A 139,905-nucleotide genomic window follows, 5' to 3' on the forward strand; every position below is an offset into this window, starting at 1 on the left:
ACGAACAGTAGGTGATGAGTTCGCAAGGCTTATGCATCCCCTTGGCACAAATATTTATAATGGCACCAATGTACAGAGATTCATTCCCAGAGTGCGCAACGAAATACATGGGCGTTCCAGTTACTTTCGCGCTTCTTCGCATATAATGACGGTTTGTTGAAAAAGTAGGCGCAACAATAGTGCATTTTTACTGCCATCACGCGAATATACACCTCTCCGCTGCATCATGCGAGGCATTCCGGCGAAACATCTTTTAAACGCGATTAAGCGACGAAGTGTCAACGCCACCCTTGTGAAACCCTAGATGTAGCGCACTAGATGTAATCGGGGGCCGAATTCAAATTATTTTCGTTCGCAAAGTGCTCTTTGTGATTGGCCACATAAGCTGCCCTTAACTATTACGAACAATTCTAATGCACGAGCTTTTTTTTTCTTTTTGTGCACGGGCTCAGGAATCCTGAAAATTATTAATTTTATGAAGTACCCAAGATTAGTCAGATATGCATATCATTTACTGTGCACCGGATAAAAAGTAGTAACTCGCCGACGGGTGGCAAGGGCACCGCACACTGCGGCATTTCATTTCTCCCGCCGTCGCAGATGTCACTTCGTGGCATTCAGCCGGCGTTTACGTACGGCAGCTCGGCCCGATGGTCGCTAGGCATCTGCAAAATCTGGCCGCCACTGGTCAGATTTCAGCGCAGATCCGGCCGCCGTGCTTCGCTGTTAAGAATTTCGGCACTGATCGGGCCGCCATGCTTCGCCGTGAAGAAGTTCGGCGAGGTTTATGACCCGGCAGCGTCTCTTTAGACGCGGCACCCGAGACATGCACGGAACCGGTGGATGCAGCCTTTGCAACGTTTTGAATCCGTGTATTTCCATTGATCGTTGATAGAGTCCGCGCTGCTTGGGCAGACGGCGACGGCCGCGAGCCCGCAGCATCGGGTACCTTAACATGGGAAGTCGCCGCTGTGGCCGGCTTTCTCTCGGCTTGCGCTTCTTGTTTTGAATTCGCTTGGTTAGGAGTACATGGACCAGATGACGGCGCTTCCGGCGTTCCCGTTTTACGCGGAGGACATTCGGTGTCCTCGGCTTCCGTCGCTGTCGCTTCGGCAATCGCGCCCTGGCCCATCGCTGGTTGGTCCACCGTCAGTTGGGGCTGGGTTGCGGAGCAGTAAGGCACGTGCACTATTCCACTGGAAGAAATAAACTGGGGCTGCGTGGAAGGAGCTGGTTGCTGCTGTTCTGGCAGGTGAGGTTTCTGAACGGCTGCATGGTGCGGGTGTCCTGATGATCGCGGCATCCCTGACCGAGCAGGCCTGGTACTGGTAACGCCCGCCGGGCCCGGAGTCATTTTTGGGTATCCACCCGACGCGGGAGCCGCGAGCAACGCTGGCCCGGTAGGCATGACCGGAACCCCGGATTGGCTTCCGGGTTGGAACGGGTACGCGACAGGCGGCGCATTGGTGAATATTCCGGGCTGCGGAGCGCGGTTTTGTTCTTCGTAGGCCGCTAGGCGATCGTAGTTCTGGTAGACCTGGTACAAAGCGTACAGGATACAGACCTGGAATGGAGCGACACAGACAACGTTGCAAGCGGCTTCATTGCAGTACACGTATGTACACGAGATGTCTACGACGCTTGTTGAACCAAGCGTCGTAGACCAAGCGTCCGCTTGTGTGAACCAAGGTGCCTGCTGCGACTGAATATTTAAGTGCTTTCCGTGCCCAAATTGTCACACTCCCCGATTCAAGTTCTGGCGGCCTCGCTGATGCTAGCATACATTCGAGGGAACCTTAGCCGTTTCAATGATCTTGAAAACCGAAAGACCAGCGCCTACTCGACACTTTCCTCCGTATACATAGCGTGCACACAATGATTTCCGCTAAGACCACTCTGTCGCACCACGGTGAGGTATCCACACGGCTGCTCAGCACGAACGCTGGCCTTCGTGACTCCGCTGCAAAGTCAACTGAGCGGAGCGTGACGCTGCGCGTCCGCTTGGCTTCGTCTCTTTTGCAGCCAAACACTTCGTGGGATTAACCTACTATCCTTACCCTCTAACCCTCCGCTCGCAAGACGCGCGTGCGCGTTGCTGCAATGTCAGCAGGATGGCAGCAGCGGCATTGCTGTAACCATCCGTATGAATAAAGAAATTTGACTCCAGCCTTCGCTATGAAGGTGGTTGGACAGCGAAGCTGTAAACGACAACTAGAACGATTACACATTGTCAAGTAGCATGAAATTATTCACATGGTTACACTCTCAGGCACTTTACCTAATTATTAGCCTAAGACATTTCAACAGCCTCTACTTCACTACTTGCTTCGTACGCTATAGTTTCCGCTTCCCGTCAAGTGCAGCGTATGCAACTGTAATCATTACCGGGAAACGTTTGCGGCGAACGCCATTCGCGAAGGCGAGATTTCTGGTTCGAGGCGAGGTTTCTGGCCGACGCTGCCGCTGCCGCGCATGCGCGCAGGTGGGCGCCATCTGCTGGTGCTCCGAGGAACCCTACAGCCCACGCTTCGCGCGCCTCCCACTGATGCTAAAGCTCTTTTTATTTGGTGCCACCACTGCTGCGTATGACGGAGCCTAAGAGAGATGGATGGATGGATGGATGGATGGATTCTCCAATACCGCGTTCCTATTTTGGTGTAGGATATGATGTATCGTTCTAGACTTCCTGCCTAATAATGTTATGTTAATAATAATGTTAGTTTATGTGGTTCCAAAATATTCTGGGTGCGGCCTTCATTTTCTCACGTATTTCTGACAACCAACGTTCACTTTCACCTTTTATCTTTCCTTGAACGAGTACTTGAACCACAGATGTTTTTCCCACTATATTTCCCATTTTCTGGCTACTTAATCGTGCGCCAACTGCGCTTATTTGCCTGCTTGTGCTCTCGGCCTGCTTTTTGTCGTTCGGTGATCGCTTCTCCCTGTTGCACCATGTTTTGGGTATCTTTTCTTCTTTTCCAACGAGCATATTGCTTGTCTTTCCGTATTTCGGTAGCTATTACACCTAGAAGTTCACTATATCCACAGCTTTTGTTTGGCCATTTGCCAAGTTCAGCTTCGATTCTTGCGACTATATTTGTTATTTGTTTAGTGTTCAAGTTTGGACAGGCCATATTGCGCTCCTTGCTTTCCTTTCCAACTGCATATCCCATTTTCAAAATGATGCGCTTATGGTCACTCCCTATGCTGCTATACCATTCCTCATCAATGGCCATTTCTCTCAGCTTATCATGAATTCCTTCTGTCGTCAGACAGTAATCAATGGTTGATTGCCGGTTTCCCTCTTCCCACGTGGTCTGTCCTTCACACTTAGGCCCTGTGTACACGATAACGGGGTTATGTTGCTCACAAAGGTCTAGCATTGACTTCCCGTTCTTGTCGGTACAGCCATCTAAATCCTGTATGTGGGCATTCATGTCACCTAATAGGATAATTTCAGCACCATTCCCGAAACCCTTAATATCAACGCTTATGCATTCCACTAACTTTTTATTCTTCTCTGTGGTATTATTTCCGGTCCACAAATACGTAACGCCCAGCCAATTTTTCCCCACTCATTGTATCTGATAACTAAAGATGCTCTGGACATTTGGAATTTACTCTTTTCCATTTGGCTCCCTGATGCATGAGCATTCCGAGTCCCCCTCCCTTTCTTTCCGACTTAGTTCTGTTGCACCCTTCTTAAACATAATTCTCTATCATTGGCGGCTCTTCCGAGTCTCTAAGGTGCGTTTCTGTAACTGCATACACCCTTATTTGTTCTCTGTGTAACTGCTCCTCAGCATCTACCCACTTTTCCTTTCTTCTGTCACCCTGCATGTTTATGTAGGCTATTGCATGGCGAGCTCTCTTTGTTGTTTTCTTCCCTTTTCTGTTATTGACGGCGATGCTATTCTGAGGTTCCCCTAGGGGATCTTCTTTAATACTACCTAGTCTGGCCTTGTGAGCGCCCATGGGCCCCCTAAAGAAGCAACAGTGTAACCAGCCAGTGCAACCAACCAGTGGAGTCGTAGTTTAGTAGCCCACCTGCTATTATGACAAGGCTGCATACATGGGCGTTTTCTGCGAGCTTCCCTTTTGCTTACTCCACGACAGAACTCAGTGTCCGCGCTGGATAGATGGATGGATGGATGGATGGATGGATGGATGGATGGATGGATGGATGGATGGATGGATGGTGTATGTAGGCGGGTATGTATGTATGTATGTATGTATGTATGTATGTATGTATGTATGTATGTATGTATGTATGTATGTATGTATGTATGTATGTATGTATGTATGTATGTATGTATGTATGTATGTATGTATGTATGTATGCATGCATGTATGTATGTATGTATGTATGTATGTATGTATGTATGTATGTATGTATGTATGTATGTATGTATGTATGTATGTATGTATGTATGTATGTATGTATTGGCGACAAAAATAAAGAATTGGAAACCAACAGTCACGAGATCGTAAGTTTCTCTTTGAAATGCAACAAACCTCGTCAGATTTGGTGCCGCGGTTGCCGAGTTAAACGAATTGTCCTTTTACATGTGTATAGATAGGAGCCCCCGAGCTAAAGCTTCCTCTTAAACCCTTAAGTAATATCACTGTCACCCGTTACCTCGTCTGGTATATGTCCATAATTGTACAGCACATTTTTCGTGCAACATTGGCAACGGGAAACAAGAGTCACAAGGAGTTGAGAAATTAAGCGATATACTAAGGGAGAGAGCCAAGGCAACAGCCTGACAGAAAGAAAAAGCGAATATTAACAAATTTAACCATTGTTTTTGAAAATCTTTCTGGATCAACATCTTTTTATTTAAAAAGGAAGTAGGGGAAACGCCGCCGGAAGTGGACAACACTTCCATGTGTTTTGAAGACGCTTCTACAGTTATCAGTCGAGCCATCTGACGCAGCCACTTCTCTGCTGTGCTTATGTGTAGGTGTATTTTCTAACCTTCCGCGGTGGACGCAGTACGTCTAGAACCACAGCGTCCTGCGCTCTATACGGTTGTATGGGAGTGACGGACACGCATCGTTACGCAACTTTACAAATAACAATATGAGTCGGTTGTGGCACTTAACTTAGGAGAGCAGCAAACGAGGGATCCAAAACAACTGTGATTTTTCTGCAAATGGATATTCCTCTGTGATTCTACCAGAGCTAATTCAAAAGCGCTGCTATAGTCGGATACAACTCAAGTCTACAGTGAAGCCCCGTACGCCCTCATAACCGCCAGCCACTGTTCCTCCGCGAGGCTGCAAATATTTCGTACTTCAAAGCTTTCCTGTTACCCTAATCAGGCGACAACCAAAAAAATAAAATCATAAGCCCGTAAACTTATATGTTTTCCCTCGCCTATTATAGTGCAATGGCGAATGCGTAAATTTTTATTGAATTGAAATAAATTACTTGCTTCGCTGCAACTATGCAGTATATTGTCAAAATGCATTTCAGTAGGCAGTGATGTTTCATGAGTAAAGCGGGCTCAGTAGTGAAATGAACTGTACCGCAGTCTTTTGAAGATTTATTTATTATTATACAGTTTTACGTGCCGAAACCATGAGGCATGTCGTAGTATAGGTCTCCGGAAATTCGGACCACCTGGGGTACTTTAACGTGCACCTGAATCTAAGTACATGCGGTGCTTTCGCATTTCGCCCCAATCGAAAATGCGGCCGCCGTGGCCGGGATTGCGATTCGATCCCGCGACCTCGCGCGTCGCAGCCCAACATCATAGCCACTAAGTAACCATGGCAGGTAGACTTTAAAAGAGTGAAATGCTCGGACTCCATACACTTTGCCCATGTCTCTTGCGCACCTCATTGCTTCTGTCGATGAAAAGACTCTTCAGGAATAGCAGACGCTCCGGAGGTATCAAGTACGACGCCATTTTGAAAACACCGAATGACGACGATTGTGTTTGCTTCTGTGATTGGCTGGCGGAGTAACAGAACCCCGAGTGGGCCGCGTGCCTTGGTTGTCAAATGCTGTTTTTTTTTTAAGTAGTATGCTACCATAGAGATCTTTATTTTACACTTTCGCTTGTTTAATTTTTCTTGGCAGTGTTCTTCTTGCGCTTCTTTCCTGCGCAAGTCCATTTGATGTGGTTCCTTGTTGGTTTAGTAAAGGACAGGTGTATCTCACAGGTGTACCTGTGAGATACACCTTTTTCACTTCTCTTTTGCGGGTTTACGTGTCTTTATGGCGAATGGTGGGTGTTATTAACAATTCTACTTGCAAAGGTACCCCCCCCCCCATTTGCATAGAAACGTTACGTTGGGTTGCCCCCCCCCCAACACCCCCCCCCCCCCCCCCGAGAAAATATCCTGTGTGCGTGCGTGCCACCTGCTACTACGACAAGATTGCGTACGTGGGCATTTTCTGCGAGCTTCGCTTTTGCTTCCTCCACGACAGAACTCAGTGTCCGCCCTGGATGGATGGATGGATGGATGGACGGATGGATGGATGGATGGATGGATGGATGGATGGATGGATGGATGGATGGATGGATGGATGGATGGATGGATGGATGGATGGATGGATGGATGGATGGATGGATGGATGGATGGATGGATTGGATGTATGGATGGATGGATGGATGGATGGATGGATGGATGGATGGATGGATGGATGGATGGATGGATATGGATGGATATGGATGGATGGATGGATGGATGGATTGGATGGATGGATGGATGGATGGATGGATGGATGGATGGATGGATGGATGGATGGATGGATGGATGGATGGATGGATGGATGGATGGATGGATGGATGGATGGATGGATATGGATGGATATGGATGGATGGATGGATGGATGGATGGATGGATGGATGGATGGATGGATGGATGGATGGATGGATGGATGGATGGATGGACGGACGGATGGATGGATGGATGGATGGATGGATGGATGGATGGATGGATGGATGGATGGATGGATGGATGGATGCTATGAGCGACCTCTTTGGAACGGGGTGGTGCGTTGCGCCACCAAGCTCTTGGTGTTATACTGCCTAATGTCCTACTTAGGTTAAACAATAAAAAAGAAAAAAAAATGAACTACGACACCCAATGTTTCTGATCCCCTATCGCGAACTGTGTTTTGTACGTCTCCGTCTTATGTCGTTTCCTTAATTTTCTTCCACCAATCTTCCAATGGCCTCTTACTAATGCCTATTGCGGACATGTTTGTTTTCCCACTGCTCTCGCTGAACCCAAGGGCTTCAAGGAGGCCAGTGGTGCCTAAATCGACCGCTGGGCAGATGTCTTCACATTCTAATAAAACATGCTCAATAGCTTCCCTAGCTTTACCGCAGCAACAACATGCTTCTTCTTCCTTCTTAAATCTCGCTTTATAGATGCCTGTTATAAGGCATCCCGATCTCACTTCGAAAAGTTGTGGGCTTCCATTTGAGTTATCATGAATTGTTTCTTTCCTGATTTCTTTTTTTCCTCTTAAGTAGTTACTCATGGCAGGTTTCTTTTCCATTGCCGCCACCCATGAGATTATTTCAGCCTCTCTGACTTTGCACTTGACCTTCTTTGTTGGTGTGTTGCCCACCCTACAGGCCGCATACTTGCTGGTAAGCTTCCTAGTTCTTTTCCTTCACTGTGAATCAATGTTTTCCTGTACAGATACCTGAACAGTTTCCCAGCCCATTTACTTTCTTCCATATTCCTGAGCCGTTTTTCATGCTCAGTTTTACTGCGAGCTTCCCTCACTTCAAAACTAGTCCGGAAATTCCGGAATGCACGGCTGCGAGCGCCATCTGGTCGCGCTACAAGGAACCCCAGCGGCGCACACGAGCGGCGGTGTGGTAAAAGTAGGTTGCATAATCGCGGTCTCAGACATCTTGGTCACACCACATGTAATGCTTTCCAGGCCATTCTACGCGACGGATCCCCGAAAATTTGAGCGTAGCAACGTGGCCACCCTGATATACAGCTCGGGCTTAAGGTTTCAGATGCTACCATTGCTTCCACCCCGTCTAGACGTATGCTCTCATTGTGCGTAAAAGCTCCAGGATAAGCTGACCAACCATGAAGAGAAATGTTTTAGGCAAACATAAACCGGATAAAGTACATTGCAGTCTTACCTTTACAAGAAAGATCACAGTGTAGATTCCTGCGGCGATGAAGAAAATTTGGGTCTGAAAAATTAGAGGAACAAGGAAGGGGAAAAAGGAAATGAAATTATAAGCGCTGAGCACAGCTGAACCAAGTACGCAGAGAAAGCGTTAGTTAGATGGCATAATGCTCTAACGCGCAAAGCTTAAGTAACTACAAAAGCCATCTACGAGAAAGCTCGCAGGGCAACCCAAATTTTACAACTATCATTGCTCACAATGTCACTCATCCTAATTTTAGCGCCTACTTCGGTTTGTCTATGCGACGGCCATTTAAAAAAAAGGCACGGGAAAGTAATTCCTTATTTCACGGAATGTCCGCGGAATGTCCTTCTGAAAAGATAACTGAATCAACGTAATCAGACCTCCAGTGTAACTCAAACAAACATGTGAAGGGGTACATTGACGGGATATTTTCGATAATTCTTTTTTTTTTGCGTTAAATGAAGGTCCTAAACCTGTAACCGAAAAGAAAGGTTCTGCAAGCGTCAGAGTACCCTAAATAATAATCTGTAATAGCTTTTCTGCAGACAGTTTCGGTATTGCTGTCATTACCGCTTTAAGCTCCAAGAAGATGCAGCGCCGAGCTTTGCGGTCCGTTCATGAGTGGCATTCTCCAGGCGTGCAGTGTTGCTTTGATCGTATTACAAACATATATTTCGCACCACTCCGCATAAGATGATGATTGACATTGAAAGCAATTTCCCTGCTCGTCATTTGCGTCGCGTTTTCGTCGTCAATGTTCGCGTTAACAGGTCTGGTACATTATTCATTGTTTGTCGGTTAGTTGTCTCGCGAGATCGCCACAATAAATGAGAGAAGCAACGGCGTCATTTGTAGCACTTACTCGAAACGATTTTTCGTCCTTGTCTCGCAACTCGTCTTTTTCAAGTTTTTTCTAAACAGAAGAAAGTGCAAAAAAAAAACAACAATCGTTGCAGCTTCACATGTAACACGAATGACCTCCTGGCACTTCATGCAGCGTAGTAGAGCGCTCTTGTCAGCAGATCGTTGACAACGAGAGCCAGCCACAGATTCGAGAGAAGGAAGGAGGGCTCGCCCATTGTACTTGAGTAATCCTTACGTGAAGCTTCCGTGCAGTTGGCGTCGAGCGATCAAACGCGCGTACAATGGAGGAGCCCTTCTTCTGGATCTCGTTTCTGGACGTGTCCAACAGCTTTCACTGTACTGCACGGAATTGGTCATATGGAGCGCAGTCTCATACGCACACTGATTAAGGTCAGATCGTTAAGCACCTTAAGCAATTAATTAACTTAAGTAATAAATCCTAATTCTTGCGCCGCGGCCAAAATTTGGTCCTAGCATCTCATGGTGGTAGTGGTGGTGGCAGTGATGATGATGATGATGAGTAGGTATTTAAACTATCGTTAACCAAAATTTTACAAACTATGGCACCATATGCGATTATGACACCTGCGGTGTGCGCTCAAACGTCCTTTTCCACCACCGAGATAATTTTGTGTACTAATTACCCGTATATATTATTAACCATAATTTACCAGCCTTTTGTTATACTGAGTTATGGCTTGAATTCACGCGGGAAACGTATTATCGTGTCTTAAAAGATGCCACTCCATGGCTTTCAGCGCATTATGTCCTCTGAAATTATTTTCCACACAATGCGCGTTGAGCGCGAAATAGAAAATGTGCCGCATGATCACGAGTATGGCCCCGTCGAGACACCAGAGATCACAGCGGTGATTCGTAGGAACTAAATCACTTAGGCATTCACGCGACATTTTTTAGTGTTGCACGTGCTGAAAGTAATGCACCGACAAGGGATAGCCTACTGTCAACAATGGAACGGGATGTTTCCTGATTCAATAAGAATGTTCCAATTGGAAGTCCTGTCCTTAACTAAATTATTCAAAAGCTTTTATTGATTCCTTGTGGTTAGCCAGATTTTGAGTGCAGAAATGTTATGCCAAAGGCGGATGAAAGCTTATAACTGAACACCGTTGTTCCCATAATCGTATATTGTATTAATTATTTTTTTCCTTTCATAGCAGGAACAACCTGCATCGACAACACATAAGGAAGTGTCTGCACGTTTTGTCAAATAACAAAAATTAAGGTTTGCACGACAAGGTAAGCTTGACCATAGATGTGTTCCAGCTTAGGTGAACAGTGGCCTCTTACGTGCTTGCTGGCTAAAAAAGTCAGGAACAAGTCCGTGACGTAGAAGCCACAGGTAGACAAGGTGTTCCAGATGAGGAACAGTCGAAACTTCTGCTTTGCCTGACTCTGCGTTTGCAACAGAATTGACGACAAGAATCAGCAGTCATACAAGGGCGCTCCTCAAAGCAGTCCTGGCATGTGGGGCAAACACCTTCGCCTGACAAATGGAACTGCGTGGATGGTGCAGTGATGCGGCCAGACACATGTATTCCGAAGATATGCAGCTCGGTTTCAACAATAACGAAATGAATAGACACAACATAGCCTCTCCTTTTGTGCGACGGATTTGCTAACGGTGAAACAAAACGCACCCTAACGCGCTCAATGTTTCAATTTAGCTCTCTGTTGCCGAGCTTACTTGAATTCGACACTGGCGTCTGTCGTCTGTCATGGTTACCGCATCGAATTCGTGTACGTCATGTGGCGTCATAAAGACGCATCACCTTAATGCGGTAGCCGAAGGTAGGTTGAGTGAGTGAAATTTGCAGCTATAGTGAATCCGTACCAACTGTATTCCATCACCACGTGGGAGAACGTGGTGTTTAGCGATTTCCCTCCTGCACTCACAAGTGAAGCGTGCAAGCCAGAAACAGGCACCACCTCGTATCGGATGCCATCGCACTAGGGCTGGCGCGCTATGCTGTACATGTTAATTTTGAGCCGTGACATCATAATTATGCACTCCATGAGCTATATCGTCGCTTTTTCAAAGTGCGCCTGGTAATTCATTTCCGGAGACATCTCCCTCTATAGTCCCAATGTCGCTCAAGGCTGTAAATTCCGACACTTCAATAACCGAGAACCGCTGTCTGAGGACATTGGCTACTAAGTGCGTTTCGGAAAACACATGACGCCCGATGCGATTATCCGGCAGTGTTGTTTGCAATCCCCGAAAATTCTAATCAAGAGACAAATCTGGAAACGAGAGCTGACGCTGTTCACGTACCGGGTTTCTCAACGCATGGAGCATGGTTACGTCGCTGACTAGGTCGAGGGCAGTTCCGACGCCATAGATAATGTGGCGGATGGCTTTTTCCTCTGTATGAAAAGAGGAGCAATGAAGGGGGAGCAGGTGCTCGGGTAAATGACACCACAGTGTTTCACTTGGCGTGAATTTAGTCGAAAAGAGGAGTCACCACTGTGCAGTAGCTGAGCAGAAATCTTATTATCAAGGAGTAGAAAAGCATAAGTGCTTGATTACACTACTTGTAGCGGCCAATTTTAATACCACTCAAAATAACTTTTTGTGTGGGTGTCAGAATAAAAGAAGTCAGACATATCGCATTCGAAGAACGGCTGCTCATCACTTAGGTAATTTCGTGAACCTGGCGCACCACGACATATCAACCTCGAATTCTTGGAGACATTCTTACGTTACTGTGAGTTAACGAGGCAAAATTTGACAGGCGCGGACTGGCTTCGTTTTCTTCGAGGGCGTTTCGGGTTATATATATATATATATATATATATATATATATATATATATATATATATATATATATATATATATATATATATATATATATATATATATATATATATATATATATATATATATATAAACACCGTAGTAGCCCGGACCTAAAGAGAGTGCACATCACGCGAAATTTCATATTTTAAGCTTTTATAGTCCACGTGACCCTTTTCCCTGAGCAGTTTGCTCTAGAGGAACGAGATGGCGCTAGCGGTGGCGCTCCCGAGGTTGCCTCAGGTAAAGCGCACGAATACGAAGTCATTAGAGAGTTTTAGAATAGGGGTCCCAATAGTTTGGGGCCCCAAAGAGCGTCGCGGGTGTTAGCGTTGGGGCATGCAGGACTGAAGAGTTTTAGAAAAGAGCTTTGTGTTTGCGCATAGCGTCTTGCGCTGACAGTGCCACTACGGCGTGAAAGAAAAGCTATTAGAAATAATTAAATAAAATATACCATTTCCTGAAAAGAATAGTAATTTTGACTTTCCTGTATTCGCGTTTAATTACAATTTAGAGCTTATTTAGAGGTTATTTTGTAAGCAGCAAGCAATTGATTGTCCTTAGTTTTGAGTAACCAACTTTACGTGCCTTCACCAGCCAAGCTAAGCAGTTTTAGGGCTAGGAGCCATAAAATCTACAATCGAATTCGGAATCCGCGGCGTCTTATTAATCAATCTTTATAACACACGCTAGTTGAGAGAAAGCGATAACCGCAGTCACTTCTCCTAGCTTGCGAACTTCACGCGTTACCACGAATCGAACCCAGTTTGGTGGTAGGTTAGAGCCGTCGCTTCAATGGATGCCGCCATGATTATTTACGGAATCCTTGTGGGGCCATTCTTAGGTCTCCCGCTAAATCAGTGAAATAATGTGCCCAACGTAAAACCCAATTAGCGTCTCGCGCATGCGCAGTGGCTTCGACGCTAATCCTTTTGGGCCCCAAAACGTTTGGGGCCCCTATTCTAAAACTCTCTATTACCGCGTCGTCCCAGATACTGCGCGATTAGCCGTGGGAAATGTAACTGGGTTTTCGCTAACGCACTGTGTTGCACTCATATTGCAACACGTGTAACGGTATAGGGAAGACGTGTGCAGAAGGTGCCTGTGTGCACACTCTGTACTCTGTACTCTGTACTCTGTGTGCACACAGAGAACATGGCCATGGCCAAGTTCAGGGACCCTAGCTACACAAGTACTGCATTTGTTGTGGGCTCTTCGCGGTGCACACTTTTGTTAAACGACAACAAAATTCACTCGTTCACCAGCGTTGCATTGCTAACCTCTAAAGAAAAGACTTCATCCCCGGAACGTCGTGAAGACTGAGTATACCTCTCGTCGCACAGTGACAAAGTAAATTGCGCCGCTTCCTGGTGTAGTAAGTTTCTCGCACGTTATCTATACACATGCACCCAACTATCCACGCAAGCTTACGCACAGTTTATCGCCAAAGCATCAAGGATATGTGAATAACGCACATTTGAATCAATGCGCCGAAGAATATGAGACGCCGTCTACAAGGAATGCACACGAATGATTCTAAACGAGTGACTAAAGATAACACATCTTTGTTACAAGCTATTACAAAATACAGAACATTTACTTCCCACACCTCGTGTGCGGCAAGAGCAAACCTACCGGAACTCAGTACACCCTCGGGTGATTAGGCAGAAAATAATCAGACAGTGAGCGCAGCGAGAAAGGTCGCTGAGTCAGAAACATAAGAAACTATTGCTTCAAGGTGATTGGCTAATGAAGAACGAAGAGCAAAATACAATGACCTTAGCGGAAAGTTTGGGCAGCTTGAAATATATTTCTACTCCTGCTCTTAGTACAAGTGCCGTATAGGCGGCTCGCGCCGTTTGAACGTGGCGTAATGAGTTCCGAAAGCGCGTGCACGTCATCTGAAGCTCTGGTCGCAAAAGCTTCGTGTCGTGCACTCAGGCGCCGCCTAAGATTTCCACCGAAACAGATGTTTGCTGTGCCGCACCGGCATCATGCACATCGATTGTAAAGGCGGAGGCAACGGAGGCAGCTGAGGCAAGACATGGACGCGCCACCCCGTGATCAAAGATGGCGGCGCCCACGGGCTCGCCATGATGCCGTGCAAATGGTCTATAGTCCAGAAAACACGGTACCTTCATGCAAAGCTGGCACCAAATTGCACCTTAAGCTCAACGTGTAGATGTTCTTTCTCATGATGTGCGTTCCGGTCCTAGTAGGGCAAAAACAGTGGCCTGCTCTCTTCTGCTAACCAATAAATGAATTAGCTATTTAGGTACACACAGGAGTCATCTTGGAAGCATACGTCGACATATCGACTTGCTCTTCGGATGGTGTCGTTTATTTAAAAGGGTTATTTAAGGACAAAAGCTCCAGTGAAGACCGCAGCTTTCGCACTTTTCTTATATCTGCGCCCTCCATACTGGTTGAAAATAAATATCGGCATAGCAAACAAAACCACTTCCTTGCATTTGAAGCTATACTCTGCTAAAGATGAGTATAAATTGACACAAAATCGTCGTGAAGACTTTGAATAGTGCCAGCAGTGTAGGAGGAAGCAAAGTAAGCTCTGATAGCATAGAATTGAGTGATTTAAGTCGTAAAAAAATATGCCTAAGGACGTGCGGAATAGCAAGGTGCACAGATTTTGTATGGAACATTAATTACTCACTGTTGAATCCCTTACTGAGAGAATTGATTCTTCCAACGACCAAAATAGTGTTGCACGCCTGCAATGAAACAACAGAAATGTATCCTTAGGCTGTTAAGAATGCTCGTCAGCACGAATGTATTAAATGCAATAGGTTTATTTATCTACCTGTTCAATTTGTCTGACTGACAGGGTTGACTTATTTGATCCAACGCTGCTATTAGCTACGCCAAGGCTTGATGGTAAATGAATTTTGAATTTGAATTTACCTATTTTCCATCAAAAATGAAAGGCTGCCTGATCGAAAAATTGAAAAAGTTAGTTAACTTTACGGATGTCAAGTTCAGCCTTGCAGGGCTGAATTTAACAACTAACAAAGAAGACAACAAAGAGGAAACCATCTGCATAAATTTGTGATCTTCAATATCTTTAGCAAATAGTAAAAACCAAGTACAAGACACATCCAATGATACATGCCAAGCCATTATTGCAAATTTTCAAGCTCTGAATTAAAGCGTGGATAAATATTTGATAGACACATCTCTACACACTTACGATACTTAATGGCAGCATTTCAAAATTGATACTCGTATGCTGTATACAATAATAAAAGAACGCATGAATTTCAACTCTATAAGTTCAGTCATGGTGTATGCGGTTCGCACTTCTGTTAAGGAAGACGGCATTTCTGAGAGTGACCCTCAATAAAAGTTTCTTGACAATTCTTAACGTGTACACCTCTATGTACACTGCTTGGTGGGCTGTGCAACACATATGAGTATTTACAGCTTCGTTCACTACAAAACAAAGTTCGAAGGTAACACAAAGGTGAATAAAACATAAAGATTAATTTTTTACGCATTCGTAAACCACGATCCGGTACATTTCTAGCGCCCCTTGTGTAAGAGCGATCCCTGCGTTGTTCGCCAGCAAGCCTTGGTGTAGTTTGGGACACACGTAGGCATGGTGGAAGGAAAAACAGAGGAGAAGACCTGACGTCACTCTTTGTTAAACTCAGTGATGCCGGGAGATGGCATGGCGTGCGCACACCCTACACAGCGATCCGACCAACGGATCCGATCGCGGTGTTAACTATCGGGACACCGTTGCCCAAGTAATGTCGTCCGAGTATTGCGTTGTAGCATTGAAAGGAGTTCGTAACGAACTCCGCAAGGTAGACGGTGAGAGTGGTCAGTTCCCGACACTTTTGCCGGCTTTTCTGAAAACAAATCTGTGCATTCTCACCGCACTGCAAGAGTACACTGACGATGAGCGGCAGGACACCTTAGGTATATCAGGCCTTATGGCTAGCCCACCTGCAGTTTATGAGAACAAACACGTATGCCTGTCGTGGCTTAACAGGAATCGTTTTGCTTTATTCAACTTCCGGGCGTGAGTGCGGTGGCGTTGTGACGAGCCACAGTGCGGCGGCGAAGAGTCCAGCAGAGGAGAACGTCGATACGCGGTTACATACACTGACCACGACCACACTTATTTGTTCACTTTAAGTGTACCTTCATGTAAACAAAGTTCTGTGCTATCCTCCGTCGGGTATGCGTGCAGCTAAAGTATGTATGCATGCGTGCAGCTAAAGTGCGTTGACCGGACCTACACGTGCGACAACCCACCGTTCGATGTGCGCGCGGGCGCACACGTTCTTCTGTCGGGCCTTGTCCACTCTTGCACGGCATCCGCCAACCTTCACTTCCCTTCGCCCCTCGAGCACACAGACAACACATCTGCGGTAAGGAGGGTTCGTCCCTTAATTACTCAAAGGTAGCGCTTCTCTCGCATCATTCCACATGGCTGTTTTGCGTGCCACAAATGCATCGTCCGTTCTCAAGAGCGAGAACACTACACCGCTGACACTGACCTGCAAGGAGTTGATCGCACATATTCGGAAGCACGGCGATTTCATTGTGTGATGACACGTTAGCATGGATTCACCAGAGACGGGTAATATGTTGCCAGATCGTCCTTGTTCCATGGCGTGGTATACTTGGTGCACGGCGTTGCGTGCGTGCTCGTTTCATGCTTTTTATTTCTTCCATTCTCACCTGGCCACAGCAACAGCCGGGAGAGCACCGTGTAGATAAAACAGCGGAACACAACACGGAGAGTAACGCGATCCTTCTTACACGACCCCTTTGCCACAGCACGAGACCTATACTGGGCAGCACACGCTTGAGGACTGCACACCATAACCAAACCGCAATTGCGCTCTGACAACATGGCCGCTACAGCAAAAATTACCACGCGACTGACACCACGCGCCTATCCAGTTTTTTTTCTTCTTTCCCTTCCTCCGTGCACGTAGGCCAGTATTCCGGTGTTTCTGAGCGTTTCAGACGTTCGTTATATGTAGCTGTAACTTACTTTGTTGTTACCTTGTCTGTGTAGCCATGTAAGCAGTCACAATGTAACTTGCAGAAATTATTTCCCCCCTTAAATCCATTACCGCTACCACTGGACCAGTAGCTATGGATGAAGACAACATAAGGCATGCCGCACTGGGAGAACCCGGATGAATTGATTATCTCATTGGGTTCTTCACCGTGAGCTCATCCGAGTAAAAGTGCCTTCGTGCCTTTCGCCAACAAATTGTTGTCACCACAACGTGGATCGAAACCGCGACCAGGAGGTTAGCAGCACGTAAATCTTAGATAATCGCTTCTCATGAGAACCGTCGTAAGAGACATCACTAAGGATGGCTGTTGGTAATAGGCAATAATCATCAAAAATAGGCCTGGCACTGGTATGATCCGCCTACTTACGGTGCAGAAGGAGAGAATAGTGCGGAGAAACCGCAGGTCTTGCATCGCGGCAGGAGAAGCAGAGCGAAACCGAGAGCTTGCCGGCTTGTTCCGTGACGCCAAAACTCGGGTCGTTTCTTCTTCTGCCTTTGGCACGTTCAATGTGCGCGTGCCTCGAGAGAAGGCTGTGGGTTTAAACCATTAATTGGACGGAAAAACAAGGTGAATAATAAGAATAATAAAGAACCAGATTTTAATTACGCAGATGTCTTGCAGTAATAAGAAGTGCCGAATGTTAAATAAACGAGTGTTGAGACCATTAAAAATTAGCAGAATTAGGTGTTCCGGTAAGAAACGGGCGCCTGCTCGGGCAAACTTTGACTGCACCTAACAACCATGATGATGATTTCTATTGGTACCTCTCTGGAAATGAGACGGCGACAGAGAGATTACAGAGCCCGCTTGAGGCAATGAGGCTTTATTTCAAATAGTGCACTCTAGCATATTGCCTACCCCTCCCATCTGTGCTCTGCATCTGCAATCATAATAAACAAAGCTAGTTGACGTTGGCCCTATGGAAGTATGTATAAGTACCATTCTAGCTTAACGCTTAGAAGATCGGGTTGCTGTGCTGGAGGGCCGAAGTTCAGTCTCAGCATCGGGCAATTAATTTACCTTTTTTTTAACGTGACTTTTTGGGCAAGACAGCAGCAGCGTCCAGAAGCCATGGTGAAGAAATTCCAGGGAGGGATCATAACGAAACCTTCACTTTATAAATTTTTGAAAAAGGACTAATCCTTCTTGAACTGCTAAGCAGTGTCGGACGTGGTTTCCATTGTAGCTTCGCGCTGCTCACGAATTAGTGACAGTATTTTTACCGGTCAGAAAAAGAACTTTTGCAGAGAAGCTGGGACCGGGATATGACACGCTGTAAAGCGCTATCCTGAAAACTTCCACCAAATATTTGAAATAAATACGACAGTTCAAAATGATGACAAAGTCGTGCAAGAGAGCCGCTGGAGCTAACGCAATGGGATATACGTGCGTTACTGGACATGTCACGGGCGATGTATGGTGCGGACAAAGTGAAGATTGTGCTTCGTAATGCAGGCTGTTGTGGGAAATTACAAAATTCTGCTAGTTTTGGCTCTCCACTATGAATGACGAGAGCCGAAGCGGCGCCATGTTTACCGTGGTTGCGGATGTGGCATGCACGCGATCTCACGGTCAGCTTCACTATAGTTTGAGCTGTGATCGTGCAAAGTGACATAAGCCTACGGTTCCTTTTCTTTTTCTATGTATGAAGACATGGTGTGTGAACCCTTCTGCGAGCTCATAACTTCAACAGACGAGTGCACACTCCTGCAGAACAGCTTGCACGACTGAGTGGAATATCTGGTCATTACACGGAGGAGAGTAAGAAAATCGACGTAGTACATCGACTTTTTTGGCGGGACGACGCGGGAACGTCGATACGTGGCACAGAGAACAGCCGTGAACACGTGACAGAAGCGCAGATTGAACGCCAACCGGAAGCTAGACATCATGAACAAGCTCGATCTCGAACGCCGGTGGCCGCTTCCGCGCCATCTGGCGTATATCAACGTCCCGAGAGCCACCAGGGACGAGGTTTGTAAGGTTCGAGGCAGCGACGTTCGCAGCAGCGTCTCCGACGCCACGGATTCAACACGTCATGTGTTTTCCCAGTCGAGTACAAAAGTTTTCGACGCAATCAGGCGATTTGTTTTCATGAAGAACCTGGAGGCTAACCACGACACATCAACCTTGAATTCTCGGAGGAGTTCTGCCTTTTCTTTGAATAAGCGAGGGAAAATTTGACAGGCGCGTACTGGCCTCGATTTCTTTGACAGCGCCTCCAATATGCATATTTAAAGAAGCTCTTGCATAGCCAGGACCCATAGAGGGTGCACGTCGGGCGAAATTTCATCTTTTGAGCTTTTGCAGTCCACGTAATGTAGAACCATTTGCCCGAGTAGTTTGATCAAGAGAAACGAGATGGCGCTTTTGATGGCGCTCCGGACGTTTCCTCAGTGGAAGCGCATGAATACGAAGTCATTACCGCATCTGCCTAGATACTGTGCGATCAGCTGTCGGAAACGTAAGTGGGTCTTCAATAACGCAATGTGTCTGGTTCACGCTACAACACAGGGGATGGTGTAGGGAATACGTGTGCAAAGGTTGGGCGCAAAAAATAGTGTCTGGCATATTCACGAATGGAATTAGTCTGTGTGGCCAAATTCTTGGACCATTCCTACACAAGTACTGTCTTTGTTGTAGGCACTTCACGAAGCACGGATAAAAAATTCACTCATTTACCAGGGTGTCGTCGCTAACCTCCAATGAAAAGACTTCATCCTCGGAACGTCAGCAATTGTTAGCATGTCTCTCGTTGCACAGTGACAAAGGAACTTGCGCTGCTTCTTCGTGTAGTAAGTTTCTCGCACGTTATCTACACACGTGCACCCAAACTCCTAGGCAAAGTTAAGCCTAATTTATTGCCAAAGTATCAAGAATAAGTGAATAGCGCACATTTGAATAAATGCGCCGAAGCAGGGGTGACGTAGACTACATATAATGCACGCGAATATTCCACAATCTAAACAAGTAATTAGCGATAATACGCCTTCACTACAAGCTATTACAAAATACCGAACGTGTACTTCCCACGCCTTGTGTGCGGCAAGAACTAATCTACCGCAACTGAGCACATCCGCCGGCGATTTGCAGAAAATAAACAATCAGACAGTGAGCGCACCGAGAAATGTAACTGAGTCCCAAACATGAGAAATCATTGCCTCAGTATTATTGGCAAATGAAGAACGAAGAGAAAAAGACACTAATCCTGATTTAATTCATAAGGGCAAAGATCAGACAGGTTGGAACATATTTATAGCCCCGGGTTTAGTACAAGCACGTTATACGCTATTTGCGCCGTTTGGACGTGGCGTAAGGAGCTCCCGAGGCGCTTGCATGTCATCCGAAGCTCTGCCCGCAAAAGCTTCGTGTCGTCCACGCAGTCGCCGTCTAAGATGTGCACAGCAACAGATGTCTGCTGTGCCGTACCGGCATCATGCACATCCATTGTAAACACGGATGCAATCGAGGCAGCTAAGGCAAAATATGCATGCGTCACCCCGTGATCAATGATGATGGCGCCGATGGCATCGCCGCGAAAAGGTCCAACAGTCGATAAAACACGGCACTTCTTGTAAAGCCAACACAAAATTACATCTTGTGCTATGAAATGTGTGTCGTTTAGGTCATGAAACAGCCGCCTCCGTCTTGGCGCTTTCATGGTCGCTTCCTAAACTTGATATGTACCGCATTTGGCACAGTATGACAAGAATGTATGACGAACATAAATGATCGGTCATCACATGAATGTCATGAAATGGAGGTCAAGTAGGTCATGAAACCGCCACCCACGTCTTGGTATGTGTCAAAATTGGCATAGTCGACAAGACTGTATGACGAACATAAATGATAGGTCATCAGATGAATGTCATGACATGTGTGTCACGTAGGTCATGAAAGTGGCGCCAACGTCTTGGTGCTCTGATGGTCGTTTCGTTAACTTGGTATGTATCAAAATTAGCATAGTATGACAAGAGTCTATGAGGAACACAAATGACCGGTCATGACATGAATATCACGACATGTGCATCATTTAGGTCACGAAACAGCCGCCTACGTCTTGGCGTCTTCATGGTCGTTTCGCTAACTTGGTAGGCTCCCTGAACACTGCTTCGCATGATATGGATTCCCACAGGGCATGGGATCTGCCGGCTTTTAAAGATATAAACTATTACTACTACGACTGGACCAGTAGCTATGGATGATGATAACATCAGCCATGAGCGGTTAGAGAATGCGTCTTAATTTTGGCCTACTGCAGTTCTTCACTGTGCACCCATGCGAGTACAAGAACGTTCTTGTATTAATTTCACCCCATCGAATCGCTGTCGCCGCGACGTGGATCGAATGCGCGACCTTGAGGTAAGCAACACGTAAATCTTAGAGATGCTCACTTCGCACGGCAAATGTCGTAAGAGACATCACTGAGGATCGCTGTTGGGAATAAGCAACAATCGTCATAAATGGGCTTGGCACAGTAGAGAATAAAGTAGAGAAGCCTTAGGTCCTGCATCGCGGGAGGAGAAACACAGCGGCATCGAGAGCCTGCTGACTTGATCAAGATGATGAGATAAACCTCTACTATGGCTCGCACCCATAAAGGGGAATAGGCCAAGAATCGGGCGGAAGTAGGTAGAACCTCCCACAAAAAATCTTATTAGGGCAGCACAATGTAGGGACATTTCGAGAAAACCAATATTGTCAGGGTTTTTTGTTTCAAACAACTTTTATTAACGACCTGCCTTTTCTAAGTTGAGCGCTGCCCCGTCGACCTGGCAGTCATTTCTTGAGGCATTTAGCCGAACAAAGAAGCTGTAGCTTTTGTGCTACCGGGTCACCCGTACATGATCTTATCCCTTGAAGTAGGTCGCCTTCTGTAGTACACATTCTCTTACAGTTGACTCTTGCCAGATAAATTCTCACTTACCTGTACTTATACTGACGCATTAAAGACTTGACCTTCTTGTTACCTCCTACAAGATATCTGCAGTTTATTTAGAAATAATAATGACCTTGCGCTAGCATGTCGTCTTCATACTTCTCTAATCTCTGCCGCAGTTATACGCAGCCCTTTCATTTCGATGTTGAGTTCCTAACTTTGCGGGTGAAGACAGCGTCAGCTCCTCATAACAGATTATATAAACCACGTCAATTCAATTGGCGTGTGACAATCTCTGTTGAACAGTATTTGGAGACGGGATGCATTCGTCAATATAGCCGTTGATCTCTATATAGATAAACTTCGTAAGGCTTGCCGCGTACTGTTCTTCGGCGAGGTCACCTTGTGTAGAACTTCTTCACTAGAATGTGTTTCTGTTTTTTTATAACGAGAAAAAAGAAGAAACAGAAAAAGCGCTTTTATTGGCACTCTTTCTCTCCCTTCTACTTTCCGTTTAGTTTTCCTTGCGCCGGAAACACATTTCACACAGAACTTCTTGCCTCGTTCGTTATTTCTGCTGAGCTTCCAGGTCAGCTCTCCATTAGTTTTTTATTATTTACAATACTGTAAGGCTTTGTCGTCTGGTGCAGAGGTGGATCAATATTAAACTATGTCCGAAAGAGTTCGAAACGTCGCTGAAAAGTTCCAGCTGAATAAATTTCAAAATTTATTTTCACCACATCGATTTCAACACGTCAGAATTCAGCTTGTTCCACAGGACATCGTACGTGGCAAAAGAAAGGAGAAAACTTGAATACATCAACTCTTGTAAGCGTACGTTAAAATTGCACAAGGATGATTAATACATGGTGACATATTGTCCGGATGGCGCAAACGGGAAGAAGGATATAAATTAAGATTCCAGTATGCAGCCGATACAGGAATTTCAATCTGTCTGCCAACAGACTGTTTTGCCGAGGAGCAGTTGGAAGTGCGACGCCAGATACAAAAAATCCTCATGCTGTGTTTGTAAATCCATGCTTGCTTGTAAGCAGGGTACAGTAGAAAGCGGGCTCCATCGTATTCCGTAAGAGACAATTCGGTTGCATTCAAATAGTAACGTTGTTTCTGCAAGATTAAGTGAGCAGACGACGGCATTAGAGCTTGGCTGGCCTTAGCCTCGCCTCCTCAGGAGATTTTCGCAGACACGCATCCCGAAAGCTTTCTTTTTCTTGCGACCAGATTATGAAATTAAAATTCCGAAGTTCTCGAACTGGGTTTCTAGAACGGCATGAAGGAGCTGTATGCACTTCAACATTGTAACGAAGAAAGGTTCTGGGTCTTCCGCAGTATGTGTAGAGTGCGCAGAATAGCGTGTTGTTTATAAATGCCACGGCAGAGGGTGTCACCAACACTTACAAATTGAGAGAGCCACATTGAGTCAAAATTTAGAAATGTAATATATTCGCAAAGTATAAATTAGTTCAGTCTAATCAGCAAATTTACTTGTTTTTCAGACTCGTTAAATATCAACTTTTAGCGCTCTGAGAATATGAACCCATTCCATTCCATCTCCATTCGGGAATCTCGAACTGGAATTTATTATTCATTCCGTCTGCCTGACAAGTACCGTCATTTCCCTGCGCAGGGGACTCAAAATGTGGAATCATTCCGGAATCATTCCAACACCGCAGTTCCCACTCCGCAACTCTGCTACTAAGTGCCCGCCTCCCGTGCTTACGGCGGACATTCCTGGCGTTCTGTAGCGTTGACCGGGTACTCAGAATGTAGGGCAGACGATGCTCAGGGCGGCCAACGCAGACTAATGTTCTGAAGGACTTAGCCCGTTGAATAACAGACAAAAAATTCGCAACCTCATTGCTGCGGTAACTGCATCACACATGTACGCATGCGTTTACTTAATGTTTCTTTCGTTCATATTTACTATACCAGGTGCTTTTTTTTTCTTTTAGACTATATACATTTTTTTAAAATCTTCTGTGGAACATGGCATAATTCTTGTCATTGTGCTGCATTATTCAAAGACGTGTACATTACTTGCAGGAGAAATCGAAATCTGTAATCGGCTGGAGAACAAAAAATCCCTAATTAATTTTCTGGTAATTACGTCACGTCGCATATTGTATTTTACGAACGGTAGGTGATGAGTTCTCAAGGCGTACGCATCTGCCTGGCACAACTATTTAGGATGGCACCAGTTTACAGAGATTCATTCCCAGAGTGGGCGACGAAATAAATGGGCGTTCCGGTTACTTTCGTGCTTCTACCAATAAAATGACAGTTTGTTGAAAAAGTACGCGCAACAATAGTGTATTTTTACTGCCATAAGGGCGAATATCTCGAAACACGTGCAATCTTTAGAATGCGTTCCAGGTGGATCTGGCTTGTAATCAAAGCGGCTAGAATTCGTAAATCGCAATATGTGGCGTAAATTCATTAGATAAAACATTTATTAGTGATATTTTGGTGATTAGCCTATTTGATATTTCGATTTCTCATCTGAGTAATGTCCTCAGCTTCAAATAGATTTCAGAGAAACACTACGATTATGCTTTCTGCCACAGTCATCTTTTCTGCATGGTATAACAAAAAGAAAAAGAAGACAGAAAAACTACGTGCGATTTACGGCAAATTCCTCGAAATAGAAAAAAGAAATGAAAGAAACAGTCGAAATTTTACAGCACTTCACATAGATAGCAATCTAGTTATCGTTTGTTACATGTCTTTCTACCATAAACACGGGCAAACTGCATCTTTCGTGGCTCTCACCTTAAGGAGCATTACGCAATCTAATGGATAAGCACTGCTCAACGCTGTAGTAGCCCAGTGGCTATGGGGTCACGCTGCCGAGCTCGAAGTCGCGGTTTCAATCCCGCCCGAGGCGATTGCATTACGATTGGGTCCGAATGCACTAACCACTCGTGCAACTTACCAGCGGGGCAGGCACAGAGGTTCGCTCTGTGCCTCCTCACTATAAAAATATATATGAATAATTTTGAGTTAAACATTGTTCATCGTTAGCAGCATCTATAGAACGGCTACACCAGTATTTGAGAGAGCAATGTTGGCAATTCTTTCCCGAAAGTTCTGTTTGCGCTGGTTGCCAAGATTCAAGTCAGAAACATATTTTTTTGCCACTGTTGCTCTTGATTTAAAAGGTTAACTGCTTTCTTGTGAAAGATTTGCAAGTTTTCAAATCATCAGTCATGTCGCTAGATTGAAAAACAATCATTCAATGTGTGTGAACGTGTTTTTCTGTACGCGTTTCAGATGTTGTTTTTGCTCCAGTTTTAAAGTAATAAAATAAGTGTAACTACAGGAAATGCCCCAAGAAGCTATGCATGACCTCATTCCAAGCGCTTTTATAAGCTAGCACTATCAATGGGAGATAAAGTATTTATTTAATTGTTTATACGGCCTTTTGCTTCACTTTCTTTAAATGTTTATATGTACAGGCAATGTTATATTTCCGTTTTTCATTAAAACGTGGCCAGCACACCTGTCAGATGCGGGTCATACTTTAAAGAAGAATAAAAAACTACTCTCTTCTTGTTTCCAAATTTGTGAAAGCTCCTGTTCCTCTTAAATCACTTTCTGCCGTGCTTGATATTGCCTATTTGCCGAATCATTCAGTATTCTTTGATTTCTGGCATTTCTCATTTTCTGCATCCGCGCTCCAATAATGTTTTTAAATTGTAATGCTGGGACGTCTCGGCAGTCGCACGCTCGTCCCCACAGGGCGATTATACGCACAGTCATTTATTTTATTTATTCTAAAGTTTGCCTTGTGGAATAAAAGGCGCGAAGCATGTGAAATATACCTAAATGTAACATTATTTTTTTTTTGTCAAAGCTCCACATGTACACATCGCGTCCCTTTCCAGAATTCGAGCACACTGTTCCAGGATAGCCTACGCTCCACACACCTCGAGTTTCCATTTAAGATTCCCCCAAAGTGGATGAAGTTTGCTGATAAACGTATACAGAAATGCGCGACCTGAACAACACTGGCTCTAGACGGTATAAATTTCCCCAGAGTCATGTTGTTGAAGCCGAGAGGTGTGCCACACGAATACACCTCTCCGCTGCATTCTGCGAGGCATTCCGGCGAAATCATCTTTTAAACGCGATTAAGCGACGAAGTGTCAACGCCACACTTGTGAAACCCTAGATGTAGCGCACTAGATGTAATCGGGGACCAAATTCAAATCATTTTCGTTCGCAAAGTGCTCTTTGTGATTGGCCACATAAGCTGCCCTTAACTAATAGAAACAATTCGAATGTACGAGCTCTTTTTTTTCTTTTCGTGCACGGGCTCAGGAATCCTGAAAATTAATAATTTTATCAAGTGCCCCAAGATTAGTCAGATATACATATCATTTACTGTGCACCGGATAAAAAGTCGCAAGTAGCACCTTGCGTTGTTTCATTTCTCCCGCCGTCGCAGATGTCGCTTCATGGCATTGAGCCGGCGTTTACGTTCGGCAGCTCGGCCCGATGGTCGCTAGGCATCTGCAAAATCTGGCCGCCACTGGTCAGATTTCAGCGCAGATACGGCCGCCGTGCTTCGCTGTTAAAACTTTCGGCACTGATCGGGCCGCCATCCTTCGCATTGAAGAAGTTCGGCGAGGTTTATGACCCGGCAGCGTCTCTTTAGACGCGGCACCCGAGACATGCACGGAACCGGTGGATGCAGCCTTTGCAATGTTTTGAGTCCGCGTATTTCCGTTGATCGTTGATAGAGTCCGCGCTGCTTGTGCAGACGGCGACGGCCACGAGCCCGCAGCATGGGGTACCTTATCAACAGAAGGCACCGCTGTGGCCGGCTTTGTCTCGGCTTGCGCTTCTTGTTTTGGATTCGCTTGGTTAGGAGTACATGGACCAGATGACGGCGCTTCCGGCGTTGCCGTTTTACGCGGAGGACATTCGGTGTCCTCGGCTTCCGTCGCTGTCGCTTCGGCAATCGCGCCCTGGCCCATCGCTGGTTGGTCCACCGTCAGTTGGGGCTGGGTTGCGGAGCAGCAAGGCACGTGCACTATTCCACTGGAAGCAAAAAACTGGGGCTGCGTGGAAGGAGCTGGTTGCTGCTGTTCTGGCAGGTGAGGTTGCTGAACAGCTACACGGTGCGGCTGTCCTGATGATCGCGGCATCCCTGACCGAGCAGGCCTGGTACTGGGAAAGCCCTCCGGTCCCGGAGTCATTTTTGGGTATCCACCCAACGCGGGAGCCGCTAGCAACGCTGGCCCGGTAGGCATGACCGGAACCCCGGATTGGCTTCCGGGTTCGAACCGGTACGCGACCGGCGGCGAATTGGAGAATATTCCGGGCTGCGGAGCGCGGTTCTGTTCTTCGTAGGCCGCGAGGCGATCGTAGTTCTGGTAGACCTGGTACAAAGCGTACAGGATACAGACCTGGAATGGAGCGAAACAGACAACGTTGCAAGCGGCTTCATTGCAGTACACGTATATACACGAGATGTCTACGACGCTTGTTGAACCAAGCGTCGTAGACCAAGCGTCCGCTTGTGTGAACCAAGGTGCCTGCTGCGACTGAATATTTAAGTGCTTTCCGTGCCCAAATAGTCACACTCCCCGATTCAAGTTCTGGCGACCTCGCTGATGCTAGCATACATTCGAGCCAACCTCAGCCGTTTCAATGATCTTGAAAACCGAAAGACCAGTGCCTACTCGACACTTTCCTCCGTATACATAGCGTGTACACAATGCTTTCCGCTCAGACCACTCTGTCGCACCACGGTGAGGCATCCACACGGTTGCTCAGCACGAACGCTGCCCTTCGTGACTCCGCTGCAAAGTCAACTGAGCGGAGCGTGACGCTGCGCGTCCGCTTGGCTTCGTCTCTTTTGCAGCCAAACACTTCGTGGGATTAACCTACTATCCTTACCCTCTAACCCTCCGCTCGCAAGACGCGCGTGCGCGTTGCTGCAATGTCAGCAGGATGGCAGCAGCGGCATTGCTGTAACCATCCGTATGAATAAAGAAATTTGTCTCCACCCTTCGCTATGAAAGTGGTTGGACAGCGAAGCTGTAAACGACAACTAGAACGATCACACATTGTCAAGTAGCATGAAATTATTCACATGGTTACACTCTCAGGCACTTTACCTAATTATTAGCCTAAGACATTTCAACAGCCTCTACTTCACTACTTGCTTCGTACGCTACAGTTTCCGCTTCCCGTCAAGTGCAGCGTATGCAACTGTAATCATTACCTGGAAACGTTTGCGGCGAACGCTATGCGCGAAGGCGAGATTTCTGGTTCGAGGCGAGGTTTCTGGCCGACGCTGCCGCTGCCGCGCATGCGCGCAGGTGGGCGCCATCTGCTGGTGCTCCGAGGAACCCTACAGCCCACGCTGCGCGCGGCTCCCACTGATGCTAAAGCTCTTTTTATTTGGTGCCACCACTGCTGCGTATGATGGAGCCTAAGAGGCATAGAGTTCCTCACTATAACACCTAGAGGGTAATCTGGCGCCACCGTCTATGGGAGTTTTTTAAGTGGGCACCGTGCCGTCATGGGAATGACGGTATATGTGTCTGTGAGGCTCGTGTTGGCTGGTGTTGTAAGAGGCTTCGTCTAAAACGTGGATATATCTATGCAAATAACGCGTTCTCAAAGTAAAATCTTCATAAAATGTTTCCATTCACGCATATTACACCTTTACTCACCCACGATGCATTACCAAGCGAAGAAAAACAAGAACAGACGACAAACTGTTTCAAAGCGAGCGCGAACTTTGTCGTCTGTCCTCCAGCTTTAGCGGCCCGCTGATACTTTTTACGTAACATGTAGTCGTACACGCAATAACAAGTTCTCATAGTTAAACAAAACATGTTTTCGGGTAATAAAGCCAAAACAGCTTTTTACGTGCTGTTTTAGTAGAAAATGAATCATTGTGACAGACGGAACGGTACTTGCCAAGCGCATCTTCAAGGTGTCCTGGGGCTCTATTCTGGACACACATGGCGGCTGCACAGCCGCCATTATCCGTCATGTTTACTCTCTTATTGGCCGTGGCGAGCTCACGTGCCTTGAAATTTTTGCCGGGAAACGGAAGTTTTGCGAAATGTCATTTTGCGTTTTCATCAAGATGACGAAACGTGACGTGGAGCTGCAAATTGTATGGACTAATACATTTTTTTGGTCCTTGGCAGATATATTGTGATGTTAGTGCTTCAAAAAGAATGTGAGCGGTACCGTGCAGAAGCCAGTGCAATGCATCTGCAATTGCGCGAATATGTGGTGGCGATTCAAGATATGCGCCATGCCAGCTTGCTGATTGGCTGAAGGAATATCTCGTGAGGAGCGTCACAGGAAGGGCTGTTTCGTAATCGTCATTTTGACGATGCGTGACGTTGCACTGGGCCGCCATTGCTGAGATTTTCCGCCATAATTTTTGCTGCGACGAGCCGCGCGAATTATGCTAATGAGCAGCCATATGCAATGGCAGCCGAGAGGAATGCGTATCGCCACATTTTCCCCGTCGTTTGGCGCCACGAAAATCTTTTGTTCATAACGCGTGCTCATAGTATTTGCATCGCTCTCTGGTGGTGTTGGCATTTGTGTCTGGGGCCATCGTTTTTTAAAAGAACGCGTTTATAGGAAATAATATTGGTTGAATATAGCAAACTTTCAGCAATGTTGTCCACTTTTCACTGCTGCATTTGTATTGTAATCGAGATTAATGCCTTTTTGCACAATCAGACGTTATGACAACGGCCTCTTTCTAATTTATAAAAAGAAATGTACGCAAGGCGGCGCCTTGAAGTTTCCTCCCGCGGTGCGAGTAACCAGCGAAATGAACAAGAGATGGCAGCGCCGGCGCTTGCGTCGCGCTAGTGGTTATCTCTGGCGCCCGCAACGCTATCGGTGATATTCGGCCGTTTCTCAGCTAGCCGAGTCGGGCTGAGTCACTTGCGTTTCACGAAATAGCGATAACGTGGCCTAGAACGTGCGCGCATCACCACTGGTAGGTCGCGTATGTTGTCTCAAGCAAGAAAACAAGCGCGTTGGCGCCAACATGCGATGACTCATTGCATTTTCCCGGGACACGCATCCTAGCTATTGAAGCAGAAGACGGCTTGTACGCAGCAGACGACGGAAGCGCGAAGCGTTTTCGACGGAACAATCATACGCTTTGAGATAGCTGCTTTATTTTTACTGCGGAGGAAAACTGTTTTGCTTTACCGATAACGCTACATTCAGTGCCTTCATTTCAGTTTCTTAGGCGAAACGTCAAGTTGGCGTCACATTACGTAAGCAAAACTGGGCCACCAGCGCCATTTTGTTTGCGTCGCGCCTACGTCACGCACCGAAGAAAATGGCGGAATGTCCAGAATAGCGCCCCTGTCTCTACGAGAACGATGCCAATCCGAATCCACAATATACCGGCATTCCCATGCATACCACAGCGCAGCAGCGCCGGATTTCCCTCTAGGTAATGTAGTGAGAAACTCTATGCTAAGAGGGATGGATGGATGGATGGATGGCTAGATGGATGGATGGATGGATGGATGGATGGATGGATGGATGGATGGATGGATGGATGGATGGATGGATGGATGGATGGAGGGATGGATGGATGGATGGATGAATGCTATGAGCGTCCCCTTTGAAACAGGGCGGTGGGTTGCGCCACCAAGGTATTGTTATTATATTGCCTAAAGTTCTACCTATGTCAAAAAAGAAAGAAAACGAAAAAGAATGCCACGAAGAATTCTCATCCCCAAGCTTTCTGAACTCCCATCGGCAACATTATTCCGATGGGGCTCTTGCATTGCCCAGGGGGCGCTGCGAAAAAGGTGCTAAAAAGCGCCCTCCGCGCTAAAATGGGTCGTACCAAGCTCGGTCGTCTGCTTCGGAAAGCACGTTTACACTATGGACCCGCCACTTTCGGTTGTGTTGTTTCACGGCCTGCAGCGAATATCGGGCGCCGAAGATTTTTTCAGGGGTGGCACGCTGCGTAAAGGCAAGAAATTATGCAGTGCCGAATACGTGTACGCCGTTCAAGAATTGGGCGGCGAAGTTTTAGCACCGTGTCAATCGCAAGTGAAGCGAGTCGCGTACGAAGTGGAACTTCAGGTAAGGTTTGCACGCTAGCTGCTAGATTCAGGCGCACAAACGCGAGGAAATGCTTGCTATAAATGAATCCACAGCGGCGATAGGCAGACATCATGTGTACGGAACTGCTCGAGCACACGACGGTACGCGCCGCGATGTACGAACTGCTCGAGCGCACGATCGTACGCGCCGCGACGGCAGCGGTCTTTCGACATGCCGCGAAACGGCGGGCCTCCTGCAATCTTTGTTGACTGCATGCCGCTAAACAAGTAGTTATGCCTGCGTTGTAGTAGCGGCCATCTCTCCTTTTTAGTAACTGGTAATAACTGATGCAATGCATATGAGCTCGCACGTACGTGCGAATCGCGCTGCAGTGCGAGCTCGTACGCCGCTCGCTTGATGTAGGTTTTAATGACAGCGCTCGAACATCGATGTGCTGCAATCAATACTGCCTTGCTGCGTTGCCTCAACGTGCTGGCTTGAGATCAAGGATGAGCGCATTTGACTCTCTTAACCTGTGCTGCTCGTAGTGGAGTAGTGAATTGTCATCGAATGAGCCCGACCATTTGTGCTCATTTGCACACACCTGGTCACTTCACCACTTCGCATCGGTCGAATTGTTAATTGTCGCTGTGGCCGGGTCTCGAATCGTGAATTACCAGCCATGCCTGCTGCTATGTCGGTCTGCTGTCGGGACTGTAGGTGCAAAAGACCGAACATTAGAACGCAGATAATCAAGCAAGCTTCAAGACAGGCGAAGCAGTCAGCATGGCGCGAAGTTTCGCTTACTCAGCGCGACGAACTGCAGCTATGCAGCGCGCCCGACGCTCCACTTCGTGAGGCCTTGAAGGAAAACGGCAGAATATGATGTTGGGATTCAGGCCTTCTTGTTCATGGCAGCCCACGACGCAGACGTAATGACGGTGACGCCTTCTCGAGGCTGGGCTAGGTCTCTCCGGATCGGTGCCACCGATTTCGTCTGCTCCCAGCATTGCGTCCCACGGCACACGGAGAGCCCGTTTTCGTTAATCTATAGGCTGCGGCGAGCTCGCAGCGTGGTCGGCATGGTCTGCAAGAAGTGACGAGCCTTTTCGCACTCGCAACAGGGCAGAAAAAAGTGCGAATCGACGCAAAACTCGGCCTAGAAACGTGCTTCGCCACAGCCAGGGCTCAATACGACCCAAGCTGGTACGACCCAGATGTCGTTTCCCGCGCCGCCACCAGGCGCCACTACTATACCTCAAACTCCAGCGCAAGACGCCCATAGCAATTATAAAGACACTCCAGGCGCATTTCTGCCGTCGGCATCGCCGTGAGGTTCCGTATAGAGACCAAGGGCGATAAAATCGTTGCCGCGCGCCGTATGCTGTATGCGCGAGTGAAAGCATGTGAGGGGTGAGCCGGCGAACGTGGTTCGATGTCGCGTGCGCGAGCGAGGAAAGCCACCCGGTTGTGTGTACTCTCCTGTGGCGAGCGAGGCACCGAGGTCAGGCGAGGGAAGTGGGGCGTTCTAGCGCGTTCTTCTCCGGCGGCTGCTAGTTTCGCGGACAACTTTCTGTTGCAATGAAGGGAAAGGTTGGTTGGCAAAGCGCGCACAAGTGAGAGTGCTTCTCAAGGAGTCCCGTGTTTTCATCGACGTCGGTTTACCCTGGGGAAGAGAAAACAAACACCTTATTCGCAGCAATTAAATGAGACAGAATACAGCAGTGAATATAAAAGTACTTATTTTGAGGCTTTTCCCTTGCGCGTCTGTGCAAACGCGAAACCGTCGCACGGGAAGTTGCGTCGATTCAGCATCTGTTCCGAGCAACCAAGGGCACTGTCAAACGCTGGAGGACTACTTGGCGCCGTAACGCATGTGCAGCAGCCCCGCGTTTTGGCTTTCCCTTCACTGCCACAGAAAGTTGTGCGTGGGTATAGGGTGCTTCGATGTCCTCGCCCGCCGCTCCGTACAGAGTGGAGACAACCGCGGTGTCTACTATGGTGTTGGCCATGCGAATCGCGGACACCGTATAGTAGACGCCTTTGGCGGACGTCGCAGGGACGCGTTGCTGACGCTCGTATGTTTTGAAAGCGGTCTGCGACGGCGCCAACGTGCGCGCCTGCGCAGACCGTCTTCAACGCGATCTGCGATGTTTTTGTAGAGTGCGCTTAGTGCCTGTAGCTTCGTATGCGCTGTGCTTTTTGTTGGCTTTGAAACGAGAGATGCATGAATGTCCATTCGATTGCTGCTGCCGCGGTTCCTCGCTACAGAATTTTGACAGCGAGTATCCGCACTCATCGAGCGAGATGTGTTCATTATACCTGTGCGCGCCTGACACCATGTTGGTTGATTTAGTTTAAACACGTTGGCGGGCTACTTGGTTTGCATCCCTGATAGAATATGTAAACGCGAGTGAACAAGGACGTAAAAAGAAGCAGACACACACTGTCTCTGTGTGTCTGCTTCTTTCTATGTCCTCGTTGAGTCACGCTTACACATTCTATAACTCCGAATTTATTAAGCAAATGCTTACAAGTTCTTGCGGCCGATAGACCCACTATCCTTACTTGTAGAGCTCTCTAGTTATTTGCTATCGCAATCGGTGCTTCGCCTTTCGAGCGGAACTACGATTTTGTTTCTACGCCTCCGTTGTTTGTCGTTTCCCTACTTCCAGAAATCTTCCAATCGCACATTACTAATCTCTATTGCGGACATGTTGACCTTCCCCCTGTTCTCGCTGAACCCAAGGGCTTCAAGGAGGCCAGAGGTGCCTAAAGCAACCGGTGGGCAGATACCTTCAAATTCTAATAAAACATGCTGCATCATTTGCGTGGCTTTATCGCAGCAAGCACATGTTTCTTCTTCCTTCTTGTATCTGGCTTTATATATAAGTGCGTGCTCTAAGGGATCGTGATCTCGCTTCGAATAGTAATGAGCTTCCCTTTGAGTTACCATCAATTGTTTCTTTCCAGATTTCGTTTTTTCTTCGCATGTTGTTAGTCATTGCATGTTTCGTTTCCATTTCTGCCACCCATGAGATCATCTCAACCTCTCTGACTTTACACTTGACGCACTTTGTTGCTCTGTTGCTCACCCTACAGGCCGCATACTTACTGGTACTCTTACTAGTTCTTTTCCTCCACTGTGAATTAATGTTTTTCCTGCACAAACGCCTCAACACTCTCCCATCCCATTTACTTTCTTCCATATTCCTCAGCCGTTCTTCATGAATAATTTTACTGTGAGCTTTCCTCACTTGAAACCTTTTCCAGCCGATATCACCCTGCACAGCCTCATTTGTAGTCTTCCCCTGAGCGCCCAATGCGAGGACCCACAGACCTTTGGTTGTCATCGAGTTCTGATTCTACCCCTGACTACAAGCAAACAACCGCATTTCCAAATGTAAGCACTGGAACCATTACACCTTTTCATATACCCCGGAGCAGCTCGTACCTCATGTATCCCCATAGAGCTCTGCGTGTCATTATGGCCGCATTTCTCTTCCTCTTTGCTGTTATTCTTTTTCCTGTGTTTTCATATCTGTTGCCTTCGTTTATCCATACACCAAGGTATATGTATTCTTTTGCCTGAGGTCTTTCCTGGCCCTGTGCTAACACTGTCTGTTCACTGTGAATAGCATGACACCTGATTTTCCACTGTGAATACCAAGACACCTGATTTTTAACGCTAAATTTCATACCTAGATTCTCCTCTTTCCATCCACAGATATTAGCTAGACGTTGCATATCACCTTGCTTGTTAGCTAGCAAAACAATGTCGTCCACATAAAACAAACCTAGAAGCTGCTGCTCTACTACTGTGCCAACCTGTTTGTATGAGAGATTAAATCCGATATTACTTTCCTCTAGCGCCATTTCTATCCTCACAATGTACATCGTAAATGAATAAAGGGCACCCTTGCCACAGTCCGTCGTCGATATCAACTTTCGTCTCGCTCCACATCCCTTCCTATTCAACGCAAACGGTATTTGCTAGGTAAATCTCCCTCAAAAACTGTAAGCAATCGTCGCCTAAGCCTTCCCATTCCAGAATATCTCACAAAATGTCGCGGTCTACGTTTTCGTAGGCTCCTGTAAGATCTAAGAAGCCACATATAACGGTTTCCTTTCTACTCTGGATATTTCAATACATTACGTAAGGACAAGAGCTGCCGTCTAGCTATTGTGAAGTTCTCCGAATATGCCATTATTCTCTTTCCATGCTTGCAGCTTTAATTCGAATGCCTGCATTGCTAACCACTATATTACGGATGCAAAATGGTCAACGGCCTATATCACTTAATTCTATCCACTCCTCCTTGCACTTTGTCGCCAACTCTCTGGTATACCGCTATATGTTAAGGTTTCATCTATTGTTTTCAACAAAGCTTCCTACACTTTGTTCCTAGTTCAATAGTCAGCCTAACGCGAACCTCGTCTAACCCTGTGTCTGTGCGCTTAGGAATTTACTCTTCGACTTTCTTCCAGTTGAGATTTGTCAGCATCAGCTCTTTTTCCATCTGGTTCACTTTCAAGCTCTTTGTCCCCTCAAATAGAACGTCGTGCTTGCATTGCAAAAATTGGCCTGTTATTTTTCACATGTAATTCAATGCCGCGTCCCTTTCCGGTTTGTTCCTATGTTTGTGTAGGATATGTTGTATCGTTCTAGATTTCCTGCCTAATAATAAGTTTATGTGGTTCCGAAATATTCGAGGTGCGGCCATCATTTTCTCACGTATTTCAGACAACCAACGTTCACTTTCACCTTTCATCTTTTCTTGAACGAGTACTTGAACCACAGAATTTTTTCCCGCTATATTTCACATTTTCTGGCTATTTAATCCTGCGGCAACTGCACTTTTTTTGCCTGCTTGTGCTCTCGGCGTGTTTTTGGTCGTTCGGTGATCGCTTCTCCATGTTCCACCTTGTTTTGGTTTTTTTTTTCTTCTTTTCCAACGAGGATATTGCTTTTCTTTCCGTATTTCGGTCGCTATTACACTTCGAAGCTCACTATATTCATGCCTTTGCTTGGCCATTTGCCAAGTTCATCTTCCATTCTTGCGACTATATTTGTTATTTGTTTAGCGTTCAAGTTTGGACAGGCCATATTGCGCTCCTTGCTCTCTTTTCCAACTGCGTATCCCATTTTCGAAATGATGCGCTTTTGGTCACTCCCTATGCTGCTATACCCTTCCTCATCGATGACCATTTCTCTCAACTTATCATGAATTCCTTCTGTTATCAGTCAGTAATCAATTGTCGTTTACCGGTTTCCCACTAACCACGTGGTGTGCCCGTCAGACTTAGGCCCTGTATTCAGGATTAATAGATTATTTTGCTCACAAAGATCTAGAATTTATTTCCCGTTCTTTTCGGTATAGCCATGTAGATTCTCTACGTGGGTATTCGGGTCACCTAATAGCATACTCTCGGCATCATTGCCGATACCTTTAATATCAGCATTTCGGAATTTCACTAACTCTTGATTCCTTCCTCTGCAATTTTTTTCAGTCCACAAGTACGTTACGCCCAGCCAAGTTTTCTTTCCACTCATTGTACCTGATAACCAAAGATGCTCTCGACATTTGGAATTTACTCTTTTTCATTTGGCTCCCTGATGCATGAGCATTCCGACTCCCCTCTATTTCTTTCCGACTTAGTTCTGATGCACCCTTCTCAAACATAATTTTCTATCATTGGCGGCTCTTCCGAGTCTCTAAGGCGCGTTTCTGTAACTGCATACACCCTTATTTGTTCTCTGTGTAACTGCTCCTCAACCTCTACCCACTTTTACTTTCTTCTGTCGCCCTGCATGTTTATGTAGGCTATTGCATGGCGAGCTCTCTTTGTTGTTTTCTTCCTTTTTCTATTATTGACGGCTATGCTATTCTGAGGTTCCCCTAGGGGATCTTCTTGATTACTACCTACACTGGCCTTGTGAGCGCCCACGGGCCCCCTAAAAAGCAACAGTGTGACCAGCTAGTCGGCAGCCAACTTCTCGTCCATGCCTGTAATTGAAGTGGTGGATCCGTCTCGTTCAAAACCACCACACCTTCTCACTTCCATGTTTGCTTCGAGAACCTCGAACCCTTTCTCTAGGCTCATTTTCCACATAACCTCATTAGCAGCCACTACGGCTCTTCGTGCGTGACTGTAGGCACCTCTGGCACCGTGCACACAACGATCTGCACCGGACGGGACAGCTTGCGCAAGTCGTCTGCACCCTTCGGCAAGCGCTGGGCTAGTCCTGTACCTTTTTCTGTTTAGTAGTCGTAGTTTAGTAGCCCACCTGCCAGGCATGTAGCCAGGGGGAAGGTACATGCCTGGGAAGGTACATGCCCTCCTTCCCGAAATTAAGTGGCATACACCCCCTCCCCGCCCACGCCATCACTCCTGACACACATTCCTAAATCGCGGCCAAATCAATGTTGAGACTGCACAGCTGTTTGGCGGTCAACATTTTGCTAACCCGCTGTGTTTGCTCAGTGGCTAAGGTGTTGGGCTGCTGAGCACGAGGTCGCGGGATCGAATCCTGGCCACGGCGGCCACATTTCGATAGGGGCGAAATGCGAAAACACCGTGTACTTAGATTTAGGTACTTAAAGAAGGGAATTGCGCTAAAAAAGACACGGACGAGTAAGGACATGGACGGGCGCAAACTCGCGACTGATTTTATTCAGAAGGAACACAAATATATATACCTAGATTCTTATTGCCTAATCATTGCCTAAGCGCACATGCCAAGAACGTTTTTTCTTTCTTATACAAATTTATACTGGAATCACTTACACAATCATCACCTGACTTATCAATGTAAAAAGCTTCTGCGAGTTCACGTGCTACCTGGTTACGACTGCGCCTTAAGATTTTGGTTCTAGCCAGCAAAGGCTGGCATGCTTTATCAGGCGTAGCCAAAGGGCATGCGCCGCAATGTAAGGGCAAATTTGACCCTTTTTCGTTAACCATAGAGAGCTTGTGTTCCCTTAGTCGTTCATTTATACAACGGCCCGTCTGGCCAATGTAAACTTTTCCACATGTCAGGGGAATTTCATACACAACCCCGACCGAACACCTGACAAACTGGGTGGCGTGACGTTTGGTGCAGTCTCGCACGCATTCCTCGCCGGAGACAATCCGGGGGCACAAAGAGGCCAACTTGCGCGGGGCAGAAAATACCACCGGCACACCGTAGCGATTGGCTACATTCTTCAGATTGTGGGAGACCCTATGAATATAGGGGAGAACCGCCGGTCTGGTCTTCGGTTGACCGCCACCATCTTGAGGTGTTCTAGGTTTCAAGCTTTGCAGAAGCTTCTCTGCCACAGCAGCCACGACGGAAACGGGAAAACCAGCCTTCTGCAACCTGCCAATCTGACTGTTGAGGCAAAATCTTAAGGCGCAGTCGTAACCAGGTAGCACGTGAACTCGCAGAAGCTTTTTTCATTGATAAGTCAGGTGATGATTGTGTAAGTGATTCCAGTATAAATTTGTATAAGAAAGAAAAAACGTTCTTGGCATGTGCGCTTAGGCAATGATTAGGCAATAAGAATCTAGGTATATATATTTGTGTTCCTTCTGAATAAAATCAGTCGCGAGTTTGCGCCCGTCCATGTACTTACTCGTCCGTGTCTTTTTTAGCGCAATTCCCTTCTTTAAGTATGTACGACCGACTCGCCCAACAACGTGCTCTCCTTAGATTTAGGTGCACGTTAAAGAACCCCAGGCGGTCGAAATTTCCGGAGTCCTCCTCTACGGTGTGCCTCATAATCAGAAAGTGATTTATAATCAGAAACCCCACAATTTAATTTTTAACATTTTGCTACCTTTTTCACTCGTTTTGGATGGCGGTAGTCATCGGCATCTCCTGATGTGTGAAGGCCAGTTTTCTCATAGATTCGGTGCCCGAGCTAATAACTCGATATGCGTTCAGTTGTAACCTCCAATTCAACGGTCATGCGCATAGCTGTTGCTTCGTTAGTTCAACCTTCTTCGTTTAGATTGATCCCGGGACCAGGAAAGGGATTCTGTTCGTGGTCACCCGGTCTGTATGCTCGTGGAACGAGTTGCGGACGGTCAAAACACCAGATGCTTTAACTTGTCCTTTTGCTTCATTATTTCCTCGAGTGACGACTCGCCGCGACGGTGGCAGATCCTCTGAATCATATACCCGCGATATGGGTGAGATAAGGTGGAAATAAAATAATGCGAAACAGAGTCCATCATCAAACCCTGGAATAACTCTTAAGATGAAGGTTAAGCTCAGGCCCAACTCCGACGCAGCCCATTCAAATACATGTAAAACACAAAAACGTTTTTTTTTAGATAGCCCCTGGCCAGATTTTAATCAAATTCATTGCGTTTGATAGAGAAAGCTAAACTCTAGTGACTTCTGGAAGCGAAATTTCGATTTATGGCCTGATTTATGGCCTGAATTCTAAAGTTCGGAAAAATAAACCACGAAGTTTATAAATTAATAGCTGTGAAAAACAGATATCGTGGTTCTGTAAACGGCATTCATTAGATCATTCAAAGCGGACAAATTCGATAGGTCATTTTATATCTTACATGAATTCGTTGCATTGTGTACAAGGGCTCAGCACAAGTTGTAATTCCATATTAGAGTTTTTTAGACTCATGTGTAACATATAAATGTCCTCTTTGGATGTAACATCAGATGCAACTCACAGTATTGTGATGTTGTTTTTCCTTGCTGAGTCAGAGAGTTGTACACCGGATGGTTTCGTTTTCTGAAAATTTGCAATTTTATGCCAAATTTTTAATATAAAATTGGCGGCAAAATAAAGAATTGGAAACCAACAGTCATGAGATTGTAAGTTTCTCTTTGAAATTCAACAAACCTCGTCAAATTTGGTGCCGCAGTCGCCGAGAAAAACGAGTTCTTCTTTTAAATGTGTTTAGATAGGAGCCCCCGTGTTAAAGCTTCCTCTTAAACCCTTAAGCAATATCACTGTCTCCCGTTACCTCGTCTGGTATATGTCCATAATTGTACAGCACACTTTTCGTGCAAAATTGGCAACTGGAAACAAGAGTCACAAGGAGTTGAGAAATTAAGCGATATACTAAGAGCGAGAGCCAAGCCAACAGCCTGACAGGAAGAAAAAGCGAATATTAACAAATTTAACCGTTGTTTTTGAAAATCTTTGTGGATCAACATCTTTTTATTTAAAAAGGAAGTAGAGAAAACGCCGCCGAAAGTGGAGAACACTTCCATGTGTTTTGAATGACGCTTCTACCGTTATCAGTCGAGCCATCTGAAGTAGCCACTTCTTTGCTGTGCTTATGTGTAGGTGTATTTTCTAACCTTCCGCGGTGGACGCAGTACGTCTAGAACCGCAGCGTCCTGCGCTCTACACGGTTGTACAGGAGTGACGGACACACATCGTTTCGCAACTTTACAAATAACAATATGAGTCGGCTGTGGCACTTAACTTAGTAGAGCAGCAAACGAGGGATCCAAAACAACTATGATTTTTCTGCAAATGGATATTCCTCTATGATTCTACCAGAGCTAATTCAAAAGCTCTGCTATAGTCGGATACAACTCAAGTCTACAGTGAAGGCCCGTACGCTCTCATAACCGCCAGCCACTGTTCCTCCGCGAGGCTGCAAATAATTCGTACTTCAAAGCTTTCCTGCTTACAATAATCAGGCGATAACCAAAAAATAAAATCATAAGCCCGTAAATTTATACGTTTTCCCTCGCCTATTATGTGCAATGGCGAATGCTTAAATTTTTATTGAATTGAAATAAATTACTTGCTTCGCTGCAACTATGCAGTATATTGTCAAGTTGCATTTCAGTAGGCAGTGAAGTTTCATGAGTAAAACGGGCTAATGAGTAAAAAGTCTTTTGAAGATTTATTTATTATTATAGAGTTTTACATGCCGAAACCATGAGGCATGCCGTAGTAGGGGTCTCCGGAAATTCGGACCACCTGGGGTACTTTAACGTGCACCTAAATCTAAGTACAGGAGTGCTTTCGCATTTCGCCCCAATCGAAAATGCGGCCGCCATGGCCGGGATTGGGATTCGACCCCGCGACCTCGCGCATCGCAGCCCAACATCATAGGCACTAAGTAACCATGGCAGGTAGACTTTAAAAGAGTGAAATGCTCGGACTCCATACACTTTGCCCATGTCTCTTGCGCACCTCATTGCTTCTGTCGATGAAAAGACTCTTCAAGAATAGTAGACGCTCCGGAGGTATCAAGTACGACGCCATTTTGAAAACACCGCATTACGACGATTGTGTTTGCTTCTGTGATTGGCTGGCGGAGTAACAGAACCCCGCGTGGGCAGCGTACCTTGGTTGTCAACTGCTGTTTTGTTTAAGTAGTATGCTACCATAGAGATCTTTATTTAACACTTTCGCTTCTTTAATTGTTCTTGGCAGTGTTCTTCTTGCGCTTCTTTCCTGCGCAAGTCCATTTGATGTGGTTCCTTTTTGGCCTAGTAAAGGAGAGGTGTATCTCACAGGTACACCTGTGAGATACACCTTTTTCACTTCTCTTTTGCGGGTTCAAGTGTCTTTATGGCGAATGGTGGGCGTTATTAACACTTCTACTTGTTAAGGTACCCCCCTCCCCTCATTTGCATAGAAACGTTACCTTCGGATGCCCCCCTCCCCCCCCCCCCCCGAATAAAATAATCCTGGGTGCGTGCGCGCTGCCTGCTACTATGACAATGTTGCGTACGTGGGCATTTTCTCCGAGCTTCGCTTTTGCTTGCTCCACGACGGAACTCAGTGTCCGCGCTGAATGGATGGATGGATGGATGGATGGATGGATGGATGGATGGATGGATGGATGGATGGATGGATGGATGGATGGATGGATGGATGGATGGATGGATGGATGGATGGATGGACGGACGGACGGACGGACGGACGGACGGAGGGATGGATTGATGGATGGATGGATGGATGGATGGATGGATGGATGGATGGATGGATGGATGGATGGATGGATGGATGGATGGATGGGTGGGTGGGTGGATGGATGGATGGATGGATGGATGGATGGATGGATGGATGGATGGATGGATGGATGGATGGATGGATGGATGGATGGATGGATGGATGGATGGATGGATGGATGGATGGATGGATGGATGGATGCTATGAGCGTCCTTTTTGGAATGTGGGGATGCGTTGCGCCTCCAAGCTCTTGCTGTTGTACTGCCTAATGTCCTTCCTACTTAGGTTAAAAAAAAAAAAACATTATGAACTACGACACCCAAATTTTCTGATCCCCTATCGCGAACTGTGTTGTGTACGTCTCCGTCTTCTGTCGTTTCTCTAATTTTCTTCCACCAATCCTCCAATGGCCTCTTACTAATGCATATTGCGGACATGTTTATTTTTCCACTGCTCTCGCTGAACCAAAGGGCTTCAAGGAGGCCAGTGGTGCCTAAATCGACCCCTGAGCAGATATCTTCACATTCTAATAAAACATGCTCCATAGTTTCCCTATCTTTACCGCAGCAACCATGTGCTTCTTCTTCCTTCTTATATCTCGCATTCTAGATGCGTGTTATGAGGCATCCCGATCTCGCTTCGAAAAGTTGTGAGCTTCCATTTGAGTTATCATAAATTGTTTTTTTCCTGATTTCTTTTTTTTTCCTCTTAAGTAGTTACTCATGGCAGATTTCTTTTCCATTGCCGCCACCCATGAGATTATTTCAGCCTCTCTGACTTTCCGCTTGACCTTCTTTGTTGCTGTGTGGCCCACCCTACAGGCCGCATACTTGCTGGTAAGCTTCCTAGTTCTTTTCCTTCACTGTGAATCAATGTTTTCCTGTACAGATACCTGAACACTCGCCCAGCCCATTTACTTTCTTCCATATTCCTGAGCCGTTTTTCATGCTCAGTTTTACTGCGAGCTTCGCTCACTTCAAAACTAGTCCGGAAATGCCGAAATGCACGACTGCGAGCGCCATCTGGTCGCGCTACCAGGAACCCCAGCGGCGCACGCGAGCGGCGGTGTGGTAAAGGTAGGTTGCATAATCGCGGTCTCAGACATCTTGGTCACACCACATGTAATGTTTTCCAGGCCATTCTACGCGACGGATTTCCGAAAATTTGAGCGTAGCGACGTCGCCACCCCGATATACAGCTCGGGCTTAAGGTTTCGGATGCTACGGTTGCTTCCGCCCCGTCTAGACGTATGCTCTCATTGCGTGTAAAAGCTCCAGGATAAGCTGACCAACCACGAAGAGAAATGTTTTAGGCAGAAATGAACAGGATAAAGCACATTGCAGTCTTACCTTTACAAGAAAAATCACCGTTTTTTCTACTGCGAGGCGGTTGAAATGTAACTCAAACATACATGAGAAGGGGTACATTGACGTAATATTTTCGATAATTCTTTTTTTATGCGTTGAATGAAGGTCCTAAACCTGTAACCAATCAGAAAGGTTCTGCTAGCTTCAGAGCACCCTAAATAATAATTTGTAATAGCTTTTCTGCAGACAGTTTCGGTATTGCTGTCATTACCGCTTTAAGCTCCAAGAAGCTGCAACGCCGAGCATTGCGGTCCGTTCATGAGTGGCTTTCTCCAGGCGTGCAGTGTTGCTTTTATCGTATTACAAACATATATTTCGCACCACTCCGCATAAGATGATAATTGACATTTAAAGCTAATTCCCTGCTCGTCATTTGCGTCACGTTTTCTTCGTCAATGTTCGCGTTAACAGGTCTGGTACATTATTTATTGTTTGTCTGTTAGTTTGCTCGGGAAATCGCCACAATCAATGAGAGAAGCAAGGGCGTCGTTCGTTGCACATACTCGAAACGATTTTTCGTCCTTGTCTCGCAACTGGTCTTTTTCAAGTTTTATCTAAACAGAAGAAAGTGCAAACAAACAATCGTTGCAGCTTGACATGTAACACGAATGACCTCCTGGCAGTTCATGCAGTGTAGTAGAGCGCTCTTGTCAGCAGATCGTTGACAACGAGAGCCAGCCACAGATTCGAGAGAAGGAAGGAGGACTCGCCCATTGTACTTGAGTAATCCCTACGTGAAGCTTCCGTGCAGCCGGCGTCGAACGATCAGACGCGCGTACAATGGAGGAGCCCTTCTTCTGGATCTCGTTTCTGGACGTGTCCAACACTTTCGCTGTACTGCACGGAATTGGTCATATGGAGCGCAGTCTCATACGCACACTGATTAAGATCAGATTGTTAAGCACCGCAAGCAATTAATTAATTTAATTAATAAAACGAAATTCTGGCGCCGTGGCCAGGATTTCATCCTCGCATCTCATGATGGTAATGGTGGTGGCAGCATTTAATATTATTATTATGAGGATTTACTTATGTCCCCTTTGAAATGGCGTGGTGAGCACTAGTCACCTAGCCTGCTTCAGTTGTTCACGCATGCTAGACGTGCCTCTCATTCTAGCATTTTAACGCGACAGCGTTAAGGAGCTCGTGTCGCTGAAAAGCCGGTGTCGTCGGTGTCGACCGTGAGCGATAAATCCCGGAAGGCGTTTCGTAAACAGAAAACAACTTGCAAGATCGGCTGGGTGAGAATCAAACCAGGGTCTCCGGAGTGTGAGACGGAGACGCTACCACTCAACCACGAGTTCGCTGCTTCAAGGCGGCTCGAAAGCGCGTCTACTTAATGCGGTGTTGCCTTAGAAACGTGCCGTACAAAGTTATACTGCGGTGTATATCGGTAATTATGAGCCTGTAACTTATAGAAGTCGCAGTTACACGAAAAACAAAGTACGTTTTCGCTACACTTCTCCGCTCTGCGCACACGCAGAGCCATCTTGCGGCAAACACAGAGGACCCCCTCCCCGCAATGGGCGGCGCTGCCCCGACACGTGGCGCGCCACTTGCCCGCTTCACCCCTTCGGGCCGTGCGGGGACCGGTGCGAGGATGCCCCACTATCCTTGCGTTTAGTAATATTTCTCGCTCTCTCCCCTTCCAACTTCCAGCGTGCGTCACTCGCACTCTCGTGTTTAGGCGACGCGGCCCCTCTTTCCGCTCATAGCGCGATTCCTAGGTGCAGAATCCGATGCGGGAAGCCTCTGACGTGATCGCTGCGCCTTAGCTCGTTTGGTGCTAAGGCGCAGCGATCACGTCAGAGGCGTCCCCTGCGATGCGTCCCGTGCGATGCGTCCCCTGCGATGTGCGCCGAGCTGCTTACGAGGAGTCATGCGTCTGCGTGGTGCTCCCAAGCGAGATGAGGGACGATCTCATCGAGGCGTCAGCCCCATGATCGCGTCGGCCTTCATGGCGCGTCGCGGTCCGGCTGTCCGTGCCGATCAAGCCGTTTAGCTGGCGTAGATCGTTTCTCTCTCCGAGACACCGAGTTCCTTGGTTCGTTCCGCTTGCTGAGGTGCACGTTTCGTTGCCGCGCCGAACGCTCACCGCGTGATTGGTGGATGCAAAGTCCGATTCGGGGCGCCCGCTAAGTGATCGCTGCGCCGTAGCGCATTGTCTTACACCCCTTGGCGGCTCGACGGGAACGCTATCGCGTTCCACTCTTGAAGGCGAAGCTAAAGCGTCCTCCAATTTTCGGGTACATCTCTTTAATCCTTTTTCCCTTGCTGAAAACTTCTCTATCTACGTTGTACCGCTACCTATGCTTGTAACGGATCCGGTCGTGTCAATTTCTTTTCTGTTTCTTTTTTCACCAATACTCTAACCGTCCCTTACTTAACTCGACTGCTGACCGGTTCATCTTTCGGTCCACTTTAAATCCAAGCGCTTCTGGAAGGTGAATGTTGCCTTCGAGTCTCATTGGGTGAATCCCTTCGCATTCCATTAGGATGGGCTGAGTGGTCTAAGGATATCCGCTGCAGCACAGCCATAGCCACAGCGTCACCACGGCGCGCGTAACTCACGCACTTCTATCCGTCTCTGAACAAATTCAGAGAAATCTGAAATGACTGGCTGTAGCCGTTCATAGTTGCCCTGTGGACGATTGGGAATGCTCCCATGCTACAGCTTCCTATGAAACCTGGTAGTGTTGGCTGTCTGACTTCTGTGGCCTTTGGCATTCGAAATGCGGAGGCACCCAGTACTGCAGCTTCGGTTAGCTGAATGATTAGAAAGTCCGCGATCATAACTGGTGGAATGTTAAAAAAACACAAGTTCTGAGATATTGCGTGCGCAAGAGTTGACCTTATCATTATGAGGCCCACCGTATACGGGGGTGCACCCCGGATTCATTTTCTTCATTTATGATTCTTCAACGTGCGCTGAAATCTAAGCACAGAAGCATTCTTACGTATCGCTGCCATGGAAACGCTCCCGCCGCGGGCGGTTACGAACCCGCGACCTCAACATCAGCAACGCGACGCCATCGCCACTAGGCTACACCGCTGCATGTGCAGCTTAAACCATCAACGTCAAAGTCACGGCCATTTTTATCGCTGCGTATACCACTTCGAGGTTGCGGCCATCACAGCGAGTCCGTCGCTAACGCGTCCCAAATCAAGGCCCCGCTTTGATATTGTAGCAGCGTACGACTCAGAATATTTGAAGCAGCCCCCCGTATAATGGCGGCAGAAAGTCGCATTTGGTTTCATTCGTATATATACACAGTAAGTAATTAAAACAATCGTTAACCAAACTTTTACAAACTATGGCGCCATATGCGATTATGAGACCTATGGTGTTCGGTCATACGTCCTTTTCCACCACCAAGACAATTTTGTGTACTAATTACCCGTATAATTATTAATCGTAAATTAAAAGCCTTTTATTTAGTGAGTTATAGCTTCAATTCACACGGGAAATGTATTATGGTGTCTTAAAAGATGCCACTCCATCGCTTTCAGCGCGTTATGTCCTCTGAAATTATTTTCCACACATTGCGCGTTGAGAGCGAAATAGAAAATGTGTCGCGTGATCACGTGTATGGCCATGTCATGACACCACCACACAGATCACAGCGGTGTTTCGCAAGAACTAAATACGCACATTGCATGACCCGGTGACCAGGTGGTCACTGCGTACACTCTGCTATCATCATGCGTAGTTACACGCAGTTCGCGATCAAGGGAAGCCAACACCATTAAATCAACAACGACAGCTTGTCACTTCCAGAGGATTTCCGAGTCCGGCCATTCGCTTGAGATCAATTTCGGGATCGCTACTGTTACGACACTAACTTAGGTAATCAGGTGACATTTTCTGGTATTGCACGTGCTAAACGTAATGCACCGAAGAATAACTGCACAAGAGATAGCCTACTGACAACAACTGAATGGGATGTTTCTTGACTCAATAAGAACTTTCCAATTGGAAGTCGTGTCCTTGATTAAATTATTCAAAAGCCTTTAATAATTCCTTCTGGTTAGGCAGATATTGAGTGCAGAAGAGTTATACCGAAGGCGGCAGAAAGCTTATGACTGAACACCGTTGTTCCCATAACCGTATATCGTATTAATTATTCTTTTCCTTTCGTAGCTGGAACAACCTGTATATTATCCATCGACAACACATAAGGAAGTGTCTGCTCGTTTCGTCAAATAACAAAAAGTAAGATTTGCATAACAAGCTAAGGTTCACCATAGAAGTATTTCAGCTTTGGCGAACAGCGGTGTCTTACGTTCTTGCTCGAGAAGTCACTGAAGAACAGGTCTGTGACGTAGCAGCCGCAGGTAGACAAGGTGTTCCAGATGAGGAACAGTCGAAACTTCTGCTTTGCCTGACTCTGCGTTTGCAACAGAATTGACGACAAGAATCAGCAGTCATACAAGGGCGCTCCTCTAAGCAGTACTGGCATGTAAGGCAAACACCTTCGCCTGACAAATGGAATTGCATGGATGGTGCAGTGATGCGACAGGACACACGTATTACGAAGATATGCAGCTCGGTTTCAACAATAACGAAATGAATAGACACAAAATGGCCTCTGTTCTTGCGCGACAGATTTGCTAACGGTGAAACGAAACGCACCCTAACGCGCTCAATGTTTCAATTTAGCTGTCTGTTGCCAAGCTTACTTGAATTAGACACTGGCGTCTGTCCCCTGTCATGGTTACCGCGTCGAATTCGTGTGCGTGATGTTGCGTCATAAAGACGCATCACCTTAATGCGGTAGCCGAAGGTAGGATGAGTGAGTGAAATTTACACCTAGTGAATCCATACAAACTGCATCCCATCACCATGTGGGAGAACGTGGTGCTTAGCGATTGCCTCCTGCACTGCGGAGCGTTCAGGAGAAGCGTGCAAACCAGAAACAGGCACCACCTCGTTTCGGATGCTATCGCACGAGGGCTGGCACGCTATGCTGTCCATGTGAATTCTGAGCCATGACATCATAATTATGCACTCCATGAGCTATATCGTCGCTTTTTCATAGTGCGCCTGGTAATTAATCTTCGGAGACATCTCCCTCTATAGTACCAAGGTCGCTCAAGGCTTTCAATTCCGACACTTAAATAACCTAGAACCGCTGTATGAGGACACTGGCGACTAAGTGCGTTCCGGAAAACACGTCACGCCCGATGCGATTATCCGCCAATGTTGTTTGCAATCCTAGAAAATTCTAATCAAGAGACAAATCTGGAAACGAGAGCTTACGCTGTTCACGTACCGGGTTTCTCAACGCATAGAGCATGGTTACGTCGCTGACTAGGTTGAGGGCACATCCGACGCCATAGATAATGGCGAAGATGACTCCATCCTCTGTATGAAAGGAGCAGCAATGAAGGCGGAGCAGGTGCTCCGGTAAATGGTAAAAGAGTGGTTCACATCGCGTGAATTCATTCGAAAACAGGAGTCTGCATTCCGTGATCACCAGTGTGCAGTAGCTGAGCAGAAATTTTATTATCAAGGTGTAGAAAAGCATAATTTCTCGGTTATACTGCTTGTAGCGGCCAATTCTAGAACCGCTCTATATCACTTTTTATGTGGGCATCAAATCCAAAGACTTCAGACATGTTGCATTCGAAGAACGGCTGCTCATCCCTGAGGTGATTTCGTGAACCTGGCGCACCACGACATATCAACCTCGAATTCTTGAAGACATTCGTACATTTCTGCCAGTTAGCGAGGCAAAATGTGACAGGCGTGGACTGGCCTCGTTGTCTTCGAGCGCGCCTCCGATATATATATATATATATATATATATATATATATATATATATATATATATATATATATATATATATATATATATATATATATATATATATATATATATATATATATAAAAAAACACCTTTATAGCCCGGACCTAAAGACAGTGCACATCGCGTGCAATTTAATCTTTTAAGCTTTTAAAGTTCACGTGACAAGAAAGTATTGCTTCAACGTGATTGGCAAATGAAGAACGAAGAGCAAAATACAAAGACCTTAGCGGAAAGTTTGGACCGCTTGAAATATATTTCTATTCCTGCTCTTAGTACAAGCGCCGTATTGGCTGCTCGCACCGTTTGGACGTGGCGTAATGAGTTCCGAAAGCGCTTGCACGTCGTCTGAAGCTCTGGTCGCAAAAGCTTCGTGTCGTGCACCCAGGCGCCGCCTAAGATGTCCACCGAAACAGATGTTTGCTGTGCCGCACCGGCATCATGCACATCGATTGTAAAGGCGGAGGCAACGGAGGCAGCTGAGGCAAGACATGGACGCGTCACCCCGTGATCAAAGATGGCGGCGCCCACGGGCTCGCCATGATGCCGTGAAAATGGTCTATAGTCCAGAAAACACGGTACCTTCATCTAAAGCTGACACCAAATTGCACCTTAAGCTCAACGTGTAGCTGTTCTGCCTCATGATGTGCGTTCCGCTCCTACAAGGGCAAAAACAGTGGCCTGCTCTCTTCTGCTAACCAATAAATGAATTATCTAATTAGGTACATACAGGAGTCATCTTGGAAGTATACGTTCGACATTTCGACTTGCTCTTCGAATGACGTCGTTTACTTAAAAGGTTTGTTTATGGACAAAATGCTCCTGTGAAGACCGCAACTTTCGTGTTTTTCTTATATCTGCGCCCTCCATAGTGGCTGGCAATAAATCTCTGCATAGCGAACAAAACCATTTCCATACATTTGAAGCTATACGCTGCTAAATATGAGTATAAATTGTCACAAAAGTCGTCATAAAAACATTGAATAGTGCCAGCAGTGCAGGAGGAAGCAAAGTAAGCTCTGATAGCATGGAATTGAGTGATTTAAGTCGTAAAAAGATATGCCTAAGGACGTCCGGACTAGCAAGGTGCGCAGATTTAATTATTAGCAATAATTACTCACTGTTGGGTCCACTACCGAAAAACAAGACACTTGCAACGACCCAAAAAATGTTGCTCGCCTGCAAAGAAACAACAGAAATGTATCCTTAGGCTCTTGAGAATGCTCGTTGGCACGAATATATTAAATTAAATAGGTTTATTTATCTACCTATTCAATTTGTCTGACTGACAGCGTTGACTGATTTGATCCAACGTTACTATTAGCTAAGCCAAGGCTTGATGCTAAATGAATTTTGAATTTGAATTTACTTATTTTCCATCAAAAATAAAAGGATGCCTGAACTAAAAATTGAAAAAGTTAGTTAACATTACCGATGTTAAGTTCAGCCTTGCAGGGCTAACAACACAACAAAGAGTAAACCATCTGCATAAATTTATGATCTTCAATATCTTTAGCAAATAGTAAAAAACTAAATACAAGACACATCCAATGATACATGCCAAGCCATTATCGCAAATTTTCAAGCTCTGAAATAAACCGTGCATAAATATTTGATAGACACATCTCTACACACTTAACGATACTTAATGGCAGCATTTCAAAATTGATACTCATATGCTGTATACAATAATAAAAAAACGCATGACTTTCAACTGTATAAGTTCAATCATGGTGTATGCGGTTCGCACTTCCGTTTTAAGGAAGACGGCATTTCTGAGAGTGACCCTCAATAAAAGTTTGTTGACAATTCTTAACGTGTACATGTCTATGTAGACTGCTTCGTGGGCTGTACAAGGCACAGGAGTATTTACAGCTTCGTTTACTACAAAACAAGGTTTGAAGGTAACACAAAGATGAGTAAAACATAAAAGTTAAAAATTTTTTACGCATTCGTAAACCACGATCCGGTAGATTTCTAGCGCCCCTTGTGTAAGAGCGTTCCCCTGCGTTGTTCGCCAGGAAGCCTTGGTGTAGGTTGGGACAAACGTAGGCATGGTGGAAGTAAAAACAGAGAAGAAGACCTGACGTCACTATTTGTTAAACTCAGTGATGCCGGGAGATGGCGTGGCTTGCGCACACCCTACACAGCGACCCGACCAATGGATCCGATCGCGGTGTTAACCATCGGGACACCGTTGCCTAAGTAATTTCGTCAGAGTATTGCGTTGTAGCATTGAAAGGAGTTCGTAACGAACTCCACAGGTCAGACTGTAAGACCGGTTGGTCCCCTCCACTTTTGCCCGTTTTCTGAAACAAATCTGTGCATTCTCACCGTACCGCAAGACCGCCGGGACACCTTAGGCATGTCTGGCCCTATGGCTAGCCCACCTGCAGTTTATGAGAACAAACACGTATGCCTGTCGTGGCTTTACGGGAATCGTTTTGCTTTATTCAACAATTCCCGGGCGTCCGCGCGGTGGAGATGTGACGAGCCACAGCGCGCCAACGAAGAGGCCAGCAGAGGAGAACGTCGATACGCGGTTACATACACTGACCACAACCACACTTATATTGTTCTCACGATAAGTGTACCTTCATGTAAACAAAGTTCTGTGCTATCATGCGTCGGGTGCCGAACAGTAAGCGCGCATGCGTGCAGCTATAGCGCGTTGACCGGACCTACACATGCGACAACCCGCCGTTCGACGTGCGCGCAGGCGCACACGTTCTTCTGTCGGGCCTTGTCCACTCTTGCACGGCATCCGCCAACCTTCACTTACCTTCGCCCCTCGAGCACACAGATAACACATCTGCTGTAAGGAGGGTTCGTCCCTTAATTATGCTATGTTCAGACTACGTTCGTAAGGCGCCTATTTTTCGTAACATGCGTAAGCGGAAGCGCAACAAGCGTATGCGTCTAGTTCACACTGCGAACGTAAAGGTTACAACGTGCGCAATTCAGGCAAAAATCGTGGGTGAGAGTGTTAAAGGGTCGGCAACATTTACGACTGTTATATTACGACCGTTGCGACACAGCCAATGACCGATAAGCTTTCGGTTTTCAACAACCGGTGACGACACTTCCGTCCTCCCGTCTGCAGACAGCTCCGGGAGCGGGAAGTGCCCTTCCGCCATTCCGTGCGCACGATTAGGTTGGCTGTGTTCGTGAAAGTTTGTGCAGTGCGCCTTGCGAGACTGTTTTCAGTTCATGTGGTTTATCCGTTAGGGAAATCGATGGCCGCAGGTGCATGCTCCGAACTTCGATGAGTGGTCTCACTAGGTTTTCAAAGAAGCGGAACTGCGGGGGCGACATGCGCATGAAGTTATGAAACATCGCAGCGTCAACTCGGAGCTTGGCGAAAAGGTTGTGAAAATCGCCGTCTACGGCCCTATCGAGAAATAGTTGCCGCACCCAAACCCTTCTGCGTCGCCTCCGTCGTCTTTGGGCGACTGAATACATGACTATAAGTTTGTTTTGAGCGTGAATTTCTTCGATCTCGGCCAGCGCTCGCATGTTGACAGGAGTCATATTGGACCGCTGGTGACGTCGATTCTGCAGCTCCAAATTTGATTGGCCTGTTGTAAAAGCCGTAATTTACGCAGCAGTAAATGTGAACAAAGGTGCCGGCTTAACTGCCGTAACGTTTTTACAGCCGTTACGTTCGATACGCCGAAAGAGCTGTTACGCGCGTTACGACCGTAGTGTGAACATAGCTTTACTCAGAGGAGCCGCTTCTATCGCATCATTCCACATGGCTGTTTTGCGTGCCACAAATGGATCGTCCCTTCTCAAGAGCGAGAACACTGCACCGCTGACACTGATCTGCTAGGAGTTGATCGCACATATTTGTAAGCACGGCGATTTCAGTGTGTGATGACGCGTTAGCATGGATTCACCAGAGACGGGTAATATGTACCCAGATCGTCCTTGTTCCATGGCGTGTATACGTGGCTCACGGCGTTGCGTGCGCACTCGTTTCATGCTTTTTATTTCTTCCATTCTCACCTGGCCACAGCAACAGCCGGGAGAGCACCGTCTATATAAAACGGCGGAACACAACACGGAGAGTAACGCGATCCTGTATAAACGACGCCTTTGCCACGGCACGAGACCTATACTGGGCAGTACACGCTTGAGGACTGCCCACCATAGCCAAACCGCCATTGTGTTCCGACAACATGGCCGCTACAGCAAAAATTACCACATGTCTTCAACCACACTTTTCTCCTAAAGCGCGGAGTGGGTAGGGCCTCTCTAGTTTTTTTTTTTATTTTCCTTCCTCCGTGCACGTAGGCCAGTAGTCCGGTGGTTCTGAGCGTCTCAGACGTTTGTTATATCTAGCTGTGCCTTGCTTTATTGATACCTTGCCTGTGTAGCCATGTAAGCAGTCACAATGTAATTTGCAGAAATTATTTTCCCCCTTAAAACCCTTACCACTACCACCGGACCAGTAGCTATGGTTGAAGACAACATAACGCATGCCGCAGTGGGAGAACCCGGATTATTTTTATGCGAAGCGTATTACTAGAGCTCAACCCAGCTCCTTAGGCGCGGCGGTGTCGCCTTCAATACCACGTGACACCATGACGTCACGACAGAGGAGAAACGGGGCTCCAACTCGCGCCATCGCTCGCGGCGTCGCCTTCAAGGCTGATCACGTGACACCGTGACGTTATGACAGAGGAGAAACGGGGCTCCAACTCGCGCCGTCGCTCGCGGCGTCGCGGCGGTATATAAGCAGCTGCGCTTGCCTCTGCTTGACACTCACGAGGTGAGATGCCTCCTAGAGGCAGAGCTGCTCGTTGGAATCAGAAGCGAAGGTTGCGGCGTGCTACAGAGACTGTTTCTAGGTGGCTTTGCTATAGAGAAATGGCTTTGCTACGGCGCAGCGACTACGCGCCCCGCATCGGACGCGGTGAGCGTCGAGCAACGCAGCGTTCGGCGCGACAACGAAATATACGCCTGAGGAAGCGCCGTACGCCTGAGCCGACGCCGACGACACCGGCTTTTCTGCGACACGAGCTCCTTAACGCTGTCGCGTTAAAACAAAGGCTAGTATGCTTCGCATCCTGGGCTTAACCTTAGCTAAGCCACAGCCAGTTTTTTTTTATCTCATTGGATTCTTCACCGTGCGCTTATCTGAGTAAAAGTGCCTTCGTGCCTCTCATCAACAAGTTGCTGCCGCCACGACGTGGATCGAACCCGCGACCAGGAGGTTAGCAGCGCACAAATCTTAAGAGATACTCGCTTCCCATGAGAAGCGTCGTAAGAGACATCACTAAGGATGGCTGTTGGGAATAAGCAATAATCTTCATAAATAGGCCTGGTACTGTTTCGATCCGCCTACTTACGGTGCAGAAGTAGAGAATACAGCGGAGAAACCGCAGGTCTTGCATCGCGGGAGGAGAAGCAGCGCGGAACCGAGAGCTTGCTGGCTTGTTCCGTGACGCCAAAACTCGGGTCGTTTCTTCTTCTGCCTTTGGCACGTTCAATGTGCGCGCGCCTCGTGAGAAGGCTGTGGGTTTAAACCATTAATTGGACGGAAAAACAAGGTGAATAATAGGAATCATAAAGGATGAGATTTCAATTACGCAGATGCCTTCCAGTAATAAGAAGTGCCGAATGTTAAATAAACGAGTCTTGAGACCATAAAAAAATTAGCAGAATTAGGTGTTCCGGTAAGAAACGGGCGCCGGCTCGGTCAAACCTTTGACTGCACTTAGCAACCATGATGATGATTTCTGTTGGTATCTCCATGGAAACGGGACGGCGACAGAGAGATTACATAGCCCGCTTGAGGCAATGAGGTTTTACTTCAAATAGTGCATTCTAGCATATTGCCTACCTCTCCCATCTGTACTCGCCTCGATCTTCCCTCTCTTCACAAAAAGTCTTGAATCTACTATTGTCTATCTCAGTAGTACCTTGCTCAAATGTGGAAGTCGCAGAATTAAATTGTGCAAAAGGAAGGGCGAAAGCCCCTAAAGATTTGACAATCCGCGCTCCGTCCTCTGCTCGCCACTTTATTAGATGAAAGGAATCGTCCCTGGTACAGATAACTTTACGAGATAATGCAGAGGTAGGCAGAATGCTACATTGCGACATAACCCCCAATCACACATGATGGGTGACTATATTCGTCGCCACTCTGACCTAAAGGAGATATTATTAGCGATCATCATCATCACCACCACCAAACCTACCATCATTGTCATCATTATGATAATTATCGTCATCGTCGTCATCGTTACCGGAACTCGTCATCCACCCGAGAATACTATGAAGCTGCCAGGGAAACGAGTGCTGGCTTCTGGAAAATCTCGCAATCTTTGTGAAGCGAAGCCTTCGTGAAGCGTTTGATTAAACGCTATTAATTTGCATATCTTATTCTTGGATCCTTGGCGCAAAGGAAACTGCCGGGCTCGCATGCGCATACTACGCAATGGGAAATACAAGGCACTCACATACAAAGCTAGTTGACGTTGGTCCTATGGAAGTATGTATAAGTACCATTGTAGCTCAACGCTTAGAAGATCGGGTTGCTGTGCTAGAGGGCCGAAGTTCATTCTTAGCAAAGGGCATGTAATTTAACTTTCTTTTTAGTGTGACTTTTTGAACAAGACAGCAACAGCGCCCAGAAGTCATGGTGAGGAAATTCCAGGGAGTGATCACAAGGAAACCTTCACTTTATAAATTCCTGAAAAAGGACTAATGCTTCTTCAACTGCTAAGCAGTGTCGAACGTGGTTTGCATTGTAGCTTCGCGCTGCTCACGAATTAGTGACAGTATTTTTGCCGGTCAGAAAAAGAACTTTTGCAGCGAAGCTGGGACCGGGATATGACACGCTGTAAAGCGCTATCCTGAAAACTTCCACCAAATATTCGATATAAATGCGACAGTTCAAAATGATGACAAAGTCGTGCAAGAGAGCCGCTGGAGCTAACGCAATGGGATATACGTGCGTTATTGGACATGTCACGGGCGATGTATGGTGCGGACAATGTGAAGATTGTGCTTCGTAATACAGGCTGTTGTGGGAAATAACAAAATTCTGCTAGTTTTGGCTGTCCACTATGAATGACGAGAGCCGAAGCGGCGCCATGTTTACCGTGGTTGCGGATGTGGCGTGCGCGCGGTCTCACGGTCAGCTTCACTATAGTTTGAGCTGTGATCGTGCAAAGTGACATAAGCCTACGGTTCCTTTTCTTTTCCTATGTATGAAGACATGGTGTGTGAACCCTTCTGCGAGCTCGTAACTTCAACAGACGAGTGCACACTCCTGCAGAACCGCTTGCACGACTGAGTGGAATATTTTGTCATTACACGGAGGAGAGTAAGAACATCTACGTAGTACATCGACTTTTTTCGCAGGCCGACGCGGGAATGTCGATACGTACGTGGCACAGAGAAGAGCCGTGAACCCGTGACAGAAGCGCAGATTGAACGCCAACCGGAAGCTAGACATCGTGAACAAGCTGGATCTCGAACGCCGGTGGCCGCTTCCGCGCCATCTGGCGTATATCAACGTCCCGAGAGCCAACAGGGACGAGGTTTGTAAGGTTCGAGTCAGCGACGTTCACGGCAGCGTCTCCGACGCCACGCATTCAACACGTCATGTGTTTTTTCAGTCGAGTACAAAAGTTTTCGACGCAATCAGGCGATTTATTTTCATGAAGAACCTGGGGGCTAACCACGACACATCAACCTTGAATTCTCGGAGGCATTCTGCCTTTTCTGTGAATTAGCGAGGGAAAATTTGACAGGCGTGTACTGGCCTCGATTTCTTCCACAGCGCCTCCAATATACATATTTAAAGAAGATCTTGCATAGCCAGGACCCATAGAGAGTGCACATCGTGCGAAATTTCATCTTTTAAGCTTTTGTAGTCCACGTTATGTAGAACCTTTTGCCCGAGCAGTTTGCTCAAGAGAAACGAGATGGCGCTGTCGGTGGCGCCTTGGACGTTTCGTCAGCGGAAGCGCACGCATACGAAGTCATTACCGCATCTGCACAGATACTGTGCGATCAGCTATCGGAAACGTAACTGGGTTTTCGATAACGCAATGTGTCTGATTCACGCTGCAACACGGGGGACGGTGTAGGGAAGACGTGTGCAAAGGTTGGGCTCAATAAATAGTGTCTGGCATATTCACGAATGGAATTAGTCTGTGTGGCCAAATTCTTGGACCATTCCTACAGAAGTACTGTCTTTGTTGTAGGCCCTTCAGGAAGCACGGATAAAAAATTCACTCATTTACCAGCGTGTCATCGCTAACCTCCAAACAAAAGACTTCATCCTCGGAACGTCAGCAATTGTTAGCATGTCTCTCGTTGCATGGTGACGAAGGAACTTGCACCACTTCCTCGTGTAGTAAGTTTCTCGCGCGTTATCTACACACATGCACCCAAACTCTTAGGCAAAGTTAAGCTCAATTTATTGCCAAGGTATCAAGAATAAGTGAATAGCGCACATTTGAATCAATGCGCCGAAGCAGGGGTGACGTAGACTATACATATAATGGACGCGAATATTCCACAATCTAAACAAGTAATTAACGATAATACGTCTTCACTACAAGCTATTACGAAATACTGAACGTGTACTTCCGACGCCTTGTGTGGGGCAAGAACTAATCTACTGCAACTGAGCACATCCGCCGGCGATTAGTAGAAAATAAACAATCAGACAGTGAGCGCACCGAAAAATGTAACTGAGTCCCAAACATGAGAAATCATTGCCTCAATATGATTGGTAAAAGAAGAACGAAGAGAAAAAACACTGATCCTGATCTAATTCATAAGCGCAAAGATCAGACAGCTTGGAACATATTTCTAGCGCCGGGTTTAGTACAAACACTTTATACGCAATTTGCGCCGCTTGGACGTGGCGTAAGGAGCTCCCGAGACGCTTGCATGTCATCCGAAGCTCTGCCCGCAAAAGCTTCGTGTCGTCCACGCAGTCGCGGTCTAAGATGTCCACAGCAACAGATGTCTGCTGTGCCATACCGGCATCATGCACATTCATTGTAAACACGGATGCAATAGAGGCAGCTGAAGCAAAATATGGATGCGTCACTCCGTGATCAATGATGGTGGCGCCGATGGCATCGCCGTGAAAAGGTCCAACAGTAGATAAAACACGGTACCTTCTTGTAAAGCCAACACAAAATTACATCTTGTGCTCTACGTCTAGTTCTTCATTCTCGTGATGTGTGTTGCACTCCTGCTTGCGGAAACAATGACCTGGTGTCATATGATAATCAATAAGTTCATTACCTAATTAGGTACATAAGGAAAGCACGTCGACATCTCGATTTGCTCCTAATATATATATATATATATATATATATATATATATATATATATATATATATATATATATATATATATATATATGTACAGTGGTTGGCTATAAATCTCTGCCGATGGGGGCGAAATGCGAAAACACCCGTGTGCTTAGATTTAGATGCACGTTAAAGGAACACAGGTGGTCGAAATTTCCGCAGTCCTCCACTACGGCGTGCCTCATTATCAGAAAGTGGTTTTGGCACGTAAAACTCCTTAAGTAAATTAAAATTTAATTACACAAATCTCTGCAAAACAAACAAAAACCAATTCCATACACTTTATGCTATATGGTGCTGAACACACGCATAAGTTATTACAAAGGTCGCCGTTAAGACTTTGAACAGTACCAGCAATATAAAAGGAAGCAAAGTAAGCTCGGATGGCACCGAATTGAGTGATTTAATACGTTAAAGTTATGTCTCAATACACCAAAGACGTGCGGGATATCACGGTGCTGAGATGTTGCACAGAACATTAATTATTCACTGCTGAGGCTACTACGGGCACCCATGAGACTTGCAAAGAGAAAGAAAATGTTGCTTGCCTGCAAAGAGACAATAGAAATCTACCTATAGGCTCCTTGGAAAGCTCGTTCGCACGAATATTTTAAAAACATTCAATAGATATATTTATCTACCTATACTCAATATGTCTGATTGACATGGTTGACTGATTTGATTCAAAGCCTCTGTGAGATTAGCCAAGGCTTGACGCTTAATGAATTTTCAATTTAAATTCATTTATTTCCCAAGAAAAATGGAAGGATGCCTGAACAAAACTCACTGGCCTTCCTTCACCTCTGTGAAGAAGGACTACTAGCGAAGCTGTGAATGTGGACCCCTTAATGGCGAACTGCACCTCCACCGCGCGTCGGCCCGGCTTTGCACTATCTCAGGTATCGGCCCACGTATGGAGAGTGCTTAACGACTGCTTCACCTCCGCCGCCGGTCGGCCCGACATATTGCCCTATATTCGGGATCGACCCACGTATGGGAAGTTTTGTGTCTACACACTGACACGTTCCTAGGGGAACTACCCCTTTGCAGCTTTGCTGTAAAATTGGTTACGTCCTTGTGTTTCGTAATTAATTAATTAATCAATTACTGACGACGACGAACGCGGGAGTACTGGCACGAGAGCGTTCGCATGGTAGCGCCGAGGGGCGCCAACGAGCCGGCTGTGGAAGACGACGATGAGGTGGAGCCAATGATGATGATAGCTTTGTGTTGACAGGCGGACACGATCCCGGGGAAAGTAGCCCTTAACAGCTTCGCTGTAAAAATTGAAAGTTGCTTAACGTTAAGGAGGTTAAGGTCTGTCTTGCAAAGGCCAACAACACAACAAGCGGGAAACCTTCGGTATAAATTTAAGATCTTCAAAACGTTTAGCAGACAGTATCAACTAAATCAGACACATCCAATGATACATACCAAACCATTATCGCATATTTTCAAGCTCTGAATTAAACCGTACATAAATACATGTATTAGATAGACACATCTCTACACACTTATGCCCAATGACAGCACCTCAGAATTTATGCACTTCTGTATACAATAATAAAAGAACGCACGAATAACAACTGTATAAGTTCAGTCATAGTGTTTTCGGGTCGGGCTTCCGTTAAGCAAGACGGCATTTGTGAGAGCTGCCCTCAAGGAAAGTTTGTTGGCAAGTTGATCTAGCGTGGACACCTTCTTTATGTAGACTGCTGCGTGGGCTGTACAACACGCACGAGTATTGACTGCCTCGTTTACTACAAAACAGAGTTCGAAGTTGGAACAAAGGTTTATATCTAAAAAAATAAAATTAAAATAAATTATTTTATGTCGGTTATGAGATCTTTAGTAGATCTTTAGTGCCCCCTGTAAGAGTGACCGGCGGCGTTCTGTGCCAGCAAGCATTGATGTAACTATGCACAAAAGTAGGCCAGTAGTTCGGAGGTTCTGAGCATGTAGCTGCGCCCATTTGGCGTTGCATTGCCTCTGTAGCATTGTAAGCAGTCTTGATGTAACTTACGCAAAAAAAAATATTGCAAAATCATTTTTTGGCGAACATTTCCTACTTTGACAGTATCTATCTAGCCACCTACGTCTTGGTGCTCTCATGGCGGTTTCGTTATTTTGGTATGTACCCAAATTGGCATACCATGACAAGAGTGTACGAGGAACATAAATGGTCGGTCATGACATGAATATCATGAAATGTGTGTCATTTTGGTCATGAAACAGCCGCCTTCGTCTTGGCGCTTTCATGGTCGCTTACTAAACTTGATATTTACCGCATTTAGCACAGTTTGACAAGAATGTATGACGAACATAAATGATCGGTCATCACATGAATGTCATGAAATGCAGGTCATGTAGGTCATGAAACAGCCACCCACGTCTTGGTATGTGTCAAAATTGGCATTGTCGACAAGAGTGTATGACGAACATAAATGATAGGTCATCAGATGAATGTCATGACATGTGTGTCACGTAGGTTATGAAAGTGACGCCTTCGTCTTGGTGCTCTGATGGTCGTTTCGTTAACTTGGTATGTATCAAAATTAGCATAGCATGACAAGAGTCTATGAGGAACACAAATGACCGGTCATGACATGAATATCATGACATGTTTGTCATTTAGGTCACGAAACAGCCGCCTACGTCGTGGCGTCTTCATGGTCGTTTCGCTAACTTGGTAGGCTCCCTGTACTTTCCTTCGCTTAACATGGATTCCCACAGGGCATTGGATCTGCCGGCTTTTAAAAATATAAACGATTACTACTACACTTGGACCAGTAGCTATGGATGATGATAACATCAGCCATGAGCGGTTAGAGAATGCGGATTAATTTTGGTCTACTGTGATTCTTTAATGTGCACCCATGCGAGTACAAGAACGTTCTTGCGTTAATTTCACCCCATCGAATCGCTGTCGCCGCGACGTGGATCGAATGCGCGACCTCGAGGTCAGCACCACGTAAATCTTAAGAGATGCTCACTTCGTTCGGCAAATGTCGTAAGAGACATCACTGAGGATCGCTGTTGGGAATAAGCAACAATCGTCATAAATGGGCTTGGCACAGTAGAGAATAAAGTAGAGAAGCCTTAGGTCCTGCATCGCGGGAGGAGAAACACTGCGGCACCGAGAGCTTGCTGACTTGATCAAGATGATGAGATAAACCTCTATTATGGCTCGCACCCATAAAGAGGAATAGGCCAAGAATCAGGCGCAAGTAGGTAGAACCTCCCACAAAAAATCTTATTAGGGTAGCACAATGTAGGGACATTTCGAGAAAACCAATAATGTCAGATTTTTTTGTTTCAAACAACTTTTATTAACGACCTGCCTTTTCTAAGTTGAGCGCTGCCCCGTCGACCTGGCAGTCACCTCTTGAGGCATTTAGCAGAGCAAAACTGTAGCTTTTGTGCTGCCGGGTCACCCGTACATGATCTTATCCCTTGAAGTAGGTCGCCTTCTGTAGTACACATTCTCTTACAGTTGACTCTTGCCAGATAAATTCTCACTTACCTGTACTTATACTGACGCATTAAAGACTTGTCCTTCTTGTTACCTCCTACAAGATATCTTCAGTTTATTTAGAAATATTAATGATCTTGAGCTAGCATGTCGTCTTCATACTTCTCTAATCTCTCCCGCAGTTATACGCAGCCCTTTCATTTCGATGTTGAGTTCCCAACTTTGCGGGTGAAGATAGCGTGAGCTCCTCATAACAGATTATATAAACCACGTCAATTCAATTGGCGTTTGACAATCTCTCTTTAACAGTATTTGGAGACGGGATGCATTCGTCAATTTAGCCGTTGATCTGTATATAGATCAACTTCGCAAGGCTTGCCGCGTACTGTTTTTCGGTGAGGTCACCTTGTTCAGAACTTCTTCACTAGAATGTGTTTCTGTGTGTTTTTATAACAAAAAAAAGAAGAAACAAACAAAGCGCTTTTAATGGCACTCTTTCTGTCCCTTCTTTCCGTTTAGTTTTCCTTGCGCCGGAAACATATTTCACGCAGAACTTCTTGCCTCGTTCGTTATTTCTGCTGAGCTTCCAGGTCAGCTCTCCATTAGTGTCTTTTTATTATTTACAATACTGTAAAGCTTTGTCGTCTGGTACAGAGTTGCACAATATTATACTATGTGCGAAAGAGTTGCAAACGTTGCTGAAATGTTCCAGCTGAATAAATTTCAAAATTTATTTTCAACACATCAATTTCAACACGTCAAAATTGAGCTAGTTCCACAGGAAATCATACGTGGCAAAAGAAAGGAGAAAACTTGCATACATCAACTCTTGTAAGCGTACGTTAAAATGGCACAAGGATGATTAATACATGGTCACATATTGTCCGGATGGCGCAAACGGGAAGAAGGATATAAATTAAGATTCCAGTATGCAGCCGATACAGGAATTTCAATCTATCTGCCAACCGACTGTTTTGCTGAGGAGCGGTTGGAAGTGCGAGGCTGGATACAGAAAATCCTCCGGCGGTGTTTGTAAATCCACGGTTGCTTGTAAGCAGGGTACAGTAGAAATCGTGCTGCACCGTATTCCGTAACAGACAATTCGGTTGCATTCAAATAGTAAAGTCGTTTCTGCAAAATTAAGTGAGCAGACGACTGCATCAGAGCTTGGCTGCCCTTAGCCTCACCTCCTCAGGAGATTTCCGCAGACACGCATCCGGAAAGCTTTCTTCTTCTTGCGACTAGATCGTGAAATGAAAATTCCGAAGTTCTCGAACTGGGTTTTTTGAACGGCATGCAGGAGCAGCATGCACATCAACATTGTAACGAAGAAAGGTTCTGGGTCTTCCGAAGTTTGCGTAAGTGCGCAGAATACCGCGTTGTTAATAAATGCCACGACAGAGTGTGTCACCAACAGTTATAAATTGAGAGAGCTGTATTGAGTCCAAATTTATAAATGTAATATATTCGAAAAGCATAAATTAGTTCAGTCTAATCAGCAAATTTACTTGTTTTTCAGATTCACTTAATATCAACTTTTAGCGCTCTGAGAATATGAACCCATTCCATTCCATCTCCATTCGGGAATCTCGAGCTTCAATTTATTATTCATTCCGTCTGTCTGACAAGTACCATCATTTCATTGCAGAGGACTCAAAATGTGAAATCATTCCGGAATCATTCCAACACCGCAGTTCCCACTCCGCAACTCTGCTACTATGTGCGCGCCTCCCGTGCTTTCGGCGGACATTCATGGCGTTCTGTAGCGTTGACCGGGTACTCAGAATGTAGGGCAGATGATGCTCAGGGCGACCAACGTAAAGACTAATGTTCTGAAGGACTTGACCATTAAATAACAGACAATAAATACGCAAGCTCATTGCTGGGGTTACTGCCTCACACATGTACGCACGCGTTCATTTGATGCTTCTTTTGTTCATATTTGCTATACCAGGTGCTTTTTTTGTCTTTTAGACAATATAGAAGTTTCTTTTGCAAACCGCCTGTGGCATATGGCATAATTCTTGTCGTTGTGCTGCATTATTCAAAGAGGAGGACATTACTTGCACGAGAAATCGAAATCTGTAATAGGCTGGAGAACAAAAAACTACTAATTAATTTTCTGGTAATTACGTTACGCCTCATATTGCAATTCACGAACGGTAGGTGATGAGTTCGCAAGGCTTATACATCCCCTTGGCAGAACTATTTATAATGGCACCAATGTACAGAGATTCATTCCCAGAGTGCGCAACGAAATACATGGGCGTTCCAGTTACTTTCGCGCTTCTACGCATATAATGACGGTTTGTTGAAAAAGTAGGCGCAACAATAGTGCATTTTTACTGCCATCACGCGAATATACACCTCTCCGCTGCATCATGCGAGGCATTCCGGCGAAATGATCTTTTAAGCGCGATTAAGCGACGAAGTGTCAACGCCACACTTGTGAAACCCTAGATGTAGCGCACTAGATGTAATCGGGGGCCGAATTCAAATATTTTCGTTCGCAAAGTGCTCTTTGTGATTGGCCACATAAGCTGCCTTTAACTATTACAAACAATTCTAATGCACGAGTTTTTTTTTCTTTTTGCGCACGGGCTCAGGAATCCTGAAAATTATTAATTAATTTTATCAAGTTCCCCAAGATTAGTCAGATATACATATCATTTACTGTGCACCGGATAAAAAGCAGCAACTCGACCTCGGGTGCCAAGGGCACCGCACCTTGCGGTATTTCAGTTTTCCCGCCGTCGCAGATGTCACTTCGTGGCATTGAGCCGTCGTTTACGTACGGCAGCTCGGCCCGATGGTCGCTAGGCATCTGCAAAATCTGGCCGCGACTGGTCAGATTTCGGCGCAGATCCGGCCGCCGTGCTTCTCTGTTAAGAATTTCGGCACTGATGCGGCCGCCATGCTTCGCATTGAAGAAGTTCGGCGAGGTTTATCACCCGGCAGCGTCTCATGAGACGCAGCACCCGAGACATGCACAGAACCGGCGGATGCAGCCTTTGCAACGTTTTGAGTCCGTGTATTTTCATTGGTCGTTAATAGAGTCCGCGCTGCTTGTGCAGACGGCGACGGCCACGAGCCCGCAGCATCGGGTACCTTATCATCAGAAGGCGCCGCTGTGGCCGGCTTTGTCTCGACTTGCGCATCTTGTTTTGAATTCGCTTGGTTAGGAGTACATGGACCAGATGACGGCGCTTCCGGCGTTGCCGTTTTATCCGGAGGACATTCGGTGGCCTCGGCTTCCGTCGCTGTCTCTTCGGCATTCGCACCCTGGGCCATCGCTGGTTGGTCCACCGTCAGTTGGGGCTGGGTTGCGGAGCAACAAGGCACGTGCACTATTCCACTGGAAGAAAAAAACTGGGGCTGCGTGGAAGGGTCTGGTTGCGGCTGTTCTGGCAGGTGAGGTTGCTGAACAGCTACACGGTACGGCTGTCCTGATGATCGCGGCATCCGTGACCGAGCAGGCCTGGTACTGGGAAAGCCCGCCGGGCCCGGAGTCGCTTTTGGGTATCCACCCAACGCGGGAGCCGCGAGCAACGCTGGCCCGGTAGGCATGACCGGAACCCCGGATTGGCTTCCGGGTTCGAACTGGTATGCGACCGGTGGCGCATTGGAGAATATTCCGGGCTGCGGAGCACGGTTCTGTTCTTCGTAGGCCGCGAGGCGATCGTAGTTCTTGTAGACCTGGTACAAAGCGTAGAGGATACAGACCTGGAATGGAGCGACACAGACAGCGTTGCAAGCGGCTTCATTGCAGTACACGTATGTACACGAGATGTCTACGACTCTTGTTGAACCAAGCGTCCTAGACCAAGCGTACGCTAGTGTGAACCAAGGTGCCTGCTGCGACTGAATATTTAAGTGCTTTCCGTGCCCAAATAGTCACACTCCCCGATTCAAGTTCTGGCGACCTCGCTGATACTAGCATACATTCGAGCGAAGCTTAGCCGTTTCAATGATCTTGAAAGCCGAAGGACAAGCGCCTACTCGACACTTTCCTCCGTATACATAGCGTGTACACAATGCTTTCAGCTCAGACCACTCTGTCGCACCACGGTGAGGCATCCACACGGTTGCTCAGCACGAACGCTGCCCTTCGTGACTCCGCTGCAAAGTCAACTGAGTGGAGCGTGACGCTGCGTGTCCGCTTGCCTTCGTCTCTTTTGCAGCCAAACACGTCGTGGGATTAACCTACTATCCTTACCCTCTAACCCTCCGCTCGCAAGACGCGCGTGCGCGTTGCTGCAATGTCAGCAGGATGGCAGCAGCGGTATTGCTGTAACCATCCGTATGAATAAAGAAATTTGTCTCCACCCTTCGCTATGAAGGTGGTTGGACAACGAAGCTGTAAACGACAACTACAACGATTACACATTGTCAAGTAGCATGAAATTATTCACATGGTTACACTCTCAGGCACTTTACCTAATCATTAGCCTAAGACATTTCAACAGCCTCTACTTCACTACTTGCTTCGTACGCTACAGTTTCGCTTCCCGTCAAGTGAAGCGTATGCAACTGTAATCATTACCGGGAAATGTTTGCGGCGAACGCTATGCGCGAAGTCGGGATTTCTGGCTCGAGGCGAGGTTTCTGGCCGACGCTGCCGCTGCCGCGCATGCGCGCAGGTGGGCGACATCTGCTGGTGCTTCGAGGAACCCTACAGCCCACGCTGCGCGCGCCTCCCACTGATGCTAAAGCTCTTTTTATTTGGTGCCACCACTGCTGTGTATGACGGAGCCTAAGAGGGATGGATGGATGGATGGATGGATGGATGGATGGATGGATGGATGGATGGATGGATGGATGGATGGATGGATGGATGGATGGATGGATGCTATGAGCGTCCCCTTTGAAACAGGGCGGTGGGTTGCGCCACCAAGGTATAGCTAATATATTGCCTAAAGTTCTACCTATGTCAAAAAAGAAAGAAAGCGAAATAAAAATGACATGAAGAATTCTCATGTCCAAGCTTTCTTAACTCTCATCTGCAAGCTTATTCCGATAGCAATTATAAAGACACTCCAGGCGCATTTCTGCCGTCGGCGTCGCCGTGAGGTTCCGTATAGAGACCAAGGGCGATAAAATCGTTGCCGCGCGCCGTATGCTGTATGCGCGAGTGAAAGCATGTGAGGGGTGAGCCTGCGAACGCGGTTCGATGTCGCGTGCGCGAGCGAGGAAAGCCGCCCGGTTGAGTGTACTCTCCTGTGGCGCGCGAGGCACCGAGGTCAGGCGAGGGAAGTGGGGCGTTCTAGCGCGTCCTTCTCCGGCGGCTGCTAGTTTCGCGGACAACTTTCTGTTGCAATGAAGGGAAAGCTAGGTTGGCAAAGCGCGCACAAGTGAGAGTGCTTCTCGAAGAGTCCCGCGTTTTCATCGACGTCGGTTTACCCTGGGGAAGAGAAAACAAACACCTTCTTCGCAGCAGTTAAATGAGACAGAATACAGCAGTGAATATAAAAGTACTTATTTTGAGGCTTTTCCCTTGCGCGTCCGTGCAAACGCGAAACCGTCGCACGGGAAGTTGCGTCGATTCAGCATCTGTTCCGAGCAACCAAGAGCACTGTCAAACGCTGGCGGACTACTTGGCGCGGTAACACATGTGCAGCAGCCCCGCGTCTTGGCTTTCCCTTCATTGACACAGAAAGTTGTCCGTGAGTATAGGGTGCTTCGATGTCCTCGCCCGCCCCTCCGTACAGAGTGCAGACAACCGCGGTGTCTACTATCGTGTTGGCCACACGAATCGCGGACACCGTAGTAGACGCCTTTGGCGGACGTCGCAGGGACGAGTTGCCGACGCTCGTATGTCTTGAAAGCGGTCTGCGACGGCCCCAACGTGCGCGCCTGCGCAGACCGCCTTCAACGCGATCTGCGATGTTTTTGTAGAGTGCGCTTAGTGCCTGTAGCTTCGTATGCGCTGTGCTTTCGACTTTTTGTTGGCTTTGAAACGAGAGATGCATGAATGTCCATTCGATTGCTGCTGCCGCGGTTCCTCGCTACAAAATTTTGACAGCGAGTATCCGCACTCATCGAGCGAGATGAGTTCATTATACCTGTGCGCGCCTTACACCATGTTGGTTGATTTAGTTTAAACACGTTGGCGGGCTAGTTGGTTTGCATCCCTGATAGAATGTGTAAACGCCACTGAACAAGGACGTAGAAAGAAGCAGACACACACTGTCTCTGTGTGTCTGCTTCTTTCTATGTCCTCGTTGAGTCACGCTTACACATTCTATAACTCTGAATTTATTAAGCAAATGCTTACAAGTTCTTGCGGCCGATAGACCTACTATCCTTATTTGTACAGCTATCTAGTTATTTGCTATCGCAATCGGTGCTTCGCCTTTCGAGCGGAGCTACTATTTTTTTTCTACGCCTCCGTTGTTTGTCGTTTCCATACTTCCAGAAATCTTTCAATGGCACATTACTGATCTCTATTGCGGACATGTTTACCTTCCCCCTGTTTTCGCTGAACCCAAGGGCTTCAAGGAGGCCAGAGGTGCCTAAATCAACCGGTGGGCAGATACCTTCACATTCTAATAAAACATGCTCTATCATTTGCGTGGCTTTATCGCAGCAAGCACATGTTGCTTCCTCCTTCTTGTATCTGGCTTTATAAGTGCGTGTTCTAAGGCATCGTGATCTCGCTTCAATAGTAATTATGAGCTTCCCTTTGAGTTACCATCAATTGTTTCTTTCCAGATTTCGTTTTTTCTTCGCATGTTGTTAGTCATTGCATGTTTCGTTTCCATTTCTGCCACCCATGAGATTATCTCAACCTCTCTGACTTTACACTTGACGTACTTTGTTGCTGTGTTGCTCACCCTACAGGCCGCATACTTACTGGTACTCTTACTAGTTCTTTTCCTCCACTGTGAATTAATGTTTTTTCTGCACAAACGCCTCAACACTCTCCCATCGACTTTACTTTCTTCCATATTCCTCAGCCGTTCTTCATGAATAATTTTACTGTGAGCTTTCCTCACTTGAAACCTTTTCCAGCCGATATCACCCTGCACAGCTTCATTTGTAGTCTTCCCGTGAGCGCCCAATGCGAGGACCCACAGACCTTTGGTTGTCATCGAGCTCTGATTCTACCCCTGACTACAAGCAAACAACCGCATTTCCAAATGTAAGCACTGGAATCATTAGACCTTTTCATATACCCCGGAGTAGCTCGTACCTCATGTATCCCCATAGAGCTCTGCGTGTCATTATGGCCGCATTTCTCTTCCCCCTTGCTGTTATTCTTTTTCCTGTGTTTTCATATCTGTTGCCTTCGTTTATCCATACACCAAGGTATATATATTCTTTTGCCTGAGGTCTTTCCTGGCCCTGTGCTAACACTGTCTGTTCACTGTGAATAGCATGACACCTGATTTTCCACTGTGAATACCAAGACACCTGATTTTTAAAGCTAAATTTCATACCTAGATTCTCGTCTTTCCATCCACAGATATTAGCTAGACATTGCATATCACCTTGCTTGTTAGCTAGCAACACAATGTCGTCCACATAAAACAAACCTGGAAGCTGCTGCTCTACTACTGTGCCAACCTGTTTGTATGAGAGAAAACCCGATATTACTTTCCTCTGGCGCCCTTTCTATCCTCACAATGTACATCGTAAATGAATAAAGGGCACCCTTGCCTCAGTCCCTCGTCGATATCAACTTTCGCCTCGCTCCTCATTCCTTCCCATTCAAAGCAAACGGTATTTTCTAGGTAAATCTCCCTCAAAAACTGTAAGCAATCGTCGCCTAAGCCTTCCCATTCCAGAATATCCCACAAAATGTCGTGGTCTACGTTTTCGTAGGCTCCTGTAAGGTCTAAGAAGCCACATATAACGGTTTCATTTCTACTCTGGATATTTCTATACATTACGTAAGGACAAGAGCTGCCGTCTAGCTATTCTGAAGTTCTCCGAATATGCCATTATTCTCTTCCCATGCTTGCAGCTTTAATTTGAATGCCTACATTGCTAACCACTATATTACGGATGCAATATGGTCAACGGCCTATATCAGTTAATTCTATCCACTCCTCCTTTCATTTATAAATTAAATTCATTCCGCTTTGTCGCCAACTGTCTGGTATTCCGCTATATTTTAAGGTTTTATCTATTGTTTTCAACAAAGCTTCCTTACAATTTGTTCCTAGTTCAATAGTCAGCCTAACGCGAACCTCGTCTAACCCTGTGTCTGTGCGCTTAGGAATTTACTCTTCGACTTTCTTCCAGTTGAATTTTGTCAGCGTCAGCTCTTTTTCTATCTGGTTCACTTTCAAGCTCTTTGTCCCCTCAAATAGAACGTCGTGCTTGCGTTGCAAAAATTGGCCTGTTATTTTTCGCATATAATTCAATGCCGCTTCCCTTTCCGGTTTGTTCCTATTTTGGTGTAGGATACGTTGTATCGTTCTAGATTTCCTGCCTAATAATAAGTTTATGTGGTTCCGAAATATTCGAGGTGCGGCCTTCATTTTCTCACGTATTTCTGACAACCAACGTTCACTTTCACCTTTCATCTGTTCTTGAACGAGTACTTGAATCACATAATTTTTTCCCGCTATATTTCACATTTTCTGGCTACTTAATCCTGCGGCAACTGCGCTTTTTTTTCTTGCTTGTGCTCTCGGCATGCTTTCTGTAGTTCGGTGATCGCTTCTCCCTGTTCCACCTTGTTTTGTTTTTTTTTATTCTTTTCCAACGAGGATATTGCTTTTCTTTCCGTATTTCGGTCGCTATTACACTTCGAAGCTCACTATATTCACAGCCTTTGCTTGGCCATTTGCCAAGTTCATCTTCCATTCTTGCGACTATATTTGTTATTTGTTTAGCGTTCAAGTTTGGACAAGCCATATTGTGCTCCTTGCTCTCTTTTCCAACTGCGTATCCCATTTTCGAAATGATGCGCTTTTGGTCACTCCCTATGCTGCTATACCCTTCCTCATCGATGACCATTTCTCTCAACTTATCATGAATTCCTTCTGTTATCAGACAGTAATCAATGGTCGTTTACCGGTTTCCCACTAACCACGTGGTGTGCCCGTCAGACTTAGGCCCTGTATTCAGGATTAATAGATTATTTTGCTCACAAAGATCTAGAATTTATTTCTCGTTGTTTTCGGTATAGCCATGTAGATTCTCTACGTGGGCATTCGTGTCACCTAATAGCATACTCTCAAGGCATACACACAACGATCTGCACCGGGCGGGACAGCTTGCGCAAGTCGTCTGCACCCTTCGCGAAGCGCTGGGCTAGTCCTGTACCTTTTTCTGTTTAGTAGTCGTAGTTTAGTAGGCCACCTGCCAGGCGTGTACCAAGGGGGGAGGTACATGCCTGGGAAGGTACATGCCCTCCTTCCCGAAATTAAGTGGCATACTCCCCCTCCCCGCCCACGCCATCACTCCTGACACACATTCCTAAACTGCGGCCAAATCAATGTTGAGACTGCACAGCTGTTTGGCAGTCAACATTCTGCTAACCCGCTGTGTTTGCTCAGTGGCTAAGGTGTTGGGCTGCTGAGCACGAGGTCGCGGGATCGAATCCTGGCCACGGCGGCCGCATTTCGATAGGGGCGAAATGCGAAAACACCCGTGTACTTACATTTAGGTGCACGTTAAAGAACCCCAGGTGGTCTAAATTTCAGGAGTCCTCCACTACAGTGTGCCTCATAATCAGAAAGTGGTTTATAATCAGAAACCCCACAATTTAATTTTTAACATTTTGCTACCTTTTTCACTCGTTTTGGATGGCGCTAGTTATCGGCATCTCTTGATGTGTGAAGGCCAGTTTTCTCATAGATTCGGTGCCCGAGCTATTAACTCGATATGCGTTCAGTTGTCACCTCCAATTCAACGGTCATGCGCATAACTGTTGCTTCGTTAGTTCAACCTTCTTCGTTTAGATTGATCCCGGGACCAGGAAAGGGATTCTGTTCGTGGTCACCTGGTCTGTATGCTCGTGGAACGAGTTGCGGACGGTCAAAACACCAGATGTTTTAACTTGTCCTTTTGCTTCATTATTTCCTCGAGTGACGGCTCGCCGCGAGGGTGGCAGATCCTCGGAATCATATACCCGCGATATGGGTGAGATAAGGTAGAAATAAAATAATGCGAAACAGAGTCCATCATCAAACCCTGGAATAACTCTTAAGATGAAGGTTAAGCTCAGGCCCAACTCCGACGCAGCCTATTCAAATACATGTGAAACACAAGAACGTTTTTTTGAGATAGCCCCTGGCCAGATTTTAATGAAATTCATTGCGTTTGATAGAGAAAGCTAAACTCTAGTGACTGCTGGAAGCGAAATTTCGATTTATGGCCTGATTTATGGCCTGAATTCTAAAGTTCGGAAAAATAGACGCACGAAGTTTATAAATTAATAGCTGTGAAAAACAGATATCGCGGTTCTGTAAACGGCATTCATTAGATCATTCAAACCGGACAAATTCGATACGTCAGTTTATATCTTACATGAATTCGTTGCTTTGTATACAAGAGTTCAGCACAAGTTGTAATTCCATATTACAGTTTTTTAGACTCATGTGTAACATATAAATGTCCTCTTTGGATGTAACATCAGATGCAACTCACAGTATTGTGATGTTATTTTTCCTTGCTGAGTCAGAGAGTTGTACACCTGATAGTTTCGTTTTCTGAAAATTTGCGATTTTATGTCAAATTTTTAATATAAAATTGGCGGCAAAATAAAGAATTGGAAACCAACAGTCATGAGATTGTAAGTTTCTCTTTGAAATTCAACAAACCTCGTCAAATTTGGTGCCGCAGTCGCCGAGAAAAACGAGTTCTCCTTTTAAATGTGTTTAGATAGGAGCCCCCGAGCTAAAGCTTCCTCTTAAACCCTTAAGCAATATCACTGTCTCCCGTTACCTCGTCTGGTATATGTCCATAATTGTACAGCACACGTTTCGTGCAAAATTGGCAACTGGAAACAAGAGTCACAAGGTGTTGAGAAATTAAGCGATATACTAAGAGCGAGAGCCAAGCCAACAGCCTGACAGGAAGAAAAAGCGAATATTAACAAATTTAACCGTTGTTTTTGAAAATCTTTGTGGATCGACATCTTTTTGTTTAAAAAGGAAGTAGAGAAAACGCCGCCGGAAGTGGAGAACACTTCCATGTGTTTTGAATGACCCTTCTACAGTTATCAGTCGAGCCATCTGACGTAGCCACTTCTCTGCTATGCTTATGTGTAGGTGTATTTTCTAACCTTCCGCGGTGGACGCAGTACGTCTATAGAACCGCAGCGTCCTGCGCTCTACACGTTTGTACGGGAGTGACGGACACGCATCGTTACGCAACTTTACAAATCACAATATGAGTTGGTTGTGGCACTTAACTTAGTAGAGCAGCAAACGAGGGATCCAAAACAACTATGATTTTTCTGCAAATGGATATTCCTCTATGATTCTACCAGAGCTAATTCAAAAGCTCTGCTATAGTCGGATACAACTCAAGTCTACAGCGAAGCCCCGTACGCTCTCATAACCGCCAGCCACTGTTCCTCCGCGAGGCTGCAAATAATTCGTACTTCAAAGCTTTCCTGCTTACCCTAATCAGGCGATAACCAAAAAAATAAAACCATAAGCGCGTAAATTTATACGTTTTCCCTCGCCTATTATAGTGCAATGGCGAATGCTTAAATTTTTATTGAATTGAAATAAATTACTTGCTTCGCTGCAACTATGCAGTATATTGTCAAGTTGCATTTCAGTAGGCAGTGAAGTTTCATGAGTAAAACGGGCTAATGAGTAAAAAGTCTTTTGAATATTTATTTATTATTATAGAGTTTTCGGTGCCGAAACCATGACGCATGCCGTAGTGGGGGTCTCTAGAAATTCGGACCACCTGAGGTACTTTAACGTGCACCTAAATCTAAGTACACGAGTGCTTTCGCATTTCGCCCCAATCGAAAATGCGACCGCCGTGGCCGGGATTGGGATTCGACCCCGCGACCTCGCGCATCGCAGCCCAACATCATAGGCACTAAGTAACCATGGCAGGTATACCTTTGAAGAGTTAAATGCTCGGACTCCATACACTTTGCCCATGTCTCTTGCGCACCTCATTGCTTCTGTCGATGAAAAGACTCTTCAAGAATAGCAGACGCTCCGGAGGTATCAAGTACGACGCCATATTGAAAACACCGCATGACGACGATTGTGTTTGCTTCTGTGATTGGCTGGCGGAGTAACAGAACTCCCCATGGGCCGCGTACCTTGGTTGTCAACTGCTTTTTTTTTAAGTAGTATGCTACCATAGAGATCTTTATTTAACACTTTCGCTTCTTTAATTGTTCTTGGCAGTGTTCTTCTTGCGCTTCTTTCCTGCGCAAGTCCATTTGATGTGGTTCCTTTTTGGCCTAGTAAAGGAGAGGTGTATCTCACAGGTGTACCTGTGAGATACACCTTTTTCACTTCTCTTTTGCGGGTTTAAGTGTCTTTATGGCGAATGGTGGGCGTTATTAACACTTCTGCTTGTTAAGGTAACCCCCTCCCCTCATTTGCATAGAAACGTTACCTTGGGATGCCCCCTCCCCCCCCCCCCCCCCCCCGAAAAACATAATCCTGGGTGCGTGCGTGCTACCTGCTACTATGACAATGTTGCGTACGTGGGCATTTTCTGCGAGCTTCGCTTTTGCTTGCTCCACGACAGAACTCAGTGTCCGCGCTGAATGGATGGATGGACGGACGGATGAATGGATGGATGGATGGATGAATGGATGGATGGATGGATGGATGGATGGATGGATGGATGGATGGATGGATGGATGGATGGATGGATGGATGGATGGATGGATGGATGGATGGATGGGTGGGTGGGTGGGTGGGTGGATGGGTGGGTGGGTGGGTGGGTGGGTGGATGGATGGATGGATGGATGGATGGATGGATGGATGGATGGATGGATGGATGGATGGATGGATGGATGGATGGATGGATGGATGGATGGATGGATGGATGGATGGATGGATGCTATGAGCGTCCTCTTTGGAACGTGGGGATGCGTTGCGCCACCAAGCTCTTGCTGTTATACTGCCTAATGTCCTTCCTACTTAGGTTAAAAAAAAAACATTATGAACTACGACACCCAAATTTTCTGATCCCCTATCGCGAACTGTGTTGTGTACGTCTCCGTCTTCTGTCGTTTCCCTAATTTTCTTCCACCAATCCTCCAATGGCCTCTTACTAATGCATATTGCGGACATGTTTATTTTTCCACTGCTCTCGCTGAACCAAAGGGCTTCAAGGAGGCCAGTGGTGCCTAAATCGACCCCTGAGCAGATGTCTTCACATTCTAATAAAACATGCTCCATAGTTTCCCTAGCTTTACCGCAGTACCACGTGCTTCTTCTTCCTTCTTATATCTCGCTTTATAGATGCATTTTATAAGGCATCCCGATCTTGCTTCGAAAAGTTGTGAGCTTCCATTTGAGTTATCATAAATTGTTTTTTTCCTGATTTCTTTTTTTTTTCCTCTTAAGTAGTTACTCATGGCAGATTTCTTTTCCATTGCCGCCGCCCATGAGATTATTTCAGCCTCTCTGACTTTCCGCTTGACCTTCTTTGTTGCTGTGTGGCCCACCCTACAGGCCGCATACTTGCTGGTAAGCTTCCTAGTTCTTTTCCTTCACTGTGAATCAATGTTTTCCTGTACAGATACCTGAACACTCGCCCAGCCCATTTACTTTCTTCCATATTCCTGAGCCGTTCCTAATGCTCAGTTTTACTGCGAGCTTCGCTCACTTCAAAACTAGTCCGGAAATGCCGGAATGCACGGCTGCGAGCGCCATCTGGTCGCGCTACAAGGAACCCCAGCGGCGCACGCGAGCGGCGGTGTGGTAAAAGTAGGTTGCATAATCGCGGTCTCAGACATCTTGGTCACACCACATGTAATGTTTTCCAGGCCATTCTACGCGACGGATCCCCGAAAATTTGAGCGTAGAGACGTGGTCACCCCAATATACAGCTCCTGTTTAATGTTGCGGATGCTACGAGTGCTTCCGCCCCATCTAGACGTATGCTGGCATTGCGCGTAAAGGCTCCAGGATAAGCTGACCAACCATGAAGAGAAATGTTTTAGGCAGACATGAACAGGATAAAGCACATTGCAGTCTTACCTTTACAAGAAAAATCACCGTGTTGTCTACTGCGAGGCGGTTGAAATGCGTGGTCTGAAAAATTAGAGGAATAAGGAACGGGAAAAAGGAAATGAAATGATATGAAAAGCGCTGAACACAGCTGAACCAAGTACAGCAGAGACAGCGTTAGTAACCACAAAAGCTATCTACGAGAAAGCTCAAAGGCCAACGCCAATTTTACAACTATCATTGCTCACAATGTCAGTCATCCTAATTTTAGAACCTACTTCAGTATGTCTATACGACGGCCATTAAAAAAAAGGCACGGGAAAGTAATTCCTTATTTCACGGAATGTCCGCGGAATGTCCTTCTGAAAAGATAACTGAATCAACGTAATCGGACCTCCAGTGTAACTCAAACAATCACGAGAAGGGGTACATTGACGTAATATTTTCGATAATTCTTTTTTTATGCGTTGAATGAAGGTCCTAAACCTGTAACCAATCAGAAAGGTTCTGCTAGCTTCAGAGCACCCTAAATAATAATTTGTAATAGCTTTTCTGCAGGCAGTTTCGGTATTGCTGTCATTACCGCTTTAAGCTATTAGAAGGTGCAGCTCCGAGCATTGCGGTCCGTTCATGAGTGGCTTTCTCCAGGCGTGCAGTGCTACTTTTATCGTATTACAATCATATATTTCCCATCACTCCGCATTAGATGATAATTGACATTTAAAGCTAATTCCCTGCTTGTCATTTGCGTCGCGTTTTCTTCGTCAATGTTCGCGTTAACAGGTCTGGTACATTATTTATTGTTTGTCGGTTAGTTTGCTCGGGAAATCGCCACAATAAATGAGAGAAGCAAGGGCGTCGTTCGTTGCACTTACTCGAAGCGATTTTTCGTCCTTGTCTCGCAACTCGTCTTTTTCAAGTTTTTTTCTAAACAGAAGAAAGTGCAAACAAACAATCGTTGCAGCTTCACATGTAACACGAATGACCTCCGGGCAGTTCATGCAGTGTAGTAGAGCGCTCTTGTCAGCAGATCGTTGACAACGAGAGCCAGCCACAGATTCGAGAGAAGGAAGGAGGACTCGCCCATTGTACTTAAGTAATCCCTACGTGAAGCTTCCCTGCAGCCGGCGTCGAACGATCAGACGCGCGTAAAATGGAGGAGCCCTTCTTCTGGATCTCGTTTCTGGACGTGTCCAACAGCTTTCGCTGTACTGCACGGAATTGGTCATATGGAGCGCAGTCTCATACGCACACTGATTAAGATCAGATTGTTAAGCACCGCAAGCAATTAATTAATTAAATTAATAAAACGAAATTCTGGCGCCGTGGCCAGGATTTCATCCTCGCATCTCATGATGGTAATGGTGGTGGCAGCATTTAATATTATTAATTTGAGGATTTACTTATGTCCCCTTTGAAATGGGGTGGTGAGCACTAGTCACCTAGCCTGCTTCAGTTGTTCACGCATGCTAGACGTGCCTCTCATTCTAGCATTTTAACGCGACAGCGTTAAGGAGCTCGTGTCGCTGAAAAGCCGGTGTCGTCGGTGTCGACCGTGAGCGATAAATCCCGGAAGGCGTTTCGTAAACAGAAAACAACTTGCAAGATCGGCTGGGTGAGAATCAAACCAGGGTCTCCGGAGTGTGAGACGGAGACGCTACCACTCAACCACGAGTTCGCTGCTTCAAGGCGGCTCGAAAGCGCCTCTACTGAATGCGGTGTTGCCTTAGAAACGTGCCGTACAAAGTTATACTGCGGTGTATATCGGTAATTATGAGCCTGTAACTTATAGAAGTCGCAGTTACACGAACAGCAAAGTACGTTTCTGCTACACTTCTCCGCTCTGCGCACACGCAGAGCCATCTTGCGGCAAACACAGAGGACCCCCTCCCCGCAATGGGCGGCGCTGCCCCGACACGTGGCGCGCCACTCGCCCGCTTCACCCCTTCGGGCCGTGCGGGGACCGGTGCGAGGATGCCCCACTACCCTTGCGTTTAGTATGTTCTCTCGCTCTCTCCCCTTCCAACTTCCAGCGTGCGTCACTCGCACTCTCGTGTTTAGGCGACGCGGCTCCTCTTTCCGCTCATAGCGCGATTCCTAGGTGCAGAATCCGATGCGGGAAGCCTCTGACGTGATCGCTGCGCCTTAGCACGTTTGGTGCTAAGGCGCAGCGATCACGTCAGAGGCGTCCCCTGCGATGCGTCCCCTGCGATGTGCGCCGAGCTGCTTACGAGGAGTCATGCGTCTGCGTGGTGCTCCCAAGCGAGATGAGGGACGATCTCATCGAGGCGTCAGCCCCATGATCGCGTCGGCCTTCATGGCGCGTCGCGGTCCGGCTGTCCGTGCCGATCAAGCCGTTTAGCTGGCGTAGATCGTTTCTCTCTCCGAGACACCGAGTTCCTTGGTTCGTTCCGCTTGCTGAGGTGCACGTTTCGTTGCCGCGCCGAACGCTCACCGCGTGATTGGTGGATGCAAAGTCCGATTCGGGGCGCCCGCTAAGTGATCGCTGCGCCGTAGCGCATTGTCTTACACCCCTTGGCGGGTCGACGGGAACGCTATCGCGTTCCACTCTTGAAGGCGAAGCTAAAGCGTCCTCCAATTTTCGGGTACATCTCTTTAATCCTTTTTCCCTTGCTGAAAACTTCTCTATCTACGTTGTACCGCTACCTATGCTTGTAACGGATCCGGTCGTGTCAATTTCTTTTCTGTTTCTTTTTTCACCAATACTCTAACCGTCCCTTACTTTACTCGACTGCTGAGCGGTTCATCTTTCGGTCCACTTTAAATCCAAGCGCTTCTGGAAGGTGAATGTTGCCTTCGAGTCTCATTGGGTGAATCCTTTCGATTTCCATTAGGATGGGCTGAGTGGTCTAAGGATAACCGCTGCAGCACAGCCATAGCCACAGCGTCACCACGGCGCGCGTAACTCACGCACTTCTATGCGTCTCTGAACAAATTCAGAGAAATCTGAATTGACTGGCTGTAGCCGTTCATAGTTGCCCTGTGGACGATTGGTAATGCTCCCATGCTACAGCTTCCTCTGAAACCTGGTAGTGTTGGCTGTCTGACTTCTGTGGCCTTTGGCATTCGAAATGCGGAGGCACCCAGTACTGCAGCTTCGGTTAGCTGAATGATTAGAAAGTCCGCGATCATAACTCGTGGAATGTTACAAAAAACACAAGTTCTGAGATATTCCGTGCGAAAGTTGCGACCTTATCATTATGAGGCCCACCGTATACAGGGGTGCACCCCGGGTTCATTTTCTTCATTTATTATTCTTCAATGTGCGCTGAAATCTAAGCACAGAAGCATTCTTACGTATCGCTGCCATGGAAACGCTACCGCCGCGGCCGGTTACGAACCCGCGACCTCAACATCAGCAACGCGACGCCATCGCCCCTAGGCTACACCGCTGCGTGTGCAGCTTAAACCATCGACGTCACAGTCACGGCCATTTTTTCTCGCTGCGTATACCACTTCGAGGTTGCGGCCATCACAGCGAGTCCGTTGCTAACGCGTCCCAAATCAAGGCCCCGCTTTGATATTGTAGCAGCGTACGACTCAGAATATTTGAAGCAGCCCCCCGTATAATGGCGGCAGAAAGTCGCATTTGGTTTCATTCGTATATATACACAGTAAGTAATTAAAACAATCGTTAACCAATCTTTTACAAACTATGGCGCCATATGCGATTATGAGACCTATGGTGTTCGGTCATACGTCCTTTTCCACCACCAAGATAATTTTGGGTACTAATTACCCGTATAATTATTAATCGTAAATTAAAAGCCTTTTATTCAGTGAGTTATAGCTTCAATTCACACTGGAAATGTATTATGGTGTCTTAAAAGATGCCACTCCATCGCTTTCAGCGCGTTATGTCCTCTGAAATTATTTTCCACACATTGCTCGTTGAGAGCGAAATAGAAAATGTGTCACGTGATCACGTGTATGGCCATGTCATGACACCACCACACAGATCACAGCGGTGTTTCGCAAGAACTAAATACGCACATTGCATGACCCGGTGACCAGGTGGTCACTGCGTACACTCTGCTATCATCATGCGTAGTTACACGCAGTTCGCGATCAAGGGAAGCCAACACCATTATATCAACAACGACAGCTTGTCACTTCCAGAGGATTTCCGAGTCCGGCCATTCGCTTGAGATCAATTTCGGGATCGCTACTGTTACGACACTAACTTAGGTAATCAGGCGACATTTTCTGGTATTGCACGTGCTAAACGTAATGCACCGAAGAATAACTGCACAAGAGATAGCCTACTGACAACAACTGAATGGGATGTTTCTTGACTCAATAAGAACTTTCCAATTGGAAGTCGTGTCCTTGATTAAATTATTCAAAAGCCTTTAATAATTCCTTCTGATTAGGCAGATATTGAGTGCAGAAGAGTTATGCCGAAGGCGGCAGAAAGCTTATGACTGAACACCGTTGTTCCCATAACCGTATATCGTATTAATTATTCTTTTCCTTTCATAGCTGGAACAACCTGTATATTATCCATCGCCAACACATAAGGAAGTGTCTGCTCGTTTCGTCAAATAACAAAAAGTAAGATTTGCATAACAAGCTAAGGTTCACCATAGAAGTATTTCAGCTTTGGCGAACAGCGGTGTCTTACGTTCTTGCTCAAGAAGTCACTGAAGAACAGGTCTGTGACGTAGCAGCCGCAGGTAGACAAGGTGTTCCAGATGAGGAACAGTCGAAACTTCTGCTTTGCCTGACTCTGCGTTTGCAACAGAATTGACGACAAGAATCAGCAGTCATACAAGGGCGCTCCTCTAAGCAGTACTGGCATGTAAGGCAAACACCTTCGCCTGACAAATGGAATTGCATGGATGGTGCAGTGATGCGACAGGACACACGTATTACGAACATATGCAGCTCGGTTCCAACAATAACGAAATGAATATACACAACATAGCCTCTCTTTTTGTGCGACGGGTTTGCTAACGGTGAAACAAAATACACCCTAACACGCGCAATGTTTCAATTTAGCTGTCTGGTGCCGAGCTTACTTGAATTCGACACTGGCGCCTGTCGTCTGTCATGGTTACCGCATCGAATTTGTGTACGTGATGTTCCGTCATAAAGACGCATCACCTTAATGCGGTAGCCGAAGGTAGGTTGAGTGCGTGAAATTTGCAGCTATAGTGAATCCGTACCAACTGCATCCCATCACCATGTGGGAGAACGTGGTGCTTAGCGATTGCCCTCCTGAACTCACAGGTGAAGCGTGCAAGCCAGAAACAGGCACCACCTCGTTTCGGATGCCATCGCACGAGGGCTGGCGCGCAATGCTGTACATGTGAATTCTGAGCCATGACATCATAATTATGCAATCCATGAGCTATATCGTCGCTCTTTCAAAGTGCGCGTGGTAATTCATTTTCGGAGACATCTCCCTCTATAGTTCCAAGGTCGCTCAAGGCTGTAAATTCCGACACTTTCAATAACCTAGAACCGCTGTATGAGGACATTGGCGACTAAGTGCGTTTGGGAAAACACGTGACGCCCGATGCGATTATCCGCCATTGTTGTTTGCAATCCCAGAAAACTCTAATCAAGAAACAAGTCTGGAAACGAGAGCATACGCTGTTTACGTACCGGGTTTCTCAACGCATGGAGCATGGTTACGTCGCTGACTAGGTCGAGGGTAGATCCGACGCCATACATAATGTGGAAGATGGCTCTTTCCTCTGTATGAAAAGAGGAGCAATGAAGAGGGAGCAGGTGCTCGGGTAAATGACACCACAGTGTTTCACTTGGCGTGAATTCACTCGAAAACAGGAGTCTGCATTCCGTGATCACCAGTGTGCAGTGGCTGAGCAGAAATTTTATTATCAAGGAGTAGAAAAGCATAAGTGCTTGGTTATACTGCTTGTAGCGGCCAATTCTAGAACCGCTCAAGATCACTGTTTGAGTGGGTGTCAGAACAAAAGCCGTCAGACATGTTCCATTCGAAGAACGGCTGCTCATGCCTCAGGTGATTTCGTGAACCTGGCGCACCACGACATATAAACCTCGAATTCTTGGAGACATTCTAATTTTTCTGTGAGTTAACGGGGCAAAATTTGACAGGCGCGGACTGGCCTCGTTTACTTCGAGCACGCCGCCGATATATATATATATATATATATATATATATATATATATATATATATATATATATATATATATATATATATATATATATATCTAAACACCTTGTTAAACCGGACCTAAAGAGAGTGCACATGCGTGAAATTTACTCTTTTAAGCTTTTAGAGTCCACGTGACAAGAACGTGATTGCTTAAACGTGATTGGCAAATGAAGAACGAAGAGCAAAATACAAAGACCTTAGCGGAAAGTTTGCACCGCTTGAAATATATTTATATTGTTGCTCTCATTACAAGCGCCGTATAGGCTGCTCGCGCCGTTTGAACGTGGCGTAATGAGTTCCGAAAGCGCTTGCACGTCATCTGAAGCTCTGGTCGCAAAGGCTTCGTGTCGTGCACCCAGGCGCCGCCTAAGATGTCCACCACCGAAACAGATGTTTGCTGTGTGCCGCACCGGCATCATGCACATCGATTGTAAGGGCGGAGGCAACGGAGGCAGCTGAGGCAAGACATGGACGCGTCACCCCGTGATCAAAGATGGCGGCGCCCACGGGCTCGCCGTGATGCCGTGAAAATGGTCTATAGTCCAGAAAACACGGTACCTTCATCTGAAGCTGACACCAAATTGCACCATAAGCTCAACGTGTAGCTGTTCTGCATCGTGATGTGCGTTCCGGTCCTACTAGGGCAAAAACAGTGGCCTGCTCTCTTCTGCTAACCAATAAACGAATTCGTTAATTAGGTACATACAGGAGTCATCTTGGAAGTATACGTCGACATCTCGACTTGCTCTTCGGACGGTGTCGTTTATTTAAAAGCTTTGTTTAAGGACCAGAAGGCTCTTGTGAAGACCGCAGCTTTCGTGTTTTTCTTTTCTTATATCTGCGCCCTCCATACTGGTCGGAAATAAATATCGACATAGCAAAGAAAACCATTTCCATACATTTGAAGCTATACGCTGCTAAAGATGAGTATAAATCGTCACAAAAGTCGTCGTGAAAACATTGAATAGAGCCAGCAGTGCAGGAGGAAGCAAAGTAAGCTGTGATAGCATAGAATTGAGAGATTTAAGTCGTAAAAAGATATGCCAAAGGACGTGTGGAATAGCAAGGTGCACAGATTTATTTAATAGCATTAATTACTCACTGTTGAGTCCCCTACTGAGAGCATCGATTCTTGTAACAACCCAAAAAATGTTGCACACCTGCAAAGAAACAACAGAAATGTATCCTTACGCTCTTCAGAATGCTCGTTGGCACGAATATATTAAACTCAATAGGTTTATTTATCTACCTATTCAATTTGTCTGATTGACAGCGTTGACTGATTTGATCCAACGCTACTATTAGCTACGCCAAGGCCTGATGCTAAATGTATTTTGAATTTGAATTTACTTATTTTCCATCAAAAATGGAAGGACGCCTGAACGAAAAATTGAAAAAGTTCTTAAACTTTACGGATGTTAAGTTCAGCCTTGCAGGGCTAAGAACACAGCCAAGGGGAAACCATCTGCATAAATTTATGATCTTCAATATCTTCAGCAAATAGTAAAAAACTAAATACAAGACACATCCAATGATGCATGCCAAGCCATTATCGCAAATTTTGAAGCTCTGAATCAAACCGTGGATAAATATTTGATAGACACATCTCTACACACTTACGCTGCTTAATGGCAGCATTTCAAAATTGATACTCATATGCTGTATACAATAATAAAAGAACGCATCAATTTCAACTGTATAAGTTCAATCATGGTGTTTACGGTTCGCATTTCCGTTAAGGAAGACCGCATTTCTGAGTGTGACCATCAATAAAAGTTTGTTAACAATTCTTAACGTGTACACCTCTATGTAGACTGCTTCGTTGGCTGTACAACACACACGAGTATTTACAGCTTCGTTTACTACAAAAGAAAGTTCGAAGGTAACACAAAGGTGAATAAAACATAAAGGTTAATTTTTGACGCATTCGTAAACCACGATCCGTTATATTTCTAGCGCCACTTGTGTAAGAGCGTTCCCTGCGTTGTTCCCCAGGAAGCCTTGGTGTAGATTGGGACACACGTAGGCGTGGTGGAAGGAAATACAGAGGAGAAGACCTGACGTCAGTCTTTAACTCATGCCGGGAGATGGCCAGGCTTGCGCACAGCCTACATAGCGATCCCACCAACGGATCCAATCGCGGTGTTAATCATCGGGGCACCGTTGCCCAAGTAATCTCGTCCGAGTTTTGCGTTGTAGCATTGAAAGGAGTTCGTAACGAACTCCACAAGTTAGACTGTGAGACCGGTCGGTACCCTCTACTTTTGCCGGTTTTTCTGAAACAAATCTGTGCGTTCTCACCGCACGGCAAGACCGCCAGGACACCTTAGGCATGTCATGCCTTATGACTAGCCCACCTGCACTTTATGAGAACAAACACTTATGCCTGTCGTGGTTTTACGGGAATCGTTTTGCTTTATTCAACCACTTCCGGGCGTGCGCGTGGTGGAGATGTGACGAGCCACAGCGCGCCAACGAAGAGGCCAGCAGCGGAGAACGTCGATACGCGGTTACATACACTGACCACGACCACACTTATATTGTTCTCACGGTAAGTGTACCTTCATGTAAAGAAAGTTCTGTGCTATCATGCGTCGGATGCCGAACAGTAAGCGCGCATGCGTGCAGCTATAGCGCGTTGACCGGACCTACACGTGCGACAACCCGCCGTTCGACGTGCGCGCAGGCGCACACGTTCTTCTGTCGGGCCTTGTCCACTCTTGCACCGCGTCCGCCAACCTTCACTTCCCTTCGCCCCTCGAGCACACAGACAACTCATCTGGGGTAAGGAGGGTTCGTCCCTTAATTACTCAGAGGAAGTGCTTCTCTCGCTTCATTCCACGTGGCTGTTTTGCGTGTCACAAATGGATCGTCCGTTCTCAAGAGCGAGAACACTACACCGCTGACACTGACCTGCAAGGAGATCATCGCACATATTCGGAAGCATGGCGATTTCAGTGTGTGATGACGCGTTAGCATGGATTCACCAGAGACGGGTAATATGTTCCCAGATCGTCCTTGTTCCATGGCGTGGTATACGTGGGGCACGGCGTTGCGTGCGCGCTCGTTTCATGCTTTTTATTACTTCCATTCTCACCTGGCCACAGCAACAGCCGGGAGAGCACCGTCTAGATAAAACGGCGGAACACAACACGGAGAGTAATGCGATCCTGTGTACACGACGCCTTTGCCACGGCATGAGACCTATACTGGGCAGTACACGCTTGAGGACTGCCCACCATAACCAAACCGCCATTGTGTTCCGACAACATGGCCGCTACAGCAAAAATTACCACATGACTTCAACCACACGTTTCTCCTAGGGCGCGGAGTGGGTAGGGCCTCTCCAGTTTTTTTCTTTTCCTTCCTCCGTGCACGTAGGCCAGTAGTCCGGTGGTTCTGAGCGTCTCAGACGTTCGTTATATGTAGCTGTGCCTTCCTTTGTTGTTGCCTTGCCTGTGTAGCCATGTAAACAGTCACACTGTAACTTGCAGAAATTATTTTCCCCCTTAAATCCATTACCGCTACCACTGGACCAGTAGCTATGGATGAAGACAACATAAGGCATGCCGCACTGGGAGAACCTCGATTATTTTAACGTGATAGCGTTAAGGGTGCTCGTGTCGCAGAAAAGCCGGTGTCGTCGGCGTCGGTGTCGGCGTCCGCGGCGTCGACCGTGAGCGATAAATCACGGCAGGCACTCCATAAATAAAAAGCAACTTCCAAGATGGGCTGGGTGGGAATCGAACCAGGGTCTCCGGAGTGTGAGACGGAGACGCTACCACTCAGCCACGAGTTCGATGGTTCCAAGAGGTACAAACGCGGCTCTAGTGAATGCGGTGTTGCCTTCGAAACGAGCCGTGGAAAGTTATACTGCGGTGTATATCGGTAATTATGAACATGTAACTTACAGAAGTCGCAATTTCACGAGTAGCGAAGTGCGTTTCGCTGCATTTCTTCTGCGCTTTCCGCACACGCAGAGCCATCTTGCGGCAAACACAGAAGACCCCCTCCTCTCCATGTACGGCGCTGCCCCGACAGATAGCGCCACGCGCGCATTGGAGCTGTCGCGGCTCGGACTCTCTCCCCTGACAACGCTTCGCCTTGCTCCCTAAGCGTCCTTCCTTTCTTTAGATCACTATCTCTCTGCCCGTGCCGATCACGACGTTTAGCTGGCGTGCATCATTTCCCCCTCCGAGAGATACGGAGTTCTTTGGTTCGTTCCGCTTGCTCAGGCGCACGTTTCGTTGCTGCGCCGAACGCCGCGTTGCTCGACCATATGGCTCGACGCTCACCGCGTCCGATGCGGGGCGCCTCGTGAGTGATGGCTGCCCTGTAGCCCATTGTCTTGCACCCCTTGGCGGGTCGACGGGAACGCCATCGCGTTCCACTCTTGAAGGCAAGCTTAAGCGTCCTCCAATTTTTTATGCGAAGCATATTACGAGAGCTCAACCCAGCTCCTCAGGCGCGGCGGTGTCGCCTTGAATACCACGTGACACCGTGACGTCACGACAGAGGCGAAGTGGCTTTGGCTCAACTCTTGCAAGATGGGCTGGGTGGGAATCGAACCAGGGTCTCCGGAGTTTGAGACGGAGACGCTACCACTGAGCCACGAGTACGATGCTTCAAAGCGGTACAAAAGCGCCTCTAGTGAATGCGGTGTTGCCTTAGAAACGAGCTGTTTCTAAGGCTCAGGCGGGCGTCGCTTGCTCAGGCGCACATTTCGTTGCCGCGCCGAACGCTGCGTTGCTCGAGGCTCACCGCGTCCAAGGCGAAGCAGAGTAACGCATGAGTTGTTTCTTCGTCTAGCCGAACCAAATATAGCCAAGCAACAGCAGTTCACCAAGCTAAACAGTGGTTCAACAACTAAAATAAAGGCTAGTATGCTTCGCATCCTGGGCTTAACCTTACCTAAGCCACAGCCATTTTTTTTATCTCATTGGGTTCTTCACCGTGCGCTCATCTGAGTAAAAGTGCCTTCGTGCCTCTCGCAAAAGAATTGTTGTCGCCACGATGTGGATCGAACCCCTGACCTGGAGGTTAGCAGCGCGCAAATCTTAAGAGATACACGCTTTCCATGAGAAGCGTCGTAAGAGACATCACGAAGGATGGCTGTTGGGAATAAGCAATAATCATCATAAATAGGCCTGGTACTGTTTCGATTCGCCTACTTACGGTGCAGAAGTAGAGAATACAGCGGAGAAACCGCAGGTCTTGCATCGCGGGAGGAGGAACAGGACGGAACCGAGAGCCTGCTGGCTAGTTCCGTGACGCCAAAACTCGGGTCGTTTCTTCTTCTGCCTTTGGCACGTTCAATGTGCGCGTGCCTCGAGAGAAGGCTGTGGGGTTAAACCATTAATTGCACGGAAAAACAAGGTGAATAATAAAAATAATAAAGAATGAGATTTTAATTACGCAGATGCCTTGTTGTGATAAGAAGTGACGAAGTTTAAATAAACGTGTGTTGACACCGCAAGAAAATTAGCAGAATTAGGTGTTCTGGTAAGAAACGGGCGCCGGCTCGGTGAAACCTTCGACTGCACCTAGCAACCATGATGATGATTTCTATTGGTTCCTCCTTGGAAACGGGACGGCGACAGAGGGATTACCTAGCCCGCTTGAGCCAATCAGGTTTTACTTCAAATAGTGCATTCTAGGATATTGCCTACCTTTCCCATCTGTACTCGCCTTTATCTTCCCTCTCTCCACAAAAACTCTTGAATCTACTATACTCTATCTCAGTAGTACCTTGCTGAAATGTGGAAGTCGCAGAAATAAATTGCCCAAAAGGAAAGGCGAAAGCCCCTAAAGATTTGACAATCCGCGCTCCGTCCTCTCTCGCCACTTTATTACATGAAAGGAATCGTCCCTGGTACGGATAACTTTACGAGATAATGCAGAGGTAGGCAGAATGCTTGATTGCGACATAACCCCCAACTCACACCTGACCGGTGACTATATTCGCCGCCACTCTGACCTAAAGGAGATGCTATTAGCGATCATCATCATCCCGCCAGCAAACGCACCGTCATTGTCATCATTATGATAATTATCGTCATCGTCGTCATCGTTATCGGAACTCGTCATCCACCCGAGAATACTATGAATCTGCCAAGGAAACGAATGCTGGCTTCTGGAAAATATCGCAATCTTTGTGAAGCGAAGCCTTCGTGAAGCGTGTGATCAAGTGCCATTAATTTGCATATTTGGATCCTTCCTTGGATCCTTGGCGTAAAGGAAACTGTCGGGCTCACGTGCTCATACTACTCAATGGGAACTACAAGGCAATCATATACAAAGCTAGCTGACGTTGGCCCTATGAAAGTATGTATAAGGACCATTGTAGCTTAACGCTTAGAAGATCGGGTTGCTGTGTGCTGGAGGGCCGAAGTTCATTCTCAGCATCGGGCACGTAATTTAACTTTTTTTTAGTGTGACTTTTTGGGCAAGACAGCAGCAGCGTCCAGAAGCCACGGTGAGGAAATTCCATGGAGGGATCACAAAGAAACCTTCACTTTATAAATTCCTCGAAAAGGACTCATCCTTCTTCAACAGCTAAGCAGTGTCGGACGTGGTTTCCATTGTAGCTTCGCGCTACTCACGAGTTAGTGACAGTATTTTTGCCGGTCAGAAAAAGAACTTCTGCAGCGAAGCTAGGACTGGGATATGACACGCTGTAAAGCACTCTCCTGAAAACTTCCACCAAATATTCCAAATAATTGCGACAGTTCAAAATGATGACAAAGTCGTGCAAGAGAGCCACTGGAGCTTACGCAATGGAATATACGTGTGTTTTTGGATATGTCACGGGCGATGTATGGTGCGGGCAAAGTGAACATTGTGCTTCGTAATACAGGCTGTGTTGGGAAATAACAAAATTCTGCTAGTATCGGCTTTCCATTATAAATGACGAGGGCCGAAGCGGCGGCATGTTTACCGTGGTTGCGGATGTGGCATGCGCGCGGTCTCATAGTCCGCTTCACTGTAGTTTGAGCTGTGAAGGAAGGAAGGAAGGAAGGAAGGAAGGAAGGAAGGAAGGAAGGAAGGAAGGAAGGAAGGAAGGAAGGAAGGAAGGAAGGAAGGAAGGAAGGAAGGAAGGAAGGAAGGAAGGAAGGAAGGAAGGAAGGAAGGAAGGAAGGAAGGAAGGAAGGAAGGAAAAACTTTATTGCTCTATTTATAGCTTTCAGCGGCTAACAGGGGTCTTCATGTTTTACTGAAGTCTCCGTTGTCTTGAGTGGTCGGCACCCCTATTCCAGAGCACCGCTGAGCCTGACCACTTTGAGAGCGTGTGGCACCAATCCTTTTTGGACGGTGAGCACGCCGCTGGTGAGCAGGCCCTCCCACTGTTCCGCACTGGATTTTTTATCTTTGTGGAAAGAGAAGTTATCTCTGTACTCCCATGTGATGTGATATAGTATTGGGATGGCCCCACACCATGGGCATGTGTCCCTGTATTGACTGGGAAACATTTTATGTAGAATGTGTAGATTGGAGAATGTTCCTGTCTGCAGCCTTCGCCAGCCAACTGCTTCGTGTTGTGTTAAAGATGGGTGGGGTGGTGGGTATATTATCCTTCTGCCTCTGTGATGGTTTAGTACTTCCGTGTACGTTGGTTCTACAGTCATAGTGGTATCCTGGTCCACTGACTGTCCCACTCGGTATGTAAGCTCGCGAGCTAGACTGTGGGCCCTCTGGTTACCATCTATTCCGGTGTGACCCGGCACCCAGAAAATCATATGCACTATCTTTTCGTTCGGAAGCCCTGCCGCGAGGAGGATTCGCAGTGCCCCTTTGTTGATTCTACCTGCCGTGTAGTTTCTGTATGGTCTTGAGCGATGTTTATTTCTCTTATTTTACTCTCTCTCGCGCTCACTTTGTTTTACCGCCGAATGAATGGCTTAATTTACACCGGCCACAGCCTCACAACCTTCTTTCGCAGCACGCGAAGGCCGAGCGTGTCAAAAGGCTCAAGAAGAAGCGACTCGAAGTTTCGGCGTCCCATCTATGTTTTATTCCCTTTTACCAACGGCCTCCCGATTCATGACTGTTCCCCCACAGTGAGTTGAGCCATACCCGTAGGCACCAAACCAAACTCGGTTCCCAGCTGGTTCTTGTCTCGCGACACTGGACCTGGACCTCAAGTTCCTCCACGTTATTCTCTAGTTCTGGATAAGGCGTCGGATGAAAATATGTCGTTGTATTGAATTCTAAGAAGTAATTCTGGAGTTCAATGTTGTTGCTTTGAGTACACAGCTGAAATCCACTTGAATGTAATATCAAGCCACAAAGGAAACCTGTAATTGTAGTTTCGCGAGTAACGGCCCCGAACAACCGTCAAACTGGTGGGTGGTGCCTCTTAAACTGCAAATCAGTAAATCACCTTTTCATGAGCAAGATTCTAGCGCATCGCATTTCCTATACTGAATCATCATATGAGGTCTCAGCGTTTACATATATACTAGACATAATTCCGGTTATATGGTTTGTTATACGTGATTAAGAGCCCACGAAACGAAGGATGTAACAAAGAAGAAAGATATGCAGCGCCATGGTGTGTCTGTGTCTTCCAGTAACGTCCTTCTTTTCACACGCTGCTGTTGGTCGCTGATATATACAGGTATTCAGCCCTCGTCCCACGGCATCCTAAGTGAACTCGCGCCCGCGTTTGTGGCTTGCGCGTTTTGAGTGTGAGTAAACGCAGCACACCAGGCATCACGCTTTCACTTTCTTGTTCCTATCTTGTTCTGCCAGCCGTTTGTACTAGTTATATAGAGGCCACATCAACTCAAGCTCCCTCGGGCTGGCACAATTTGGCGACACGTCTTGCTATACGTGTTATTTTCGCTTACACGAATGCAGTGAGGCAAAAAAATGGCGATACGATGCGCTACAGGTTACATTCACGTAAACGCGGCTAATGCATTTAATGTAGTAAAGGCTTTTTCAGCACGTGCTGTATTTGACTATTATTCAAAAATGCGCAAAAGACAGCACAAAACGAAGGTTCACGCACACAGGCGTCCGTACTGTTTTCTGCGAGTTCGTTGTATTTAATTCCAATCCGAACTGACTGTCATCCTAACACTCTCACCCTGCATTCCACTTTCATTTAATAGACGAAGTGCTTTTTGCCTCCTGCAACACCTTGCTAGGATCACTCCAAAAACGTTCTGATATCACTGCAGTGCTTTGTCGTATGCGTCATTGCAAGCGCCGAGTCAAGCAATGTTTCGCCTGTTCGTCATCTAGAACGACTGGCGCATGCTACGTCATGGGCATACTTTCGAGTAAATTCGAGTGCAGAGATGTCAGCGGTCACTTTTTTTTTTCCTTAACAGTACCACTTTTTTTGACGAAACCTACTGCCTTTTGCGCAAACAGAAACAAAGCCGTTGCTACTCTACGATAAGTGTGGACGCCTTCTCAGGCGTTGTGTACTGAACATATACCAATGGAAGCAAATTCGAAACACTGCCGCCATTACACGGCTGCAGGCAAAGATCGTGGGTCCTTGCTACAATAATTTATGTTATATATAAGAGCTAAATATAATTTAGGGCCTTAATGTGCCATTTGTTAATGTCTGGTCAACCATGGTGGCCGTGACGGCAAAACTGTGAACACAGAGAGAAAACCGCGCACCGATGACTCGATGGTTTACGTTCCACAAGTTTTATTCTTAGACTCTCCGAGCCTTCAGCGAACTGGTGCTGCCGCACTAGACTCCTCACAATTTTGGATTTCAAAGGCCACGAATATAAGAAAGCAAACACTAGACCAGGTTTGATGTGAAGCTAGTGTGCGAGCATTACCTTGGTCCGCAGGAGAATTGTAAGTCCCCTGTCGATATGTAGCTTGACCTGCAACCAGTGATCTTAAAATTCGGAGATGTGTAGGATTGCTTGACACGCGTAATGAGCTGAGCTTGATCAGTGTGCCTATAAAGCTGTGATTCCACCTCACCAATTGCGTGCAGCGCAGCGAACGGTATCGGTCGCGTCAGCCATCGAAAAACGAGATCCAGAAGAAGGCCTCCTCCGTCGTACGCGCTTCTGATGGCGGCACGCCCACTCCATGAATGTTTCTCGGAAAGCTTAGACTGCAATGGGCGAGCTCTCTTTCCTCCTCTCTTACGGGTAGCCGAATCCCATTGCTGATTGGCTGACACAGTTTCAGTGCTCGGTACCGAGTCCGGGAGATGGAACACAGTTCGCGTTACTCTGCTCACCTTAATAGTGAATATGTGAACTTTAAAAAGTTATTTATTCTACTTCCCTCTTTTTAGATCGAACTTAAAAAATACGAGTTGAAAGACACGGACAGAGAAAGAGGTCGAGTAATTGAAAGAACTGATATATACTTTGGCTCCCGCTTTACTATAGCGGCGTCGCGAACAATTAAACAAACAAAAACATTTTTTTAAAGAGCCAGACGTGCGACCAAGATGAATGCTGGGAACAACCAGACGAAGAGGGTGGCCCGGACGCATACGTTGACTGCGAACCGATCATTCTATTAGGATGGACGCGAAAGGTGGATAACGTTGAAATAATAAGAACTCTGCACTTTTCAAGAAATGATGTCACGAACAGGCAAGTGATGTTGAAAAATATCGAGTAGGCTTTATCAGGGACACAGTCGCAGTGGTGCACGTGAAACGCCTCGTGCGTGCTGCAGACTGTGGATGGCCATTAGCGCACAAAAATGACGTAACCAAGTACGCAGGTTACGTTTATTGAAGCATAAGAAAGATTATGTGGGTGTTTACGTTAGGCATAATGGGCGCCTTACGGTCAGATTGCGCAGTGAATGCTCACTCCGTAATCGTAGGGGGTCCATTTGTTTCCCACAGAATCCTTGGATGCTATGGTAAAGAAACGGTCCCCTTACTGGTAACGCCGGAGACGGCCCTGCATAGCTCCAGCCCACCGCACTAGTAGATAGTTGTGGCTCCTACGCTTGCCTGAATGCCCTGCACTTGCACTCCCTGTGGAGGCGGGCCCGTTATGCCGCGGTCAAAGCGTTTGGGTGTCCCCTTGTCTTGTAGCCCAAAGTCCCTCCACACCATTTCTGCACCAAGCGTATCCAACGCAGGGGCGTCATAGCCAAGCAACCACGGACTGGCAATACCAGACAGCAGCCTGGAACAGGGAATCTCTGACGCTGTTCCCGCCGTAGCTTCCGGCCCATACCACAACTCCTCCGTTGAGAGAACTCGTAACGGCAAATCTGGGCTGCTCGGACGTTCTTTCTGTACCACGGTCAATGGGTCCTCCTTGCGGAGTAGTTCGACTGCGCTCAGCAGCCCAGTCCCTGGCGCTCAGTGATCGCGCTGCAAGCTAGCCGCGTGGCGCTTGGTGGATCAGTGGCAGCCGTGAATTTCATCAGTATAGGTGTTCGAATGATTTGGCTGCCAATGAGCACAACATTATGGCATAGGACACAATGATTTGTAAATAAAGAAGTTTCTAAAGAAGAACGCGCGCTTCTTCGTGCGAAGCATTCTTGACCAGTTAAACCCGATTTTCTGTAAAGGGTATATCTTGTTGGCATCAGGCCGTTTGCGTGGACCGATACCGAATATGTTACAGTCTAAACATATGTGCCGATATACCACTGGATATATGCCACTGGGTAACTTGCTACTCAGCACGTGCCGCTTTTCAAAGAACTTGTGCGACGCCAGCTTGGGCATTTTCAGCACGTCTGCTCGATCAGGGAGGCGATCTTTGCAGTGCGTGCCACGTGGGCCCGCTCTGCGTATGCTTCGCCTAGCCATGAAGGCGAACTTCAGTATAACCTCGAAATAGATATTTAACAAAAAGCCAAGGGCATTCGAGTATTCCCACGTGGGCGAATGCAAAGGCATTGCGACGTCTTCCCGATGACGACTCGTTTTATGAAACGTAGTGGCATTGTTTTCACGTTGCCTTGCATCGTTTCTGGCATCGCGTGGCTCGACCTCATTCGCGTACGCGCGTGGAAGTCCAAAGGAGCCGGGCACGGCTACTGACTGAGATGTCGAAGGTTCGTCCATCGGAGTGCACGGCAGAACTCGCCGAAATCACCGCACCGACTGGCAGTGGGCCAATGCCCTCAGCGCCTTCGCTGAGGGAGGGGCAGTGTGGGAACGCTGGCACAGTGAGCGTCATCGGAGCCAGCCATGGAAGAAGTGGGCGAACGTCTTTGTGACCACGTGATCTTTCGGGCCATCTCCGGCCACACCGCCGGATTTTCCGCTTCGTGAGCCATATAATGCTTTCGCAGTAATAAAACGAATTCGCAGCAATAATGAGGCATTATCCATTGGTCTGCGGCCAATAATGCGGCATCTACCAAAGCCCCGCCCGGAGCGCTACGCGTCAGGTTGGCGTCTTGGCGGGAACCATCCGTGTCAGGCCTAGTGATCAAAGGAAAAGAAGATCCTATAACAGGCCCACAGCAGAGGCGCGTCTCCGTGGCTAGGTGACACCTGGTTAGGCGGAGCACACGCAGAGCGGGACCATCTGGCACGCGCTATATGTAAAGGCCAAACTACACATATACGCTTAAAGGCGCGCGAACGCTCGTTTCCGCACGCCTACTCGTGCGCAGATGGTGCGGGACAGATCGTACGCGTCGAAGCGCGGCGCGAGCGCGGGATGTCTTCTTGAGACAAATATCGGTGCTTCGGATGACTCGCAAAAATACGAAACGATGTCTACCAAGGCGAAAATATTTGACCAAGTTTGAAACCGCCACTCCTCGCGAGGCGCGCGGGCGCGAACTGTCGCGCGCCAGCAAGTGTACGTGTAGTTTGGCCTTTAAGATCACTTTCCCCTCTATCGGCAGGCGCACGTCTGTTAACCCAGCAAACGTGTAGAAGACACGCGACCGAACATACCTGATACTTCTCCGTCTGCGTTTCTGGGACTCTAGGTGCCTCGGAAGGACCGTTCCTGTAATTCTCCATGATGTACAGTTGGCGTCACCCTTGTGTAGAGCGCGGGAACGGCGGCTGCCGGGGCGCTCAAGAGCCAGCGAGCGACGTCTCAAGGAAGTTGCTAGACCCAAGCGTGCCCAGCAGCTACCGTTAGACGTCAGGCCCGGGTGCTAGCGTTAGACGTCGCTGGCTGCCTCAGGAATGCGCCTCAGAAGCCACTGTTCCCGCGCTCTACTCAAGGGTGACGCCGACTGTACATTGCTGGCACGGCCTCTACAGATTGCGACAGGGACGTGCCATTGCTATGGCATTCAGTCCCTCGGAATGACAGGTGAAGAGGCACTGAATCGATGGCAGAAATTTATTGAAACATACAGCCACAGTTTTTGCGTCGTCACTGCTGCTCGATCCCGCACTGGAGTGGCCGCGCTCAACTGAATGCTGTGCATCGCGATACCTCGTCTTCGGAGCAGTTTTCACGCCTTGAGTGATGTCATTCCTCTAGTGTATTTGCCGAATCATTCCACAGAGGTGAACTTAGCCACACCCATGCATGCACAGGAGCTCTTTACGCATTAATAGCACGGGTTTGCGTGCGAAGCATTTGTTTTGCTTCCATTCGATGTCGCCGCTCAAGTGAGATCTGAGATGATGATGATCTCGTTTGACGTCCTCTTCGAGACGGTGCGACGATAGCTTATATATGATAGATATAGATCGTATATAGATAGTTGTGCCTATTTCGCTATTCCGTCTAAAGCATGTGCTTTGGTTAAACCTTCGGATAGTTAGGTACCTAGTCTGCTTGAGCTAATCAATATAATGTACATGTAGCAATTTGGTACTTCGTCTATTTCTCCGTGATTTTTTACTATCTCCACTAAAACCACTATTTCTGGTGTACAGTGTACTGTAACGACTCCGCTTCTATCGGTTTAACCCCATCTTTTTCTTTTCTTTTTTCACCGATACCATATAAACTTCTCTTGCTTGTCTCGGCTGCTGGCCCAGCTATTCTTTCTGTCCACTTTGAATCCCAATACTTCTGGAAGGTGGATGTTCCCCGCTGGTGTTGCTGAATGAATACAGTGGCATTCCATTACGGAGTGCTCAGTTGTTTCCGGGCTTCAGCTGCAACAGCGCGTTCCAAATCACTGTAGAATCGCGCAAGGTGCGACCGCTCGCGACAGCGCTGCTTTTCGCTTGCTTCCCTTCTTTCAGTTTCAGTTTATTATTTCAGTTTATTATTTCAGTTTATACATTTCGATGCTTCGCTCGTAATATCCGACGCTTCGAATACATCTCACGGTCTACAATTGCACTATCTGTCAGAGGCAACTTTTCTGATTGGTGGTTAAAAGAAAAAAGAAGAGAACCATGTATGCCCTACGGCGAGTCCCTAGAAGCAAGAAATAAAAAATAATATAGAAAACGGTTGAAAATAGAGCATTCTAAAAGCGAACGCTCCAATAGTGTATCGTTGTGGTGCCGAGCTTTGCGCGTTGAGCACAATCAGTCAATTTTTCGGGGTCAATTTACTCACTTTTCAGGCAAAACAAGTTGTCCACAAGCCAAAACTAAAGGAGGATGCATGCTTCGCAGACAGGGTCATGGCGTCACAGTGTAAAACACGAGTAGTGAATCTTGGGAGGCATAACATAACTATCCCTACACACATCCCGCATACGAACGTATGAGTGCAAGTCACATGTACGACGACTGTTTGCAATGGTAAACAGTGTACTAAGGTACCCGTAACCATGTGTATGAATTAAGTCAGTTTGAAATAAGCTACCTAAAAACGAAAAAACAATGACAGTCGAAGAGGCGAAACAGGCAAGCAAAATAGAAATTAGTGGAGTTTTTTCTACTTAAAATAGCGGTATAAAAAGAAGGCTACAGGGAATGTGTCACTGCTGACAAAATATACAAATCCTTCCCACTTCAAGAACTTTTCAATCCACTCCAAAGCACTTCCACTCTAAATACCGAACATGAAGAATGCTTGAAGCTGCATGTAGTGTTCGAATGTTTGACAGTGCGAATAATATCAAGATAGCTAGGTGTTTCAGCAAATTCATTGCTGCAGTACCTACGTCCCACAGGGCTGCATGCCTTTATTTGATGCCCCTCTTTGTTCATCATATTTACAACGTATGCCTTGTTGCGAATCTTTGAATAAAAAAGAATGCTGTACAGTGGTGTAATCTCATGCTCCATTCGCTGATTGCCATGATCAGTTCCCGCCATTTACCCGAATGTGTACGTTTAATGTAAAGCATATCCAATATTTGGTAACAATTACAGCATTTTTATATTCTAGTTTGTTTTTTATTATTATTCTTTAATGTATACGTGCCTCATTTAACTCTGTAAGAATCTTGAATCTTTGGAAATTTGTGTCGGGTCATTAGTTTCAAAGCGCCTATTTTATCTTTACACGGCGACTCAAACAACCTAGCGGCTTCGTCATGCTAGCACAAAAATCATTTCGATATCAGTATTAAAGCACGTTACCATAGGCGATAATAATGCGATTATGTGAGAGCCTATCGTTCAATCAACCGAGCAAAAAAAAGGCATTCATTTTCCTTAGCCTTTTCCCGCACAGTGGTGGTGTCTACAAGTGGATAAAAGTTCTTTGAAGCAGCTCTGCTTTCGCTTGTTGACCGTGGTGCTTGCATCGCTGGTGCAATCTGTTGACTCATGCAAAAAGTACAGCTCGCGCTATTACGAAACCCCAGGGATTTAGCGAGCGTTAAACGCTACGTGCTAGGCACAAGATGCGTAAAAGCATGTTGGTATAACATTTTATTCATTTATTCTTTGTTCATTGCTTGGCTTGTGGCCGGGATGCCACGCTTCGAGCACAATTTGGCAGTTGAAGTGCATTAAGCTTGCGTTCGCTCTTGCCTATACTTTAGCGCTCTCGTAAGCTCTTCTTCTTCTTTCTCCTTTTATTCCCTTTACCCCTTTCCCCAGCACAGGGTAGACAGCCGGTACTTACACTGGCTAACCTCCCTGTCTTTCCTCCTCTTTGTCTCTCTCTCTCTCCCTCTCGTAGTCACACCACTGAAGGCTTGCGAACATGGTTTATAGCTCACCGCATAGCACCCAGAAACAAGGACTGCATTGCACCTACTAAAATTGTGTGGTCTATTAACTCCATCCTCGTCAAAGAGTTCGACAACTTTCAATAGAAACAGCAGTCACAATTCGGTAGTGCCATCGGAATTTGGCGATAAAAACACATGGTGGCAGCAGGAATGGCTATTATCACATCAAATGTGGGGAAATACTTAAAACATTTCCGTGTTGTGTGTCAAACATAGCCTAATTGTTTGCAACCTTATAACGTTTTCCGTCTCCGAGTCCAGATTGAAGAGTATCACTGGTAACACAAGAACGGGAAGTACTCCGGAGGTGGCCTTCGACATACTGCACACGTGACGATGTCTTGAATCAATTACTTAAACGTTAAGAGCGGATGATAGGCGATTAGATATGTTATTCACTAAGTCGTCAGCGCGTCTAATCGATGTGGTACGGAGTGTCCAGATCCCATTCATAGTCGCCGCAGTAGCCGTTCAAAATTGGCTGCGTCGGTATACCACGCCTGCAGAAGAGACAAGAGAATACATTAAAACAGGTAAACCCTGAAGCGAGGCCCGTTGGCAGTTATGTAATGTCACCAATAAGCGGCAACGTTGGAAACCCCCACCAACAGGCGTTCAAGCGACAAGTGACTGTATTCCATTTCAATATCTGTTCTTAAAGAAATCATTTTTTTCCCTTTTAATACCACATAGCTCACAAATATGTCATTGTCATAAGACAATAAAATTCTAACTGGTAATTACATTTTCTCGAGGCATTCTATTAATTTAAACTCTGATGCCCATTCAGTTGTGCAGTGCCGAACGGAAATCCACCGTAAGAGGGCGCCAGGTCTCGTGTCGTGCATTGCACACAGTATGACACTCTATGCTGCATTGGTGCTGCATATCTGTGGATGCACGCCAGGATTGTGAGACAAATGTCAGCTGCCAGGGAACTGTTTCTGCTACCCAGCTGCAGTTGCCTCGCGTGCTGAATCCCACCAACATGACCGCAATTCAGCACAAACTCCCAATTCAGCACGATAGAACTCCCAATTCAGCACGATATCACATCGAAAGCGCATAATTACGCGTTTATTTTGTATTAACAGAGAGAAAAAGAGGAGTGTGCATTTATTTATTAAAAAGAACGCTTCACGCACACGCACACGCACACACGCACACACACGCACACACACACACACACACACACAAAGAAATAAACGGAGGAAGAAATTTCTTCAGATGAATGTCCAGATTAATATTATAAATGTAAATGTGCACATGAAACACAATAAATGCAAACTCAAAGCATTTAGCAATATGTGCATGCGTGTGTATGTGCAGCTTATGCACAGCGTATGCATAGCCACGTGCGGTGCACACTGCATACGCAGCCGCGAATGTAAATACGAGAATTATCCGAATTTTTAAACGAAGGTGCAAGGGAAGCACATCGAAATGAGGGAAGTTGAAAGGAGAGAAAAATGAAGACGAGCCAGATACAGTAGGCGATTAGGCGAAGAAGAACACAGTCTCAATAGAAGACGTCGTATTTTAAAGTAGCTTTCGTAATGAAATTAAAGCGCAAATTTATGCTAAACTCATACTATCCGCTAGCGCAGTCATCTCCGGTGAGGGAAGTATTTCTAAGCAGGTACAGCGAGTGCTACGCGAGTGTATTTGCGAAACGTTTTATTTACCTCTCTGGGGCGACGTCTCCAATACATACCTCACCTTAACTCCCCGTTCTAAAGCACCCTAACTCATTAGCCTTTGGTGAGCGGACACACCCACATAATTTTTCTTTTTTTTTCTGTAGCCTGAGCATAGTACCATTTTTCCACTAAAAAAAAAGGCGCGCGAAGTCTTTTCGTTTCTCCGATGAATAATTATTTGCCATATCACTTCCTCCCACGAAAGTGAAGTCACTCGAAAGCCTATAGCTGTTTTCCTGCGAAATCTGAAAAATCGTCTATGGACAACCAGTCTATGGACCACAAAGAAACACGAGAAGTAGACTTGGCCATGACGTTTATCTATATAGAGTACATAGACTATATAAAAAGATAAGACAAGTTTACAAGTCGGTAATGTCACATAAAACGATTAGACATACAACCTGCGGACTGCCAAAAGTTACTTCTAAAATAGTTGCAAGCGTGCAAACGACAGTGTTAGCTAAGTGCGAGGCTTAGCCCTGGCACCATAGGAGCAGGGCATACATAGGCCTACTGTAGGGCTGTATTGGCTTCATGTCGGGACACCCTAATATTGGCTAGGATTGGCCAACTGAACAGACATTGGCCCTATTTTTTAGTGCTACTTGGGTAACTGACCTGAGCATGCGGCAGCGCTGTTGGTCCAGCCTGAAACTGGCGTCGTCCGTGTTGTTGACGTCAGCGCTACTCCAGAGACGCTCGGCGACTGCCGAAGCGCGAGGCCTGCGGTGTACGTGCATATAATTAAACGCTATGCCCGCCCACAGCACTCGCAGGCATCTTTAATGCCATGGCTACTGCGGTGTGATGACACATGGATGCGTAAGGAACGCATTAATTTATTTATTTATTACGGTAGGGACCGCAGACAACAAGCTACAAGCAAGTTGCTTGAGGACATCTGGGGGCCACAAAACACGGGAAGTTAACAGGATGTAATGATGGGATGCAGGCAGGATATGTCAGCACGCGTAGACGGAAGAATCAATTTTTCAACTATCAAGTGCAAATAATACAGTAAAAAGAAACTTTCTGAGATTAAAAATGTCTGACAAAAGTGTACATAAAAAAAAACAGACATATTATTTACTGAAAAAAGGAAGAGGCGTTTCAGGTAATTGACCGGCGCTGCAGAACATTCTCCATGAAACTTCTTGCTGGTGTCTCAGCAGCGGCGATATTTGACACGGCCTTCATCATAAGAAATTGTTTCGCTATTCTGAAGTGACTGCACTGCATGCCTCTTTAACCGCACTCAAGATATGTCACACGTTACACACAATAATTATGGTACTCCAAAAAACGCTGACATTGCCGATTTCTGTATCAAGCGCACTCAAAACCACTATCGTGCTGGCCAGTATCAGCGCTTCTTTCCTAATTGAATATTACGCTCGCACTTTGGTGCCTTTCGCTGTATTGTAGGAGTGGAAAAGTGACTAAGCAATAAGAAATGGTTATTATTACTGGTGCACTAACATTAGCAGATGCGTCGCAAAGTACGTACAGTGACTTAGAGTAAGTGTGTCGGTTTATTCTCTGTTCGACTTGGCCATGATTACACTTCCTGTGTACGCGTTCAGCCTTTATTTACTTATTAATCTATTCACTTATTTATTTTTGAGCCTGAGCTTCTTCGCGAAGATTCAACCCTTCAGCCAATAAGTGGTTGGTTGGTCATTTTGTTGGTCTTTGACCGCGAACGCTAAGAGACGGCATGTATTAAACATAATGTATCGGCTTTGCATATAGTCGTCTATACTACTCCTGCAAAAGATTCCGGTGAGCGGCTCCGTTCTCTATGACATTTCGCAAATACACAAAAAAATACTGAAAGCACAAGCACTGAAATATCCCCACTACAACAAATATATGGCTTCACGTGCATGATGCCCTTTTTAAAGCGACGCTTTCTTTGCCTTCCTACCTGTGGTCTGGAGCGTCTACTCGGTCGGTTTCTCTTTCTGGTCGGTTTCTCTCGGTCGGTTTCTCTCCCTGTGAAGTGTGCCGATCGCGGAGTCGGTGTAGCGAACACCGTGCTGATCGCGGAGGCAGTGTAATCAGCATGGCCATGTGGGTCAGGTGGTGGAGTCGCGGTGTATCGCGCCACCCTCTTCCCGGGTGTGTTGCACATTTCGCCTCACTGCCTCCTTTAAGCAGGTTCGTATAAAATGTCACTAAACTGCCAGTCAACGGGATTACAACGGATTTAACAGCAGCAGATGCTTTCTTTTGGCAGGCTCTATAAATGTCTTTCTTTCTTTTCTTGCAAGAGAGAGCGCGCCCACCTCCATAGGCACGATGAATTTATGTCATAATACTGCTACTAGCCTGAACAGATATGGCGCACGCATTTCTCGTTCGCAAACTTACCACAGCCTGGGAATCAGGTTTGTGCCATCGACGTATTCGCCCCACATGCAGGCTTCGCCGCCGACAACCAAATCCTTCTCAGCTTCGGTGCCTGTGAACGAAATGAAGACGTCAAAGATTAGTAACATGTCCTGCCACTTCACCATACATGTACACGTGTTTATACCAATGGGCGTGGGTGGGAGAAGGAATATTCTGTTTGTGTCTACTAAATGTGCTGTCCATTTCAGAGCGCGCTGAATGTTTAGACCGTGAGAGCCGGCGGTGACGGCAGCAGCTCTGGCGCTGCTATCGTTCAGCTACCATGGAAATGATAGTACATGAATTTGTCTGATCTTCATGCTTGTGGCTTCATACTTTCTTGTGGATTCGTTTATTACGCTTTATCTGCTTTAACTGACCTACACTACAAAGCAATCTATACTTTTTTGTTTTAGAGCAGAAGGTAATAATACTCTGCGAGCACGCATAATCGCTGCTAATTTCAGCGGTTCGGCTTGTCCACGCGTTCGTGGCGTAATGGTTTCAATATCGGGCTTCTGTTTTAGAGGTCCCGTGCTCGAGTGCTGCCGTCGCACAAATTTAATAATGTTTAGTTAATTACCTGTAACGCCGTATTTTCTTGAAAAATGGCGAGTTTACAAAGTCACCGAGCCGTTTTAATGCCGCAAGGTTGAAGCTTAGGCAAATTTATGTGCTTGCAGCTCCCCTGGACACTAGCGCCACAGTTCTCTTGAGTAATCGTACGAAGATCTATGGTTATAAAAGGCCTCCAGAGTCGCGGAGTTGCCTATACTCGCGCACAATTTTCTGTGGCAATGATGGGAAAGCTACGGAGGCAAAGCGCGCACAAGCGAGAACGCTTCTGAAAAGAGTCCCGTGTTTTCATCCACCGTGGTTTAAGTTGGTGAAGAGAAAACATAGAAACCTTATTAGCGACAGTTCAATAAGATTAAAACACACCACTTAATGTAAATGTTCACCTATTTTGCGGCTTTTCCCTTCCGCGTCTGTACAAACGCGAAACCGTCGCCCGTGAAGTTGCATCGGTTCAGCGTATGTTCCGAGCAACCAAAAGCACTGTCAAACGCTGGCGGTCCACTTGGCGCGGTAAACACATGTGAAGCAGCCACGAGCCCGTAGCTTTCCCTTCACTGCCACAGAAAGTTGTCCGTGAGTGCAGCTGCAAGACGACGAAGCGAAATCGACGCACCGTCAACGCTCAGTCGCCTCGATGACGGAGCCACAGGGCAGCGTTCTGCATTTCGTTGCTATAATCAGCGTTGTGCGCACGCCACTATCATCATCATCATCATCATCATCAGCCTGGTTACGCCCACTGCAGGGCAAAGGCCTCTCCCATACTTCTCCAACAACCCCGGTCATGTACTAATTGTGGCCATGTCGTCCCTGCAAATTTCTTAATCTCATCCGCCCACCTAACTTTCTGCCGCCCCCTGCTACGCTTCCCTTCCCTTGGAATTCAGTCCGCAACCCTTAATGACCATCGGTTATCTTCCCTCCGCATTACATGTCCTGCCCATGCCCATTTCTTTTTCTTGATTTCAACTAAGATGTCATTAACTCGCGTTTGTTCCCTCACCCTCCCGCACGCCACTATGCTCGCGTACAACTGTGTGTGGCAAAGAAGAGACAGCTGTACGGAGGCAAGGCGTGCACATATGAGAGGACTCCCAAAGCAATGTCCCTTATTCCCATGCGCGTTATAGTTAGGGCTGGGGAAGATAAAACATCTAATTTATAACACCAAATAAAAAGAATACACCGCTAAGCGTTGAGTACGAATTATTTTTATCTATTTGTTTTGTACTTCTCGCTTCCGTGTTCTGGTACATCCGAAAACACTTCGCGAGGAAGTCACATGAATTCCAGTATCTGTTCCCAGAAGCCGAAAACGCTGTCGAACTCTGTCGGACTATACATGGCGCAGTAAGAAACGTGCGGCAGCTGATGTCCGAGTCTGACCAGTCAAGGCGCCCTTTTCGCATTGTTTCGAAGGACACGCATCGTGCTCTTCGTGTCTGCAGCGAAGTGTACCGACTGCATCGCAACGCAAACGTTTCTTGAGCGGCGAAACGTTCTTGATCCGTGAATAAAGCACCGTGGGGACGTGATTTCTAACGGCAACATGACTAAACGATACTGCGTACGACAGTTTTGACTGGGCGTGTATATACACGCCAGCCGTGTTAAGTGCATCTCCTCATGTCCCGATTACTTTCCGTTTACTATCTACTAGCCAGCTAATAAATACCCCGCTCACAAAGGAGGCTTTCGATCGCGATCGAGCGCGATCGGGATTGACTTTCTCGATCACAATTTACTCCTTTCTGCAGCTTGCGCAAAGGACGCAATCGTGATTAATATATTCAATCGCGATAGAAAGTGCCCCGCGTGGCATCGACATTATAAAGCGGTGGGTGTCCGGATCTTGGCTTCTAACGTCGCCCCTTCCGCAGTCGAACTGGACGGCGTGTACTCACTGGATCGACCAACCTGCCTGGGTTTAATGCCATTGTTGGCTTTCTACGCGCATGCAGTGTTCGACATGCATGTTTCGGCTCTCCAAGGGATGCGACCGCTTCGGCGAGGAATCGACTCCGCGACCTCGTGCTCAGCTGCATAACGCCACGGCCACTGAGCCACGTAGCGACAGGTTTTCCCAGCTAGCCCTTATTATGAACCTGCGAAACACACCTTCGAAGCTGCGCGGATCGCACTGGTAGAACTTCTTCCAGTCCTCGCCGTAGCTGATGTAATTGAGGTACCAGCAGGCGGACAGTACCATTTGGTACCCCTTGCGGGCAATCGGCTTGATGTAGTCCTGCCAGCGTTTCATCTTAATATCCAGCGAGGCGTCCTTCCACACGCCAACCAGAGTGTCGTTGGCCGCCTGCGCGAACAGGAAGGAGGCAAAACGGGTGGGCAAACATAATATTCGTATGCAAATGACATTAGATTGCCAGCCTGACACGGAAATATCTCGACCACCATTGGGGTCGAATTACGGCACGAATCTACGATCATCGAGGTCATAGATTTGTTCGTGAGTTTTTCTCGACTCTGGGTGAGAACGTATTTGTGCCTTTTCATTATTGCGACGAGCTTCAATTTTTCTAGTCTGTATAGCAGCATTCCATTGCAGATGCTAAACCTGAGCATTTTTATTGCATGTTAACACGGTTTTCAGTTTCGTGGTACATTACAACTTCAGATTCGGAACTTTTCGGGTCTGAAAAAAATACACAATCTTTACGGAAGAGATAGCTGCATCCTGCCTGTCGTTCGCCATGTGCACCTTGGAGGCGGCTAAGTTTATTATTAGAAAAAATATTTCTGCGTTGCCTGTCCCAACAACAGGTAATCACTCGTAGCAATGCGTCGATGTAAAGTATCCTTTGTACAGTGCTGTGACATGATAAAAATCTTACAATTGGCACACACGAAGTGCCCAGGTGCTGCGGTTATCGCTATGCAGCTCATGAAAGCTTTGGAAACAAGAACATGCATAATTGTACACGTTGCACCGGAGATGCATGTATTGCGAGCCGGTCGTTGCCTCCAGTCTTGAGGCACGTGCATGGTTGAGGCACGCTTTCAACACAGTTAAGCGCTCAGATACTTGTGCAGCTGGCTCATATAATGGATGGCGCCGCGTGACAAGACAATAGGTAAACAAGACCACGCAGGCCTCGATAAGCGGTAGCGTGCCCTTCGAAGCAGAATAAGACGAAGCGAGGATGGTGATATCACGTAAACAATAATGAGTGTGTTGGCTTTGCACGAGTGAGTGGTTCTCCGCTGCACGTCGCTGACGTCTCTGAGCTGCCGGCGAGTCTGCTGAGCGTTGTAGGGTATAACCTACAGTTGTAGGGTACCCCGCTCATCGTATACCACTGCCGATAAAGTGAAAGTTCTTAATTTCGTCAGCTGTTTGCCGGCCGACAGTAACCTGCATCTGAAAAGCGCTGCATGCGTGGTGGCAGGCACACGTGGTACCTGCAACCCGAATTGCGACACCTTGCCGTGTGCCGCTACGCATATTTTACATTTTGGGCTTTTAAGGAGAGGAAGTGTGACTGTGTTTAATGAACCCGAATATATATAGTTTGTCCTTCGAAATTGTACTTATGCAGCTCTTGATTTCCAGCTGCATGTATAAACATCTATACCATCTATACAAGACCAGCAGCAGAATGAGGAACTATTCGCGATAAGTGACCCGGATTTGCCACGAAGCTCCAAGCAGTGGAAGAGGAATATGTTTTTCTGCCGACGATGGCTTTTCATGGCAAGAAGTTTTACAAAATCGAGCTATCGGCGGGTTATTTTCCATATTCTGCCCTGTCTACTAATTTGTAATTTTTCTTAAATCTCCCGCTCGCTACGGCAAAGACACGTAGTATACATCTCGCAATATCTCACAGGCCTCTCCCTCTGAATGTTTTAATGTGAAGCATCCTTTGCCAAAAGCACGTGCACTGTGCTTGCTCCATGTTTTCGAGTATCTGCAGTGCGATTCGCCAGTCTGGTGGAAGGCCACGCGTGCAGGGAATGGGAGGCGATCTTTACAGTATACGTGCCACCTGGGCCCGCTCTGCGTATGCTCCGCCCATTCACGAAGACTAACTTCGCTATAACCTTGAATACAAACAGCGAGGCTACAAAAAATCAACGTGGCATTAACACGTTAAATAAGAGAACGCGTCATTGTTCATTGCTCTGCGACCGATAAAGCAGGCATTTACTTTCCCCTTCACTCTCTAACCTCCCCCAACCCCACCCGAGCTGCATGCGAGGTCGCTCCGCTACCCTTGGCAGGATGCCTTTGCGTCAAGCCTTTTGGTAAAGCATACGAAGGAAGAACACGTTCTGCCAGAAGCCAAAAGGGAAATTAGTATTCCAGTTTACAGCAGCGCAGCTTCTGTTGCTGGAATGGCGTCCCTGAGCTGGGCGGTGTGAGCCAAGTGTTACCACTGCACCACGGCAGTCACTTTTTTAGTGTACTGAAATATGTAAAGCGCGACAAAGCAAAAATATTAAGAAATATGGCACAAAAGTGCAGTTTTAATTCGCCTGTAATGTGTTCGTCCACATTACAAATGCTTTAAATATCACTGAAGCTCGCGATGCACTGGATCTACGCAATATTTTGAGTTCAAATCCAACCTGTTGCCAGGACAGTTTCCTCTGTGGGAAATCTTCATGCGATTTTTCATTACATACATTTGATTTTGCATCGTTTCTTACTGTACATGTTTCAAACATTAAAAAATACGTGTTTTATAAAATAAGAGCATTATTTCGCCGTAGAAGTACTTTGTATTTTTGCCCAGTAACTGCAATATTTGATTTATTGTGCAGATGCAGGCTCCACAGATGTCACTCAAGGCTCGGCTGATGAAGGACCCTCGACCAGTATCCATGCCATGGAAAGCCAACGTCGCAACAGAAGTGCACATTTTAGCTATTCCCATGGAGACTTGGCTTTCTCAGCGATTTAAAAATGTTTTAACTCTGCTAGTTTTGTTTTTAAACATCAACGTTTGATTGTATCTTATTTTCCGCGAAAGAATACTATGAATAAAAAGTTTACCCAGGGAAGAAATATGTTTGTCATATTTGTTTCGCTATTAAGACGTTCGCATTTCTTTTAAATAAGAGGGAGCCAGTAAAAATGATTTGATAAGGTATTCTCGGCCAATGATCGGAAATATAGTGAAATAACATGAGGATTATAATGACGGAAACGCTGCTCTGACGTCCCTCTCCTGCATATCTGCATATCCTGTTGCTATCTTCGAACGCGCGGTGACGCGAAGCAGGGTTGAGAGGGCATTCGTTCTTTTGTTCAAGGAGATACCGAGGTGCTTGTTTACGTTTTACCCTCCTTGGCTTCGTTGAAATGTGTCAGGGCTTATCAAAGCTCCTTCTTAGCAGATTAGATTGCGCAGAATAATTTTCGCGAACAACAGTTAAGCAAGAATGTTTGCTGGCCCGCGCAGTCCGCCCACTAGCCAGCGTAACCTTGTTCCACTGAGTAAGCGTGGCATTTCTGCAGTTGTGTCCCACTTTCTTACCGAAGCCTATGTGTACCGACGTTAAGAGTGCATTAGTAAGCTATGGATTAAAATTGTATAGCTCGTATACGCGACGAGTTTCAAGCGGTTATAGATTTCAGTCAGCACGAATGCCGCTTACTAAACTGCTTAAATGCGGCTTCAAAGGCGGTGATCGGCGTCACATATTCAAGCTACACTCCACAAGGCTATATAAGAAATGTACTGATACGTAGAACACTAGAAAACTTATACACCGCTTGTGAAAACGAGATCAGCGACCTCGAATCCATTATGCTCCGCGCTACTTGAAGGAGGCGTTATGCGTATGCTTTCTATCGCAAGTTAAACGAGGAAGCATGTAGAACGGCGTACGTTAACGTCGTTGTCGATGGGATCCTGCCAAATCATGTACTTGGCGCCGAGTGCCTGGACGTTGGCCAGCGTTCTCTTGACGTAGTACTGCTCCACCTGGTTGACGGCGTCGAAACCTTGCTCCCGCATGAACTCGGCGATCTCGGGGCTTGACTCCCTGCGAAGCGAAATCAGTGAACATTCAAGACACCGTTTTACCTAATACGCTTGCACCTTCTGGCCCTCCGGTCTAAGTTTACGAAACGACGCACAAACTCTTAGGTACGCTGTTGCTAACCAAAAGAAAACCGCTTAACGGAAAGTAGTCGCCACGAAAAAACCGGGATCTCCTTGCCTCTTTAGTGCGCAGCCTGGAAATGAGGGCTGGTCTGGTCCTTGCGTTTTGTAGCTAGCGTCTTGCGGCCGATAGGTTCAGTGTCTCTGTGCTCGATGGTCGTTACGATTCCGCCAAACCGCTTCATATGGATTACACGAAATTACATATGAAAATCGGAATATTTTTCATTCGCCGGATTTAATTATTGGACGGATAACGAGGAAACTGTGTCTGGCGACGCGCAGACACCCCATGCCCCTGCACCAGGGGAACGATCTCAGGCGAGGGAGTTTGATGGCTACAGGCGAGTCTAGCAGCGTATGAGTTATCGGGGCTGAACCGTTCAGGCCCCACCTTTTGAATGCAGCAGTCGAAAATTAACAAACGAGCCTAAAGTTCCCTTACTACCTATGAAAAGTAGCAGTAGCAATAATAGAGTGCACGGAAACGAGTTGCTCACTCCGATTCCGTGGTGCGCAAGGAACAAGGGGTGAAAAGGACCATTAAGCCACGCAGGATAAAATCAAAGTTAATGTGTCAAAACATGTGCTAGCAGACCGTGGCTCATAAATTCGACCTGCTTCCGCAGATTCAGGCACTCGCCGCCGCTCAGAAAAAGAAAGAAGAAAAGCGTCTCATGTACAAGATTCATGGTTGAACCGTGTAATAAAGTTTCAATTCTTCGAACATAATCCTTATTTGAAGACGAAGTAACCACTGGAAGGAAAACTGCTGCCTTCCTTTTAGTTCTTGCGCACGTTTTCATGAAATATCAGCTGCGCTTGCCATACTTACCAGCAGGAATAGTAAACCTCGTCCATGCCCAGGTGGATGTACTTGTCTTTGAAAGTCTCGAAGACTTCTCGAAAGATGTTTCTCATGACGTCGTACGTGTAGTTCTGCGTGGGGTTGAGCATCTCAAATGCGGCGTGATTTGGATAGTCGGCTTTACCACGGGTACCGTTGGAGTAGCACGCCGTGAGAATATCTGAAAGAGGGCGGCAACTTGACAGGGCATAGATTGATAGGCGTGGTACAAGTGTAAGGCACAATGGCAGTTGAGCGGCAAGAACACTGTATAGGTAACCTACGACGTCACAGTATCTTGATAACGGCTGACACACCACTTCGTGGTGACAAGTTTCTGAAGTTTTCGATGCTAGCAATTCCCATAAACCGTGACACCATGCTTAAAGCGGATTGCGAATAGCGAGCCACGAGTCACAAGATATCTCTGCGTTCTCTATCAGTTCGTCTACATTTACCACTTTCTCACTGATTGCTTACGGTTCCGTAAACCTTGATTGTAAGAAGTAATATTCTCAACTAAATCGTCCCACAACCTCCTACGCTGAATGCGACATCAAATATGTGCGCGGAGGTGGCCATCGCATCATTCCGCTATTTTTCTTTACAGCGAAGCTGTATATGGCTAGATATTGAAAATTTTTTCGCCACTCTATCGAGTCGCATCAACGGAGAAGCTTTCCCCGCACGAATACATAGTAGTTTATGTTGCGCCTTTGTCATAAAACGTGGTTACGTCAAAGTGAGAGCATTGAAGACAAACGCCACGCGAATTCTCTGGCAACTCTGCCATGCACTTGATGAGGCGATCCTCCCTCCACTCCCCCCGCCCATCTTTTTAATAATTATTATTACTTCTTTTCGTTCTCATGGTATTCAGAGAAGGACGAGCTTTCTCTGTCGATGATCGCACCGCTCGGAACTCCGGTCAAATGACGGCGAACAATGCAGGCTTGCGTTTCACCATATTCCGAGCATGCGAATCACCTTTCGTTCCGGTCTCTCTCCGAATACGGCCAGGATGCGCCTCGCGCAGAGTAAGAGATCTCAACGGCAAATGCCCTCTGTTCTCACAAAACATAAAAATACGAAGAAAAAAAATAAGCTCATTACACATATTTCGACTTCGTTTAGTTAATTGCAAGCGGGCGAAATAGGAAATCATGGGGTTTTACGTGACAGCACCACGATCTTATTGTGAGGCACGCCATATAGTGGCTAGTATAGCAGCTTGGTCTTGTTCGTTTTCCATCCTGGTGTTAACAGCGCAAAACGTAAACGAGACACGAGACGAGAATACGACACCACAGCGCTTGTCGTGTCGTCTTCTCGTCTCGTGTCTCGTCTACGTTTTGCGCTGTTAACACCAGGCCGTATGGTGGGGACTCCTAATTAATGCCGACCGCCCGGCGCTCTTTAATTAACGCTCACTTTAATACAAGTACACGAGCGTTTCTTAAATTTCGCCCCCCCCCCCCCCCCCCCCCATCGAACCCGCGTCCTCAAATTCAGCAGCGCATGCGCCACATATACCACTGCGCTACTGCGGCGGACGCGATCAGGCGAGAAGCTCGACTGCAGTCTCGTATAACAACAGGCCTTCGCGTCGAGAACGCGGGTCGTAGTCGCGCTGTACTTACCGGGGAATATCTTTCCCAGGGCTTGCGTGTGTCCCGGAGTGTCGATCTCAGGGATGACGCGGATCCCACGCAGCCGAGCGTACTCGACGAGGTCCTGGACGTCCTTGCGGCTGTACACGTGCCTCGGAGAGTACGCGCTCTGCGTGGTGCGAAGCGGAAGGATGACGTCATCAATTCGCGCGAGACTCGCTCGCAAAGCGGAGTTACAAAGCAACAGCGTTTGGAGTTACGCTGTAAGTGTAAATAATTCAGCGAGTTCTTTAAAAGGGTTTGTGTTCCCCACGCGTCTCCGACGCTCAAGAGTGGGCGAATTCGGGCTAGTTAGAACATAGGGGAAGGGAACTTGACAGAAACGTACGAACGTCCAATGACATGCACATACAGTCACGTTAGTTGTTAGCTCCTACACTGTGGCCGTGGTTGAACCGGCTCCGATACTTCGCGGCAACACCGAAATGCGAAAATTTGGAGAACGCCGTTTCCGTATTACTGGTGTAATCAATAGACTAATTTTGCGTATGTCGATGGCACCGTGCATGCTTGGACGCCCTTCGACCCCGGGCACCGTGTCGCAGCTCGTATTAAACGCGACTGTACAACGTGTAGAAGCTTCCAGCGCTTTTGAGCACAATAAGCTTAGCTCCGAGAATTTCCATGTCTTTGAACGAACAGTTACCGGGAATAATGTGTATTATGCGCAAATTGCGCATCTTCAACACTTGTAGTGCTCCCCATGAAGCATTGGTGAACTAAAAGTAAAACGGCGTAGGTTTCTTCTCTTGCCGTATGGTGAGTTTGAAGCAGAGGAATGACGAGTGTTCTGGGGTAACGTTGGCGGCATAACGAAGTACGATGGCGTAATGGAAAGGACATACGTGAGAGTTTTCCTAGACTTCGCTAGAGCTCTCGATCTCAGCATCACACCTTTCTTCGGAAATGTGAGCACTACGGTTACCGTGGAAGATTACTGTCTTTATATTTCTTCATACTTAAAACATCGCGCACAGTTCGTTGACATTAACCGACACCATTCAATTCAGTAAAACCGATAACTTCAGGTGTTCCTCAAGGAAGCATTTTGGGCCTTTCCTTTTCATACTATACATTAATGAACTCGTGAATATTGATAATACGTCAAAGTAAATCATATACGCCGACGACACGAGTTCATTCTTTTCAGGGAATTCAATGGCCAAAATTAGCTGAAAGAGCCAAAAACACATTAGCACTAATACCTCGGCTCTCGAAAACGATTTAAAAATCAAGTTCAAAATGCTAAAGCTGTAACGTTCCACTCGCGTCAAAAATGTTTCCATCTTTCACCCCTCATAATAGCCAACACTAAAATAGAACATTTAAAACATTGGGAATCTACTTTTCAGAAAACATGTCATGGAATAACGATCATGATGATTACCTTGTTGGGACACTTTCTCGTACGACTGGCTTTATGCGCCGTCACTGTTAATCGTTTCTGGTGTCGGTAAATATATTATTATATAATTCTTTATAATCCTCGATAATGAATTAAGGCGCCTTATTCTGGTGTACGACAACCCTCGAAAACATAGACTTCTTCGGCTACAAAAACGAGTCGTTCGTATAGCCTTAAAGTTTCTCTTAATCCGCACACTTCGGATTTATTTCATAAATTCGACATTATCAGCATGAAATCATTGTATCTCTACAGGCTTGCTCGACATTACAAGTATGACGCATCTAGGCATACCAGTACATTATATAGCTTGGCGGGACTTCAATAAAACCATCCTTTAAACAATGCACGTAAACCTGAAAATTGGAAAGTTGAAACACGCCGCAAAAACTATATGGAAACGAAATGTTCAAATTTCGCTTGCCATCTTTACTAAATGAATTGTCAAGAAATAATAATGATATTTCCGAATTATCGTTCAAAACTTTGTGCACACGATACTTGTGATTTTCATAAGAGCCTGTAAGCTTTATGGAACATGCAGCGTTGATTCTGGATATGTGACTATCTCTCTCTCGCTCTTTGCGTTCCTTATTCCATATTGTTGTATATCCTATATCTAGAGCTATTAACACTGTATTCTAACTTCATTAGTGAGCTTATTCTTGTTCTTTTAGATATTCTGTTCATACATTCAATATTTTCTATATGGTTGTCTTAATTGTTGTGCTAGACAATAATGATTATTTTCTGTCTTTACTGTTAATACATACGTGCTACAATTCTGTAACCTTTTTAGTTAGACAATGCTCTTCTCACTGTGTACCATTTGTAGAGTGCACAGACCCAGTCAAGCCTGTTCAAGGCTTTTTGTCCGCGCTTCTAAACATTTTGTGACCTTTGAATAATGTTTGTTTGTTCGTTCGCTTGTTTGTTTGTTTGTTTGTTTGTTTGTTTGTTTGTTTGTTTGTTTGTTTGTTAACTGATGAATATGGTTAACGTAGTTAAGAACTCTCAACTGCTGTTCGGAGTAAAACAACGCTCCGCCGAACAGCCACAAAAACAAAAGCAAAACGAAAATTCACCAACTATTGCGATACTCCCTAATGTGAAATGTGAGCACAGCTGTATACGTATTTTCATTTCGCGATATGTTGGCTGGTGTGGATAATCTGTATCGTGCGGCACGTTGCAAACGGAGCGAAGTGTGGCGCGACGGCCCCGCTAGTCGGGAGATGGCGAGAGGCGACGCGTGGAAGGCGCGGGCGCGATTCACAGCAGCCTCCGCGAACAGACCTCCGCTCATGCAGCGCTTTGTTTTCATACGGAGGACACGTACTCTGTACCCATCGTGGCTGCAAAGACCCTGTCTTGCGCGGCACTACGCTTTCCTTCTCACGCTTTCGCCATACCCTCCTCCTCCACCTTCCGCATCATGGTTCCGCTGCCCCTCCTCCTCCGCTTTCCGCCTCGTGCTCTCTACGCTATCGCCGTCTTTCATCTCCCGCTGCGCTCTGCGTTCGCTTTTATCTTTCGCTGTGCTCGTTCACTCGGTTACGAGGGACAAGGCCGACGCTCGCCGCAGGAACGGGCGCCTAAGGACTGCGCTCTAGAAACAGCAGGAGCGAGAGTGGCGTACCTGTGTCAGGTTTGGGTACGTCGCCATTTCCAGTGGCCACGACTGGTCGTCGACAAGGTGCCAGTGGAAGACGTTGAATTTGTTGTAGGCCATGGCATCCTGCGATCGGAAAAAAAAAAGGTCGCCGTTTCGCCAGAAAGGTGAAGCATCGAGTGCGATGTCAAATTAGTAGATAGCTATACGAAGTAAGGATTGTAGTTTTATCGGCCATATAAAGTTGCAAACATTCGCTTACTAACTAAAAAAGTCGCTGTTTCGCCCGAAAGGCGAAGCATCAATTGCGATAGCAAATTAGTACACAGCTATACGAAGTAAGGGTAGTAGTTTTGTCGGTCGCAACTGGGAAACATTCTCTTACTAATTGAATTAACAAACATGGTGTCAGGGCGCACAAGCAAACATGAACATCTCACACTCGATGAGCGCGGACACTCGCAGTGAAAACGCTAGTGTGAGCAAGCCCGGAAGCAGTAGCGAGCGAAACCCTAGGAAAAATTCTAATAGAAACATTTTATTGGTGTCTATAGGTTTCATCTTATTGGATTATGAAACGATAGACCTTATACACTAATAAAACATTTTTATTGGTCTATTGGGCCATGAAATAATATGCCTGATACACTGGTAAAACTGATAACCTGTATTCGTCTATTAGCTTACAGGTGTATTGGTGTACATCGTAGCACTGTGTACCAAAGTCGTTTGTTCTACAAATGTGCATTAATTGTTCATTTTAAAGTGAATCTTTCTATGTTAAGACCTGCCAGACATTGATGGTCGTGGTTGCTGCTGCTGTCTGGCCAAACAGCTCACAAACTGGAGACCACTTATACGCCAGATAGTAGCCTACATATGGTCGCATCTGTTCCACCCCTACAGATGTGCTCGTGGCCAGCTCTCATCTCTACAAAATTACGCAGTGAGACAACAAACGGTACCTAGATATCTTCACTATAAGGAATAAACAGCTTGGAATGCATAAACCCTTTATTAAAGCGACTCCTTTTCTACCTTTATTCTCGATGTTTAGCGCATCTGCTTTATCCAATTCTCGCCAAGCAATACTACCTATGCAAGTTTATATCATGATCACTACTTCTATTGCATCTATCGGGACCTATAAGCATCTTATTTGTCCAATGCAAGTTTATATCGCGGCTTCTACTTTTTCAATTGGGATCCCTAAATGATTTTGTTTTTATTATAGAACTCTCTATCGCACTGACATAAGACTGGCAAAAGTCTTTATGGGACCTGTACGCTTTGCTATGGGACCTGTAGGTTTTCCTATTGTACCTACATATTTCGTGTAAGACCAGCAGAGATTTATATTGGAATTTTCCCTAGGGAGTGACCTTCGTGCGGTCCATCGCTCCAACGCAAGAAACGCAAGAGCGGTGAGAACACAGCGCGCGCAAAGGTATGAGCCGTCTACAGATACCTTTCAAGATACGGCGCGCGCGGCCGCGCAAAGTAGGCATGTAGCGGAGTCGAAGCCACCCGTCCTGCCTCCCGCGCTGCCTCCCCGCTGTCCTCCCTATATGGCGCGCGAGATTGCGCTGCAATTGTCAGTTCCCCTTGCGCCCGGTCTCGAAATGCGCAGTCGCTGCCGGAGCACAACGCCGCCCCCCCTCCCCCATCCCTCCCATCTTTCCACGGCCTCTCGGGCGACGGAAGACGGCGCGTTAGCTCTCCGCTTTCTCCTTTCGCACGCGCCAGAATGAGCCGTGATACAGCATACGACGCTTGGCGATGGTATTATCGCCCTTAGACTTCATACGAAACATCACGAGGACGCCGGCAGCGAGGGCAAAAATGCGCCTCGAGTGTCCATATAGATGAACGAGTGTCCATATAATTGCTATCGCAATAATTAACAAGCAAGGTGTCAGTGCGCACAGGCATACATGAAGACATCACAATCGACGACCGCGGAGACGCTGTCAAAATGCTGGCGTGAGGAAGCGCGGCAGCAGCAGCGAGTGAAGTGACATTCGTGTTGTCTGTCACTTCTGCACGAACTGAGCAACCAGAACACAGCGCGCGCAAAGCTACGAGCCGTCGCCCCACCCAGACTCTGCCCTCAAAGCAGATTGCTTTCAAGATAAAGCCCGCGCGCGTCCGCGCGTTGCTGCCGAAGTACAACGCCCCGCCCCCTACCTCCTCTCTCACCTGTTCTGCGCGCGCGACAGAAGAACGAATCGAGCTTCCTCCCCGCTTTCCTCCCTTTCTGCCGAAGAACAACGCCGCCCTCCTGCTTCCCTCCAATCTCTCCACGGCTTTTGCCAGATTTAGCCACGATCGTGGCTCCTCTCGCGCGCTTTCACGCCCACATACAGCATACGGCGCACGGCGACTGTCTTATCGCCCTTCAACTTTATGCGGGACATCACGACGACGTCGACGGCAAAAATGAGTCTGAGTGTCCATATAATTGCTATCGCAGTAAAAAGCGATCGTACGTGTTTCAACCAAGTGCGAACGACCCTGTACAGCATGTTTATATATGGGCCATGCACCTATTAAATGACAAATGGCAGGATGTAGAAAACTTGGACCCCCTCAGAAGAAAACTGTAGAAAACTGAGGCAACAACATTATAAAAGGTGGAACTGTTGCACCCTCCTGAGGAACCTGTTCCACAGCAGAAAGTCGCTGTTAAATATCTGAGAAATTATATAGTGTTCGTATGGACGTACCAAGTTTTGCTTGAGAACCTTCATAGGTTGAAAGTGCCTCGATGAATCGAGCAGCAGACCTCTGTACGAAAATCTGGGAAAATCATCGATGACGGTGACGTTGATAAGAAACTGTAAAGGAAAGCAAAGAAAAAGACACCGATAATTAAATAACAATGAATAATTTGTGATTACCACGTACGTTTACCACGTACTTAAGTGTAAGTTCGTGGTTGCAAGTTGTTTTCTGTGGGTCGTTCGTTTGCGAGGGCGCAAAGAGCGCAACATCTAAAGCGCGTGGTACCAGTAAGCGTAGCATTTCTTAGAATATTTTACACCAGAAAAGTTGTGCAAGAAAGTCGTGCTCCGCAAAACTACGCACTCACGACTACAACAGTGAGCGTATAAGTGATATTATTTCTGATGTCCAGGGACATAACTATTGTATATCAGCAATGAAGGGTATGCAATCGGTGTTGCAGCGTGTCTGGTAGTTTTCAAAATGCAGTAAATACAACGAACGCCTCCACAACATGACCCGTATAACGAAGAAATAATTGCATCGCGGTTATATCGTGAGCGGTGCGACGCGCGACGTTTAAACGAAGTCACCTCTATAACGAACGACTTTGGGGGCCTTAAGCACTTCGTTATAAAAACATTCATAAGGCGACTGCATTTATTGCGGTCTTCTAAATACGGGACACAAAGTTGAGGGAGGAAATACTCTGGACGTGCAAAAGAACGCAAAATGCCTATAATTGAGTTTGGGTTTTTGGTTACGCTAAGTCGCCTGGGCGAAGCATTCCTAAAACTCCCTAATGTTCTTTCTGAGCGTGTTTCTGAAGTTCACATCGAGCACTTTGCCTTTGCCTATAGACAATGATGCTTAGTCTAAATCTGGGAATTTAATACGCTATTCCAAGTTCTCGCAGTTCTCTTACCGCTTTGCTGACAGGATCTTGGTGAACGAGCTGAGCAAATGTTTCAAGTCCTGAAAAGACAACGAACGCAACTTGTGATCACTCTGTCGAATATATTGTACATTATGTTTGTGAGGTAAGAAAAAATTCCACTCACCGCGCAAAGCGCCCCACACGGTTTGAGACGTAAGCATTGCATCTCCCTGCTCGGGTATGTTGAGTGTGTCTTCAAAGAGAAAAGAACGCTGTTAAGTGTCAAGTTACTCAAGCAGCTGCATCATACGGGCACTGCCGCATAGCGGCCCATAGGGTATAGAGAATCCAAGCAGTACAACACATCTCACCATCAGTGAAGCCTTCAGTCCCTTACAAACGTTTCCAGAACATGCTACGCGAAGATATATATAGAGAGGAAGGTCATCAAAAAGGATAGACCTTATTATATTTACACAAGCCGCTAATAGACGCATGCCTCGAGCAGCGTCAATCACCTGAAGACGCGCAGGACTTTCCAAATGAAATTCTCAGCTTGAATACTGGAATATATGCAGATATCACGTAGGAACAGCAAGTTGGCGGAAAGTTGCATGAAAACCGTTACAAACTTGGAGAAGACCGTTTGTTGCCACAGCTTCCAGCTCTATTCATGCCAAGGTTCATTATACAGCTCTAGTCATCAATCGCGGTTTCTAGGATTCGACGCCAGATTAATGCGAAATTGGGGCCAGCAATTTTTTTTCTTCAGCTTCAGTACCATTGTTCAAACCTTCTGTATACAATGAGCGGACGATAGGTGAAGGCATGAACCGAAATTTCTCGTAAACTGTTTGAGTTCAGCTCATATTTTCGAAAATCTCCAAGTTATTTTTGTCTATGTCCCGTACCATATTGCCAAATCACTGTACTGGTTTAAAGCTCCTTCTCCGAGGTAAGCCGCTGCTTGAGAAGTGACCTAATAAAAGGCGCTGTAAGTGTAAGCTGTACTCCTTTCGTTTCGTATTCCTACCCTCCCCTCCCCCCCCCCCCCCTCATACACAATGCCGACTTCTAATCGCCATTGGCCCTGGCAAAGGAACAGCCTTTCATGGTTCGATCTTTTCGCGTCTCGCGAAATTGTCAATACCACGTGGCAATGCATTTAATATGCAGGTTATGGGTGTCAGTACACATTTACGCGTCGATACGAGCAGTCCGACAACGAGTTGCGTAGCATCCATGCAACAGGTTTAAATAATATGACTCAGGCACGTCGAGTTGTTCTGTCCTATATATATATATATATATATATATATATATATATATATATATATATATATATATATATATATATATATATATATATATATGCCGCTCTGCGACGACATTAAACTCCACTCTTTTTTTTATGATCCTACTGCTGCATGGTTGTAATTGCACTCGCTCATTCAGACGCGGTGTGCTAAGCTCGCACATATTAACAAAAACAAATCACGTTCCTCTTTCTTTGTGTCGTTTTCTGTCTGTCTAAAAAAGTAAAATGATTTCTGATTCCCTTTGCAAAAAGAAAAGAAAATAAACCAGCAAACAGCGACAACCACTCCTCACATGTGCACATGTGGCATGTTTGATGTGACATGTGCACATGTGAGGAGTGGTTCTCTATTTACTGGTGACATTTTTGCCTCCACAAGAACAGCTCAACTTTTGTACAACGACAGAATAAAGAGGAAACTGTAATCCATATGTAATTGAATGCAACTGAAAAAAGCATACACTTGAAAACAGAAAGTGCCTACAGCTAGTTTTTTGCATACTTCTCTTTTTCGATACCCAAAGTTTCACTGTCGTTACATTTCTGCACTAATGTGTGTGTATTTATCATTCGTAATAGGGTTCCCACTTCAGAGATATCCCTATAAGCGTAGTCAGACTATACGGGTAGGCTCAAGAGTTTACCGAATTCGGTATCAGAAATGAGGCAGAATATTTCCTGGCACCGCAGCCTGCATTTCAAGTGTGCTACATGCACTATGATGTACGCGACCAACATAGGGCTCTACTGTTCTAATGGCTGCAAGCTAAAACTGGGCTGGCATTCCACTCTTGTTGCGAAACCCGCATTCCGTAAAATTTTTGAACCTGCCCGCACGCTCTGCTGCCAGAAACAATAGAGTTGCATGACCATTCGTAAAAAAGTTATCCTGCATTCTGTTTGCCGATATAGTCGTACCAGAAGTTACTAGATTACTTAGCTCGTTTCGCGACTGCGGTTTGGGAGCGCCGCGGAAAAATGATTCCCAGGTTCTGTTTCCTGCCGCGAACTCCGCACTAATTGCGCCTCCCTCGTTAACGCGCGTCAGGCAGCGAAAGAGTGATCACGTGCGGCTCGGTCTCGGCGACTAGGAACGCGCGCGTGATCTGAGAAGCCGTGCCGTGCGTGACCCGCGACCGTTGTCCGTCGCGCGGTGGTGCGAGCTACGCGGCATTTGCCAGCAGGCGGCTCGAAAGGCAGCAGAAAAGGGTCGGGTCCCAGGCAGCACATTATATCGGGCCGATGTTGGTTTCGAGTTGGTGGCGGCTGGGCCCATAAAGGCCCACAGCTTCCTTGCTAATGTCAGCGTTGGCTGTGCCACTGTTCGAGAGATATTCAACTCTGGTCCGGTACTGCTGCTGAATGCCCTACACTGGCTGTGTCCCATCGCGGGCTTGGTTTACCATTAGTCAGCCAGCACGGGCTGTGCATTTCTTTCTTTTTTTTTAGCTATGGCCCACAACGTCCGCTCAGGTACAATGGAATCGCTACATTGTGTTCTCCTTTGCGTCACCTGGCCGAGATTGGATTGTAAAATACAACAACAAGTCAGCGCTGGTAGCTAAATTATATGCGCCGGCCATTCTTTATTGTCTGCCGGAGCACTTTATCCGGAATGTTGTTCAATCCGGTCGAATTGAGCGAGATTCACGCTATCGTATTTTCTTTTCTTTCTTTTGTGCAACGCGCGGCGCGTATACGTTAGCGTAATCTACGAGCTTCGATCAGTGTGCGCACGCTTACAGCTCTCGTCCTCCTTGTGCTGCGGGTAGCCGCAGTGTTCCTGTCCCTGGTAGTGGGCCACTTCGACCCTGAGCGCGGGAAGGACTCCATGATCGACGACGGCCAAGATGCCCTCTACTCCTGCAGATCCTCTTCGGGCGTCGCCGAGGAAGGCGAGTTTGCGGTATCGATCCAGAGCCTTGGCCACCACGTCGCACGAGTCGGCAGCTGCCGAACTCAGGGCAAATGTGTCCGGGTCCAGGCTCCGCTGTAGCGGCCACGACTGCCATCGCTGGGGCGCGGGCCACGGGGAGCCCGGAGGAGGCCGCTTGCCCTGGTCGCGGGGAAACCGAGTCAACGTCGTTTGACGCAACAAAGGAAGCAGAAATAGCAGTCGCCGTCGTGCACAGACGTGTACGGTAACACGGGCGTCAAGCCGGAAGTCATTCGTAAACGACTTGACTCAATGAATTATCGCTGATAGACTCTCGTGAAAACCTTCGATTGGTCGTCCCGCACTGCCCAAGACTTCTCAAGACGCCAATGCGCAGTGGCTTATGCACAGAGAGAGAGAGAGAGAGAGTAGGGAAGTTAATAAAAGATGTGCTCGGTTGGCTACCTTACACTTAGGGTGGTGGAAAGGGGGAGCTTCTCAGACGGTCCTGGGCCTTGCGGGAAGGCATATCGAAAAGGCCCACTGCTGGGCGAGTTGTTTCGGCAACGGTGTTATTTCCAGTGCAAATGCAGCCAGATCGAATGCAGAGTGCTGTTTTAATTGTCTATGCTTTTTCGCTCGTCTCACCTTTGCGCTGGAAATAGCACTATGCTCATCATAAAGCATGACACCACTATATTGTTTTCTTCTGTTGCTTGGTAAAAATTGGGAGACATATCTAACTTCGGAAACAAGATAACTGTCACAACGGCAGAAGGAAAGCCATCAATGGTTCCAAGGTGGTCTCCATTCAGAGTATTGTCCAAGTCCGACACTGATAACCATCGGTAATGTGACCAGAGCCACTGTATTCAGCATGACACTGTCTATTTCTTTATTACCTTCAACATATGGACAACACGCAAGACATCATGTGTTTCATCATGTTCACCGTGTCTTCAAGCCTATGCGAAGAAATAAGATATCTTGAAGAATTTACCACCATATATTAAAGAAAAATTTACCTGTGGTACATCAGTGACAAACTGCGGTAACGCCACATGGCGCTTTCTTGTGCCGGACATATATCCCGCTTGCCCACAGATGTGGTTGAAAGAAGCTGCTACTGCCTTGAGGTGGTCACTTGTAACCTGACCTTACTTCACCGGCAGCTGCAGGCGGCTGCTGTTCGGTTACTTTTCCATACAATAAGTGCACGACATTCCACGGTCTGACTTCCTGAACGCTGCGTGCATCAACTACGACAGTATATCGCAGGGCACGCCTGGTTTGAATTTCAAAACAGGTGAACGCAACCTGCTTCGCTTTGCATGGCGTAGCGCGGTGGGGCGTAGACGCGTGAGAGCGCTTGCGGTTGCGCGCACATGTGACTGCCTCATCAAAGGGCGCGCTTACAGTTGCTTGGATGTTAGTCAGAAATATTATGCGTAGATTACATGCTAATAATGTGTGGGCTTCCTTTTTCATCCGTTCATTTTTACTTGGTTGTCGCCCACAGTGCAAGTCTGTTGCGGTGATACGGACCTGTGCGGTTCCGATTCCTGCAACAGAATTCTGTTCAAACAGACTGCGGGTTTCTCCCGAGATGAGACATAATAGGGTAATCTTCGAGTAGCAAAACTGTGCCACACACACACAAAAAAAGTGCAGTGCACTTCTGAAAGCCGCCGTTGACCTCCAGTCTCCAGAAACTCGCTCTCTTCCACAATGCAACCAGGCGATGGCTGCTCCACCATGTGCCAAATCATGCACCACCGTCAGCTGCACTTCGCTCCTCGAAGAGGCAGGACGTGCGCCGAGTGAGCTGCTGAACAACACTGTGCAATGTAGTGAACGTGGTTTACATCACAGATCCGGAAATTAAGTTCTGCCACAATCGTGGCATAACAGTATCTATCACAGATCATACATTATTGTTACCAAAGTGAATCTGTGCCTTCAGTGGATATCTTTGTAATATGCGGCAACATCGATCGCCTCGAAAGAGAATCAGCGACGTGGTTTCCCGTTCCCAACCGGCACCATTGAAAAGCACCGGAAACACGTGAAAGCGATCCACCGTAGGCGCCGTCCTCCAGGTCGAACGGAAGCCATGCGGAAGGTCATATATACTGCGGGTTATTGGGTGAAAGCTACGCGCAAAAGCTAAGCGTACGTATTAGCTCATTTCTCTCTCTCTCTCTTTTCCGGAATAAATTTCCATTTGATGCATATACTTTTGGCGTCGAAGCACTTATTAAGAGGCGGTTGCGTTCGTATGCTGCGGAGAGGCCAGCGCGACTGCTCATTCCTATAGAGGGAGGCGATTAACGGTAATCGTTAACGGACTGATTCTTCCCATTCAAGAGCACACGAACCCAAATTTCAACCGGACGTTCGCCAAAGCGAGAGCGTGCGCTCACCCCTTTCAACACTCACCGGAAGCGGTAGGCGAACTGCTATGTAGGTTATGAAAGCGTAGGCCAGTAACACCGGCGCCAGAAGCAATTACAAATTAAGCAATGCGCCACCCATGAGGTGTCCTCGTAACGGCAAATGAGCAACGTGCATGGTCCATGATATGCGTTCTTCTGAACTTCACAAATTTTTGCTGGTACTGGTGATGCTTCTCTATGACTTGCGTCAACAAAGAATTAAAGAAAGAAGAATTTGAATGGGTGGACAGAGCACTTTGGCGTGCCTTCTTGCTCATTCGCAGTTTCTTAACACTGGCATCAAGCGCGATGTCTCTTTAATTTCTGATAGCAGAAAAAACTATTGTTTCTCACTTTCCAACACAAACAGTTTAGCTGGTCTTATGCAAAACTGAGAAAATGGTATACGCGAAGAAGTGAACCAGAATGAAAGAAAATTATGCAGCGGCGCGACCGCTCTACACACTATAACACCTGAAGCATCGAACCCCACCACAATAGTTCTTCCAATGCAAAAGCACACGAACCCAATTATCAACTGGACCTTCGCAAAAGCGAGAGCGTGCGCTCACCCCTTTCAACACTCACCGGAAGCGGCAGGCGAACTTCTATGTAGGTTATGAAAGCGTAGGCCAGTAACACCGGCGCCAGAAGAAGCACGATCTTGAGCAGCGACGAAGTCATTGCGCTTCTCGTTCGGAGCCCACTCGCTGTACGAGTTCGAAACGCGTGGTTTCAAAACGCGGTGAGTAAAAATTAAAATAAAACTCGTCCAGGACGCAGTCAACGGGGAGGCCCGTGATCTCCAACAGCTGACTGGATGACACTCTACTCTGACGTATGTGGCTGAACGCACGCTCGCTCGCTCGCTCGCTCGCTCGCTTGCGTCGCTCAGACGACGAGAACGCGACGAGCTGCTTGCTGCTGCGTCGCCGGGGCCTGCTAAGCCGATCTGTCCGGGGCGGCAGGTCGGTCGCACTGGTTGTTGTCGCCGACTCGCTATACAGAGTCCCGCCGATTGTAAACCAGTTTGACTCTCGTCGCCCGACCTCCGCTTATTCCTGCGGCGATCCGGGGCTCGTCGAACGACTCGCCGGTGCAAGGGGTGCAGCGCCGAGCAAAGCTCGCGCGATGGCCGGAGAGCTTTCTTCGCAAGCCGGTTGGCTCGTGATTGAAGAGAAAAGAAACAGAAACTGCTGCGACGTGAGAACACACGCCGTCGAACATGGGACTGAAAGAAACCCTAAAAAAACGCAGGACGAAGAGCTGATATGTGGGAGTCACGAGAACAGCGAGGCAGCTAGGCGGTTATAAAAAAGACGAGTCGGAGCCATGAAAACGCTTACACAGCGAAACCTTGGATGAGAGTATCGCGCCCCGGAGGCAGATAACGCAGCACGAGCAGATGTCTTACGAAACGACCCCCTCCACTGCACGCCAGTGCGTGCCAACATCAAACAATGGAAAACGTTGGCGGACGAGAAGCCACTGATGACGTAGGCAAGAATAATTATCGAAAGCGTGCCCTGGTGCACGCAAACAAAACAGTGGTCTGCCTGCAAATGTGAAACAAACACATTTTGCAGACGCAAATGCACCAGTCACCGGGACGACTCCACTTAGAGCCCAATACACTTGGCCTCCTGAACCAGAGCAACCCGTAGAACTCAGCCTATATCTTAAAACTGTCACTAAAGAAATCATAAGCCAATCCAAGACACATAAGCGACCTAAAAACATAACTTTCTCAGAGAGTCGCATCATTTCAGATCTTAGTTGCCAAAACGACATTGTCATTAAGGAAGCAGATAAAAGTGGAAGTGTAGTCGTTTGGCCAATAGATAAGTACAATCACGAGGCTTGCAGACAGCTAGATAACCCTGAACATTACCGTAAGCTAGACAATGATCCGACGTCACCGTACACACTGACAATTACCAGCAGGCTGAAATTACTTTTGGCTGATGAACTGATAACACTGCCCGAATTCAAATTTCTAAAACCAAGCAACAAAACAGCAAGGCGCTTCTACCACCTTCTGAAAATTCATAAAATTCCGCTCACTGAACTGTACACCGCTAACACCCCAGGGCGTCCCATAGTACCATACAACAAACCCCGGAAAGAGAGCCTCTCCCCATTTCTTAACCACTTCCTTGCTGACTTTCCCAAAACAATTCCGCATTTATACAACATAAACCCCACCTACGGAGAATTATGGAGGACATTAGCACACTAACGCAAAACTTCGCACACTAGCCACACTAGAGCAAAAGCACACTAGTGCAAAGGCATACTACCGCAAAGGACACTACACGCCATGACCCTGTGCACCAACGTTCCAATCACTGATGGTTTATTTTCGATAAAAGAAACGCTGTCCAAACACAATGCACAACACTTTATTGCAGTCTATACGTCTCTTCTTGAATTAGTTCTAACATATAAATACTTCGACTTTGAGGAGTATTACTACCTACAAATACATGGGACAAGCATGGGGACACCTTTCGCACCAACCTACGCGAATATATTTACGGGGACTCTAGAAACAAATTTCCTATCTTACTGCACAGACAAGCCTCACACATACGTACGATACATAAACATATTAATAATATGGGGACAGGGCTAGGACAGCCTAGATAAACTCTTTTAACCCAACAATAAAACTCACGTAAGAATCCAAGTGAGCACTTAAACTTTCTGTACACAACAATATATATTGACAATGAGACACTAAAGACAACGCTCTGTAGAAAACCTTTTGATAAACAACAGTACGTAGACCATACAAGCTAACATCCCAGGCATTGCAAACAAGGAATTTTTGAAGGCCAAGCCACACGACTACGTCGCATTTGTGTTTGAAACCATGACTGCATAGATAGACGCGATGCCCTGCAGTCTTTACTCACTGATTACTTTGCGTATCGCACTCTATGGACCTTTCGGCACGTTGTTTTTTTGTGTTTAAAGAGAACTTCTTTTTTGCTCTTATCCTGATCTTCGATAGCAAAGGCCACTTCAAAAGTTGCGACTTCCATTTACATGGTATATTAAAATGGCGTGTAGTTAATATTCATGCTTTAAATGATGAAGTTAATGGAATTAAGATTTTTGAAGCTATGGTTAACCTTGCTAGATTGCGATCGCTCTGTCTTTCTCATGGGAGACTTCAGTTGTGTATGCAATCCATCTGATTATGCTGATTCAGCTAGTAGTGTGTATAGGAGGGCTGAAGTACTAATACACATCACTGATAAGAGTTTTGAGGTATTTGTTCTGCGGAAACCCGCAAGGTGGAGAGAAGTAATTAGTAAATGGAAAATCAGACATCCACCCGTTCGTATACCAATTGCTGCAAGGGAAACCCATACGGGTTCCTCGAAAGAAAAGCCTCGCAGTTGAAGAAAAATTCATCCTGGTCCGGGACTCGAACCCGGGACCACCACCTTTCCGGTGCAGCCACTCTAAGGTAAATATACCTGGTAGCGAAGTTTCCATAGGAGCCCATACGTTCGAAACATGGCGGTTCATCCATGCTTCATGGGACTTAACGCCATCTGTATGTGGAGGCCATGAAGCCAACCTTAAAGCGTTAGAGGAAATAGGACTTGGTAACAAGATATATCTCTGGGTTCGTAGCTATCTACAGATGCGATCATTCTACGTGCTCACCGGGGATGGCCTGACACTCCAGTATTACAGTAGCCGCGGAATCCCTCAGGACGTAGTACTAAGCCCAATGCTTTTTAATCTAGGCCTTATTAGACTACTCGAGGGCCTGTCAAGTACCGTTAGACTCTCTATCTACGCTGACGACATCTGTATCTGGACGTCGGGGGTGAGACAGCTTCAGCTTCGCGCTCTGCTTCGGAAGGTGGCCTTATCTACCTTCGTAAACAAGGTCTGGAGGTGACGTGGGAAAAGTGCGCAGTGGTGGCGTTCATCCGGAAGCCAATGTATGCATACGCCATATCAATCAGCGGACAAGTGATATCGTCCGACAGAAGTCATAGGCTCTTGGGTGTTGTGATTGACAGAGACTTGTCTTGGACTCCTCACGTGAGCCGCGTCTAAAAGCGACTGATTGCTATATGTCATATTGTCACGTGGTATAGTGACGGTGAAAAAATCTAAACTGTGAATGGTGAAACTAGCGTCTTATTAGACGAACTTGTGCCCACAAAAGCAAGTTACACTTAAAGCACAACGATAGCTGCGAACACAGTCGGCGATCGTCAGAAATCTGATCAGCGGGTCAAGCGCGTCGGCTTTTTATACATTAGTCGTCGAATGTTCCAGAGTAATCGCTGGGACCAGCGTGTCTTCCACAAAGTTCTACGCCATTCGCGTCGTGCATACATGAAATCAGATTACGCAAGGTTCGGTACCGCAGTACCTTACGAAGAAGACACCGGTCGGTCATGACCAGCACATAGAGAGGAGCGACTCTCGGATAACTTACTATGTGTCTGGATATGTCGCACGAAAGTGCGTAATGAATACCAACTGCCAGGATTGCATGAATGCGCTAACCGTGTCGTCCAAAGATGAGAATCCTGGGCTTGCTGCGTTGACACTGCACAGGGATAGAGGCGGGCTTCTCTACCCACGTGGAACACTTTTTTCGTTTGTAAAAATGCTTGAAGACATGTTTACTGAATGCTTCAGCAAAAAACAACTACATGCTGATAGCATCTTGGATGTGCTTAGTCTGGTGAAAGCAATGCTCGCACAAAATTGGTTGCAGTGAGTATTCAGCCGAACTCACCAAGAATGTAATAAGCTTTTATATTACCACGCGGCTCCATTTTTTTACGAAGGGCATTAACTCGGAAAAACACGAGTGAAGGAAAACAGTCATGCACAAGAAGATCGCGAAAACTTCCCGAGGCGAGTCTGCAGGGGCGTGTTTATATCAATTTGTAAATATCTCCACTTATAAACGTTCAGCCTTCTTGAGCCTGATTTTTCTGGTCCACATTCCTTCCTCGTTTCTTTGTAAATAAACATTGCATAAATGTACCTGGATTTTATATTTCCTTTCTATATGCTGTGTCGTGTTAACAGTGCGAACGATGTCATGCATATAAATCATGAGCTTAACACTCGAAAAAGCGATTATCTAATGTTAAGTGTCGTGGAAAAAATTTTGCATTGTAGCGCGCATTCCCGCTGCAGGCCAGCGATTACGAAAAAAAAAAGGCAATGCTAAAATTCTGTCCAATATGACTGCTGCATTAGCGAAGCCACATTGCAAATTTTAATAGCAGGAAATAAAAGAGGATTGTCCGTTGCTTCGCGCCCTGTATATGCATTAATAGCCAGGCGCGTTCATCGGCGCTTCCGGTACAAAACATCGCCTACGCTCCGTAGATCAGCCACAGCGGCGGTAATTCTTTTCTCTGTACACTGATAAGACGCACCAGAACAAGTATCGCGCATTGCACATCGTGAGTGTTGCATTTCTTTCGGGAACTGCAGCAATGCGCGGTACCCGTTCTACTACGACATGGCAGCGAGTTTCAGGTGACGCTGCGAACCGCGCCACCTGTTGGTGGCGACATGAAGTGCATCAAACGCCGCCACCATGTGTGCGCACTACCTCCTTCTAGAACACTGTACTGCAGGGGTACCGACCTGCAAAATTTTCCCGGCCCGCTGCGACGACTCACTTTGTAAAGACAACAATGCGCCGCCTCAACAGCCCGTCGGCGCCGGCATGTCTAGCCGCGTTCGGCGAACCGTGTATTATTGGTCGATTCGCTGTCGCCTTCACGGTTTGCTTGTAGCGGGGGAACTCCTGGAAGGGGGTGTTTTGCGGTGCTTTCCCACGGGCCCCAGAAGTCGTCACAGCCAATGGACAGACGCGGCGGCCACTGACTGCGGGGTCAGCTCTGGGATGAAGAGGCGCCTGCTCGGGTCAAGACCCCTGTCCACAAGAACCCTTTCACCTCGGTGTGTGCAGTGAAACCAAAGTGCGGAAGTGAGTGTGTGAACCCTCCCCCTCAAAGGCGGTTCGACAACGATGACTTTGGACGCTCCCATTGGTCGAAGGTTCAAAGGCTGTTTTCCCCTACCTAGGGATCTAGGGAGGACAGAGTGTGTTTAAGCAGCCGTTTTGCGACTGTTCGGTGTGCATTCTCCTTCAGTCATGCTAGACTGATGAACTGTAACGTTCTCCACCCTTCATGTAGATATTGTAATAAATCCCATATTCCTCGTTCTCGATGAGAACAGGTCCCTCCCTTCAACAACGTCCTCAGTGTGGACGAGTCGGACGACGACATGGGCCAGCTACCATCTATTTCATGCCGCACCCCAACTCTTACGATACCCACTGAGATAATGCGATGTTTACACGTTGGAAAAGTTATGGTTGATCGCGGCCGAAAAACTGCCATCACTGTTCTTTCACTCGCTAAAAACTGTGTATATTGGAAACGAACACACAAATGTGTTGAAATAGGACACTTTTCTTTCTGCTACAGCTGTCTCTGCAGATTTCATACACAAACAAGTCTCATCGCTTGTCCATCGTACTTATGCCAAATTAATAATAAATGGCAATGTTGCACGCAATAAGCGAGTCTGCTTCCAGTGTACTAACTTATCTTTATTTTTTTTTTGTCATACTTGTAGTGACGCAGTCGTTTCTGCTCTACAAACCCGTGCATGGTGCAAATAGATCAGGTCACGCTCCTTGGTGACTTTCCCCGCGTTAGACTATCGCTATCGCACTTTCAAATTCCGATGCATTGCTACGCGTACATTCGTTTTACTTTTCGCCGGTGAGCGTTCTTCACCCGATTTTTACTGTTATCAATTTATCGCTGGTGCACAACGTGCATACTGTATCTAAAACGTCTTAATTTCATCGTCGATTCTGTTGCGAAACTTAGATTGTGCATTAGATTGCGCACGCTACGTGAATAGTGTTGTACTTGTCAAACGCACGCGATAAACAGTGGTATCACTCTACGGGGTAATCATTTTTAAGCTTTAAGGAATTTTTAACAAGAACATGTGGCAGGAAGCATTATTATTGCCCTTGCACTGGCCTATTCGAAGAGGCAAACATTACTAGCAGAAGAAATCGACACATATATTAAGCTAGATAACGTAAATTCACTAATTAACTTCTTAAATACTTACTTCACGGCACATATTGCAATTTATTAATTGTAGTCTGCAAGTTTGCAATATGTATCCACTTGAAATGAATTTCCGGGATTACACCAGTTTGGAAATGTTATTTCCCAAAGCATGGGATGAAATACATGGGAGTTCCAGTTACTTTCGTGCTTCAATGCGTAAAAGAGCGTTTTGTTAAAAAAGTAAATAATACAACATTGCATTTTTACGGCGAGTTTGATGGCGCATATCTCCAAACTGGTGTCACAAGACACAAGGGCGAAGACACACGGGCGTAGATTAAACAAATCCACAGAAATCTATGTACTGATCATCGTTCCCATGGTATCTGAACGGTCACGACGCCAGAGTTCTCTCTAGAAATTTTTGTAAGAAACTCAATGACCTGGTAGCACTATCGGGCATCGTTCTCGTCTGGTGTCGTCCAGAGTTAAATATGCAGAGTCATGCGCACTTGTGGTACTTGTGGCTATGGTGTCGTCTTTATTTGCGCGTAGAAATGACCGAAAGTCTGGTCACTGACGGCCGTCAGCAGGGTCACTGCCACGGAGACCGGAAATGTATTGAGATGCAATCGAATGCAGAAGCGTGGATTGTCCGATGAACCGGTTACAGAGACGGGGATGAACGTCCGCCGAACGAACGTCAACCCTAGAAAAAAAGATGCTCTGCAAGGGCGGCAGCCTCCGGCGCAACTGTCTCAATAAAATTGCACTGCTCTAAACTAGTTCCACAGGCAGTTCAAAGAAACGACAAAAAACAAACAAACAAAGGGACGTTACTGACACAAACACCAAACGAACTGGTTTTCTGCTTCAACTATGGAAGTTAGAACTGGTAAACACGAAGGAGAGGCGGGGGGGGGGGGGGGGGGGGAGTCGTGTGGTGTACTTTTCGTTTTTCCTCTCCTAAACGTACCGGCTATCCACTTCATTTGAGAGATATTTCGTCTGTATAGACACATACGCTGACAAATTTCAGCGCGTCCATTGAGGCGTACCTTGCGTACAGCAAAGTTACACTTCATTACCGTCAGCCATTGTCCCAACCGCCCTTTCTCTATTTGTGTTCTGTTGATTTTCTGAATCAAAGTATTCTTTTCGAAACAAGTGCTCGATTGATGTATAGGCTGCCGTTAAATTTCACCGCTAAATCAACATGTACGCGGATCTGGCCTGGTGTTGTCTCTTCTGTGTCACTTCTGTAGTGAAACTGAATCTACATAGCACTGTTTTTATTCCGTAGTCATCTCTTTTTCTTTAAAATAGGGTAAAGGCTTCACGAAGCTATATAGCGTCCCCTCTGAGTCTTGGCGGTCGGTTTTGGCCACAGCTAGCCGTGCTAATGACGCACGCTCTGTTTCTCGCTAGATGCAATACGATTACCATGTTACTTCTTTTTCTGTCACTATTATCTCTATATTTTTTATGATACAAATGACAACCTTGAAGACAGCCGCACTATATAGTGCCCTTGAGTATATTCTGATACACTATTGTGCCACCTGCACACTTAGGGGGATTGGCCAAGAGTCGAGTGGATTTCATAAGTATGCTGGAGGAATGAAATTTAACATCTGTAATAATGATAACTAAATTAAATGCAAGTAGACTAGTGAAATCTTTTCTCAAGCAGTCGATTCTGAGCGTACAATAATAAAATTATCTGAAAGGAAAGGAAGAGCGAAGAAAAAAAAATCCGGTAGCACCGATTACACGATGACAGGCACGTCAATGTGATTAGCATTGAAGCAATCTAGCGACAAACCATACTGTCCCGTCGTAGTGAAGTTGAAAAACACAATAGCAAAAAACTGTGAATCACGAAGCTCTTTATTGGCCGAACCTGTGCCCAAGAAAACAGGCTACACTCAAAGCACAGCGACAGCGGCGGGCATAGCCGGCGATCGCCGAAAATCTGATCTGCGGGTCAACCGCGCCGGCATTTAGTGTATATACAGCCGTGGATCCTCTCTCGCGTTTCACGCTTCTCCATTTATAGCGACGCCGCTTCATGAAGCCCATGCGTGGCTCGTGTGTTGATATTTATTAAGACAAGACTGTCCGAATATATATCAGGCGGTTTCGGTTCCGCTGTACACCGGAGCAATTTTAAATTCTTCTTTTTTTTTGCGATTGAAAAGAGGAACATACCAAGTGGCACGTACCTGCAGTGACCTAAGTTCGCGTCAAAGAGGTTCAATGAAAATTAAGCGCGGCACATGTCCAGTGAAACATAACCAGTGAGTCAAGTACAAATAGGTTTATTGAAGAGCGGTACGTACCCTGCGTCACATACCCAGTGAGCCAAGCAGGACCGACGGTTCGTTTCGAACCGGGTTCTCTCAGCAATGAAGCCCAATGCTCTACTCATAAGACCATGTGACTACCCATGCAGTGAGCCAAGTTGGCAGGAAAACAGAGACCAAGGCACAGACAGACGCAGAAAGACGGGCAGGAAGTTATAGACACTGAAAAGTGCGAGAGGTATCCTAAGAATGCTAATTGCATTTGATGATGATATGTGGTATTTCATGGCGCAAGGCCCAAACATGGCCAGAGAGTGCCAGAACGGTATTTAAGTGACCAGCGATATCGACAATGAAAGCAATGGGATTCAAAGAATAAATTTGCCTCTGCTCCCTGTTCTCTAATGAACCTTCTTTCATCTTTTAATCATTTTTAGTATTTCTTGGTCTGACCACTCGTACACATGTTGGCATTTCATTTCAATAACAAAATTTATAATCACGGTTGCGTGCGTAATTTATTGTTTACAGTCGTCCTCGTCGCCCCACTCTTGTCTCATCTTCCGTAGTCAGCATGAATTGCGGACAACAGCGATTGGTTACACTCGCGGCTAAAACCACCTGCTTCTAGACCAATCCCCCGTAGTGGGCAAGCGCCATTGCTTGGACTCAAGAACAAGAAGCAGTGGTTGCAGACATCCCATCACCAACATGCATACGGTCGGAGTAATCTGCTCATGAACAGCGCCGATTGATGGGCGAGGCTCGTACTCCACCGGTCTCTACCAAAGCTCGAAGTAGGAGATAGAGGCGGTAACAAAATTGCGCTACGGAAGGAACTCTTAGACGCATAGTTTGACGCTAGGCCTACTACTCCCAAGTCAGTACCGTCTCTCGGACCGCTTCAACATGTCTTCTGAACCGCCGAAAGTCTGCCGGAGGTCGCCGAGGCTCGCCGCGAAGAGAGCTGAGGCCGCGTGCACGGACGTAGTCGGGGCGACCTTGAGTAAGCCCGCAGTCAAGGCCGAGGGATCGGGAGGCCAGTCGGCCATCACGAAACGTAAGGCGACCGGTGAGACAACAAGAACTGCTCGCCCAAGGAAGAAACTCAAGACGGTGGAAGAAACCGGGGATAGAAAGACGCCAAACAGGCGAGCCAAGGGACAGGACATTGCCCAGCGAGTCACCTTTGACCGCGAAGGCGTCGCGATGAGTTCGGAGGACGCAGAAAGGCCGAAGAAAGCCGCAAAGGCGACGACGCTGGCCGAGACGTCGTCGTCGATGCAAGAGGAAGCCGTGCAGACGGAGCCTCGCACGACCAAGAGGCAACGAAACCGCGCTGAGCTGCCGCCCAATGAACCTTCCAGACGAGCCAAGAGGATCCGTCGGAAATCGAGCGCGACATCGCGCAGCAGAGTTGCATGTGACGGTGGGATTTCCTCGAGTGGCAGCTACCGCACTGCGGAGGAAGGCGCCGGTCATACGACGCCAGCGACGCACGAGCGGAAGGATGATACGCTACCGACGCCCCCTGTTGAAGGCGACTCGAAGTTCGAGCGCCTTCGCCGCGTTTGGCGTTGGCTGGTCGCGCAGGACGGTGGCCACAGTGGTGGGCAGAACAGCGAATCCTAAAGAAAGAAAACACCAAGAGATGCGCGGCGCCAGTGGTATCTTCTGGTTACCGACCGCTGATCGATGACCCGTGGAATGCGCGTGCCAAACAAAGGAAGCGGCGTTAATTCAGTGTTTTCTAAAACACTGTCTATACCATCTCTTCGGGTGCTAGAGAGGAAGCTTCACTTAGGATCCAACACCGATCGCTCTGCTCGAATGCGTGTGAGGCAACAGAAACTGCTTGTGCAACTTCTGAACCTGTTTGATTTAAATATTGTTGCCATTGAGAGGAAAAATAAAATTTACTGACTGTTGGAAGTGGGAGTTTTGGTTTAGAGTCATCATCTTTTTTTGTTTCACAAACATTGCAATAACTGACGAATTTGAAGAAATCGAAGCACTTATTGTTGACAGCTCCGTAGCTTAGCGCCAGAACAGATTGCTAGTACAGTACATACAGGCGAGAACAATATAAAGCACATGAACACACAGGCGTGGGGTTATTCAACGCTATTGTTGAACGGGTCCTTTCGTGCACATAGCGCCGTGGCTGGGTGTTCGTGTGTCCTCTGTTATCCTCGTCTGTATGCTCTATACACTAGCCCGCACTGCAGCATGGACACCAAAAACAGCAATTGCAATTCTGAAAGCTGCAACTGTGCAAGTAGCGCCTAAAGCGGACGGGTATGTAAAATATTAGTGTATGATTTACGTAAGATTGTCACATTGCTTGAGGAAGTTTTGCAAACGCCCTATTCAGAAATTACATTTTCCAATTTCTGGAAACATTTCATAAAGAAATAACGTATTGAGAACTGGGGTTAAACAGCGCGAAAAAGACGAGGACACAAGGAAACAAATACCACAGACAAGCGCTTGTCTGTGGTATTTGTTTCCTTGTGTCCTCGTCTTTTTCGCGCTGTTTGACCCCAGCTCTAAGTATGAACCAACTAGCCCTCATCAAGATCTTACTAACATATTGAAGGCGTAAATTCAAAATTTGCACCCAGGCAATCGGCAGAGTCCAAAGTCTTCCTTAAGATGCAACAAAAGTAGACGCCCGTGTAATTCTAGTTAATTATCCTTTCTCCTGTATAAGAGAAACTCCTATTACAACAATTTCATCCCATTCGCAGAAAATTATAGCGTTGTGGCATTTCCGTTATTCTACAGTCAGGTGTACATTTAGATGTTTCTTCCTCTGACTTATAATTCCCTGACTTTCTTTTCTACTTCAGCCCACTTTGTTGCTGTCATGTTGCCGTGCAAGGGCTACTGAGTTAAAGCCCCACCAAGCAACGACATCAGTTTTTTTCTCGTAGTAACTCGTTTCCAGAAATAGGCAGGAACCAGCAGATTTCAGCAATTCCTCCAACTCTAAACTTATGTACTGCTCATTGACTCAGTCTGCTGGGTGCGGGTTTCATGAAAAAAAAAAACATTGCACGGTTTGTGCATGCAGTAAGTAAAAAATAGTAATAAAGACCATTCATCCAATATGCGAAGAAGGAATGCGATAGTGGCGAGAATGTGAAGTAAGTCTGGAATAATTTCGTTTTGTATTGGCGTGAACGAACATTCGTACATGACCGTGAACAATTTCCTTTCAAGCGGAAAACTTTGATCAAGATGAGGGGCCCTGAACAATTGGGACGAAGACGTTAGCCACGCTATAATGAGGCGCTGGAAGACGGTGACGATTACGATGATGAAGCTGATGATTTCTTACGCCATTCCCACCGAATCGGATAGCGAGAAATAGCCATCTATGGCCTGTGTGAGCTACTTACGTGTTAGCATATCGTAATCTCACAATGTGCCTATATCTCTCCATTATCTCATAAAGTTACCGATGACTGCGGCGCAGCCCGCCTTCGCGTTTCTTCCCCGCCTTTTTTTTTCACCGCACCATGGAAGTCCATTAAAGTCGACCAAATCCTTTCTGTTGAAGAAATAAAGTTGTTACCACCCCCTTTACCGATAGCCCACGTCCTTTGCTTACATTGACCGCTGACCAGCTAGCGCTCCCATCGGTTTTGAACACCAGCGCTTATCTGGGAGAGCTATAAGAGACAGTGGAAAATAACCGCTCAAGACTGGTGCAAAACATGACTGTTTAACGCAGCTTCAAGATGTCACTGTATTCTTACATAAAGAAGCTTGCGACAAAGATAGAAATACGTAAAAAACTGCTTTGTTTTTCCTCTTTTGCGGAGTTCACGGGACAGAAACGGTAAATGGCTAAACCAGTTGCACATTTGGTTGTTTCTTTGAGGGCGACAGAGACGCCTTACGTGCTTTTGGTTTATTTTTTATTGAAATAAACTCCTGAGTAGCTCTTTTCTGTTCTTCCGAAAGCCACCTTTTTTGTTTTTTCGTGCTCTGTTGCGCGCAGTTTTTTTTTAAACATTCGTTGAATATCTTTCGTAGCTTTGTTTCAAGATACGCGAAGGTTAAAGCTATCCCGAGTGTCTCATGATAGAGCACATCATTCTTGCGTCAGCAGATGCTGACGCTTATCGCCTTATCGCACCACGCTATAGTTAGGTCGCGAAATCTCTCGAGTCATCCTACATGACGAAGCTTTGTGCAATGCGGCGACAAACGAATGGAGCCGTATATGTTTAAAAAGTTGCTTGGAGGCGCTTGAGTAGCGGCGCGCGAGCGCGCATCTATTTCATACTTCGCGCATAGAGAATGCTTCGTGTATTTCGCGGGCTTTTGTTTTTTTTTTTTCTTGGAAAAACAACCAGGCACACTTCAGCACGTAATAAATGCTTGATTCGGAGGTTAAGGTGCCCTCCAACTTTGTAATTGACATGTTTGCGATTCAAGCAACAATTAAAAATTTTACAAATTAAAAGTAATTACTTATTCAATTAATTCTTCGTGATGAGAGAAATACTGGCTGTAAGTAGATGCAGTCGGCACAATTCTCTAGAGCTCTTCGGTTTCTTTTAAATCTTGCTCCAAGTTAACTGGGACACCCGGTATATATTGTCACACCTTTCAATAGGTGCCGCAGAAATAGAAAGCAGAAGAAATCGCGCGCCGGTTCACGCGCGTTGCGCCGCCACCTGCTTTGACGGATGCCAGGGAAGAGGCAGACGAAGACTCTCCGATTCACGAGCGGGCGCTTGAGCGTTTTCGTGTGCGCAGTCTACGGCTAGAGACGCGGGTCCAACGCTTCGATTAAAGGTCGCCCCTTGTCCTAGAATGCGACAATATATTACAAGGGGAGTGGGGCGAGTTGTTGTGGTAAAATCATAAGAAGTTTGTTGGCTTATGATTTTGCTACTATACAAAGATACATGGTGTCCCAACTATCAAGCACCAACATTTAAAGATATGCAAATGCCACGTCTCTGGACAGAACCAATGTAACGTTATTTGACGTCGCTTGGAGAAACTGAGATTACCTTTTGCATTCCACCTCATTACATAATTAGTCTTAATTACTGAATAAGCTTCTCAAATATTATAATTCCATGAAAAGTGACAAAGAGAAAATTGTAGAGCAACATGGAAAACTCCCAATACAGCTTTCTGTTGGTCAATACGTGCAACATAAAAGTGTTTCTCTTAGCGTGAAAGAAGCCCGCGAATACACGCAATGTGTCTCGAGCAGCCAGACCCTGCAAATTTCCCCACTTCATCCCACCACCTAATTATATGATGTCCACTATTGCGCTTCTCTTTCCTTGACGCCCATTCAGTAGTTCTAGGTCAGTGGTTATCCGCTCTGTGCTTTACATGGCCTGCCCAGCTCACCCCCATCCCCTCTTATTAAAAGTCAACTAGAATAATGGCTACCCCCATTTGCTCTTTGATCCATAGCGCTGTCTTCCTGTCTCATGAAATTAGGTCAAGAATCTTTCGTTCTACTGCTTGTTGCGCGGTCCTTCGTCTCAATCTTCTTTGTTAACCGAGTTTATGCCCCATATCTTAGTATCGGTAGAAGGCAATGATTGTACACTTTTCATTTGAAGGATAACGGTAGGCTACCAATCGTGGTTTGGTATTGGCTGCCATTTGTGCTCAAACCCATTCTTATCTGTAAATTTACTTCTCAATATCAGTGCCCACCGTGAGTAATTGACTTTGATAAACGTAATTTTGTGCAGACTCTAGAGGCTGATTGTCAATCAAGAATTCTCGTTCTGTTGCCACGCTATTGAACATTACCTTTGTCTTGTGCATATTAATATTCAACCCTACTCTTGCACTTTATCGGTTAAGAGCCTCGATGATTTGATGTTAGTAATCTCCCAATCTCCCGCGTTAATGAACGGGATAATTTTATCTGCAAACAGCAGGTTGCAAAAATATTCGCCGTTGATTCTCACTTCTAATCCTTCCCAGCCTAGTAGCTTGAATACTCTTAAGAACTCAGTGAATAACTTTGAACAGACTGTGTCTCCCGCCTTGCCTGACCCCTTTCTTGATCGTTATTTTCCTGCTTGAGGCGGCTGTGGTCCCTATAGAAATTTGCTATAAGATATCCACGTGTGCTTCTTGTACTCCTTCGCTACCCAATACCTCCATGACTGTGGTATATCTCCTGAGTCAAATGCCTTTTCGTAATCTATGAAAGCCGTATGGAAATATTGGTTCTACTCAGCTGACTACACGAAGAAAAACATGCGAGAAAATTATATTTAATCTAGTAAGCATGGAAGCATTTCGTATATAATTTATGGAAATTGCGCTTTGATATGCGACCCATGTTACAGGTCTTCATTTTACGTATGTTGTATTTATTGCCTAAGCAAACAGCATAACTGGGTGAGGTGTGGCTCTTTTTACAGAAACTTTACTGTTATGTGATAGCGGTAGTTTTAAAGATAAATAAGTGGTTAAGAACGTTCTGGCATGCAACGAACACAAAATGCAGGAAAATAAATCATTCTCAATACGAGAAAATAGCACTTATGCCGTGTGTTCACCTGGAAATTGCACATTGTCGCGGTCAATCTATACATAACGATGATAGTTTTAGAGCAGGAAACGTAACGACTTGCTTGAGATTGTAAATATAGCACTTCTAAATGAGCCGAATTGGAAATTGGGACGCGTGCACAAAAGTAAACAAACAAAAATACATCAGATTTCAGTGTGCCCTTATTATCTAATAATTCGTAAGCGCCATTGAACACCAGCTGCTGCCTAGAGGACATGTTCGAATAGGTCTCGATGTGCAGCCACGCAGTACTG

The 139,905-nt window shown here is 46.5% G+C and overlaps 3 protein-coding genes across 6 annotated transcripts; all 3 read right to left on the reverse strand.

Annotated features, from left to right (window-relative positions):
- Window positions 1-490: 490 nt before the first annotated feature.
- On the reverse strand, window positions 491-17,369 carry LOC135919325 (uncharacterized). Of its 3 annotated transcripts, XM_065453073.2 has the most exons (8): window positions 17,251-17,369; window positions 16,105-16,215; window positions 14,498-14,555; window positions 11,305-11,396; window positions 10,320-10,424; window positions 9,007-9,057; window positions 8,130-8,183; window positions 491-1,564 (listed from the first exon to the last, which is right to left on the reverse strand). In XM_065453073.2, the coding sequence occupies exons 1-8, from the start codon at window positions 17,293-17,295 to the stop codon at window positions 689-691; spliced, it is 1,392 nt and encodes a 463-aa protein (XP_065309145.1). In that variant the 5' UTR covers window positions 17,296-17,369; the 3' UTR covers window positions 491-688. The 3 variants fall into 3 exon arrangements, with proteins under 3 accessions (XP_065309145.1, XP_065309147.1, XP_065309146.1); XM_065453075.2 differs by lacking the exon at window positions 16,105-16,215; XM_065453074.2 differs by lacking the exon at window positions 10,320-10,424.
- An 8,738-nt stretch (window positions 17,370-26,107) lies between these two features.
- LOC139056361 (uncharacterized) lies at window positions 26,108-54,437 on the reverse strand. 2 transcript variants are annotated; one of them, XM_070534540.1, is made up of 6 exons: window positions 54,311-54,437; window positions 50,078-50,135; window positions 48,422-48,513; window positions 47,432-47,536; window positions 43,652-43,702; window positions 26,108-27,195 (listed from the first exon to the last, which is right to left on the reverse strand). In XM_070534540.1, exons 1-6 carry the CDS (start codon window positions 54,353-54,355, stop codon window positions 26,320-26,322), a joined length of 1,227 nt encoding a protein of 408 aa, XP_070390641.1. In that variant the 5' UTR covers window positions 54,356-54,437; the 3' UTR covers window positions 26,108-26,319. The 2 variants fall into 2 exon arrangements, with proteins under 2 accessions (XP_070390641.1, XP_070390642.1); XM_070534541.1 differs by lacking the exon at window positions 43,652-43,702.
- A 40,891-nt stretch (window positions 54,438-95,328) lies between these two features.
- On the reverse strand, window positions 95,329-124,967 carry LOC135919350 (beta-hexosaminidase subunit alpha-like). Its single transcript, XM_065453111.2, has 13 exons — window positions 124,257-124,967; window positions 121,101-121,413; window positions 118,224-118,292; window positions 118,088-118,137; window positions 117,165-117,275; window positions 114,466-114,564; window positions 111,392-111,530; window positions 109,740-109,932; window positions 108,629-108,785; window positions 104,892-105,087; window positions 102,174-102,264; window positions 100,419-100,523; window positions 95,329-98,597 (listed from the first exon to the last, which is right to left on the reverse strand). The coding sequence occupies exons 1-13, from the start codon at window positions 124,350-124,352 to the stop codon at window positions 98,513-98,515; spliced, it is 1,704 nt and encodes a 567-aa protein (XP_065309183.1). The 5' UTR covers window positions 124,353-124,967; the 3' UTR covers window positions 95,329-98,512.
- Window positions 124,968-139,905: the final 14,938 nt, after the last annotated feature.

The sequence above is a fragment of the Dermacentor albipictus genome, chromosome 2, assembly GCF_038994185.2.
Source record: "Dermacentor albipictus isolate Rhodes 1998 colony chromosome 2, USDA_Dalb.pri_finalv2, whole genome shotgun sequence".
NCBI classification, from domain to species: domain Eukaryota; kingdom Metazoa; phylum Arthropoda; class Arachnida; order Ixodida; family Ixodidae; genus Dermacentor; species Dermacentor albipictus.

What these genes read in the sequence shown, in the direction of transcription:
- LOC135919350 (XM_065453111.2), bottom strand. Translation starts at nt 124,352, where the DNA reads ATGACTTCGTCGCTGCTCAAGATCGTGCTTCTTCTGGCGCCGGTGTTA. An exon ending in CGTACCCAAACCTGACACAG is followed by an intron (nt 111,531 to 114,465) that starts GTACGCCACTCT and finishes CGCACCACGCAG; the next exon opens with AGCGCGTACTCTCCGAGGCA. An exon ending in AACCTGATTCCCAGGCTGTG is followed by an intron (nt 100,524 to 102,173) that starts GTAAGTTTGCGA and finishes CGTACACCGCAG; the next exon opens with GCCTCGCGCTTCGGCAGTCG.
- LOC135919325 (XM_065453073.2), bottom strand. Translation starts at nt 17,295, where the DNA reads ATGCAAGACCTGCGGTTTCTCCGCACTATTCTCTCCTTCTGCACC. An exon ending in CTTTTTTAGCCAGCAAGCAC is followed by an intron (nt 9,058 to 10,319) that starts GTAAGAGGCCAC and finishes TCTTCTGTTTAG; the next exon opens with AAAAAACTTGAAAAAGACGA. An exon ending in AGGACGAAAAATCGTTTCGA is followed by an intron (nt 8,184 to 9,006) that starts GTAAGTGCTACA and finishes CTAATTTTTCAG; the next exon opens with ACCCAAATTTTCTTCATCGC.
- LOC139056361 (XM_070534540.1), bottom strand. Translation starts at nt 54,355, where the DNA reads ATGCAAGACCTGCGGTTTCTCCGCTGTATTCTCTACTTCTGCACC. An exon ending in TCTATGCGTTGAGAAACCCG is followed by an intron (nt 47,537 to 48,421) that starts GTACGTGAACAG and finishes TTGCAAACGCAG; the next exon opens with AGTCAGGCAAAGCAGAAGTT. An exon ending in GTGACTTCTCGAGCAAGAAC is followed by an intron (nt 43,703 to 47,431) that starts GTAAGACACCGC and finishes TCTTCTGTTTAG; the next exon opens with ATAAAACTTGAAAAAGACCA.